The following is a 144,179-nucleotide window of genomic DNA, read 5'->3' on the forward strand; positions in this document are numbered from 1 at the left end:
GCACGTTCGTACCTTCCGAAGACGCAGAAAATGGGTCCCTGTCCCACGTCATTGAAGCAGTACATAACCTGGGCGAGAAGATGAAGATGGAAGGTGGAGCTGAAGATAGCTCATGGTTCGACAATATCTTCTCCTGGGTTCCCTCATGGCTTGGAATGACAATGAAGTTCTTGATACCAATTGTGGTGATCCTCCTCGTGGTGTTCTGCCTGTGCCAGGTGGGCCTCCGATGTTGTGCTAACGCAGTCCCTAATGGTGCAATGATGATGGTGACAATGGGCAACTCTGGTGGTACAATTAAGGCGACACAAGAAGTACATGTACAGACAGGAACAGATAACACTCCCAAGTACCAGTTAGTGCCTATGTACCATGATAAGTTCATAGTAGATAAACTATGGCACACCACTATCAAGGAACCACGAGACGTGGAACTGGAATGGTATGAGGAGGTCTGGGTAGATTTGGAAGAAACTGGCGACTGTATATATTTAACCTGTACACCAGACGAGTATGCTAGAAGAGGTGAGAGCTTAAGGGGGGTGTGCAGAGCATGGATGCCTAGAAAAGGAACCCCTGCATGGGATGACGCAGTGATAGAGGAACAAGAATGTAGAAGATTGGAAGAGCTAAAGAATTCGTTACTTTAGTAACGAAAGGGGGGAAATGTAGGGGAGGACTGGCCGCGAGGCCCTCCTCACCTGCAGCCTTCTCCCCAGGTGAGGACCATGACTCGGTGGGCGTCCCCTCATGCCACCCGGGCCCAGGTGGAGGAGGATTCACCCGCCGACGACATTGCCCACACGTATCCTTTCCTTGCATTTACCAAAATTTAGTTAGGCCTAGACGCCATCTTGTCTAGCAAACATGGCGTGAGTTCAGCACACTGTAACGAGGCCCCCACCTTTGGAGGGCCTTTCATGCATCTCTGCCGCCTCAGCAGCCCTGGCAGATCCGCTGCAAGCGCGTTCCCATGAGAAAGTCGGAGATGAGCTAAACCCGAGATGCCAACACGGCAACATTCTATCATTCACAATGTAATATTGCACCCCGTATGACCCAGACCGCGAGGCCGGGGTAACGGGAAAAAAAAGCTGAAGCATCACTATCTGAAGAAGGTAGAAAACAATTCAAGTATTGGTATTAATGAACTACCTCTGTTTAAAATGTGAATAAACTATAAAAATGTAACGTTATATGATATCCCTCCAGGTCTGGACTAGTGCTGCTATAACCACGGAGAAAGATGTTGACCAAACGTGTAACCTCTATCTGTAAAAGTGTTTTTTCAATATTATGTAGAAACTTGAACTCATATATGTTTTCTGAATCACCCAAAGCGGCGAGCATCAATCTCTGTAGGCCATAACCTAGATATCCCTCGTATAACGTCTAATGTACATACAATACGCACACAATGTAGTGAATATAATGTTAGGTAATGAAAAGGTACTGGAACCGACTGTATTAAAGAAATGTGTAACGAAATTGAAATATATATGTGTGTCTAAATAACATCAAAATAAGGCAGAACAGTATAAAACTTCTGCATTCACTGATCAGCAACGCACGAGGAAAATACTTTTGTGGATATATGCAAGGCCATTCCCTCTCCCACCCTACCAAGCCTGCCTGATAAAAAAGCTAAGACTTGTGCCGCGCTCCCTCACCTCCCCCAACCAAGCTGGCGTTACTTCAGAGAGTCAGAGGCCCCGGCGCCGCAACCAAGGCCATAGCCCGCCACCTGTGTTATTTACAGCGCGGTAATAAACCCACGTTTGAACCCACTGATCTACCAGCACCCTCTCATAAATCCCACAAACCCCCCTAGACCCCCCAAGAATCCTGACCCCGTGCAAGGACGATCCCCATCATTGGGACAAGACACAGAGACCCATCTATATAATAACTTCTAACGCGGCAGACAGACATGTATCATTCGGCCCAGGCCCCAGAGCCCAGTCCCGCGACCTAAAATACCGGTCAATAGGACACAGGTAAATCTCACCCCAACCGACAACCACCAGACCTCTCACGAGGTGCATTCCTCATGTGTTGCGTTTATTTTATAAGATAAGCTGCTGAGCGATTTATTGATGAACTTAAATGTCGTTTTCTGAATAACTGCAGTGTGCATGGCCTAGGGCAAATGAGACAGGAAAGGTATTCGTCATTGTCACAGGCTGCCCCAGCATACCAACACCGCGCGGATGACCTCAAGCTGGCCTGCCAGGCCCAACCCAACCCACGAGGCTGACCAGTGACGTCTTCACGCCAAGACCAACCACGCTGCAGCAACACCTATAGTTAGTCGACGCCACCCAATCCCAATTAACTTGTGCCCCCTATAGTGTGTAGGTGCTGATGACGTTTTTTGTATTAGAAATACGCCTGTCTTTGCTATTGTCAGACAGAGCGCTCTCGGAGGTTGCAGAGTTCTTTGCATGCCCTATTCTTGGATAAACTCCCATTTACGCTCACCCGCACTCTGTCTTGGCCTTATTCCCACTACGGGAGAGTCCTTTATTGTCTCTCATTGCGGGGAGGATCGTGCTGAAATTGGGGGCGCTTCCTTTCAGGACTCCTACAGCAAGAAACTCAACCCCAAGGACCTTGGCAACACATTTCTACTGATGTTATAGTATATCTACCGGAGTCAAGTGGACACACTGCCATAATGGTCACTGTTGATTCCTTTAGCAAATTAGCTCATTTTTCCCCTCTTAAAGGAATCCCTACAGCCAGCATTACTGCAGAAATCTTTCTTAAAGACATAGTCAGACTACATGGAATACCCATCAATATAGTATCCGACAGAGGCCCTCAATTCACGTCCAAATTCTGCACTACACTGTGCAGAACACTAGGAATCCGAAGATCTCTTTCCTCAGGGTTCCACCCGGAGAGTAATGGGCAAACCGAGCGTTTGAACTCCACACTAGAACAGTACATACAGTGTTTTTGTAACCAAGAGCAGGATGATTGGTTTCATCTTCTACCCATGGCGGAATTCTCATACAATAACACTACACATACCTCTCTAGGTATGAGTCCTTTCAAATGCACGTACGGTTATGACCCGAAACATATACTTCTCTCTGGTATTCCTCCTACAAATACACCTTCAGTAGACAATCTATTAGATACCATACAGAGGATGCATCCAGAATCCAAATCCAACCTCACAAAGGCTCGACAGGATTGTAAGAAATGGGCTGACAAGAAAAGAAGTCCAAACCCCCAGTGGGAAGTAGGAGATCGGGTGTGGCTAGCTACGAAGTATCTACCCAGATGGGTTCATTCAGGAAAATGTGCGCCCAGGTATTTAGGACCCTTTCGTATTACAGCCAAGATCAATCCAGTAGCTTATAGATTGGATCTTCCTTCAACTCTTAAAAGAATCCATCCTGTCTTTCATACCTCACTCCTCAAACCATACGTTAAGGACCCTCATTTTCGAAAGACAAAAGGACCTCCTCCCAAGATCACAGAAATCGCTGACGAATATGAAGTTTCCAACATCCTTGATTCCAGATACAAGAAAGGCGTTCTGCAATATCTGATATTTTGGAAAGGGTATCCAAAGACAGAATGCACTTGGGAACCTGTTAAAAACATTACTGCTGCTCGGCTAATACAAAGGTTCCATCGTCTTCATCCCGGGAAACCAGGGGGAGGAAACCTAAGAAGGGGTCATACTGTCAAGACTCGCCTACCATGGAAACTCACGGCTCGCCTGCCATGGAGCGTATGGAGGAAATAGAGGAAGGACTATTCCCTGAGAACGCTGTACGCGGTCTAGACGTTTGATGCTTGCCGGCCATGTCACTATGAGCAATAGAGGAAGGACTAATTCGGCCTTTATCTTCCAGGAAACGACTAACGCATTCGCGTTGCAACTTCCAGTGCTACGGAAAGTTATCCAGCGCTCCTGTGTGTGTGTACTCTTGTGCGGCTCCCAAACGGCTTACCCTTCGTTTCTGCCGTTCTCAGATGACTTGTACTCCTTGTGCCTTCTACCTTGCCTTCCTCTTGTATTCCCCTTCTTCCCCGTGCACGCTTGTACTATCCTACGTGAGGTACACGCCACGCTTCCTTTCCTTTTCACCTCCAGTCCCCGTGTTCCATCTGTATCGAGTTATTCAAGCATTCAGATCTTCTCCCGGAGATATCACGGAACACTTCATCAACTACACGGTGCATACTGGGATTCGTTGTCCATCCAGCCATAACCATCTGCCAGGGTTTTTCGGCAAAGCTTTTCCCTGGCTTGGGGTGGGCTCCCCGGGGTCCCCACTGCCAGGCAAGCTGCATCTCTGGCAAAGTGGCCTCCGGTGGAGCTCACTCTCATCACTCCAAACAAGGGAGAAGGACGTGTATGAAGCCCAGCGATAATTGGAGACAGAGAAGGAAAGAGCTAACTTCGGACGACTCCTGTGACAAAGATTCAGACGACACCTCTACCTTAAACGCATCAGGTGAGGAGGGGGTTGGTGAAGGTATTAAAGATCAGACAGAACCTGAGAGGCTGTGTGGGTGCTTCCATGTTGGATTTAAAGGCCCATGTACATAAATGGGACCTAGTTTGAACAGCCCTTTATTCCTACATATGAGCCCGGTGCCAAAGGTGCCAGGACTGGCTCCAGGAGCCCTTTTGCAGTGGTTTTAAGGCCCTCAGGGTTCTGGTGGGAGCCTGCTTGTGGCACAACGTGTGCCCCCTCACGGTGGTCATGACAGCACTCCCCCCTCCAAGGGCCCTCTCAAGGTATCCTTCCTGTCCGGTCAGGGTTTGGTGGGGTTATCCAGGTGAAACCTCTTAATCAGACGTGGTGCGTGAATATGTTCACTTGGTTCCCAAGTTCTGCCTTGAGGCCCGTACCCTTTCCAGTCCACTAAATAGTATAGGTTAGATCTAGTACGTTTCGATTCCAGGATGTTTTTAACTTCAAATTGAGGCTCTCCATCAACTAGCACAGGTTGGTGTTAAGACTCGGGTTCCTGGTTGTACAGGTTTTACAAGTGACACATGGAACACCGGATGAATTTGCATGCTTGGTGGTAAGGCTAACTTGACGGCCACCGGATTTATCAACAATTCGATGGTATAGGGTCCTAGATATCTTGGACTAAAGGTCGGGTACCTTTTATGGGCACATGTTTTGATGCCAACCAGACTTCGTCTCCAACTTGGTAATCGGGAGCTTTCTTTCGATGCCGGTCCGAGAATCTTTTTTTGTCTGTCTTTGGCTTGCAGTAAATGTTCATTTGCCCTTTTGAAGGCTTGGGTTATGCTTGTGTGTAGAGTCTTTACCGCTGGCACTTCCAAGGTTGTGGGGGAGTCTAGTTCAGAGATACGTGTATGTCTTCCGTATATTGTGTAGAACGGGCTTTGTCCCGTGCTGGTTTGTATGGAGTCATTGTATGTGTATTCCGCTATCCATAACAAGTCTTTTCATTTCTCTTCCACTTGATGCAGCATGCAACGTAGATACTGTTATAATGTCTGGTTTGTTCTTTCTGTTTGTCCATCCATTTGGGGGTGACGGCTAGTGGATAATCAAACATCGATTTGTGCCATGGTACAACATTTCCTCCAGAAGTTGGATACAAATTGGCTTCCACGATCTGAGATTATGACTGAGGGGAAACCATGCAGTTTTATAATCTGTTCAAGAAATGCTTTTGCCAGACTGGTAGCTTTAGGAAGACCTTTGAATGGAATGAAATGTGCCATTTTAGAGAACAGGTCTACAACCGCCAGAATGGTATTAAAACCTTGACAGGGAGGTAAGTCCGTAATAAAATCAAGAGAAAGAGTATGCCAGGGAGCCATTGGAATATCCAGTGGTTGTAGGAGGCCAGCTGGTTTCCGTTTTTGTGATTTATTCTGTGCATATATCCCACAGGATAGAACGAATCGAGCAATGTCCTTACGGCAGGTTGTCCACCAATAATTCTGCTTAACCTTGGCTAGAGTCTTAGCAATTCCGGGATGGCCTTTGATCAGGGAATCGTGATAACCAGACATGACCAATTCTTGCAGATCTTTACTTGGTAGATATAGTCGTTCCCTGAAGTAGGGTAATCCGTCCAGAACCGTGTGATGTTCATTTTGGGAATTCAATTTCTGCAAGATCTCGGGGTTCATTAAGGTTCGAATCTTATCTTGAAGTTCACTCAGAGTCAATGTGGTGGTGAGTCCCAGTAGTTTATCACTTGGGATGATGGCAACAGGGTCCAGGGTACTGTTCGTTTTCTCTTCAACACCCATACGAGACAAGGCATCGGCCTTCCCATTCCGAACTCCCGGTCGGTATGTTATTACGTAAACGTATTCTGTGAAGAATAGAGCCCTCCGCAACTGTCGTGAGGATTGGGCTTTTGCTGACTTTAGGTATTGGAGGTTTCAGTGATCTGTGATTACTGTGATGGTATGTCTGGCACCTAATAGATACTGCCGCCAGTCTTTGAAGGCTGATTTTATTGTCAACAATTCTTTGTCTGTAATTGCATAATTAAGTTCTGGCGGTGAGAATGTACGTGACCAAAAGGCCACGGGTGTAATTGGCCTGTCTCTGGATCTCTTTGAGAGAGAACTGCTCCTGCAGCTACGCTGAAAGCATCAGTTTCCACTACCTAGGGGAGATCAGGGCGAGGCTGACGTAAAATTGGCGTGGAGGTGAATCTTTTCTTGAGTTCTTGAAAGGCCTGTTCCGCCTCTTCAGTCCATTGGATTTTTTTTTTGTTTTTTCTCAGTAACAATGTGATTGGGTGGACTATCCGTGAGAAATCTGGAATAAATCGGCGATAAAAATTTGCAAAGCCGAGCATGCTTTGGGTTCCTTTAAGTGAAGAAGGTGCCGGCCAATTAAGGATGGCATCTACTTTGTGTAAATCCATCTTGACTCCCTTTGGCGAGAGAACAAAACCGAGGAACTCAACTTCTGTGACATGGAAGGAGCATTTCTCGAGTTTAGCGTACATTTTGTGCTGGCAAAGTTTTGCAAGGACTGAGCGAACATGTTCCACATGATCTCTTTCAGAGGGGGAATACACCAGGATGTCGTCAATATAGATTAAGTCCCATAATAGATCATTCATGAAGTATTGGAATGCTGCGGGAGCGTTGCACAGCCCGAAATTACCTGATATTCGTACAGGCCATACTTGGTGCGAAACGCGGTTTTCCATTCATCCCCTTTCTCAACACATACAAGGTGGCATGCTCCTCTGAGGTCTAGTTTGGTGGTGCGAAACGCGGTTTTCCACTCATCCCCTTTCTCAACACGTACAAGGTGGCATGCTCCTCTGAGGTCTAGTTTGGTGTAGATTCAGGCATCCTTGACTTGGTTCAACAGTTCCGAGATAAGGGGTAAAGGGTAGTGTTTTTTTTACTGTGATTTGATTAAGTGCGCGGTAATCGATGCAAGTCCTCAAATCTCCTTCCTTCTTGGGTACGAAGAATAAGGGAGAGGCTGCCGGTGACTTTGACGGACAGATAAACCCATTAGCCAGGTATTGATCCAGATAGGACTTCAAGTGGAGATTTTCGGTTTCCGTAAGTGCATAAATTCGACCACAAGGAACCTGTGCGCCAGGTATCAGGTCGATCTGACAGTCATAGGGCCTATGTGGCGGTAATGTGTTAGCCTGTTCCTTCTGAAAAACATCTTGATAATCCTGATATTCTTTTGGTAAGGTGTCCATTGGTTCCGCGATCCCTGATGCTATTCCTTGAACAGATTTCAGGTTTGGCTGTGGTATAGATTTCGGGTAGCAAGCGTGGGCGCCTCCGTCGGAAAAGGTCAGTCTCTTTGCACGCCAGTCCATGTGGGGATTGTGAGTTACTAACCATGGCATCCCTAAAATCAACCGGAACAGAGGAGCTTTGATGAGGTCAAACGTGATTGCTTCTTGATGTCCATCCTGACACAGAAGGGTTAATTCTGTTGTGCATTGGGTTACTGGTCCCAAAGCAATTTCTGTACCGTCAACAGTAGTTACCTTTTCAGTTGTTGGTTTTGTGCATAAGGGAAATCCCATTTCTGTTGCCAGATCTCGAGCTATGTAATTACCAACTGCTCCGCTGTCTATATACGCCTCTATGGCATGCATCCGCGATGGTCGTTGGTGATTGATCAAGGTTACTGGTAGGGCAAAATGTGAGGTCTGTGACTCATCCTTCTCGCTCGACAAGTAGACCTCTACGCTTGCCGGGCCTGGTAGTTTCCTGATTCCTTTCCATCATCTTCTTTCACTGTAGCACCTATTACCTTCCTTGGAGGTTTCACTGGGCATTCTTTGAGGTAGTGACCCGATTTGCCGCAGTATAGGCATAACTGTAGCTGTCTCCTCTTGTCTCTTTCAACCTTGGTTAAAGGGGGTCGTACTCCTCCAATATGCATGGGTTCTGTGGTATTTTTTGATGGACGTTGAACATTATCTTTTGAACGTAAGTACATGGCACGATTTTCGAGTCTACTTCGGTCTGTTCTTCAATCCTGTAATCTGTGGTCCAACTGAACTACCAGGTTGATAAACTCTGCACAGTCTTTAGGTGGGTCTACCACTTGAGCAAGGACATCCTTCAGGTCTCCTCGTAGGCCCTGATGAAACAATGTGGTTCTTTTATCTTCTGGCCACCCCACTTCTACAACCAGTCTATTAAAGGTGGCAATATAAGTCAGCAAATCTTGATTTCCTTGGCAGAGGGACAGGAGTTTGTTATCAAGAGCTTGTCAATGCAAGTGTCGAGCAAATAACTTTTCCACCTCCTGTTGAAAACCCCTGAGGTTCTGCAGTAATGGGTCATCCCGGCTCACTTAAGGTACCGACCAGTCTGCGGCACTTCCACTCAAATATGATAACACGAAGGCCACCCTCGCCTAGTCGTTTAGGAAAGCCCCAGGCCTACAAAGAAAATTGAGGTGGCAGTGGTTCATGAATGTTGCATACCTTCTGGGGTCTACATTAAGGAGCCTGCTTGTGGCACAACTTGTGCCCCCTCACAGTGGTCATGACAACTAGGGATATCCTGAACTGCTTCAAAAAATTTTAGGAACATGTATATAATCCTGACACCTCTATCCCAATCAAAGACATTCAGTCTTTCCTTCACAAAATCAATAGATCGTCCTATCCACAAGTTGACCTCTTTCATATAGACTGTGACATCATAATTATGGATATCAACCACGCTATCAAAGGTTTAGGAAAGAACAAGGCTCCAGGTCCCGATGGTCTTCGGTTGAATTTTTTAACTCCATGGCACATTCTATCACGCCAAAACTCAAATCATTATTTTCATACTTCGTCTCACAAAAATCCTCCTCCGGTTCATTTTCTGAAGCTTTGCTTATATTGTTCCCCAAACCAGATAAAGACCCAACATGCCTAAATAGTTATCGTCCCATATCCCTCATCAAAGTAGAAAGTTAAATATTCGCCAAAATTCTTGCTAATAAAATGTAATCTTCCCTTCCATCCTTAATGAAATCTGATCAAGTTGGTTATGTCAAAGGACGCAACATCTCCTCTAATGCCAGACTTTTCTTAGATGCGCTCTATATTGTTTCCAAAGATAAAAGAGATAGACAGGGATACGCAGTCATTGCTCTCGGCGCTCAAAAAGCTTTTGATCGTGTTAGCTGGGACTTCATGTTTCACTCCCTTCAATGGCACGGCTGCAGTGAAAAATGTATATCCTTAGTTAAGCTTCTCTACTCATCTCCTACATCATCCATCCATATCAATGGTTTACCCTTCCCTACTTTCCTCTCTTAAGAGGTATACAACAAGGTTGTCCTTTTACCCCTATTCTTTACATTCTATCATTAGAACTTTTACAAGCTCAATAGAGAAAAATCTGAAATCTTACCCCTCAATCCCTTCTGTCTTAAACATGAATTAGAGCCCTTTGGTTTAAAATGGTGCAATGACTCCATTAAATATCTAGGCATTGGTTTTGCTTCCACGATACATAACACTATCAAACTTAACAAGCGCATACTACTAGACAAACTTAAAGATCTCACAACAAGATTGTCCCCCCTTTATCTTTCATTGTGGGGTAGGATTTACACTATTAAAATGATGCTCTCCCCTATTATTCTTTATTATCTCCAGCTCCTCCCTGTTCCTCTAACTCTCTCTTTTTTCAAACCTATCTACTCTATCCTCCTCGACTTCCTTTGGGGACCTGGCAAGTGTAAAAGAATTTCAATGGCCAAATTAAAAGCTTCTTATGAGATGGGGGGGGGTCAAGTTCCCAGATTTCAAATTGTATAACTCGGCCTTTCTCCTCAAACAATCCCGATGTTGGTTTGGTTATCTCTTTTACCAGATATTCCCTCTTGGTTTAAATTAGAGAAGAACTTGGCACATCCTTATGACCCAGCTGATCTAATTTATCTCTTTAACTACTCCTCTATGGCATTGTCCGACCCTATCAAAGCCTCTGTAGCTGTCCTAAACGTTTTTCTTTTTCCACATAATAAAACTCATAACAAAAAACTATCCCCCCTGCTCTGGCATTACAAAAATATTGGCATCAATAATAGAATATTGAACCAGAAGTCTTGTTTAAAAAGAGTTATTAGATTTATTCAACAAATCATCAATGGCGCTGACATTCTTCCTTTCCAGCAGCAGTCACTTATATTCTATTTCTAACACTGAATTTAATTTTTATAATAAACTAGTCAACTCCTGTCTCAATGCTCTTCAACTCTTTTCTAATAACATTCTCTCTCCAGATGTTCTTAGACTTTGGCAGCTAACCATTTCCTCTGACATTAATGCGTCAAAATTCTACAAAGCCCTTATTACGAGATCGGTTGTTCAACCAGTGCGTTGGTTATGGGAAACAGACTTTGGGACAATACTAGATGATCGTACACGGTCCTTGATATTTTCCAAAATCAGAAATATCTCAGTTGCAGCGAACATCACACAGCACTTTCTTTTTTTCATTCATAGGGCATTTATTACCCCAGTCAAACTATCCAAATCTAAAAACGGATTAAATAATTGTTGTTGGACCTGCGATTATGCCCCGGCTTCCTATGAACATATGTTTTTCAGCTGTCCTTTTGTTTTTAAGTTTTGGCAAAATGTTTGGAAATACCTTAAACGTATATTTATTATTAATGTTCCTCTATCATTTTTAAATATTGTTTTAGGTAGCCTTGCCTTTGAAGGCGGTAATCAGTATGTATCTGGCAAACTATGTAACCTATTCATAATTATTGCCTTAAAACTTATAACGGCAAACTGGAAAAACTCACGTGCACTGTGTGTTAGAGGTCGGTGTAACAATGTGTGCAATATTCACAGAATGGAACAATGCATGGTTAATTCATAAAATTCCATTTAAAAGCACAATGCTAAATGGTCATTTTTTATCCAATATTTGAACCATTTTAATGTTACATCACATGGCTCATAATAATGTCTCTATTATTATTCATGTGCATGCCACTTTCAGCCATTCCAACAGTTTTATTTCCTAACACATTATAAATCTATGTTAGTGCTAATTTCCCCCCTCCCCTCCTTTCCTCTGATTCCTTGTTTGTCCCCTTCGTCTGTCTCCCCCTGTCCGCTTGTTCTATTGTTAAAAATTATTTGTTCTAAAAATGCAGACTTCATTGACTATGATAGTTGCTTTCATTTTGTCTAAGTAATATATTTTGCAAATCATGTATTGCTAGTTCTTATTACTATCCTATTTGCATATTCTGATTAGTATCACTTCACGTCTAATTCGATTTCTGTATTGTTATATTGTTATCTTGTTATATTAATGCTAATAAATATTATTAAACAAAAAAAAACAGTCTTGGTGACCTCATCCGGAACTATGAGTGAGAAGGAGGGAGAAGAGTAGGAGGGTTGGAGAGAGAGGGGCCAAGGAAGGTCTAGGTGAAGGCGGAGGACAGACAGCAGTGGAGGAGAGTGAGGGTAGGATGTCATGAATTTTGGTTGTGAAGTGGACATATTGTGCACAAACTGCATAACTTGATGAAACTTTGCCCAGATCATTACATAAACAAGAACCATAAACTAAAAGAATCATCACAGGGTTCTGCAGTGGTAAATCCTTTCAATCTACTCTTGGTCACCAACAAACAGTCATGGGGCCCCCATCTGAGGAGAAGGAAGTAAAAAGGCAGGATTCAAAATAGAACAATGAGTAACATTAGCAGTTGATATCAACAGTTTCTCATACTTAGTTAAACATGATATGCAGAGTCTTGCCTTTTAAAGGTTATGCTAAAACAGAATAAAAGGTATTGCTACAGTAACCAGATGTCCCTGAACCAAACAGTCAGCTTTTGAGATGGGAGTACGGCAGGGCTGCATGCTGGCCCCCACGCTGCTAACAGTGCGGTTGCTGCCACTACACGTGAACAAGATGGTAAAACTGGAGCCACAGGATAGAGTGTGCCATTATAATAGGCAATAGGGTTGTGCCTATCACCATGCATTTGGGTCACCCCCTCCAGAGAAAACTTTGATGTTCATCAAAATATACTCTGACATTATAAATCTTGAATAAGGATTTCAGAAAGATTCTCCTTATATCCAGAAATTTGGGACAAATTAGGACAAAATGAGCAAATCTTTCTCTTACATCTGGACAAAAGGACAATTTGGTGAAACATTGTTGTTACATTTACTTTTTACACTTGCAACTCGGAGTATCCCTAGACGCAACTTCAGGAAAAATTATCTCATTTGTTTAGGATGCATATGCATGTGATCCACGTACACATCATAACCATATGCCTCCATCAAGAGCCAATACCTCATGCAGATACTAGATTGGGCAATCTTGGTCATTACTTCTGCTGTCAGTTTTAATGAGTAAGATTTTTGAATTGGGGTTTTGGAACTACTAACCAATGTTTCAGGGTTGCACCAATATTCTCCCCATCCAATTGCTTCCAGTTCTTTTTTCACTTGTACAAAACATGAAAGATGTCGGACCCCCTTCCTGGGCCATAAGGTCTTTTAAGGCTTCCCTGTATTTGCCTACGGTTGGATTAGACCAAACAAAGGCCCAATAACACACAGGTTTGGTTGAGCAAATCGAACAAATACTTTGCAAATTTATTTCCAAAAATATTGGGAGATTGGGTGCACAATATGGTAACCCTACTACATTTATCAGGAACTTATGTTCCAAAATTAGAAGTCTCCCAGTATTGTTCCCACCCCACAATTCGGCTCCATAGGGAGCTGCTTGTCTGGTTTCACTTCTATAGACTTCTAGTGTGACTCCCACTGCAACATTTCCATGTTCAGTCATGAACCTTGAGATTGCACCACTATATCTTCCCAACGTCAGCTCTGCCCATGCAATCTGTCCCCCGTACCCCCAAGAACAATCCTCCCTCACTCTCAAACCCAGCTAATCATACTTCTCTACTTGGGCCTTCTCTGAGTTCAAGTTTTAGGTTCTGTTTTTTCATTGGCATTGGCTTCCTAAAAACCATAAATTTTGTTTTTTGGGTACTGATGGAGATCCCATTTAGGTTGCAGAACATTTCAATAATTTTCAGTTGAAGTCTGAAACCTATTTCAGTGAGGGAGAGTAAAACTGAATCATCTGCAAATGAAACAATTGGCACGCAGAGACACGCTAGAATGGGGCATCTGCCGGGGAGCTCAACAACCTCGCTATGACCCCATTGATAAAAACACAGAACAGCGTGGGGGCCAGCATGCAGCCCTGCCGATCTCCCATCTCAATGCCCACCTTAGAAGTCGTATGTCCATCAACACTCTGCCTTATTGCCTCTCTGTTCCCTGTATACAATCTCTGGGTAGCCCTCAACAATGCTGGAGGGATACTGCATTCCTCCAGAACGCACCATAACGTACTTCTTGGCACCCTGTCAAATGCCGTTTTCAAATCTATAAAAATGGCGTAGAAACACATGTTCTTAAGGGTGACATATTTATCACAGATGAGCCGCAATCTCAGGCTCAGGTCTACAGTGCTGGCATCTTTCTGAAAGCCTGCTTGCATATGGCTAATCAACCCATTTTCTTGGATCCACACTTCAAAGTGAGCAGTAACTGCCCTGGCAAAAACATTTCCCCCTGCATCCAGTAGGGAGATTGTCCTATAATTCCAGGGTAGCTCTCTATCCCCCTTCTTGAATAAGGGCACCATTATAGCTTGTGTCCAGGAGACTGGGACACTATCTTCTCTCAAGGCTGCATCAAACAGCCTTGTTAGGTAGGGAACCCATACCCTGGGTTCTGATGAATAGAGGTCCACTGGAACCATGTTGGTTCCCGGGTCCTTGCCAGTTTTTTGAGACTGGAGAGCAAGTTTAACCTCCTCCAGGCTCAACACCAGCGGGTAATCATGAAATAAAGAGGCTTCCCTGGGCTTACTACTTTCTGCATCGAGCTTGCAAAAGTTCATGTTTCATGATAGAGATTTTCAAAGTGAGCTACCCATCTAAATTCTGGGATATTACACCCTGGATATTAATTTGGTCAGCTCAGCGCCCTGCCCCCATAATTTTCCAAAAAGCTCTGGAATCACGCATTTCAGATGCAAATAACAATGAGCCCCACAGTCCCTCCACATAAGCTGCTTTCTTGGTCTTATAATGCATGATAATTACTCCTTGCCCTACGCAAGGCTACGGCTCTTACTGATTTAGCTAGTTTAATCAGAGCACTTTTTGCACAACGGTGATCCCAGTAATACCATGGAGTTCTGCGTAAATTGTACAATTTCACTACTCCCTGTGTTTTTGTGAAGAAGCTGCCTATTCTGCTGGTATATTCCCCATGAATAGATATCTCATGGTCACACCCTTGATCAATGACAAAGAAGTTGTCCATAAGGGGTTAGATGGTGCCATATATTATTGATAGGATCACTTCCAGATCTGTGGACTTCCACTTCATTGCCCGCCTTGTATGTCCTTTTATAACTTTGGGAGCTGAGGGGTTTGGAAGAGTGTCATCGACCACACCCAATAAGGCACAAGTTGTAATCGGAGTTATAGGGTAGTCATCACTCTCTGGTCTTGGTGATGCAGCAAAGTTCTTCATATAGGCCCACACTTGCACATTAACCAATATACAGTCGATCAAACTGGATTTTCTTCGGGCATTAAATGTTTTATTTGCAGGAGAATAATTTTTAAACCTGCCATTACATGCCCTCAAACAAGAGGAAGTGATCAAACTCTCCATGCAGCCCTACAGATAAGGAGTGTATCAGTCACTTTTACTCCCTAAAAATAGGCAAATACTCCCAAAAAATAAAAAATAGGGAGTACAAATACTCCCAACAAAAAAATAGGAAACAGACACGTAGCCCCTCGTGCAACTGCTCTCACCCGCACAGCTCAATTGATATGTTTGGACATGTAGTGGACGTTGTACCACAGGAAGAAACTACTGTTAAAACAAAAATCTTTAATGTGTATAAGTGATTAGATGCAAATAAATGATTATTACAAAAACATTTCCTCTTTCCAGTTAAAACCATATTTGTAATCGCTTATGAAATATTCCCATTGGGAACTAGACTTACACTTGTACTCACTAAAAATCCTTGGTCCCAACTTTAGAAATTAGGGAGTAAAGTACTCCCACTTCCAAATCTTATCTGAAGCACTGTCTCCACGTATTCAGAATTTTTATATTTATTCTTCGGGCGCTCAGCTACAGGCACATCAATTCCCCATATTTTATCCTCCGCCTCTAACAGGCCAGCCATTACATCCTGAGTCTCAAACTGACCATTAAAATCTCCCATAACTATTATTTTCCACAGTCCACGGGAAACTACATTAGTTCACTCAAAGTCACCCATTAGTGGCTGACAAGCTGTTGCAAGTGCTTGAGAATTACTTTTTCTAAAAACAACAGAGAGGAAGATCATCTTGCAATATTAACCTGGCAACGAGAGGGTCTTGCTGCAATTGAGGCTCCCTTAAGAGGGCACTATACACCTGCAGGCTACTTTCCAGCACACTAGCATCAACTTTACAAATATGCAGCCTACACAATTGCTGAACTGCTTTTTTGTTCCAATTTCAGGAAGTCCTACTAGATTATAATTTGGAGTGAGGTTTTTAGGCCTTCTGAGAATCCTCCTGTGTTGGCCTTTTACATTTCAGATATTTCCATTTTACTCCCTTTTAAGGAAGTTGTCAGAATTGGTCTGTGGCAATAGTGGAGTACTGTGGGAATCGCCAGTGGCTGGATTGGAATGTTAGTGGACCTCAGAGGTTGTGAGGGTGTTGACATTCCATAGCTCTCAACCGACAGGCAGTTTCAAAGAAGCAAAAGGATACACTCTGGATCCTGACATAAGGGTACTCGGTATGGTTAATAACCACAACAGTTTAAGGTTACTGGGCTTCAGCACAAAGAGATCAATGGGTCTTAACCTGTCTCTAGGGGCTTCCGGGAAGGACCAGGGGGACAGAACCAAAATGTACCTTGTGTTGTAGGTGTTCTTGGTGCTCGACAGGGTCGAGTCGGCTTCAGAGTACTTCGCAGGCTTCTGTGACAGAGTTTGAGACGGGAGTCAGCTGCGGGTAGCAGGCGGCAAGACGGTTGGGCGAGCGAAGCTGGCTTAATGGTGCAGGCTGGCCTACACAGCGGCTCAGGGTCAGGAAACATTTTCTCAGTGCTCTTCAGCGGGTCTGTAGCGCTGGTCGAGACGTCTGAGATGTCTTTAAGCGACTGTAGTTTGACGGCGGTCAGCGTTACAGTTGGTTGCAGCGCGAGGAACTCGACTGGCTCGAAAATGTGCTTTAAGGCGGGACATCGGTAGATGCTCATTGAGGCACTTTTTCCAGCTTCTTCAATGGGCTTGTGTTTTCCTTTGAGGGGGACGGTCCACAGCTATGGAGTGTGTTGCAGGCAGCTGCTTTGTCGTTGGTTGCAAGTTCAGAGACCTTCTTGCACTTCCTATCCAGGAAGCTTGATGCAGAGCCCAGCAGGACATGCTGTGTTCTGGCTGGGTACCGGTTCGGAGTGGCTAGAGGGTCCTCTGAGTTCTGTTTCTCCCTGTGTTCCCTGAGAAAAGTTTATGGGAGTGGTCTTACGTCCCTCTTTGGATATCCTGGCCTTCCTTCGCGGACAGAAGGTGTAAGGCAGACTGTACCTTCAGCCAATGTCCAAGGTTGAGTTATTCTTGTTACTTCAAGTGAAGTCTTCAGATCTCTCAAAAGAGGGGCTCAGCCCTCTTTTTAAGTAAAGTGGGCCACAGTGATTGGTGTAGGCTAGGCCTACCTTAATTAACCAACCCTGGGGTGCCTACCAACAATCTCCTATATGCGTGAGGTCATAACCAGAGTGCTTTGCAACAGGAACGATAAGGGGAAAACAGGAAGAAGGCTTGCCTCAGAACTAAAATGGCATAAACCTTCTCTCAGCAGAAAGATCACTGGCCACACTCCCTTGTGATACTAAGTCCCACCCATCTTCCTATCTGTTGTTGATCAAAGAGTCTGTCTGGTTAATGGTCCTCTCTATGTGGTCCCCGTTTAAGCAGCAGGTCTCCTTTGAAGCTGCGGCAAGACCAGACTCTCTGGCTCCTGCAAACCACATTCTCGTACCTTAGGGGTAAACATCACTGTAAACAGCAGTTCCAGACCTGACAGCTCACTGTCACTGATACTGAGGGCAGGAGCTGGCTTCAGGTTGACAGTTATATATGAAAGGTTGTTGGGTTTCCTGTCTCCTTTGTTTACCTCTGCAGCCAGGTCTCATGTGGGCCTGTTTGAAGTGCCCTCTAATGGTATGATAATCGCTGCCACCAGCTGCAAGAGAAAAGTGCAGGGCAGATCCATGGAGCCTTTGTTTATTAATCAGGCTGGCCATGGCAGGGGGAAGCTTGGTCCTCCCCCTTCCTGGAGATGACATAGTGCACCCCAGGCTGTCATTCCAACTAAATATGACCAGGCGGACTGTGCCTGTAGGCTGTGTCCACCCAGAGTACACAAATCTATGCGTTTGTCGTGGTGTGAGGATAGGAGAATGTGTGTGGATTAGCCCCACACATTTTCTTGAGGTTGGTCAATCACCATTCCATTTAATGAAAAATTTCAAAAAGCCCAGGGGAGAGCATGCCCACCATGCAGTGGTCGAATCTCTCACACAATGTTTAATATTGGTGTATTGCATGAACAAACTTCTGGTGATCACAACTAATTCAAGCAGCGATCCCTAGTGTGCAGAATGCAGGGATACGGTTATGCCTGGCCCTGCAATGGGCGGTGCCATATTACCCACCTATGGGGATGTAGCTGGCGCCTGCTTTGAAAGAGGTGTGGGGGTCTGAATGTTCATGACCATGCTGAGAATGTGTATGGGCACCATTTGTTTGGCACCATATTGATGCAGACCTGTATGTTCACCACGGTGTGCAGAATGAGAGTACCATCCAGCATTGAGTCTGCAGTGTTCCATGGTATCCACACTCTGCTCCTGCATGAGGATGTCCTCATTTGTGCAAACTAGACTGAATACTTTCTTGGAGAATGAGCACTTATACGGGACGTCCCATTATCCTTCTGACTGTGCTGTGAATTCTGTTCTAGCAGGTTCTTTGCTTCACAAGCACCCCACACTGTGTACGTTTATCAGTGCCTGGTGTCTGCTGTTGCAAACACTTTGTTCAGCTAATAAAAACCTAATTTCAACCTGTGGATAAGAAGCTGGCCGAATAAGAAGCTAACTTTAGCCTGCAAATAAGTAGCTGGCCGAATAAGAATCTAACTTCAATGCCATCTTTGTGCACACTGCACTGGGCAGCGCTCTTATGCTTTTAACTGACAAGGTCTTTGCCTGATAACCAGTTTTCTTAACAGCTTATACTATGTATGTTCTTATGTATGCATCCTATTTCTTAGTATTAGCTTGTTCACAATAGACCTTTTCACTTGCAAATATTTCAGAGTTAATTCTTCGTTTTTCAAAGAAAAATGTATTTTTAAAACCATATATGTATAGAGCATGTGTTTTTAACTATAGCATTGCAGTAACAAGAATGCAGGGGACGGGGGAGGTGAAGGTTATGGGGGAACAAGACAAACAGTAACTTTCCTAGTAGGTCAAGAGACAATTTTGAGGGTGCAAGTGCAAGTGCAGTATCAGATATGAGGGGAGAGAGGGAGGAGGGGAAGTGACGGAAGGGATAAACAGTGAAGAATACATCAGTAAAGTGCCTACTAGGTCGTGAGACAATTTGGAGTGTGCAAGTGGAGTGAAATGAGGGGAAAGGTGGTGGAGAAGTGCAGGATGTGAGGAAAGGGTAATGCCCAGGCGGGGGGGGGGGAGGGTACATAGGTGCAAGTGAACAGGTTCACTTTCCTTTTGAGGAGAGGGTGCACAAGGGAGTGCTTGAGGAGAAGCGGGAAGGAGCCATTGGCAAGTCGTGATTGCCGAATCAGCCAGCAGTAACATCAAACTGTATAGGACCTGCCAGTGTTATTTCTAAGCAGCCCTCTTAATTGCAGTGGTAAATGCGTGAATGGTGCGAAACATATGTCTTAACCAAGTTTGCTTTCAGGCACTTTATTTACAACCAATGTGTGTGTCCTCACATCTGTTCATTGCACTGAAGTACTGCTAAAAACAAGCACTGATAAAGCCAACCGTTTGTGCTTGTGAACAGATAGGAATTTGCAAGGCACTACTATCATATGCCCAGGTATTCACACCACTTTCCAATTGTTGTCAACTTATGGCCAGGTAGTACCCTTGTGGCTGTGACTGGCAATTGTCCATCCCATGCCTACACAAAAGCCCAAACTGTTGGCGTTGCTAATGATTGTTTTGTTAGGGTCCTAGATCTACATTGGCTTGCTTCAGTGTAAAGTTTTTTATGATTATTTATTTAGGTGGGCGCTGTGCGGGTGCTTCTTTTGCTGTTATCCCTCACTATCCATTTGTTTTATCATACATATGGGTGCAATGCCCAGCTTGATTGATAGATCCATTGATAGTTTCCTGGTGTTGTAATATGCATTTAATCATGCATTTTGCAATTACCTTCATTTTTTAAAACCTATACAAACCCACATTTATAAAAATGTGTTTCCCCTTAGTGTTTCCGTTTGTGTGTGGAGAGTGATGTCCTCTGGGTGTGTGTCAATTCAAGCATATTTAAAAGGAATTCATTCATTCATTCATTCTTTTTGTCATTTGTTTAGCGATTTTCACCATAATTTTGGCCCCAGTGCACTTGTTGGTTGAACGCCCTTGCAGGGACCAGAATCCAAATTGGAATGTGCTATTATGCGTGTGTGCATTTCAGCCATTAAAGTTATGCAAGGGTGGCCAAGACCCTGTTATTCACCCAAATTTGAATGGCGTATGAATGGGCACAGCAGAGGTAATCTATGAACTAAGCACGGTAGATTATGTTTAAGGAGATAGAGAATTATGTGGGAAGCAACAGTTCGAATGTGAATGCAGGGTGTGTGCAATGAGCCTGTGCCTTACTCTAAATTCCGAAGATGCAGTGTACGAGGGGAGAAATGGGTTACCTGTACACACAACAATATTTACATCTTTGGTTCCGTCTATGTACAAAGAGCAGTGCTATGTAACACCTAGATTCAAAAGGAGAGCAGGGCCTAAAATGCATAGACACACATTGAGTGATTAATTTAGAAAACACCTTATGCAATATATGGCTACCTTAAACAATTAGGCCAAATATAGAATAAGGCTACACCACATAACTAGGCCAAATGCAGAATATGGCCACCCCACACAACCAGGCTTGGTATATCTTTGCTGTGTTTCTTTAGTGTGGAGTGGAGAGTAGAGCACAGTAAGCCATCTCAGGTTCATCTGCTGACTCGAGCTAGTCCTGGCTTAAACATTGGCTGAGGCTTGCCTGCATGGCCCAAAATTATTTTGGGGTATACAAAAAAAAAATATATATATATATCCTCTGCCGGTCTCCCTGACTAACTACCTTCCTTTCACATCCCATCCCTAACCTCGAGTAGCTGGGGGCAGGGCTGGAAGTGTACTGAACTGGGCACGTGTGTGAATAGCCCCAGCCTCCACTTCGCACAACGCCACTCTTCAGGCCTGTGGCAGTCTGGTGCCTTAATCGCTGCCTGCCTTTGATGGTCACCTGCCCCTGACACAGAAAGAAGAAAATTCCTCTTACACTGCCGTCGCGGCAGCGCCACTGGTTGTCCCTCCCCAACCCCATTGCTGCTGCCACCATCAGCAGCGCCTGTTAGGAGTTTTGTGTTTGTGGCATATGGAGGCTGCAGGATGCCAGGTAATGGTCTTGTGCTGTAGTGCTGTGATGGCATATTTACAAAGCCATTCTGTTGTTGACTAGACCTGTGTTTGAATTTGTAGAAGCAAGCTCCATTGACTTGGCTCCACCCAGACTTGTATGGATCCCACTCATCTAGCAGACGGCGTGGTCTGTCAGTTGCGTGTGCTACTTCTTGTGATGCTTATTCAATCACGCAGGGTGACATATTTCAAGGACTTTCCCCATACCTATGTGGGTGATTAGTTGGTGTTCCTATTAAGTTTTTGACCTTTTCTTCTTTCTTTGTCTGTCATACAGGGCTTCATGATTCAAGGGACCTTCCTCTAACAGTTGCTTGTGATTGGTTGGTGTTTTATTTCCTGTTTATCTGTCTAGTCTCTGTGACAAAAGTCCCTGCCTAACCTTGGGGACCGACCGTGAGATGGTCAAAGAGGCTGGGAGCAGCTGGATGCTGGACCAAGAACAGGTATACAGTCCCAGACCACCCCAACTGGGTTCCCACACTAAGGCAGTGGATAGTCACAGGAGCACCCACAAACACCCATGACCACAAAGGGCACAATCACAGGAGTCCTCACATCCACATGCACCTCCTTGACATCTATTGTAAGGTAGCAGCTAAGTGACCCGAATGGCCAGTCGCCTGGGGCCCTCCCAGTCCCCACCAACACCACGGACCACCCGAGAGAGAGGTAACAAATTGGTCTCTTAGGGACTGCTGTAATATTATTTCTGTAGTTCTGGTGAGCCTATTTCACCTACTGGTTAGACCCACATACTCTGAGTAGAAATTCACAGAAAGTGTTGAGAATCATTTTTCACCTCGGTACTGCTGGCAAGGGAACCTTTGACTCAAATTCTCGAGCCTCACAGACATTTTGGATCTCTTGCAGTGGGATCGAGAAGCAAAACACAGGCAGGGGATCTTGCATGTGTTTGGCGCACAAGTGAACCAATAAACAGACAATGCTCAACTGTTTTATGCGTATAATGGGTTATAAACTTCCATGCGATAAATGAACACTGATAATCCCGGCCTTAACAAAGATGGAACACCATCATACGTGGGGAGGCAGAGGAACAGAATACACCATAGGGCATGTCAGCAAATGTCTGGAGGGGAGAGAAAGCTTAGAGGTTAATGGCCAATATGTAATCGGAAATGGCGGCAGGCCTAGTAAATGTGGGCCCTGGACCTTTCAATCTAGATGATATTAGGCACATGGCTCAGTCACAGGCAATCTTTGCCCACTCTACACAGCTACTACAGCAACACCAAGGTCAAGGTCACCCTTTAAAAAGCTGACAGTTCAGTCTGGCAGTGTGGGATGTTGGAAAAGGAGATAGATTAAGGTTTTGGTGGAGATTGGTGAGCGAGTTGTGTTTTGGGGGCAGACTTGAAAGAAAGAGGGAGAGAGAGCTCGAGGCGGTTGGGGCAACAATTTGTAACCCTTGGAGGAGAGAGTTGGAGTTTGGAGGGGAAGACTACTTGAGTAGGTTTAAGGAAGAATGGGTAAGACTTGGTAGAAAGAGCTGGATGTTTGAAAAGAAGCATCATCTAAAGTAAAGCAGAAGCGGAGGCTAGGGAAAAAGAGCCTCAATAATATCTGTGGAGAAGAATGTAGGAAGGCTAGAGTGGGAGATAAAGTGGTAATAACTGAGGTGGAGGGGGAGAGCAGTTACCCCTACTAATAAGAAAGTGCAGAGAGGTTTCCGGCAGACCATGTCGGCCATGAGCAGACATCAGAGGTGACAAGAGGCATAAGATGTAAAATCTCACCAGGGACCAGAGAGCGTAAATCAGGACTAGTGAGGAGTGGAGAGTCCAGGGGACCACGACCCTAGAGAAGGGATGTGTCAAGGGACCCCAGACCTTCTGGACACTGCCTAACCCTGACCAAGGGTACTTAGGCTGGATGGGACCTCGGTCAGCAGTCCCAAGGAAAAGGGCCTGATGATTTGGCTGACCATGTACCATCTGGACGATGGAAGAATCTTCCTGCTGAGCAGAGAGAGGAGGGTTTTGGAAACCTGCAAAACTGCAGCCCGAAAATAAAGACCAGGGCAATCTAACAGACTGTGGATTAGGGTCAGATGGAACCCAACTCAAGAGATGTTGCAAGACTTCTTTTTTCTTTCATTGAGCACCACAGTGACCTTTTGTTTGTTAGTACTTCTTCAGAGAATGAGGGAGAGAGCGATAGGCTGTACCCCATTCCACTTCAGTTCACTTGATGCCTGCTTGGAGGAGAAGCGGGTAAAAGCCAGGAATATTTTCCCCTTTGCTGAACAGAAGCATCTATTTTTGGTACTCCCTTCACAAGAGCACTTAGAGCTTCCCCATTACACAATTCAATACAAACCACCATGTTTGTTTTGCACTCACCAATGAAATACCTGTTATACCTTATATCCACCTCTTGTATCATGCACTTGCCTTGTGCACTCTGTGACATCTCCTTCTCCCTAATTCACACAAGGGGTAAGGTTTTAAGAAATGTGTCCTCCTTACCTCTGTTGTGGTTGGTTTGTGCCCATGACTGATTTTCTGTCTATTCACTTTCTTTTTGAGTGACGCAGTCGGTCATATTTCATGGTATGTTCTCTTTCCCCCTGTGGGTAATCAGTTGATTGCTTGATGTTGTCGTACCGTCTTCTTGTGAGGCTTTCTTTTACCGTTTTTGAAGCTGTCTTTTGATGAGAGTGCTTGGTATGTATAGTCTACTAGTATTAGAAGAGTGAGCAAATGCTTTGGTGTTTGATAGGAGAGAGGTGTGTGGTATAGTCCCTTCATCTATGTGTGTGGAATGGTAGAAGAGTGATGTGTGTGTGGTGTGGAATTTAAGTGGTATGAATATTCCACACACATAGATGAAGGGACTACACCACACAGGTGGGTGCTTAATCAACTCCTGCTTACCAGATGTAATTATAGCAACTAGGAAAGAATTCAGAACCTTTTGTACCCGATGACTATGTGGCTTCCGTCATTTACCTTTGCACCACAATACTGCAGTACCATCTGGCATGTGGGGAAGGCAGTATTGCAAGGCAAATCTATCAGACAAATTTCAGCTAATGCGAGGGAAGAGTATGTGCAAATCTGTAGAGGCCAAGGTAAATGTTGATGAGGATGCCCACAAAAGAATAATCAGGTTGTCTCTGAGATCTGAGGTGCCTGAGAACAGTCAGAGAGCAGTTAGAAACGTTATTAACAGATCGGGAAGTGCAGCCAATTTTTAGAACAAGACAACTATACACCTCAAAAGCTAATAAGGGAAATATAATCTTATCTTGTCAATTCCAGAATGCTCAAAGTAGAAACCACATAAAAGCCACGAGGGATTCCAAGAATACGGTTTAAACTGCAGATAATAATATTCTAGATCTCATGAGCTAATCTTAAATGCACATATTTGCCCCCAAAACTTAGATAACTCCTAACAGGATGATTACTTACAGTCAATCCCTATTCCCAAACTCTCAGATGAAGATTAAGCTTCACTTGAAGAACCAATCAAAATTGAGGCGGTCAACCATGCTATCTGTCCCAATTAAAGCTAGATTTGTTTTAGTAGCCCACTAACTGCATTGCTAAATCCATGGACCTTCACCAGCGATTCCCCTCCCTTGCTTCCTAGTGGAATGAGAGATGTAGAAAATTTGTCCCTTATATTCCCCAAAGGACCCCCGACCATTAAGAAGTTCTTCTCACGTGTTTCTCTCGGTTTTCTGGACCACTGTTGACCAGCTTTGGAAAAGCAAGTTAGATTTTTGTTTGTTTTTCTATCGCTAGGATTGGATACTTCAGTTTATAGTCTCTTGCTTCAATGTTATGTACATTTTGGTTGGATTACCGGGAGAAAATATCCAACAAATAAGAAGAACTTAATGTTCTGGGTGGTCTAATGCATAGATAAATATGTTCCCAATAGTTATGCTAAGATGGAAAATAGCAGCGTGACATGGCTTAACATCCAGTAAGTAGTCCATTGCAGGCGTAGAGAGGGTGTCAAATATGGGGATTTCAGAGGGGGCTGTGTGAAGGACAGGTTGAGTTCACCACTGAGACAGGAAAGGGAACAGGCCCCAACACCATCCGCACATGCAGCGCAGCTGTGTTCATATGCTGCAAATATAGTGGCAAACTGTAGATAGGCATCACAAAATACATGAAGACAGACCCTTCAGATCAGACTAGTCCAAAAAACCTCAATCGCCAGCCTCAGTGGTTTACAAGCATTATTGATTCACAGGCGAGAAACACTCAGCAGCAGGATGCACCGCAGAGTAGCCCACAAAAGTTAAAGTACCCTTGTTAACAACCACCTGATCCTCACTGGCTCATCAATTACCTCCCTGTGGGGAAAGTGTGCTCCCAGGGCACCGAACACACTTAAAGCTATTGTTGCCTGAAAAGCCATGATTTTAATGCTGTAAATAAAAGTTAAAAACACAAATGAATGTTCTTTCAAGTTAACTCCCACACAAGGCTGCTTCCTCACCAGATAGAAAAATGGCAATTCCTGCAAAAAACACCCTTGAAATCCATTCCGAAAAACAGTGAGAATGTAGGCAGAATTGATTTATAAGAAGGGCACAAACTCACAAGCAGCAGGATGAAAAGCATAGTCACCCCTCAAAGGGAATTTAAAATACCCTTCCTAAGAGACCACCAGGGGGCACAAATGTGATGGTCGCATAAACCACTGTGCCCCTCTCCGAGCCTGGTAAATGTTGGCTTTTGAAGCAGTGCAGGGAGGGCTATCCGAGCAATGAAGAGGTGAATAACACAGGAAGACGCTTGGGCACCTGCAGAAGCAACAGTGTAAGGAATGGTGCAGAGGCAACGAAGAAATCCATGTGGTTGCCGAGCCCCCCAGAGCCGTGTGAGCGAGGAAAGAAGGCCAAGATCGGAAAATGGCGCCTACGGCATGAACTACGCACCTTAAAGAATAAGGGACGGCATACGTCGGAAGAAGCTGCACTACAACTGTGAAGACCGTGGAGGAGGACGAGGGGCAAACAAGAGACTGGTCCGATCCCCAGCGAAACAGAGGAACAGAAACGTGAAGCGCTCCTCTCGCCTGCTGGGGCAAGTGCCGGTCGGGGAGGCTAGTGCTGGTGAGAGCGGCCCAGCGGAGGTAAGCGGTTGGCAGTGGCAGGAATGCAGCCTCCCTCCCGCCCCCCACCGTGGCCTGCCTTAAGGCCCCCTATGTGTAGGCCGCATTGGACTCCCCTCTGGAGGTGGGTTTTGCGCGAGGGAGAGCCCCCTTGCCCCCTCTGCTCCACCACCTGGGCCCGGTGTTGCGCTAGCTGAGACGCGCCGTGGCATACACTTGGGCCCCAATCGCCACGGAGGCCCGGCTCCCCAGGCAGCCAGTGATCCAGCGCGACAGTGGGGGACACAGCAAGCCCCCTGCTGGGCTTACACTTTTGGCAAAGACAACGCAAAACAAAGATGTACTGTTCACTCCCAGGAAGCACAGTATCCTCCTGATCAAGGCCAAGAGTGCCTCCTCCTCACGCACTTGTCTCTTCAGACCAGGACCCCACAGCTCAGGTCCCGCCAGCTCCTTATCAGATCTGAGGGGGTCAAAACACTTTGAAATAGGAGTGCAATACTTCATGTGGCCCAGGCAAATAAAGACACTATTATAGGAACTCAGTGTCAGGGACCTACATCACACGCTTGGATATCACCTTGGGTCGTGCTCTCGACCCGGGGGACCAGTGAGAATCCCTTACTACCAGTTCTATTAGACATGTGACACCGCAGGATCTGACGATCATCACCCAAGCACTAGTAGTGGCTCCAGAGCCATCCACAGAGCCCCACAAGGGTCGCATTCCACAGAAAACAAAGAAGACCTTGCAGTAATGCACTGCGTCTGTTCAAGTGGAGTCTCGCGGAGGAACCAAGAAGGAGTGCACAAGCAACAGTGCTGCAGGGGGCAAAGGCAGAAAGAGTAGTGTTACTGGTGCAATCACACAGGGATGAAAACCCCTGAAGCATAGGCAGGGCAGAGTGTCAACCCCTCTGACTGGAAAAATGGGCATAGCAACATGAGGAAGGAGAAGCGCCGCCCATGGGCCCACTGGTTTCTGTCACAGCACCGGGGGCCTACAGGCTCTGCCAGACACAAAGCTGGACCTGCGAACCCTGACAGCCTTGCAGAAGTTTAGACGCACAAACCCAATCATGGAAACGGAAGAACCCCAAAGCTCCTCAGACATCCCGGCTAATGACTGCGATAGTGCAACCAAAGCAGACATCCGCCTTCTCATAGGGGAAATCAGGTCAATGAAAAATAGCCTCACAGAAACGGTCTCTGACTTACAAACAAAGATGGCAAAAGTGGAAGACCGTTTAGAAGCAGTTGAGAGCAATCAACAATCGGGAGACATTGCCACCATGCAGTATGAAGCCAGACTCCTAGAACAGAAAGAACGCGACATGGAATCTAAAGTCGACGACCTGGAAAATCGAGAGCAGCGATCCAATATTCGCATAATAGGCTTGGAAGAAGAACAGGGTGAAACCCCCTCTATCTTGGAGAATAAAGTCAAATCCTTAATCCTGACCCTGTATAATGACGCTGATCCCCCTGAGCTAGAGTTCGACAGAGTGCATAGGACGGGTGGCCCTCCGAAAGGTCCCCGCTCAGTCCTCATCAAATGTCATTATTATGCACAAAGGCAAGACATTCTGCAGAAGGCAAGATTAAAAGACATAATAGAATTCCGAGGGCCAAAAGTAAAGCTATACCAGGACCTTTCAGCAATGACAACGGCGGGTTGGCAACAGGAAAAGGGTGTGAGGTACCGATGGGGCCATCCTTTTTTCCTTACATTCGAGTACAACGGTGAAGATTTCAGGATAACCACAGTGGAAGAGGCGGAGCATGCCCGCCGTCACCTTCAAGGCCCCACTGCAGGTTCAGACATGGACAGTCGGAAAGAAGCGAAGGGCCCGCACCGAGAGTTGGACAACATGCCACAGAGGAGAGGCCGAGCACAATTAAAATGGAAATACAAACGCCTAAATACTCCTTAGGCGGTCTGCACAGTCCTTTTTTAATGAAGTGATGTTGGGGTGTTCCATCCCCTGCTAAAACTGCCACTGCAAAGTGCTAGTGATGTTTGACAGCTGTTGTTGACCGAAGTGTGACGCAAGTTGTGTTAACTTCCAGGTGCTCAAGCTCAATATATACCGTACCACGTTTATGTACATGTTGCTCCCTCCTTGCACAAATGTTATAGTTTCAGTTAAGGCCCGGAGAGGGGTCCACCAGAGTGGCCCTTTTTGAGATAGATAGATAGGGCGTCTCTTTTTTCTTTTTCAAGGGAGAATGCTCCCGGAAGCTTCTCACACAGGGGGAGGGGGGAGGGATCCACTCATCCAGTCAAGACAGTTGGCTTACACCATATTAAGATTCTACACATACACCCTGCAAAACAGCGACTAACTTACCGCCTTACCGCAAAGGGAAGGGGTTCTCGTTCTGAAGGCATAGGGCCTCATTACACGGTATGCGGTAACCATGGCGCTATTAGCGCCATGGTTGCCGCCGGTATTTTACTGTGTCTGCCTTGGTGGATGGCGGAATTACCGCCCTACTCCAAGGTGAGCGAGGGTGGTAATTCCTCATTCACCAAGGCACTTCCCCATTCCCATTGTTGCCCCTATAGGGCTCAATGGGAATGGGGAAGGAGCTAATTACGGTACCGCAAGTTGCGGTACCGTAATTAGCAACAAGGTCCCTTTGCGGGCCCGTTCCTTAACGGCTGGTAAAACCAGCCGTTGAGGTCGGGTCCCGCAAAGGGACCTCGTAGTAAGATGGTAAGGGTTTACCAGTACCGGTGCCCTTACCGGTACCGGTAAACCCTTACTGCATTCCGTGTAATGAGGTCCATAGTCTTTGGTTCCCTAAATGTGAAGGGCCTAAACTCCCCGCAGAAAAGGTCAATGCTAGCGCGACAGTTTGAACAATCCAAACTAGATGTCCTTTTTATACAAGAGTCAAAATATAACAGTGGGGGAGAGAGGAAAATATCAGCAAAAGGGATCGGGAACACAATCTGGGCATCTGGACCACAGAAGAAGGGCGGGGTAGGCATCCTGTTAAGAAGATCCCTGGGGGTCCAAATAGAACATGTATATAAAGATACTCAAGGGAGATATGTGGTACTCAAGGGGAAATTGAGGACACGTCCCGACACACTGTGCTCGGCCTACGCCCCCAATCAAGGTCAATCTAGCTTCTTTGAAACCCTGTTTCATTTTCTAGAAAAATGGAGGGAGGGCAGACCGAGAGTGTGATTGGCACCCTGAACAACAAAGCACCCTTCCCCCAAGTAGTCTCCAAGGAAATAGATTCATGAGTCAGCTGAGAGAACACCACCTAATAGACACCTGGAGCAGAACACACCAGGAGGGAAGGTCCTCCACCTTTTTTTCACCACCACACCATACTTTTTTGAGAATTGATTATCTTTTGTTAGAGGCTGAAAACGAAAGCAATATCCCAGGAACATCCATCCAAGTAGTCGCTTGGACTGACCATGACCTATGCACTCTGGATTTAGACCTAGGCCCCCTTCCAACTCCTGATCATAGGTGGCGTTGTAACAACTTTATGTGCAGAGACCCAATATTCAAAGACACTCTCTCCGATGCCATCAGAGAATACTTCGAAATTAACGACACGGACGGAATGTCGCTGGACACGGTCTGGGAAGCTGGGAAGGCCACGATAAGAGGTATCTTAATTTCAGACGGGGCAGCCAAGAAGAGACTCCGACTGCTTAGGGAGGGAGAGCTAAGAGAGGGTATCACCCGGTTGGAGCGCACTCTTAGAGAGCACCCCGCTAACAACGAAGACACTGTTAGGAGAATTAAAAAGATGAGGGAAGAACTAAGGGATATATGGAACGGCAAAGTTCTTACACAACTTAAATATCTCAAGCAAAAATTCTTTGAGAAGGGGGACAAAGCCCACACTATCTTGGCCAACAGGGTCCGAAAGCAGAGAGCGGACAGGGCAGTATTTAAAATTAATTAAAGACAAGTCAGGTGCCTCTCTTGTGCACCCACAAGACATAGCTGACCGCTTCTCCAGATACTATTCGAAGCTGTACACTGCCGAGAACAGAGGCTCCCACTCGACAATTGAGGAATACTTAGCTGCCATTCCCCGTCCACCCATAGCTGAAGACCACCTTGTCATGCTCAATACCCCAATCACCGCCATAGAGGTGCAGGGAGCCATCTCAGCTCTTAAGGTGGGCTCAGCGCCAGGGAAAGATGGATACAGACCAGCCTTGTATAAAGACAATTCTAGTACACTCTCCTCATTCCTCGCCAAACTGTTCAATTCAATCTTGGAGTCTGGACAGGCCCCCAAGTCCTTCACTGAATCCATAATCATCGTCATCCCCAAAGAAGGCAAAGACTCCACAGAGTGTATATCGTACCGGCCAATCTCCCTAATAAATGTTGACGCAAAAATGTATTCCAGCATCCTGGCTGCCCGTTTAGCACAAGTCCTCCCCCAACAAGTTCACACCGACCAAGTATGTGAGAGGTCGGCAAGGGGCAGATAACATCAGAAAAACCCTAGACCTAATGGCAACACTCTGAGAAGCGGGAGAAGACCCTCTCTTACTGTCAGTAGACACTGAAAAGGTGTTTGACCCTGTAGAATGACCATTCTTAAGAGCTGTGCTAAAATGGGTAGGTTTGAGGGCTATGTGGATGTAAGGTGCGGGAGCGTTATACCAATCGGCCTGAGCCAAAGTTTCTATCAATGGAGTCTCCTCACATTTTTTTTAACTCACCCGCGGCACAAGGCAGGGTTGCCCGCTCTCGCCCCTAATCTACGCCCTAGTAGTGGAGCCTTTTGCTCAAGCCATACGGTCAAACTCCATGATCAGAGGTATCCACCGGCGGGGGGTAGTAAAGAATATAAGTTAGCCATGTTTGCCGACGATATCCTCCTGCACCTCACCAGACCATCGACCTCTATCCCCGCCTTCTTTAGAGAATTGTCATCATACAGTGTTCTCTAGGGTTTTCGGGCTAATCTTCAAAAAACCATAGCAGTCCCTTTAAAAAAGATCGTTGAGCTATCAGAGCTTTTAAGTACAAACTAACTCTGTCCGATATTTGGGGGCAAATATAACAGTCTCTCTCTCAGACCTCTTTGAAGCTAACTACACTCCTCTGTGGAAGGCTATTCAAAATGATATCACTAGATGGCTCAAACTGCCCATGTCTTGGGCAGCGCGTTTCACCACCATAAAAATAAATATTCTTCCACGGTTTTTATTCCTATTCCAATCCCTCCCTGTCATTGTCCCATAGTCCTTCCTGGCAGAGGTAAAGCGCACACTACTGAGATTTCTATGGGCCGACAAAAAGGCAAGGATCCAGTACTCTAAATTAATCCAGCCCAAAGAGAAGGGTGGCATGGGTTTCCCAGACCTGGGAGAGTATTATAGAGCAACACAACTTTGGGTACTCCCAGACCACCTGTGGGAAAACCCTGAAAAACAGTGGGTAGCAATAGAAAATGACATTTTTGCACCGGTCACGATGGGAGAATGGTTGTGGGTTCCATTATCAGTCATGACGCAAAGAGTTAAAGAGCATCCCATCCTTAGGGTATTGTGGTCCCTCTGGCGCCCAGCTCGAGCCATGCAAGGGGTCACGTCTTGGCCTTCCCCCCTTAGCTGCATTTGGTCCCCACCCATTTGTGATCTGTTGAGTGAAGTTCAGCTATTTCAGCCCTGGTACGAAGCTGGTCTCATCCGTGCTGGGCAGCTGTGGAAAAAGGGTGTATTTACTACCATGGAAGAATTTAACGTCGACCTGCAGGGTGTAGAAGTGCCTCCCATGCTTTTCCTTCAGTTGAGAAGCGCCCTGAACGATGCCCGTTGGGGCGACTCCCTAAAGCGCTCCCTGAAGCATTTTGAACAAATATTAAGATTCCCCCCAAATGGCGAGAGGTCTTATATCAAAAATGTATAAATCATTGCTCTCAAGAGGCCACCTCCAGCGCCCGTCATCAGAAGTTAAATGGGAGACTGAGCTGGCTATAGCAGCTCAACCATAGATATGGAAGGGGATATTCAGGGCGGTATGGGCATCGTCTATTTCCATACAATATAAAATGCATAATGCACGTCTACGGATGAGATGGCACTTCACACCGTTGAGGCTGTCCAAAATGTTCCCAGGCACGTCCCCCTACTGCTGGAGAGGATGTGGAGAATGTTGTGATTATTGGCATCAATGGTGGAAATGTGTTATGGTGCAGGTGTTTTGGAGGGAGGTGCTGGGTTGGATCTGTGCCACAGATGGAGTTTCCAGGGAACTAACACCTTTGCTTGTGTTGTTTGGGGTAGAGCCAGATGAAGAAGATTCGTATGAGTCATTGACACTCTTGCCACGCAATCTGTTACTAGCGGCTAGAGTGTCCTTGACCATCAAATGGAAGTCGGTTGCACTCCCTTCAAAAAGAGAATGGTTAATCAAGGCACATTCCATTTTTGAAATGGGGAGCCTCACAGCCGCTAAACATGAATCGCGTAGAAATATAGACTTGATATGGTTGCCTTTCTTGGAGTATTACACAGCGTATTGGGAATCCACAGACTAATCAATCTCACTCACTACTAGAATCAATGAGCCATGCCAAAGACAAAGCCCCATACTCTCGGTCAGCTGTTGACCTTGAGCCTTATATCTATGTTATGTGTTGTAGTGTGAGAGGTAATTATGGTAACCAGAGCAGATTCAGGACTGGACTGTTAATTGTTAATTCTTAATTTGTTTATTGCTTCTGTTCTTCAACTTGCGAGATGTGATGAGTAGGAAAAGTGGCTGGGGGGGAAGGGAGGGAAGAGTTTAAAGTACAAGGCATGAGTCGATTATTGCTTCGCATTTATCCTGTTATTGTAACGATAAAATACCACAGAATGGTACTGTGAATCCAACATGCATCAAATTTGTCTCGTGGAAAATTAATAAAAATATATTAAAAAATATATATATATTCCTAAGAGCCACTCTGAAGGGCCCTCAAAGGACAACAGAAAACTTGAATGAGCATGGCAGAAAACGGGGACCCGCACCTGAAAATGGCCTGCCTCAAACACGAGATGTGCTAAAGCCACAACGTTCAGCAAACTTCAACCAAAGAGTTCTGCGTTTTCCCATTAAATCTGCTGAAATCTTTCTTTTTTTAAAATTAATTAAGAAAATACAGACAGGAATCTATCTCACCCTAACCTTTGCAGCAACTGGTGCACAATCCTGCCAAATGCTTTACTCCTGAAGTAAATGGCAACAAAGCGAACATGAGAGACTGCACAACATCTCCATCATCGTCTCACGGATCAACCTATTGCTTTTCTTGTAGTTTGCCCCAATCTCCCAAAAGGATACCATTATCGCACCCCTGGGCATGAAAACCTCAAGAAAAATGAGCCCCTGCCCTGTGCTTGGTTCTCTTGCTAAAATCCTTGAAGCTCAAGTTGGCACACAGCCCAACTAAATTGTACAATGCCTCTGTCAGTGTAAATTGTGCAATGCCCTTTCTCCACTGCTCTTAAACTGCCATGATCACCTCTTTCCTAAAAAAACTTGAATTCAGCTAAGCTAGCTGACCACCTTCTTTATGATAAGCAAACTGGTTGCAGACGTGGCAAAACACTGAGTCCACTCTGCTAAACACTATGGAAGACATTCTGCAGTCAGTGGAGGTAAAGCGACCCATGGTGGTGAAGATTCTTTTTGATCTATACTACAAGATCATCTACAGAATCCTCATATCCCTCTTCCAACACCACATGGCAATCCAAAGAATGGCTCTCAAATGGATCACCTGCTTCCTCAACGATCATTCAGCAGAAGTGACTTTAGGAAACTTCTCATGGAACATAATAGCCCCAACCAAGGGCTGCAGAGGGGTTCATTATTCTTAGCTTGCCATTTCAATGCCCACCCTTGTGTCTCTAATTGAGAGGTTTGATTACCATTCAACCTCTACGCTGAGGATTTTCAGCCGATGATCTGCTTGCTCAACCATGGCCCCTTCCTTCCCAAGTTTTCTCCATGCCTGGAAGTGACTAAGAGATTGATGACTGACAGTTTCCTCAGTCTAGCACATCTAAAACTGAGATTCAAAGTTGTGGTACATCCTTGGGGACACAACTAACCCTCTTCTGTCTCCCATCTTTGGAACTTTCCCCAATGTCAGTAACTGAAGTTCAGTATAATACCTGAAATAAAAACGGAAACAATCCAAACACACTTCCTGTCAAAGCAGGACTACTGCAACAGTATGTACATCGGTTTTCCCAAAGAAGAGTTTAAAAACTCAGTTATTCCAGAACTGGGCAGCTCGCATGATACTTAGCCTGAACAAACATGACCACATCTTAAAGGCTCTACCACACCTCCACAGAATGCTGATCTGACAGCAGACTGAATTTAATACTTTTGGTATCCTCTGCAGCATCCTGGCACATGAACCCAAACTACCTGGCTAAACGATTCAAAAGGCATACTCTATTAAGTACTTAGGGAACAGTTTGACCCACCCCACATACAGTCTAAAAAAGATTGGCCGAAGAAGAAACTCAGTCATAGGCCCGGCTCTGGACCAAACTGCTATAGACCTGAGGCTGGAATCAAACCACTTAAGGTCAGGTAAACCTTAAAATCACTTCTATTATCCAAGACCTCCAATAGGTTGTGTGACAAATCCAGAGAATTCGTCCCCTCTCCCCAGGGGCGAGCCACCCCCTTTGGGACAAGGGAGGCGAGCCCGCTCAGCTTAACACGTCCTAGGGGAAAGGACAAGCAGCATCCCACTGGGGGTAACCCCCCTTTAGAGGACAAGTAATCCTTAGATAGTGATCTATGTTATGCTCCCCAGTCCTAAGAAACTAACCTCTTTATTGATTATATGGGAGCAAACGTTCATTATAACTGGCAAATGTATACACGAAGGACATGTGTGGTCTCTGACTTTTTTAAGGGACCATTCACCTCTTCAGGAAGAGACTGAAGAACTGACACACACTGACATGCCTCTTGTTGTGGGGAAAATAAAACACCAATCAGACTTGAGGTAGAGGATTAGAGCCGTCCACGGAGCAGCAGAGGTAGGGTAACCTCACCCTGGGCCCTGGGAAGTGTGGCGAGAGACCAGAAGCACATACTCAGCATGTCTAATAAAGGCATGGACAAACTCCCGGAATGCCCAGCAGCCCTACCGGGAGGATAACCGGAGAGGTCTGGTCCCAGAGAGCCTTGAGAGGAGCAGAGCGCCGGTGTTGGAACAAACAGCTACAACAAGGAAAAGATGCAAGGCCCCCGTGGAATGGCAGCGGGAAGGAGCCAAGTCTTCAAACCATGCGGAACCTGAGGAAGAAGGTCGGGAAGTGAGGCTGTGCTGCACTCCTGGAAGGCTTGCCTAGAGGAGTACCGGTTCAGAAGTAGAAGGTATGCAGTCACTCCAGGTACCCAAATAGTGGGGAGAAAGGCCCCAGGAGAACCCAGGATGGGGCGAAAGACAGACCCCAAGCCGGGATGAAAGACCGACCCCAGGGTGGGTCAGAAACTAGACCCCTAGGTGAGAGACTGACCCCAAAGCGGGGTGAAAGCCAGTCCCCAAGGTGGGGTGAGACCTACCACAAAGTGGGGTGAAGGCCTGACCCCCATGGCAGGGTGAGATACCGTACTCAAGGCAGGGTGAAAGAAAGCCAACCTCAAGGTGGGGTGAAATTGACCAGATGCCAAGTCGGGGTGGGAGACAGACCCCAAGGCAAGGTGAGGAACAAAAACAAAGGTGAGGAGTAAAAACCAAGAGGTAAATAATTGGGGGAAGTACAGCAAGATTCCTGGGTGGGGAATCCCAGGAAAAGACCTGGTTGGGAGTGTACACGCCAGGACTGAACGCAGATGGGAGACTGAGACAGCCTCATCACGACTTTGGCGGTAACCCTTAAATCCGGCGGTCGCGCTATTACCGCTGGATTTAAGGGTCTGCCAAATCAGGACTTCGGCGGATTTCGCCCCAGCTCTTAGCTGGAGGGAAATCCGCCTAAAATTCACGCTATTACCGCCGGCGGGAAATCCGCCGGCGGTAAGAGCGCACATTTTCCCCATTGAGCCCAATGGGGAATGAGGCATTCCCGAATGGGCTCAATGGGGAATTACATTACTGCCGAACTCGTGATCCGGCGCTATTAGCGCTGCGGAGTTCGGCAGTAGGGCTAATACCGCCGGTGGTCATACCCCCGGCCTTACCGCCAAAGTCGTGATCAGGCCCAGAGTGTCTGTAAATCACAAGCAAAAGAGTCTAACCAGAGACTAAGGGCCTCATTACAAGTGTGCTAGTCCAGAAACAAGGGTGGCGGTAAGCACACCAGCAACCTTGTTTCCAGACTGCCACACTACGAGTCTGCCTGCCGGGGCCGCTTTGCCCGACAGATCTGACCCTTCTGTTTTCAATGCAACTCAAGCCCTGTTGTGTTCACCACAGTTTATACCCACTGCCATCTTGTGCTTCTCCCAGCACTTGGAAGCATTTCAAAGACATGTCAAGGTTTATGTGTATATGTAATGCGTGTCCTTCTATGTCTGCCTCAGTCTCTCAAGTGGGTACATTGTAAACATTGTGCAAAATGGATCAGGGACTGGCAGGTGATGTAAGTATCTGCCTCCATGGCTTAATTTAGGGCTATGGTAATCTTAAAGTCAGGGAAGATGGGACAGAATGGTGCTCCTATCAGACCACCTCCTTTTTGGATTTAGATGTCAATTTTTGGATTTAGACGCCAGGACTGAACGCAGATGGGAGACTGAGACAGCCTAATCACGACTTTGGCGGTAACCCTTAAATCCGGCGGTCGCGCTATTACCGCCGGATTTAAGGGTCTGCCAAATCAGGACTTCGGCGGATTTCGCCCCAGCTCTTAGCTGGAGGGAAATCCGCCTAAAATTCACGCTATTACCGCCGGCGGGTAATTTCTTTTAGCTTCCTCATTGCTGCAGGTGCGGACTAAGCTAGTCTTCCAAACTTGTTTTTATCATAGGCAAAAGCACATGGGACAACATCTGAAATGCCATTAACTTAAACTACGTAAGAAGGATAAAGCTCCTTACTTAATCCTAGCCATAGACAGAAATAAAACGTCCAAGCGTATAGACTGGCCTTCTATTAAAAACGATTGGGGCTCTTTGGGTTCGGGAAGCAGTTTACTAAATTCGTCTTGCCAAAATTTCCCACCTCATTAGCCCAGCTCAAGACAAATAATTAATTCCCAAATACATTCCCTGCAAGCAGGGGCACTCGCCAATTCTGAACACTCTCACCTCCAATTCCTGCCCTGACCATGAAGCCTCTTGCTCTTAGAATAAGGCTAAGCGCACAAATCATGGGATATGAAGCAAATGCTAACTTAAATATTTCTCTATCTGGGCGAGGTCTTCTTATGCTTAAAGCTCACCAATGACTCAGAGACTTCAAGTCACCAAAATGGCAGGCGTATTGAAAGTGACATCTCACATGGTGACATTTCAATAAGTAGTATCACATAACCGTTGACCCCAATGACATCACAGGAAGTGATGTCACATGACCTTTAGTGTTTTATAGATCACATGAAGTGACATTGTAAATGAGAACACACCCTACAATAAGTGTACAATTGGGCATTGCCACGCAGGCGAGGGCAGGTGGAGATTGACAGTAAGAGGAGGGAACTGGGGTCAACCGCATGAAATCGTGATTTTTTTTATATTGAAGGCCACGCCAAATTGCCCACAAAAAAACGTTTTTTTTTGCATGCGGCCTTCAATATTTGAAAATATCAATTAGGACCCCTCCTTTCTGGGATGGGCCAGGGGTGAACTTGAACATGCCCCCTTGTTGGCACCAGGCCTGTGAGTATCCCTGGCATTTTAAGCTTAACATGGCACCCTATGGCACTACTTGGTCATAAGAGGATGCAACTAGCAAGCTGTGGGTTTGTAAATCAGATTTGGCTCTATGTGATATTTTCGAAAGGAAGCCCTGCCAAAGTCTTATCACCACGGTGATCGGGAGATTTCACTCCTGTACATCAGGCAGCAACTTCAGAGCCATTAGCACGCTGGTCAGGGTTTGTTTGCTTGGCCTGGGCAGGGATGTATGCCCCACAGCAATGAAAGCATAAATGTCCATGGAGGTGGAGGGCCATTTACACCTCTAAGCGAGGTAGCAGATTGTTGCTCAAGCTGGCTGCCTCCAACTATCTAGATCCTGTGTTGACTTTTTAACTGCACTGCTCATCCTACTTACGTTTACAACTTCTCAGTTACAAGGTGAAGCTATTTCCTCAAACCTACATTTTTGTGGGATTTTAACTGTGAAACACATCAAGCTTATTGGATGGTTAACTGCATCAAAAAATACATTACAGCATGTGATGCTTCTTGCTCACAGATTTCTGCAGCAGAAGACCCGTACAAATTACATTCAAAGTATGTAGCCTGCTGCTTTAACTGTTTAAGTATAAGTGTAGTAATATCAAATAGTTATAGATGCAAAGCATTGAATGAAACATTACCACTACGTCTGTGCCATTGCATAAGGTGACAAGCCATTAGCAAAGGAGTGTTGGTTCTGACACCAAAAGGTGTAGTTCAATTTCAATGGCTTGGCCATGAAATTCGCCCCGCCCTACCCCTCCGATTGCAAACCTGGCCCACCCAGATCAGAATTCCTGGAGCCAATCCTGTGTACTCAGTACATGCAAGGGTCAGTCTCACATGCCCAAGTGCTGCCATCATATCCCCTGTGCCGGATAAAGTCATTATAGGAAAGGTACGGCCTCACATGCCCAGGTTCTTCAGTCATATGTGAATTGTAGCCTTACATGCCTAGGCACAGCCTTGTGCCACTGCCCCTCTGCCTCAACAGCAGTAGGAAATTAAAACACAAGACTAGATATATGCAGATGATTAGGTTGGTAGATATTTGGTGGCCTTGGGTGCTACAGTGGTCCAAATTCAGGCACATGATTCCACTTTTTTAGTATTCTGTTATATTGCACGCCAAACTGAATTACTTCTAGGAGATCTAATTTGATCTAAAGTTATTTGACCAGGGTCGTACAAGTTGGGCAAGTGGAGAAGCTGGGATTTTAACTCACTTACCCCGGTTTCTATAATGGAATATGCCAAATGCAGAATCAGTTCTCTGTATTTATTGAAGGAGATTTGCAATGCATCTAAACAAATGATAAAACAAACTGATGAAGCAAAAACCATCCTTGAAGAAACGGTCGGATAAAACGAGTATGATACATTGTATTGTCTTCTATATAGTGCTTACTAACATCATGCTCTTTTTCATAACGCTGTAAATACCAGCTCTTACTATTATCAAACCTAGCTAGTCTCAGTTTATACACATCAAAGGGATAAAAGCATGATTCTAACCTGCTGGAAAACCTATCACAGGCTATCGGATAAACAGTTAAACACAAGGAGCCATCCCCCTCCTTATTGAGACAATGCAAAAAAAGATGTTGATTTCTGAAATTTACAAAATTACTGAGAATTATATGATTTGCACAGTTTGAAATTTTCACAAATCACAAATATGGTATGAAAAGTCACACTTGTACAAACTGCAAAGATGGAAATCTCACACAATCACACATGCACTGAATGTATGCACATTTACACAACTTCTTTACAAATAAATTATTTTAAAGAAATCCTATGTACTTTTGTGGAAAAAGTTCAGCTTTCTTATGCCACTTGATGGGGGTCCCACCCCTGCCCTGTTTGAGAGTCTTGAGGTGGTAGTGCAAGCTGTGACAGGGTCAGGGTCATGAAGAAGGGAGAAGTAGGCGGCCTATCAGGGCATTGCCAGAGCCTCTCCTAACCCACAGGTGGTGTGAGGGAGTTGAGAGGGGCAGCCCCTGATTCCCATCTGTGTTACAGTGCATGCAAGACTTTGGTACCACTGTCCCAAGTGGCCTTTCAGACTCGGTGCTGGCAGGTTGATTATATTTTCCTTGCAGGACTACCGTTCGCCGAAACAACTCAGCAACAGAGAGGAAGACCTGGAGCGAATCCGCTAAAACCAACAAACTGACACGGAACGCCTGCTACCAAATAGCCCAGCCATGAGATGCCTGAGTTCCAATCCAACGGTGCACGGCGCCCGTGAAGGCCGGTGAAGGCAAAGGGACATATTCATGGAAAGTCAGAAGGAGAAAACCGAGCAGTTTCCTGATGCTGTGACGGAACAAACGCCAGAGACCATGAAGGGGGCTTCCCAGACTATTTGAAAACCATGACATGAAATTCCAATCCCCCTGGGGAGAGCATAGTGGAAGAATGATCAAAAAGCTAAGTTGACCTTGGGGGAGCGGTGGGGGGGGACCAATGAAGGCCACGAGAGCAAACAAAGCAGGTTAGAGACCAGAATCGGATGATGTTGAGAGAACCGTTGGTGGATCAAGAGACCAGGTGGCGGAGAGAGGACGGGGAGGCGGGGGACAGGTGAGGAGGAAACTGTGGTGGTCTTGGGAGATAATGTAGGAAAAGTATTTTGTGTGTGTGTGAGTAGTACCAATTGGATAGTGTGGTTTGTAGTAGGTGTAAAGGAGTATGTGATAGGTAGAGTGAGAGTTAGACAGCATCAAGGTGTGTGTGTAAATATTGAGTGGGCATCAGAGAAAGTGCGAGAGAGTGGAAGGAGGGTGGTGCGATAGTGTAAGTGGTAGTAGTTTGGAGGTTGGAGAGTAGGGGAATGAAGGTGGTCAGTGGAGAGGAGCATTAAGAGAGCGAGAGGGGAGGTTGTGTCAAGATCGAGAAATGGAGGGAGGGAGGCACAGAGCAGGAGAGTAGAAGGGTTAGAGGAAGAAAGGAAGAGAGGAAGCGAGACAAGGGGAGAAGTGTAGAGTTAGACCGAGGGTGAGATAGAGACTACTATGATTGAGGAAGAGGAGTGGGGAGATAGAGAGTGCAGAGTAATAAGGAGCTAGAGGAGAAAGGTAGGAGAAAGTGAGAGTGAGAGAGAACGAGAGAAGAGAAAGTGGTAAGAACATCTGCAATAACGCTCAGAAAAGTGAGAAGCTTGAGCATCTTCAAAGTTAAAGGTTGAACCAGACAGTAGGGATCAGCCAGGGTCAGCTGGTTTACATCCGGAACACTGGGGGATTAGGGAAGCCTGGGCTAGGATGGAGGGAGCCATGTGGAGGTTGAGGAAGCAATAAGGATGATCTTGGTCAGACCAACCTCACTATACCAAATCACTTTTTGCTTGAGTTTTAATAACATCTTGAAACACATTACTAGGGTCTGTGGATTCTTGGAGCCATCTGTGACAAAGCATTTAACATTTTGAAATGCAGGGACACACACACTTCAAGTATCAAAAACATAGTGCCGGATTTTAGGCAATGAAGTGTTTACAAACAAAATATGTACGGCTGAAATATAAGCTTTTTGACCTGCTATGTCTGGTTTGTGACTGCATACTGAAAGAACAAGTTGTGGGCCATACATACACGGGATAAGAAATTGAACCAAAGCATCATGAAACATGTCTGAAGTATGCAGTATATGCATTACAATACCCATGCAGCAGGATTTATGTGGCGAGAGCAGAAGAACCATGCAGGAGGGATGGTGGAACCTAACATTTTCATACTTAAGACATCATATTGAGCGTAAGAATTGTTTGACCAATCACACAGTGCTACGCAACCGCGCAACCAACATTTCAAGAACTACAAATACCGCTGAATCATCTCAGAGCAGGTGACAGAGAGATTTCTTTAATAAACAAACATTTATTTTTGGATATATAAATTGTCCTCATTAAGTCCCAGTGGTTTGAATGAACAGTTGAAGAATAGTATTAATAGCGGTTTTGAACGTTTTGATTTGTAACTGGGAGTAATTACTTGAACGACATGAGGTATTATGATGACTTATAGAACTCAGAAAAAGCAACATGCACAGTAAGTGCAACAGAGGGTATCAAGAGGCAGGGGTATAAATGGTTGATAACCATGCGTCTTTACCGTGTTTGTGAATAAGGTGTTTTGAATTGTTGTGTTTTCTGTGATGTACAAACTTTTTTAAGGGTGCAAATAATGAAATGATAGTTGATTCTGTGTTACAGATCACCCGAAGAAGGGCTTGATGGCTAAAACCTTGTTTTGTTACCAGCTCAATGTAATGTGGATGGTTACATATTTTGGATACTGAACATTGGAGAACCAGCATAGCAAGATATTTTCACCTTATGAAAATATTCCGAAGATAAAATGTGATTAAAACAAAGCTTTACATGGTTTAGAAAATTCATTTTATAAGCATGTTACAGTACACACTCAAAGCAACAAGAGTCTGGGACGTCTGAACGAATCATTTAATCATATGGTTGCAAGTAATTCAGGGTGCAGTGGATTCTGGGATGGGGTTGTTCTAGGGGCCGGAAGAGTTCCAAAAAGAGCAAAGAGACGTGACATTGGGTAATGCTGGGACAAATCTGATGTGGACGAATTGGAGTGGCATATGGTAATTTGTGGGGCAATGTGAGGGCCACTGAATTTTACCCCATGGCACTCACATTACCCCAAGAACTTGTCTATTGCATGTACCTTTGCACACAGGGTGTCCGTTTCCAGGTCTCTAGAACCACCACATGCCACCATGTCCCTCAATTGCCCCATGACATACACATTGCCCCCAGATTGCCCAAGTCATGTCCCTTTGACTCATGCCACTTTCAATGCGTCTAAAACTGCTCCATTTCTGATTCTTTCCCTCTCCGGATCTGCCCCTTGAATTGCCACTTTGGAACCAGACCCTGTCTAATTTATAATAAACTATATGTTCGCATGCACAAACACAATCTTTTTTATAAAAAAATGTTCCTCGTCAACAGTCCAGTGCCACTTCTCAAACTGCAGCTTGTTGTCTTGGCTCTACGTGGAACGCAGGAATGGGAAGCTAGGAGAGAGGGGGGTCAATCGCCACAATCCCCAAATCCTACCTCCTCGTGAGCCACATGAGGCTTCAAAAGAGCCTTGGGCTAGGACTGTCTGATGGCCTCTTATGGTCCAGTACGGACCGTGTCACCATGTGCCTACAAGGACTGCAGCCTCCTGTTTATGAGTCCTGTGGACATGTGCTGTTCCTCCAAGCAGAGGCTGGCACCTGCCCCATTTATGCCAACCCAGCTCGACGAAGAGCCGATCACTTAGCAGCTGTCTGGTTGGCTGAGCCTAGTGCTCGGTTTGTCTCTCTCAATGGCTCCATGATTGGTGGTGGGGCATGGCGGCTCGCCACTGCTTAGCCTCACTGTCTCAGATGGGGGATGTTGGTGGAAGGCAAGAGCAGAGCTCCCAAGTTGTCACATGGCATGCAGGACTAACTGACCCACTTCTGCTGTTATGCTTTGAATTATTGCTCGTGTATTTTTCTAACACGGAATCAAAGATGTGCATTATACCTCCTCACTCAATATGTCTACCGGCATCTAAAGTATTGTAATACTCATGTGGTCCAGTTTAGAACTGACTGTAAATAAGGTGACTTTTTTTATCCATTTTCAATTGAAGACGTCTTTAAAATGTACCATATTGACCCATTATTTTAAAATATTCCTGGAGGGGGGATAAACCTCCTAGAGTATTAGCATTCGCTCATATTCAGGAAGGATATTTACACCATACCAATTTGTAATTTCAAAGACACTACTGATGATGATAGGTTCTTTTTAAACCCAATAAACCTCCAGAAATAGCCTCAAACTCCTGGTGGTTAGATGCCCGGGCCAGAGGGTATTAATCAGCACTGTTTTCCCAAACAAATGCCGGTGACATCATACGAGTCCCCAGGATTAAGTAGTGGGAGTACCACTTTTGGAAGGAAATACAGAAGAGAGGAGAGTTTTTTGTCTTGATATGTTGGGGATGAAAACCTAGGATTAGCAGCAGGTTCCGGTCTGTCTGGGCCGCTGAAGGGAGTTCCTCTTTCCCAAGACAGTTTCCTGTTCCAGAGCCCTAACTCTGGAAATTAAGAAGAGCCTGCTAATATGGCTGTGGAACTAGTGCATTCGCTCCCTATGTGCAGTGGCCTGTAGGATAGCCAGGAGATGTCCTTAACAGACTAGTGAAAGGCTGGTAGGGTGGGGCCAGAGCCACTGTCAGAGTGTGGATCACAGGCCAGGCCACGCAGAACACTTCAGGATTGAAACTCACAAACAATTCTCCTACATGTCACACGGTCAGCCAAACTATCCCAAGAAACCACAGCCCTGTGGAGATGTCAGATGTTTTATGGGGTGTTCAGGCTGCGAATTTGAGAAGATAACTGCTGAACCACCCTGACCAAGACTGGGCCCTCCTTCCTCTCTCTATCTAACCTGTATCACCTGTCTCTATCCTCTCTCACCATAGCCTTCCAACTGTACCCATAATATTGTATCCTTCCAATTGTATCCATAGTATTGTATTATATTACTGTGTCCCCTTTTGTGCAGCAGTCCATTGCTTCATGGCTACATTAGGTGTGCGTTTTATAAAACTGTTATTCTTGAGCTAAAACATGGCGCTGGTGCGCAGTGTATTCTGGGGGCACTCAGAGCCATAATGGATATTTACTCCATGCCTCAGTAAAAAGCTGTACTTACTTTGCTGAGAGCTGAATTTACTTTGCTGAAGAAAACATGCTTTCCAAACCTGGTATGCAGTCAAGGACATTCTGCTGGGAAAGCTGATTTTGATATGTAATGTTATGAGTTATGGGACTGTTTTCCGTGGCGTTTGTTCTTAGGAGAGGGAAGCGCTTTGCTCCTTGAGGTTACTGTCGGTTGACCCAGATGGCAACCAACGGTTACCCATCAATGCGCAAGTGCATTGCCAGAAGGTTCAAGAAATTACCACCCCTTTTTGAGGAGTGCATATATGCGGAACCCCTCAACGGTCAGACGGGACAAGTACAAAGACCTCAGTCGGAAGGGGGAAGCCTTTGTCCGGCATACCTGTGGGCTGTTGTGCTCTCAGCCTGGCTTTTCGGGGTCTTCCAGACGCTTCTGGCGAGATGAGGGATTCAGTTACGCCCACGGTGATGTATTTTCTTTTGAATTCTCTGTCTTTTCTGTGATTTATTTCTGTGTTATCACTTGTTGCTTCCAAGCTTTGAATAAATAGCCGTATAAGTGCTCATTATTTTCTAAGCGCGCGTGTGGTTGTAAGTCATTGCGTCATCTACCTGCGTTTAAAGTATTGGCTCTGCAATTGCGCTGGTGATTAATGACTGTCCGTGCACTCTGGGCGAGCAATACAAAAACCCAGCCCATATACTGTGACTGCTGATATGGTACCTGTAATGCGGGTGTATGCCAGACGTCCTCTTCCAGCGATGCTCCCTGTGCGCCAGGTGGATGCATGGGAAACAAAAGGAAACAAAATAAGTTGATTGGTGCACCAGGCCTGTGCTATCTTTTGAAGGCGTGATAGGGAAGGAGGGTGCACATTTCTTTCTCTTCCCCCTCCTGCGCTTCACTCTGCTCTGTGGATCTCCTTTCCCTTTCAGACACTTTCTGCTCCTGCCTTCTTTGTCTCCTTATCTGTTTGAAATGTCTATCAGCAGCCGCCGCCACACGAAACATCATCCTGGAAATGTCCTATCACTGCTTAAGTGCTTAATAATGCATTTTAGGCCCTTGCCTCTGTGGTTTCACCTGCAGCAACCAAACAACGGCTCCTGATCTAGACACAGAGCACCAGCATTGAAGCACATGGCAACCCATTTATTAAGATATTGTTCTTTTTTTAAAACAAATCTTGACATAATGTTGCAAATAGAAAAAGGACAATCAGCCATTAATACAAAAATTCAGAGAAAATCTATTTCCACAGTGAACACTTTCCCACACCCATCAAAACATGATAGAGTAACATTCATCACAGATTATTGATCATCTTATGATCTGCGCGTCCCTGAAAAGGCATTAAAACAGAGTAATTGATTCATCCACATCTGGAGTGTTCATGGCCGGGAGATATAAAAGGAAACCAGACCATATACATCCTTTGGCCTATTCCTAACCGGTCTGTTGCCCCGTGATCTGTTAAGCTTTTTGAGCTCATTTCATGATACTACCAACGTACTTCATTTTACAACTTGGTGTAACATGACATCTAAACGCGGGTCTTTAACTGTTTGACGAGAGTCTTTCAGAGAGGTTTACAGATGACTATGAATGAATAAAAGAGAAAAAGCAGTGTAACAGCCTTGAAAATGGATATATGATCCGAAACGCGCCAGCTATCTTGAAGTGTCAGCTATTAACATTTCTAGGACTGCACACTTGTGTTAAACTTCTTGGTTCTATGAGAATGTTTATTTTCTCCTTTATAAATTGAAGTGACCTCAGCATGTTTTGTAAGTTTCATTCCCCCTGTATGTATATTGGGAAGTGCAAAGAAGACTTTGGATTCTGATTTTGTGTTTGAACAATGCAATCCAAGTCTGAGGATTAAAACACTTAGTAAATAACTATATGCAAATCAAGTACATTGTGTATTTCTTTGGATTTAACAAAAACATGTTCTTGAACTGATGGTATTGTTGTTACAATTATTTGTGACACTTATGAGTTGATCTGGGGGTAACCGTTGGAAACAACTAGCTTATTTTTGGTTTGTTTTTATGAGGTTCCATGTGGTTGGGGGATCTTGCCCAATTGCCCCTGAAATAATAGAATATTTTCAAAGTAACGCTACAATGAACAATGAATAATATTCATCATTAAGACCATGATATGAGTAGTGCACCTCACAACTTTAGTGTTTACGCTATTCTTAACCACCAACAGCAATAACAAAATCAGTGTCAACTTCATTCACAAAAATCACACCTTTAAGTCTTTGGTACTCCCACTCCGATCCGATGCAAGGCCTCCCTCCGTTTTGCAATAACCAGTGATACGTTTATTTTATTTTTTTATGTCATCTTTTTATTGAATATTAAGGAACTTACAGTGGGAAGCATGAAATCAAGCATATTACATTCGGGATTGGCGTAACAAATGAAATCATGAGCATATTAACTGCCAATCAAACAAATCAAGCACACAAGCATAGAGTCGATCCCACCATCTTCGGAAACCCATCAACAATTTAGAATAGTCCCCGCCCCACCCCCAACATATCCGTCCCTCCCCCCAACTCCACACGTGACTCGCATCTAGTATTATATGGGTATGTTAATATCTATAGACATAGGTACATAACAGGGGCCGCTAATTACCGATGTCTTCATCCATTCCCTCTTGGGGCACTGCTGTCTGGGTGTGTGCGCAGCTGGTGGGCTGTACTACACGTATCGCGGGTGCCTTGCTGTGTGGGATTACAACATGTATTTCTCCCTGCATCGCGCTTGTCACAAGCATAGGTCGTTGGCGGTTAAGCATAGCTGCCTATACCTAGAGCATGGTGTCCATTAATTCGCTAAACCTGTCAGCTCGGGGTTGAGACTTTGCTTTCCTGGTATTAGCCCATTCCAAATCACACATCCTTGCTAACAGATTCAGCCACTTCTGCTTGCCTGGCGCCACACCAGCCTTCCAATCAATCAATATAGCCTTTCTAGCTGAAAATAGGGTGATTTCCACAAACTGGCGCATCAAGGAATCGTCTTGCCAGTCTTCGCCCTGAAAGCCAGAAATCATCATCACTGGTGTCGCAGGGACATTGCAGTTTCAATTTTGGTCAGGCGCTGTAGCACATTACCCCAGAAAGGCTGTATAGCAGGGCAGGCCCACAGAATCTGCCCGATAATACCCACCCCCCACAGTTTCTCCAACAACGGGGAGATCGGTATAAGCCCATAGCATGTAGTTTGGCGGGTGTATAATATACTCTGTGTATCAGTTTATATTGCATTTCTCTTTGTCACAGATTTCAGGACATTGTGCGGATCGCGTCAAATGCCTCATATATATCCTCCGCGCAAAGTGGTGTTGCTATATCGTCAGACCATCTCTCTGCAGAGTAACATTTCTGCTAAGTTTTTGTGTTATGCAAAAGTCGTAAAAAGTCTGAAGCCTGCGGAACTCGGATGTGTCACACCCAAAATCTGACTCACAAGTCATTGGCTCCCTACCCCTAGACTCTGCTGTGGTAAGTTTAGACATAATCAAGTGCAGAGATAGGTATACTAGCCAAAGTCCGCAAAGCCCAATATAACTTTAGCAGACTGCAATGGTAATATAGCGTGTTCGCTGCACAGGTCCATTACCCGGACATCACCCCAATGTGTGTTTTACCGGATATGTGCTTGTGTAGTAGTCTTGAAGGTTATCAATGCTCTGAGGCTAATCCATGTTTGCATTTCCCAGATTTGTGATCCAGTAAGGGCGTGTAATCTCTGCGATTGTTCCAGCGTGGGGCCTGTAGTAGGGTGGGTCTTAAGCGTGCGTGGGAGCCGCCAGAGTGGGAAGACTAACATTTCTCGTGGTGTGTATGGGCTCATTATTCGCAGCTCCATCTCCCGCCACCTAGTTGTGTCAGTGTCATTGAGTCCTCGTTTGGCCCAGGCAACCTGTGCAGCTAAGTAGTAAGTACCCCATTACAGGAGAGCTAAGCCCCCGTTAGCTTTAGATGCCTGGAGAATTACCTTATTTAATCGAGCCTTCTTTCCTCGCCAAATAAACCTTGCTACTACTTTATCCAGGGCGGTATATAGGCAACGTGGAGGGGGCGCAGGAATCATAGTGGCCAAGTAAAAAAGTGTGTGCATCGAGCTCATCTTTACGGTATTGATCCTGCCCATAAGGGAGAGTGGAAGCACATGCCAACCTTCCAAGTCAGCCTGTATTCTCTGCACTACGTCAGGGTAGTTTAGGGCACCCAGAGCACAGATGTCCGCGCTTACATTGACCCCTAGATATTTAATATGTTGGGTCTGCAGCCAAATGGTGCAGTGCCGCCAGGGTCCCAATGGGCAACCCTGCCATGTGCCAGTGTGCAGTGGGAAGGGCTCAGATGTATAGCCGTTGGTAATCACTGTAGCATGTGGTGAGTCATATAGCAACTGTATCATACGCAGAAACTGCCCCGAGAACCCAAACCGCTAGAGAACCGCAAACATATAATACCACCGCACCCAGTCAACTGCCTTTTCAGCATCCAGTGACAGCATGGCATCGTCAGGTTCTGAGGGTCCCTCGATTATATGCTGTAGGTGATGTAGGCTATCAGCAGAGTGTCAATGTAGTATAAAGCCTGTCTGATCCTGATGGACAAGGGCGGGCATCAATCTTTCTACGTGCTGCGCAAGACATTTAGCAAGCACTTTTGCATCAGCGTTTATTAAAGAGATCAGTCTGTATACACTACATTGGAGTGGGTCTCGTCCCTTCTTATGAAAGACGATTATGCTGGCCGTGAGTCATGATAATGGGAGGTGACCCACCTCAGTCGCCTCTCGAAACATCTGTCCCAGTTTATGGGCTATGACGTCCCCCAGGGGTTTGTATATATCAATTGGCGGACAGGCCTCTGATTGCGGTAGCCACTTCTTCATCTGTCACTGGAGAATTGAGCATGTCCAATCCCTAGGAGATAAATTCGGGACGGGTAAAGGCCGCAAAAAGTTGCAAACCCGTTCCAGGTTCCGGACCGGGGGTTCGGCATATAACTCGCTGTAGTATTCCGCAAATTGAATTATTAATAGTTCTATCCCCAACAGTATATTTCCTGCATTGTCCCTTATGGCCTCAATAATCTGAGCACGCTGTTTTCCCCTCAGGACCAGTGCTGGAAGCCGGAGTGGTCTGTCCCCTTCCATGTATAATCCATGCGCCGACCTACTGAACGCTTATTGTGCTCTCAATGTGGAACGTTGCGCGAGTTCTGCTCTAGTGCGGGTAATGCGTGCACAGCTAGAAGGGGCCTGCGTTATCTTGTCTTGTCGCTCATCTACCCCTAGGGTTTCATGAGTGTCTTTTCTTGTGCATGCCATGTATGCAGGTTATGTGCCTAACGTGGAATGCATTGGCCCAGTAGATATGCCTTAAATGCATCCCATCAAATTACTACAGGGAATTCATTCGAGAAGTTATCCCTCCAAAAGCCCTCTGCATCTTCTGTAAGGTGTTGGACAACATCAGTATGTGTTAGCGTCATTAGGTTGAGGCGCCAAGAGGGAGTACGCTGCGGTTCATCCAGCAGTGTGATGTGCAGGAGGACAGGGGCATGGTCGGACAAGGTCGTTGGAAGGTTAGAGCATGTCTCTACAATATGCGTGACATTGCAGGGCAAGAGCCAGTAATCTAGTCATGAGTAGCTGTGGTGATGGTGTGAGAAGTGTGTAAAGTTCTTTTTTCCCACTATGGGTTTGTCGCCATACGTCCGTCAGTCGGAGTTGGGCTATCAACGTCAGCAGTGTGCGTACGTTTTTCAGAGGTTGGAGCACCATGTTTGCTGTAGTTTGTCTATTGTTGGGTCGAGGGCAATATTGAGATCTCCCCTGATTAATGTTAGGTGGCCCAAAAAGGGCACACAGACAGCTAAGGCGGGGTTGAAGAACCATGGCGTGTCCGTGGTTGTGGCATAGATGTTCATAAAGGTAATGCGTTGGCGGTATAGGGTGTATGTATCAGCACAAATCTACCTTCCTTGTCTGTCTTGGTATCTATGATGGTAAGGGAGAGCCTTTTATGGACAACTATGGACACCCCACGCTTCCTGTGGTATGGGAAGTGGAACGCCACCCCACCCACCCCCTACAGAGCTTAGCAGATTCAACAGCATTTAGGTGCGTTTCCTGAAGGAATGACTAAGGCCCACGACGAGGCCCTCATTTCACTTCTGCCTTTCATCACAAGACTCAGAGCCCTGTTTTCCTGCTCCAGCAGCCCTCGACTTTCCTAGAAGCTTCACCTGAGGACAGCGCAGTTTGTTGGGGTAAGCTGTGAAATCTGATGCTTACCGTGCTATTGCGCACATTTCGGAAACTTTTAAAAGAATTTTTAATTAATCTGCTGTTTCATCAACAATTGCACCAAGACCAATCACCTGCCACCCATTTCTTGGGTTTTTGCACTCATTTCTACATCTGCCTATAGTTAACCCATGCGGTTTAGCCTTTTTCAAGATGGCCGGATCCCAATAATCAGGATTTGCTTCTTCCTTTGTCTGGCCTGACTCCCCCTCCCATTGGTTGCCTTGGCCTTGATAGGCCAATCACAGTAACTGGGAAGTGGGAGCCGGACCTGATGACTAAGGCCCACGACGAGGCCCCTGTCTGCTCCCTGTCCGCTACCAGAATGCTACTTGGGGTCCTTTCTGTACATTAACTTCAATGATGGTGCCACCTCACTCCTCTAAGAAATCCGGACTGCCTTGACATTCACACCTCCTAAACTATGGGTTAGTTCCTTCCTTCTGGACTCACTCCAACCCCCTTTTGTCTTTCACTGTCCCTCTCTGCTTTTTTCTGCCATGTTTACATTCTGAATTGCATTGCGCTTTTAGACCCTTTTTGCTAGCATCTTGGTGTTTTTGATTTTTGGTTTAAAAGTCAAATCTTGCAGTTTTTGCTTTTTGGTTTAAAAGTCAAATCTTGCTGTACTTTTACTAACTTGCTCTGCCCTTCGCTTGTAAGTGTTGCTTCTCTGTAACTTGCCAGCCCAGCAACTTCACCGCTCTCTCTGTTCTACTCTTACCTCCCTTCCCCCCCTGCTTCTCCCTCCTTTTCTTGCTACCACTCCCTTGGTGCTTTCTGTTTCTCCCATCTATTCCAACTGTTTCTCCATCGACTATCCTTCCCTTCTCACTAAGTCTGGTTGAAAGAAGTTCGAAAAGGATTTCTTGGCTAGAAACCTTGGTCTCCCTATCGCGGACACCTATTCCAGTGCTTCCTCCAGACAGACCCTCACTGACATTCTCTTTGTAGTTCCTTCGCCAAATATATGGACTCTTCATATGATCTCTGTGCTCTGTCCTGTCTCCTCCTATCCCATTAATGATGGCTCCCGCTGGGAAGCTTTCATGGCTCCCTTCGACTCCTCTAAGGTCATCATTAATGTCTACCTTAATGGCACCGTCATGGTCCAAGGCCCTCAGGCCAATCTCCTCCTTTTTGATAGGCGCTTCCCTCGCCTCATCAATTTCCTTTCATTTCCTGCTGTCTCCTCCACTCCCCCCTTGGATACCTTGCCCTCTCTTCCCTCCTCCTCTGACCCACCTTGGGTTCTTTCTTCTCCGCAGGGAGTACCTCTGATTTGTACCCCTCCCCGGAAGGTCTTTAAGGCTGGCAACCTTCTTCATCTTGCCACTCTCAACTCTAGATCTGCTGTCAAACACTCCTCTGACATCTGCCACCTCCTGGAAGAACTCGGTCATACCGAGACATGGTTGACAGCCAGCTCTGTCACGAGCTTTGACACTCTCCTCCCTATTGGCTACAAGATCCTCTCCGCACCAAGGTCCACCCAGTCCGGAGGGGGTGTAGCCCTGATCTTTCCAGAGAGGATACTTGCCTCTATCATTCCCACATAGACATAATCCTCTTTTGAATGCCTTGTATGCAGGCTTTCTCTCTCTCCTAGCCACTCTCTTAGCATGGCTACTATCTACCGGCCTCCTGTTCAAATCACCTAATTTCTCTGTGAGTGGGCGGATCTCTCCACCTCCCTCCTGGCCTCAACCACTCAACTCCTCCTTCTTCTTAGTGACCTCAATATCCATCTAGACACTCCTTGTTCCTCCTCTGTACTCTTCTGTTACCTTTGTGACTCCCTCTCCCTTTCTACCCTCCCTTCTGGCCCGACTCACTCGATGTCTTGATCTCCGCTGACCTCCCTCTCTCCATCCCTCTGACCACTCCTATCTCCTGGAGCGACCACTCCCTCCTCTTCTCTCATACTCCAGGTGAAGCCTACCCCAACACTGCCACCTACCCTCTCGGACGTTCGGCCCATGAAGCGTGTGTCATTGGAGGCTTTCGCTGCCACCTTCTCCCCCCCCCTTCCACCTCTGGCTGACTCACATCCTGACACAGCCCTGCCTATGCTCTACTCTTCTATTTCCAATACTCTTGATGCTCTTGCCCTTGTCATGAGGATCTGTTTGACGCCCAATGCCAAGTGCAATTCCTGGTATGACTCTGACCTAGCTACACTTAAAGCTAAGTGTAGGGCCGCTGAGAGGAAATGGACGGATTCTTATTCATCCTCTGACAAACTGGCCTTTCAGCCTGCTCCAAAGGCAATACCGACTCTCTGTCCACACCAAGAAGAGAGCCCACATCCAAGCCTGTGTCTCTGCGGCATCTAACAACTCGGCCAAACTCTTTAAAATCTGCAAGGTGCTGGCCAACCCTGTTGCAGTCTCTACCCCTCCTGTGGCCTCCTAGGCCCTTTGCTCGGCCCTTGCCTCTCACTTCATCTCAAAAACCCAGGACATCCTGTCCACCCTCGCCCCCCCTGCCCCTCCTCTACCCTCTCCTTCTGTGAACTCTGACCCTCCTTCAGTCACCGCCCACCCTCTTTCTCATCCTTTTCTCTTCTCTCCACTGACGAGGTTGCTAGACAAGTCCGATCTATGAAAGTCTTGTGAACACAGCTTCATCCCTGTTCTTCTAAAACCATCAAGGACCACATTGACACCCTCGCTCCTGCCCTGGCCGATTTCTGCAACCTATCCTTTGCCTCAGGAGCCTTCCCCTCCCCTATGATGCATTATCTTGTGCATCCTCTTCTCAAGAAACCCACAGCTGATCCCTTTTGGCTGGTTAACTATTGCCCAATTTCCATTACCCCTTTTCTAGGCAAACTCCTTGAAATACTGGCCATCTCGCAGCTTAACCTTAACTCTGATTCTGTTGGCTGTCTCCACGACCATCAGTCTGGCTTCAGAGCTGCCAGAAGCATGGAAACTGCTCTCCTGAACATCTGTGAAGATCTGCTCTCCAACCTTGACTATAACATTCCCTCTGCCTCATCCTACTTGATTGCTCTTCTGCCTTCGACACGGTCAACCATACCATCCTGCTCAACTGTCTCCGTGACAACCTGGGTATCACCGATCAGGCCCTGGCCTGGCTGGCCTCTTTCCTCTCTGATTGACCCTCCGAGGTCCAACTTGGGTCCTTCGTTTCATCTATCTCCCTTTCTACCTGCGGTGTCCCCTAGGGTTCTAACCACTCACCCTGGCTCTTCAACCAATACCTGGCAACTCTCGCCAGCCGCATTGCCATTTTCTGCTCTCATTTCCAGTGCTATGCTGACGATACTCAACCCATTTTCAGGCTCCCCTCGCCCACCTCCTCTCCTTCTCTCATCTCTGATATCTATCTGCCATTCACAATTGGTGTGCCGCCAACGATCTCTGCCTGAATGCCAGCAAGACAGACATCCTCCTCATCGCCACACCTTCAACCTCCTTTCCCCTCACTTTCTGGCCGGCCTCCCTTGGCCCTCTTCCTACTCCCACCTGCAAGGCTAAGAACCTCAGGGTCATCTTTGATTCCAGGCTTTGCTTCTCTGCCCACATCTCTGATGTCTCAAAAAAGTCTAACTTCCTCCTCAAAGGCACTCTGCCTTTCCTCTCCTTCCCCCAGAAGCTTGCTGTCTTCCGAGCCCTAGTTCTCTCTAGGTTGGACTATTGTAACAGCCTCTTTTTAAATCTACCTGCCTCTACTCTCCGCTCATTGCAACTCATCCAGAACAGGACTGCAAGACTTGTCCTGGCCTCAAGCCCTGGGATCATATCTCTCCAGCTCAGAAATCAATCCAGTGGCTCCCAGTGGATGCAAGGATTAAATTCAAAACCCTTTGCATTATCCACAAGGCTTTCTGGGGCTCCATAAATACCTCTCCTCTTGAGCGTTTCCCTCCTCTACCTCTAACTCCCTCAGGGTCAGTTGTTTTTCAAAGAAACAAGCTGGGGCTAGATCTCTGTCTTTGGCTGGGGCCTCCCTCTGGAACAGCCTCCCTGCCACTCTGAAACTTGAGGAGAACCATCTCCAGTTCCGGAAGCACCTCAAGACCCTCCTCTTTGCTTCTGCCTTCACCTCTCCTCTCCCTTGCTCAATGTCATGGGTCTAGTAAGATTGTTGTTTTTGTTCTCCTTTGTTCCCCTCACTTGCTTTGTCGTGCTCTGAAACACTTGTGTACGAGCGTGATACAAATAAAATATCAATATCAATAGGACGTCCCCCTGAAGATCTCTGATGTAATTGAAAAGCCTTCTCTGTTTTATCGGATGCCCGAGCCCTTGAATATTGAGTGTAATACATTTAAGAGACGTCATCCTCAATTTGGGGTAAGTGGCTCAGTGCAATGAGCTGACATCAGAACATTCTAAGCACCCTACACCAGTTCTGCACAAGCTCACACAGCAGGGGCAGTCTACAGAAAGCACATACACAGCCCATTTCCCTTCCCACGGGCAGTTACATGTCTCAGGTATCATTTGGCACATTAGAGGGACCCCCGCTACCACTCTGGAGTAGTGTATCAAGAGTGGTAAGTCAGCGAATTTGATTGTGGACAAGTTCCTAGCCTCTGTGTGATGCACATGTGAACCAAACAACCCCCAAAAAACCAAATCACAATGCATGTGAACGTAAACATAAAACCTCCAAGAAACAGCCCTAAGGTGGGCAACACTGGGGCCAGTAAACAAGGACCCAATATAACATAGTGAGAGCCATAGCCATGGGTGACGGGTGCAATGAGTAGGATCTGGCACTGGCCCACGACAAGCGGTCCACCCCGTGCAAGTGGTAGTGTGCAGGGGGAAAACCAAAATATAGGGGCATGGCCCAGGCTACACCCATTTTTGCAGCGTTTGCGATCGTCTTTAGGTGCATTTCGCATGTGTGCGTTACAGGTAGAGTGTGCTTTTTCAGAGAGTTGTAGTGTCTGCAGCTCTCCCCTCCATCAATCAAAGCATAGCAACAGTGTTCCAATGCCCATCGAGAGTCTCTTCATATCAGCAGAGTGCCTGTGCCCCGCACATCAGCCAGTCTCTGCGTGTATTATGTTTCCCAGCCCAGAGGGGCCATCAAGCCTCGACATTTTCGACTATGTATGTCTCTGCCCATTCCTCACCGCGGAAGGGGTCCATAAGACCATCAATTCAATGCCCTTTTTCATATTCACTCTGCTGCGTCCCAGTCCCCTTGGGTGCCTACCGCTCCTTTTCCATCGATCATTTGCTGCATAGGTCTCGCGGCCGGGGACCGCCCGGTGAGGGCTGCATTTCGTTCTGGTTCCTCAGGGAGAGTATTAGCGACAACCAGGTCATGTTCTTCCACACTTTCTTGGAGTTGTCGATGGAGTGGCATTGCCTGTTCAATTGGATAGTCCATATCGCTGGGAATTTAAGGTAATGTCGATGATCGGTACCACAGAGAGCAGTAAATATTGGGTTAAAGCCTCTGCAGCGCCTCAATACTTCCACTGAATAGTCGTTGAAGAAGTGCACCATGGCACCACCGACTTGTACTGTGCCTGTTGCTCGATATGCTCGGAATATGGCCACCTTGTGCTGGAAATTGAGCAGTCGAATTGTGATGACCGAGGTCTCTCCCCAGACTGCGGCTTAGGGATAGAAGCCCGATGGGCGCATTCTATGGTGAATATGCGTGGGTCCGTGAGCCTCAACTTATCACCCAAAAAAGCAATAGAGAAAGCCATCCATGTCCCTGTCTTCCAGGTTTTCAGCAACGCCTACCAGGCGCAGGTTATTCCGGCGTGACCGGTTTTCTTAGTATTCCACCTTGGTGCGGAGGCGCTGAACCTCTCTTATTAATGTGTCTACATCTCCGGATGTTGATTCCTGGTTATCCTCAAGCGCACTGATTCGCCTCTCACTATCTGCCGCGTGTTTGGCCTGCAGATCAAGGCGACCCCTAATGTCCTTCCGTTCTTTCATCACTTGCTGTACAGTGCAATGAGTCTACTGGGTGCGTTGTCCAATGGTCTTCATCTCAGCGAGAATGGCCTGAAGCTGGGCTGGGACATCCATGTTCTCCTTGCGCCTCGTGGACCGACGTGCACAGGCAGACGTGGGGGCACATGCAGTGTTTAATGTCGTTATCCTGGCCTCCAAATCCGATGACCGTCGGGGCAAAGCCCACCAGGGCCTTTTCAGATCTGATTGTAGTTGTCTTCAGATCCGCAGGGCATCACAGCTGATCTCCCCCTCAGGACAGTCCATACACCCGTCCCTTCTGCCAAATGTCTACCAGGAAGGCTGAGAGTGCGACCCCACACCACTAGCAGTCCCAACCTCCAGCCCTTCTCACTCCTACCCAGGGGGGGCACACTATCTAACACCCAGCGTGTCCTGCTTCAGTCTAGTATATATGACAGTTTAAGAGCACACGTACGTGCAAAGTGTCTCTGGGCCACCTTGCAGCTATGGATCACCCCCAGCAGTTATTACCTTGTCGTTGGTATCCTCATCCAGAACCATGCGCATCGAAGCATCTGACATCTGCCGGCTCCTGGAGGAACTTGACCTCGATGTCCTCGGTCTCATGAGACTTGGTTCAGGGCCAGCTCTGTCACAAGCTTTGACACTCTCCTCCCTGACAGCTACAAGATTCTCTCCGCACCCAGGTCCAACCGCCCCAGAGGGGGTGTAGCCCTGATCTTCCCCGAGTGGATTCCTGATTCTGTCATTCCTACGCCGACCTATTCCTCTTTCGAATGCCTCGTCTGCAGGCTCTCTCTCTCTCACTCCTAGCCATTCCCTTACTGTGGCTACTATCTGTCGGCCACCTGGTCAGATCTCCCTTCCTCTATGAATGGGCGGACCTTTCCTCTTCTCTCCTGGTCTTGACCACTCACCTCCTCCTTCTGGGAGACTTTAACATCCACCTGGATGCTTCCTGTCCTTCCTCTGGACTCTTTCGTGACCTCTGCAACTCTTATTTTTATTTTTTTATTTATTTTTATTCATTGATATAGCTGATTTTTTTTAAATCAACTTTTCAATATTTTATCACAAGCTTAAAATATTTACAATTCAATACATATACATTACATTACATAATACCATACATTAAAACCTATATAATACAATAAAACAAAGAGGTAAAATTATACACATAAAATCTAGTGCATTATAGCTGCAATTCAATAGAATACGCCAATTTCCTCACTTTGTTCCACCATGTTCAATTTCAAATGATTTAAAAAATGTACAATTGAGTAACCTACAGATTGCTTTTCAGTGTGAAACAATCTCCAGCATAGATCATCTGCTGTAAGTATTTTGTGAGGTGACAAGTGATCTCTGAAGTATCTTTTTCTCTCTTCACATAATTTACCACATTCTGTGAGTAGATGTTTCAATGGTTCACTTTTTAGTTCACAGAAACGACATTTATCATTAGGATAATTACCCATTCATGATCTCTTTTCAATACCACAGATTGAACCTAAAACGCATAAATCCAGCTCGGTAGGCTACACTAGGTGACTTTAACAAATACATGGGCAGAATTCCCTGCTTTTTTATGCTTAAAGGATTCAATTGAAAATCTTTATATGTAAAACATTGCTCTCGGGTGTGGATCCTGTCCATCTGCCAAAGCTTGACTTTTGACTTATCAGGGTTCGCGAGCAGAAGGTCAAGTGATATATCTGCTTCCATCATAAAACCCAGTATCTTTGTTTTCCAGTCAACAATAAAATTATGAGTAGCTTCCTTTACATATGCAGTCATCATGAATAGTAGATCATTAGATCTTCTTTCCAACATAAGTTCATATCTTGAAACGGGCATAGGCTGAGAATTAGGTAACCTCAGAATGGATTTCCAGTATTTCCTCTCATATCTTTGCCAACATTTTTGGGCTTTTATCGATTTAGATTCTGCACTATATAGCAGAACAAGTGAAACTTTCTGTTTCTAGTATATTAATACAGGAGTAAGGGAAAATTCCCATATTTCCCATAAATTATTTTTGCTTGAGAGATAGCTGTTATTACTTTATCATTCAATCTCTCTTGATAAAGGTAGATCGTTGTAGTGATTATTTATACTAAAACCCAAGTCAATGTATTCTGTAACAACTGGAAGGATTTTGTTCTGAAGTCGGCATCTTCTAGTTTTCCCATCTTTGCTGGCAGTCCCAAACTGCATTACCTCAGTTTTCGTTGTATATATCGTTAAGCCATTAGCTGTTGCATAGGTGTCCAATGCATTTAACATCATTTGTAACCCACGAGGGGTTTTTGACATAAGGACTAAGTCGTACTCATAAAGGAGCCCTTGTACTGTGCAATTACCCAGTTTTTGGAGAATCTGATATTATATTTCTAAAGCTGTGACCTATGTCGACTATAAAGAAATTAAAAAGCGCTGATGTAAAGGCACAGCCTTGTTTTAGCCCACGTTCTGTTTTTATTGGGGCAGACAACAGTCCTCATGTAGTTAAACTAATCTGAATGGTTGTATGTGTGTGTATAGCTGATAAATACATTTCAGAATATGCATTGGACACTGTGCATCAAGCAGATTTTTAAACAGTAGATCACGGGGCACAGAATTAAAGGCCATACTAAAATCCACAAATGTCATGTCCAAGGCCTGTTTTCTAAGTTATTCGTCTGCATTTACCGAATGTATTGCTAATAAATTGACACCAGTTCCTAATCCAGGAATAAAACCTGTTTGATACGGGTCTCTAAGTCCTTTCTCCTCTAGCCACCTATTAGAATCTCTTAAAAACAATCCCACAAAATGTTTTCCTGGGGTGTCCAATAGTGCAATAGGTCTATAAGCTGCCGGATTGGTGCGATCAACCTTTTTAAATAACGGGATGATAATGGACTTTATCCATGATAATGGAATTCGTCCTGTATATAGAATTTTTTGATAAATTATCAACAAAACTTGCGCCCATACTAGTGGATGTGCTTTCAGGACCATGTTAGATAGCCCGTTGGGTCCTGGTGCTTTGGACAAGCTTAGTTAGTTTATAGATCCTAACAGTTCTTCTCAGTCAAGAAAGAATTGATAGGGAAGGGCTACATTAGTAAATTCAATATCATTTAAAGGCAAGGATGAATGATAAATAGCTGTATAACATTCTTGCCATTGTTGCTCTGTTACAGCATTAGTCTGAACAGATATTTGAGTTTTGTGAGTTGCCCTGTTCAATAGGGCCCAGATTCCTGCTATGGATTTTGATATAATTTGCTTTAGCATTGCTTCCCCATCCTTCTGTATCTGCAAGCACTTCCACCCCTGTATCCAATTTGTATATGCATTTTGCAAAATTCTAGCATTTTTAATTCCGGGGACACATTTTTCAGATTCCTAATGCATTGTCTTAGTTCAATCTTTCTTTTTTTAACTTCTGGATCAAATGCATGTGTATGTTTGCAATATACTTTGTTATCCTTGCTCAGGTTCTTAGTGTACTTTTGCATACTGGTTGTACATATCTCCATCCGGGGCCTCATCATTTAGGCCATTTACCAGAGACATGTAAAAGTTTGAGAGAATACCGTTGCACCATATAATTCTAGATTTTCCATTATTTACCCTGATTTCTCCCTCATTTCTTATCCTCTGGTTGTTTTGGCTATCGCATTGCCAATACCAAGTTAATATGAGCTTTTTGTGATCGCTGTACTCATTATGAATCACCTCCAAAGAATCAGCTATGTTCATAAAAGTGGGATCACTAAAAATGAAGTCAATCGTGGCTTTTTGGGATCCTGTACATTTGGCAGGGATGTCTCCTGGGAGCGTTCTATTTAGCATCACTAGACCTCTTTCTTCCATAAGCTTGGACCATCTTTCTTTGATGCGTTTTTCCTGCCCACATTCCTCTTTTAGACAATGGATATTATCTGCAACTCTCTCTCACTCACTCTCTCTCACTCTCTATTCTCCCCTCTGGCCCGACTCACTCTGCAGGGCACACTCTGGATGTTCTGATCTCCTCAGACCTTCCCCTTTCTATCCCTCACACCACTCCTCTCTCCTGGAGTGATCACTTTCTCATCTCTTCCCAGCTCACCCTCTCTTCCCGCCAGGCTAAGCCAATTACAGCACTGCCACCCACCTTCTCGGTTATCCGACCCATGAAGCGTGTGTCAGTTGAGGCTTTCGCTGCCACTCCCCCACCCCTGTTCCCCCTTTGGCTGACTCACACCCTGACACAGCCCTTTCCATGCTCCACTCTTCTATATCGGATACTCTCGATGTTCTTGTCCCTGTCATGAGGATCCACTTGAAGCCCAAAGCCAAGTGCAATTCCTGGTACGACTCAGATCTCGTCACCCTCAAACGCAAGTCCAGGGTGGCTGAGTGAAAATGGCGTGCTTCTGGTTCATCCTCTGACAAACTGGCCTGCCGCCTGCTCCAAAGGCAATACCGGCCCTCTGTCAGCAAGAAGAGAGCCCACATCCAAGCCCGCGTCTCTGCGGCATCTAACAACTCGGCCGAACTCTTTGAAATCTGCAAAGAACTGGCCAATCCTTCTGCAGTCTCTACCTCTCCTGTCCCTTCCCAGGCCCTCTGCACGGCTCTAGCTTCTCATTTCATCTCTAAAACCCTGGACATCCTGTCCTCTCTCTCTTCCTCTACCCCTTCCCCCTCTACCCCCTGCTCTTCCTATGGCCCTTCTTCGGCCACCTCTCATCCCTCCTTCTCTGCCTTTCCCCTGTTCTGCCCAGATGATGGTTCTAGACAAGTCTGATCTATGAAAGTCTCATCAAAACAAGTTCATCCCTGTTCCTCCAAAACCATCAAGGAGCACATTGAATCCCTGACTCCTTCTCTGGCCGACTTCTGCAACCATTCCTTCGCCACTGGAGTCTTCCCATCCCCCTGAAGCACTCCCGTGTGCACCCTCTTCTTAAGAAACCCTCTGTCGACTCGTCCTGCCCGGCTAGCTATTGCCCAATCTCCATCACTCCCTTCCTGGGCAAACACAAGGAAAAGCTGCCCATATCCCAGCTTAGTCTTCACACTGAATCTGTTGGTTGTCTCCGTGACCATCAGTCGGGCTTCAGAGCTGCCAGAAGCACGGAAACTGCTCTCCTGAACATCCGTGAAGACCTGCTCTCCAACCTTGATTCCAACACCCCCTGTGTCCTCATCTTACTTGATCTCCCTTCATGCCATCCTGCTCAATCGTCTCTGTGATAACCTGGGTATCACCAGTCAGGCCCTGGCTTGGCTGACTTCCCAGGTGCACCTTGGGCCCTTCCTCTCCTCTCCTCCATCTCTATCGCTACCTGTGGTGTCCCCTAGGGGTCAATCCTCTCTCCCTGGCTGTTCAACCAATACCTGCCACTTCTTGCCTACCGCATTGCCGCTCTCTGCCCCAACTTTCAGTGCTATGCGGATGACACTCAGCCCATTTTCAGGCTACTTTCGGCTACCTCTTCTCTGTCTCTCATCACTGGCTGTCTGTCTGCCATCTAGGATTGGTGTGCTGCCAATGATCTCTGCCTTAATGCCAGTAAAACTGAGATTCTCCTCATCGGCACACCCGCTGCCTCCTTTCCTGTCGCTGTCTGGCCGGCCTCCCTTGGCCCTCTTCCTGCTCCCACCTGCAGGCTAAAAACCTCAGGGTCATCTTCGACTCCACACTCTCCTTCTCTCCTCACATTTCTGGTGTCTCTAAGAAGTCGAACTACCAGCTGCACCTCCTCAGAGGTATTCTTCCTTTCCTCTCCTTCCCCTAGAAGCTCACTGTCTCCAGAGCTCTGGTTCTATCTAGGCTGGACTATTGCAATAGCCTCTTTCTAAATCTGCCTACTTCTACTTTCCGCCCTCTGCAACTCATCCAGAACAGGACTGTGAGACGTGTCCTTGGCCTCAAGCCAAGGGATTGTATCTCTCCAAGACTGAAATCTCTGCACTGGCTGCGAGGATTAAGTTCAAAACCCTCTGCATTGTCCACACGGCATTTTGGGGCCTCAATACCTGCAACTCCCTCTTCCTAAATATCTTCTTTCTCTTTACTCATCCGCCTCCAACTCCCTAAGGGCCAGTCGCTTCTCTAAGCAACGAGTTGGTGGTAGATCTCTTTCTTCGGCTGGGGCCTCCCTCTGGAACAGCCTTCCTGCCTTCCTGAAACTTGAGGAGAGCCATCTCCAGTTCCGGAAGCACTTCAAAACCTTCCTCTTTGCTTCTGCTTTCTCTCCTCCTCTCCCCTGCTGAATTCCTGGCTGAAACTGTACTGGTTACCTGCCCACCCTCGGAACTCGTGCCCAGGTTCCCTCCCCTGCCAGTTACACACCTGCACTGCCTCCCTGGCAAACCCAGCACTTGGGGACTGTTCTCTGTATCCCTATAGTCCCCCACCAGCACTTGACACCTGATGTCGGCACTTACCCTTGCACTTGCCACAAGCTGGCCCTACTTCTCTTATTGTTATTTATTCTTTTACCCCATGTACTGCACTGTCCCCACCCCACTCCAACTCGGCACTTTTCCTCTTCTTCCTTCCTCTGCACTTGCGTGATCTGAATGACATCTGGCCAAGTAGGATCGTTGTCTCTGTCTTCTCTCTGGTTCCCCCTCCCTTGGCGCATTGCGCCTAATGAACACATGTGTATAGGCGCGTTACAAATGCCATATCATATCATATTAGTTAGGTTCCTGGCTAAACCTGCCCTTCAAAGGAAAGGTTCTCAGTTCATGGCCAAAAAAGGTACAACCTAAACGAATCTATCATTGTCTGGCCCTAATCTACAAACTAAATACAAAACAATGCTTCCCTGAGAAGTCCCCTCCAGGGAGTACTCATGGCAAATACTTCTCCGTGGCCTCATGACTCTACTAGCTTTAACAAAGACCTTTTCCACCATCTCTTGGTTTCTTCTCAGCAATCTACTTTCTCATAAACCAAGGTACTCACTCCTTCCTCTGCCTTGGATTTTCAATGAATGGCCCCCTTTCCCCGGCCACTCCAACTTTGTCTTCATAAGATTCAAAGGGTATTTATCCCCCTTCAATCTAGGTACATGCCAGGCAGACAATGGGCCTCATTACGAGTCCGGCGGTAACCTACCGGTTTTTCCAGCTTGGTTCCCGCCGGACTCGTATTATCATTCCGCCTCCGTGATTCCCGGAATTACCGGGGCATTACAACCCCGGTGACCCGGGAATTCTGGAGGCGGAATTCGGTAAATCCGCATTCCCATTGAGTCCGATAGGACTCAATGGGAATGGGGAAGTGGAAACACTGGCACCATCTCGTGATGGTGCCGGTGTTTCCACGTCCGCCTGCAGGCCTGGCAGGAACGCCACCTCCCGCCTGCAGGACTCCAGATCGGGCGGTCCGGAATTAACAGTGGCGGCGGGTTTACCGCCACTGTTATTTCCGGACCGCCCGACCCGTAATGAGGCCCAATATGTTCACCCTTCTGCCAGAGGTCTCTACTTTGTAGTCTTCTCTTGGGTCAGGATTTTCTCGGAAGGGCCTTGGCCTTGTCCTCGGCCCTTCCTCTTTCTTCCATCTTTCTGTGGCAGAATGCCGCTGTGGGCTGCACCTCCTTCACACTGCAGGTCCTTGTAGTATGCTCTCTGGCTTGTATCTGTCAGAGATTCTCCTTGATAGCTGCCAGCTACCTCATTCCAGGAACTGGGAACTGATCTCCCCTTTCCCACAGGGGTCTGCCGGTAGCACACCTGCTTCCTCCCAGGTTGTGCCCTCAAATGGCTTACTCCACCTTCTTTTATTTACTTGGGTTGGTGGGTGTCTTTGTAAACCAGCTAGGGTTGGATTTTCCCTTGGGCCACCTCTATCGGATCCCCAGAAAGTCTCCTTCTTGATTGGTGGTTCTTTAACTGTTTCTTAATACCATTATTCCTAGTCCTTTCGGATTGGACAATAGCTGAATTACCTTCATTAATGTGGCTTAGAATATATGCTGTTCAATCGCCACCATAATGGAATTCCCTAGGGGTATGTTTGCGGCTCTTCAGCTGCCTGTTTTTGCAGGTCGCACGGGTGCAGAGTTTTCGCATGACAGTGGGGTCTGCGGTACTGGATGTTAGTTTTATTAAGCATTTGCAGTTATTAAATTCAACCTGTGAATACTCTTTTCCAGGGTCTGGGAATGATAGGACTTGTAGTCCCATTGCGATATTTGTGGTTGTGGCATCATCTAAAGGGAAGATACAGTGTCTCAGAGAGGTTGGGAAGCCCACGTAATCTCACTCAACTACCCTCTAGAAGACACAACCAGTAGAGTACGGACCAACCCCAGTCCCCTGGTGTTCTGCCTCCTCATAGCAGAGGAGGAGGAGTGCCTATACCTCACTGTAGAACTCATATGTGGGAAAGCCACATGCAAATGAACATTGATACCATCTCTGAAAAAATGTTTGGTAATTTCTCCATTCCCCAACAAAGCCTAATTGAACTTCAGTTTGGGGAATAACCTTAATCTGTTACCAAAAGAGGTCATGTTAATTCCAAATGGCAATATCAGGCATTAGGGTCGAGATCCCCAGCAACCCTCAAAAACACTCAAAAAGCAGTACAGCGGTACCATCCGAATGGACACTTCCGATACCTTCTCCAGCTTCACAATCACAAATTAATAGAACTGAAGGACACACAGGCCTAGCTGGAGAGCGGAATCACCATGCACAAATGTGCAATGTAAGAGATATAACTTTGGGCTGAGCAGGATGCCATTGGTTATTAAACAAGCTTTTTCCTGATGCAATCAGTATGGGCCAAAGAAGATCCCCCTCGCCTTTTACACTAGCAGGCAAAGCCACGTGGTTCGTGGTGGATTGCAGCTCAGAGTGCCTAACGGATATCATCTTAGAGCAAGAAGTAGCAGTAGCCACAATTTGTACCAGGCTGAAGGACTCCATGAGACATGAGAAATGCACCCAAAGTACCCTATTTATATAGTATTGGAACATTAAGGGCAGAAACCAGCCTTCTTAAAAGAAAGGTCTTTAGCCAAGATCTCACCGGCCCCTCCATAGCAAGGTGTCCCCGATTCATAACTTGGGTTTTATGACACTGTCTCTATTATGCTCTATCATGTGTAAAACCCAGCTGTGCAGTCCTAACAATCTGAAGTTCATTTTCACTGTGTCCTTGCCATCGGGTCCTATCTATGCTGTTCTGCCTTTGATACATAAGCCACTCCAGTATTCAAGGTGTTTGGGGCTCAAGCCTTTTCCATTTCGACATGAAATACCCTCACCTAATAAAATCAAACCATTAAACAGCAAACTGGGCCCAGCAAGCATACAAATGAAGAACCAGTAGTCTCCCCTGGAAGTGGGGCTTATAAAAATCCCCCAGTTATTGCAGGACCATCTACATCCCCAGATGAGATGAATCAGAAATGTTCTCACTTTGGTGGAGATGTTAGATGGAATAGCCAGCGGACTGTTCTGACATAAATATGGAACTGAGGAAGCACAATAATGTCAACTATGGCAAACCTTCCTTCCTTATACAAGGGAATTGTCAACCACCTCTTCACCCCATCCCCAACCATATTGGACTGATACAAAGCCTTGAATCTCTTACTGTTAGAAGACAAGTATTTTTTCTTTTTGGGAAATCAGCCATGGGGGTAATGATTTTATATTTACTCAAATAAATCCAGAGGCCGGCTAACTCCCCAATTCTGGTTTTATGCTGGACAATTGGTGCCAAATTAAAAGCAGGATTCTTAAACAAGTAGTATCATGCTGTCGCCATAAGATGATATGAGGAATTTATGTTAGCTCAGCTGCATGCCGCTGTCTGAAAGACTCTGTCTAAGAGGTACAGCAAGGGTGAACAAAACAGAGTGGAAGCGGCAACTCCTGCCTGCCACATAAAAAGATCACGCATATCCTGATATGTTGCTAGCCATTTCTTGGGGAATGTAAACAACAGTTTAATCTAACTGATCAGCTTAGAACTAAGGCCATTCATTCACAGTGCAGCCCACAGAAAGCTCCATCTCACAGATTCTAATGCTTTCTCTGCCTCCAAAATGTCTAATAATACCTTCAACTCTGGGTCAATCAACAAACGAGCCTTAAATATTCATACAAAGTGTAACTGTGTTGATCAGCCTGGGACAAATACTGACTGACCCAGGCAAACCAAGGAGGAGACATGTAGAAGAAGCATGTCACAATGACCTTAGCTATTATTTTAGGATCCACATTTTTACAAGGATATGGTTTAAGTCAAGTCAGCCTTTATAGACTGCTTACTAAGAAGGACAATAGTTGCTCCCTCAGTAGCAGAACCCCCTACTCCCAATGCTTCAGTCACAGTTGGAACTGTGATTCCAGGAAACTCCTAATAACATCCAGCAGTAAAGCAGTCAGGAACAGGAGACTTTCCTCTCAGAATGCCTGAGATCGTTGTCTTCTTCTCTCCCACTGTAATGGGCTAATACAGTGTGGCGCACGCCCTATCCCAGAGTCTCAGCAGCAAAATGGCCAGAAGCTAGTGGGCAATCTCCCAGTCAGAAAGCAGCAACTTATTTTAGTATAAGCATTCATAGAACTATGAGAAAAACACATTAATCTGCCCATGGTCAATGACCCGAGCATTTCTTTCATCACTAATCTCTACTTTGGGGGAGGCTGATAATTCCTATACTCTCTATTCACCAACCAGTTGTAAGGAAGGCATGGTATAAAAGACAGACACAAGTGATCACAGTTCAAGGGTGTTTATTAAACTGTAAAATGGGTGAGATTAACGCCTAATCTAAACCTAAATCTAAGATGGGAGCAAGCTACGACCATCAAATATTAAGTGGAGTCTAGGCAAATAAAAAGGTCCTATTCTAAGAAAACCTATTGCCTATCCTATCCTATACCACTATGCTACAAAATAGTGTTGGATAGTGTTCACCATAAAAGAAAGAAGTGTTCACAAAATGATAAGTCAGGATGTTATGGCCGGGGTCTCCCTTCCCCATGTTTGTAGCACAGGACAAGGCGGGACTCTCGAGTACAGCAAACTCCTGGGCTTTTCCAGCACAAGGTTACTATTCCTTTTCTCTATATCAGGACCTTCTGTGTCCAAGTCTCTTTCATTCAAAGTCTCTTGCGTCAGAGGGCCTGATATGCCATAAACAACAAAACAAAAGATCCTTCTACTAATCTTCACGTCGGGCGATTACTCCTCACCCTTGGATCCCCCTCAGCCGGGCTCCGATCCTTCTCTCAATATTAGCCTCCCTCAGTTGGGCTCAGACAACTCACTGTGGACATCCCTCAGTCGGATTCACATTTGTCGTCACCATGTTCACAGGTGTATTACTCTTCACCCTAATTCGCAGACATCCCTCAGCCGGGTTCTCATTTGCCAAAATAACATTGTTCACGTAGTTCTCACAATGCAGGATTCACTTCCCTTAGCCCTTCGCTTGACGACCCTCAGTCGGGTTCACTACCGCCTTTCAATCACACTCTCTTCATTTGTAATATTCATAAGTCTCAATGTCTTTTTAAACAACCATCTAGTTTACTGAGGGCCCCCTCATCCAGGCTCAGACCTTCCTTCACCAGCTTCCTAAAGTACTTGCTAGTTGAAACAAAGACTTCCAAAGGGCATTCACGTCTCTCTTGGTCACTCTGTTATTTTCTGGCAAGTACGTACTTCCAAAATATCACAGTTCACACAGCCTTCCCCTCATCTAGGCTCAAACACCAGTTTCACATTTCCCTAAGTCGGGTTTCATATTCTCCAAAGAGTACTGCAATGTGCCAAGGACCTTCGATTGTACAAGGGTTTTGGCTTTTGGCTTGACCCGTGTATGACCGCCTCGGCACCTCATGCCGGCCTCCCCTAGGGCCTCTCGCTATTTGTAGTTGCAACAGCAACCAAAGACTTTCGACTGTACAAGGGGTTTGGCTTGACCCTTGTATGACCACTTCGATTTCTCAGTTCAACATACTCTCCTTGTTCAGGAGCGGGGCATTAGTCAGAGTCCTTCTATTGAGCGCCCACGTGGCGCCGGACCACTCCAACTGATACCTATATTGGTTATGAAAAGACCTTAGTCTTCTTTCTTCATACAATGTTGCTCTTCACAACATTCAGCCCAACACAGTCCGATTTAATATCAGCTCTTTCTGACTCACCCGCTGTGCTGAACTTTGTGGGCATCTCCTGCCTCTGCAGTCAAGGACAGTACCATGATGGCACCCGCTTCTCCCTGCCCTGGCTATCAGTGCAGGAGGGTTCCAGGTACTGCTGACATACTTCACACCATTCGCCAGCTGCAATTCCCGGTCTTACGTTTCCCTTCTCGGAGGCTCCGCAGGTCTGCCTTGAAAAGGGCAAGGGTAATTCCCTTCTTGTCGTCCTTTCAAGTCTCACCATCTTTGTCCTCCGTTTGAACTGCTGTCCTGCAATAGCTGCTTCTTCATGCGTTTGGCCTTGCTCAAGAGTGTGTTCTTGTGCTTTGCCTTTTATCGCTACCGGGAAAGGGAAGGGAAGTCTGGTGTATGTAATTCTTGACAACTGCCTGACTCTGCCTGACCCTTGTGTTGGGACATGTCAGGTATACCGCTCTAATGTTAGTCCCTCATCTTTCGTGGTAATCGGTCTGTGAGAAAGTGTTTGTGTCAAGAAAGGGCTGGGGAGTTTTTAGATATCCTATGGGGTAGGATGGGGAAAAGGTGTCATAAGGAAGCGGGTACCACGTCTCACCCTATGATGTCCCACTTCCAATCCTCAAAGACCCCTCACCAGGTGATCCTCCCGCACTGGTCCACCCCCAGGAACTGGATCCAATAGCGATGGCCGTGTCCTGGCCACTTGGATGACAGATCCCGGGGACTAGTAAGTGAGACACCTTCCGGTTTCTCACAGAGGCCATAGATCTTTCTGGCCTCTCCAACCCATCATACTTCCTGACTGCTACCAAGTACTTCAATTCTGTCATGCGCAGACCTGTAAGAGCTTTCCCCCAATTTCTTACATCCTCAGGATTGCAGATGAGTCCTTTTGTAGCTCTATCCAAGATGACACTGTAATGATAGACTAAGGTATCTCACCGTGCTTTGCCCCCTCCAAGAGGATGGCCATGATGAACGTACAACATTATCCTTCGTTAACTCATAACCAAGGTAACGGCTAAAAATACACACCAAACAGACATGAGTAGCAGCAGCATTTTAAGACCTGTACGACCAGGAGGAAGATGTGTTCTAAGGTTTTTGTAGAGGACGTGAGTTGTTACTGTTCTTGTTTTTGCTTCCAAGCTAATTTCCATCTGCCTCATTCCCTGTTGCATCCTCTCTCCCCCATTTGCCCATTTAGCCTAACTTCCACACAGTGACCCTACTGAGCCTTCACAGTTTTCTTCTTTTTCACAGTGCTGTTCAAGCTCTATTTGCTTCCAGTCGTCATCCCGCTGTGCTCTTGAGACCCTATCTTGGACTCTGCCAGGTCTCTCAGGACCATCATCAGAACGTTTTTCTTCCCCTCTGGGATTTCCCATTGGATGGTCACCTTGAGACTCACTTGCCTTTCCCTGTCCCAGTGGGGGGAAATCATTGGGCATCAAAGGCGGATGATCCAGTCTCTTCAAGCCAGCCTGGTCACTGTGGTTGACAATAGTGACTACTTAACTATCATGTGGATCCTGGAATTGTCAGGCTAAATCACAGACTTGCAAACATGCATTTTTTACAGTGCTGTTCAAGCTCTTTTTTCTTCCAGTCGCCATCCTGCTGTGCTCTTCAGACCCTATCTTGGACTCTGCCAGGTCTCTCAGGACACTCATCAGAACGTTGTTCTTACCCTCTGGGATTCCCCGTTGGATGGTCACCTTGAGATTCACTTGCCTTACCCTGTCCCAGTGAGGGAAAATCATTTGGCATCAAAGGCGGATGATCCAGTCTCGTCAAGCCAGCCTGGTTACTGTGGTTGACAATCGTGACTACTTAACTAACATGTGGATCCTGGAATTGCCAGGCCAAATCACAGACTTGCAAACATGCATCTGGCTCCTTGTAATATCATGATCGCTCTGGAATTCTCCCATATTCCTCTCTAACTGATGCACCCACTCCGGATAGCCATAATTATCACAGCCTCTTTAGCAATACAGATGGCTGTGGTAAATACATTCTCATACAGTGGCAACAGGGCACACATTCTCAAAAAATAACAAAGATATTTCTTGGGGAACAGTTGCTTAATTACTAAGTCCAAAAGGGCATTGGCTTTCAGCCACCAGGCAGGCCTCACTCCCTGCACTGCCTGCACTCCTAATACTTCTGTCACTTGCCCATGAGCCGCTCGTTTTCTAGCCACTATATCATACTCATCTAACCAACCTGTTACCTAATGGAAGCCTAAATACACTTAATGGAGGAAGCGAAGTCATGCACATGGAATAGTAGGTAAAAGCCTTAGTCTGCAGGTGACAATTATACTGGATAGTTACCAGATCAGATAAATCCAGGAGGTCATGTGCAGCTTTTACAACATTAACTATTTTCCTATCATCAGCTGCACCAATGTTGCGTGTAACAAAGATTCAATGTACATGAAAGCAGCACATGCACATGTGAAAATTCTTGTCACCCGCCACGACACGGGACGTGGCGTAAAGTAACAACAAGTGAGCAACCTTCTTGACTCTTAGTTGCTGCTTTACTGTTTCAAATTGTTTTCTGTCATTCTGTACTGCAGGATCTAAGTTCAGAAAGAATTTAAGTTCAGTGTTCTCAAATCAGACTGTACCAACGTCTCTTGTGACTCTGCAATGTTTTCCTTTCTCTGTAGTTTAGGAGGGGGCTTATCACTGGCCAGAAAACTAGCCTGGCAAGGTACCAAAACATTGTGGGCTGGTTCGATTATAAAGTGATCTGACAATTTGACATTACCTAGAGGTTATGATAGAAAATATTCCAGATACTCTTCCATCATGTCAGTTTCCTCCCTTTCACTCATTCCCAGGATACAGATATTATTGCATCTCCAGGTCCTCTGTCTTCTCAGCTGATGCCGTACGATCATCCAATGCAAGTTCAATTCTCTTAGAGAGTTTGCTTATCGTGACCAGATCATACTCCACTGGTCCGACCATTCTATCGGCCTCTTTCGTGCAGCCAAAAAGGTTATCTAGCCTCACCCTCATACTATCAAATTGTGTGATGTTAACACCCATCTATCCAGACAGTTGCGAGTGGCTGAACATATGTTCTTGCATGATCAGGCCTTGCAAATTCATAAAACTCTCACTAGACCTGCAGGTTCCTTAGTTTATATACTCAACCTAAGAGAAATGTACTTGCATTTGTATCTGTACCAATTCAGTCCCCCACTTTTCTTCCTGTACTTATCAGACATACCCTGCCTGCTGCCTTAAACCAAGAACCTGACACTTGCTGGCTGCACTACCACTGTTTGTTGCCTTTTTTAGTTATTTATGTATTTGTTCTTTATAATTTATCTGTTTCTCCTCTGCTCCGCACTTTCCACTTCTCCCTCCCCTTCCATGCACTTTTCCCCCTTTGCCTCTCCCATGCACTTGCGCGTTCTCAATGTCACTTGGCCTAGTAAGATCGTTGTTTTTGTTCTCCCTGTTCCACTCCCTTTGCCTTGTCGTGCTCTGAAACACTTGTGTACGAGCGCGATACAAATAAAATATCAATATCAATATCAACAAGGTTACTGGTGACAAAATATTTATCAGTGCTTTTTGTAAAATGATGCATGTCGCCATAAGCACACCTTACATTTGGTACAATGCTGTCAAGCATGTACAGTGAAACTTGTATTTGCCATTTACTGCAAACAAAGTGTATTTGCAGTAAATTAAAAATAAGTTTCAAACTTCCCCATACTTGCCAGCAAGGTCGAGTATCATGCAAATGATACTCGACCTTCATAAAAACTACTAGCCGATTTCTATTGGGCTAGTAGATTTTGCACGCCCTGATGATGGCATGTAGCATGACCTCTTCAGGCTTCACTGCCTCGGGTTTACCGACCCATCAATTTCTTCCATCTGCACAGGCCTCTAAGCAAATGTATTCAGGCTTGCCCGATCCTGGAATGTACTCTCATCTCCTTGGACTTATACATTCAGCTTGGAGAAAAAGACCATTAAACTAATTCTCCATGCAGTGGCAAAGATATGCAGACCTTCACCAGACCCAAAATTCATTCTGGGGTCCAGCCGGGCAGGACCAGCATGGCAAAGATATGAAAGTCTGCCAGAAACCAGCAAGTCATCCATTGCACCAGGGAACAGTCCCAACCTTATCACAGGAATTCAGTACAAGTTATCACAAGAGTCCTAGTCGGATGACAAACATTCAGCCTAGTATCAACAATGAAACAGCCAACCAAGCAGACACTAAGGCTAGTTAACTTGCTAACCCTACTGAACTGTAATCCATGTTGAGGGATGAGTGGACGCCTCAGCAGTTAAGAAGATGTTAGCTCGGCACGCTGCGGATGCGGACAGACTCAAGCTGAAATCCACACAGAGCCACAATGGCATCCACGACAGGTGAGCACAGCAACTACCCCTCTACACAGTCCAGCAGAACACCCCAGCGCATGCACGGTCCGCAGGAATGACACCTCCAAGGTGGGACACAGCAGTCAGAGCTCACCAAATGCCAGGACAGCACCAACCAGCCACCATATGCAACCGGCAGAGCCCACTCACACACAAGCCCTAACAGGCTTATCATTATTATTATTGTTTGATTTTTATAGAGCACCACTTGCCCATGGGCTTCAGGGTGCACAAAAAGAAACACAAACCATGACTTACAAGCGTCAATGCTGGGGGAGGAAGCTACTAGGATAGAATACCAATTCAGCCAGGTTTCAGATTTAAAAGATGGTCCTTGACCAGTATTTTAAAGACACTAAGAATGCCTGCTGATCTTATGGAACCTGGTAGACCATTCCACACCAGGGGGGCTTGGACATCAAAAGTAGTGCCGCCAAACCTGACAAGCCATTATCTGGGTTGAAACAGTTTAGAATGTCCTGAGAGTGCAAGTGGCACACCGATTTGTTCACCTTGATCCCATCCTTATGGTATTTAGGGCTGGTGTTGGTCCAACATTTATAAGACAGAGTCAGGATCTTAGGGGTGATGCAGTGTTCTATGGAAAGCAAGTGAAGTTCTCTTCTGGCATCGGAAACATGATTCCGTCTAGACAGGCTGTGAATCAAGCGAACAGCACAGTTTTCAGATACCAGGAGCAAGTGTAGATTAGCTTGCGTGGTGCTTGCCAGCAGACTACTACAATAGTCTAGCTTTGAGTTAAGCAGCGCAGTGGCTAGAAGAGAGCAATTACTCCCCCGGATGAAGGGGTGAATATGACTGAGAAGCTTTGTTGTGTAACCGCATGAGGCACGCTTGTGTGAGACATGAGTTTTCATGGTGAGTTCAGCGTCTAAAAAGACGCTGAGCGTCTTCACACGCTTAGAGACACTGATGGAATTCCAAGCAATGCTGAAAAGGCCGTGGGCTGGATAAGGTTTTTTCAGGCCGGGATCTGAGGCTAAAATCACCAGCTCAGTTTTGTCTCTGTTTAAAGCTAGTGAGTTACCGGCCATCCACATCTCTACTGCATCATACACTTTGTTGATAACATCAGAGTCCTGAGCATAATCGCTGGTGAGCTCGAGGACGACCTGTGTGTCGACTGCATAGTTGGTATATTGCACACCCAGGTGGTCCAAGAGACCGAGGAGGGGTCCAATATAGATATTAAAGAGTGTAGGAGCAATACATGACCCCTGTGGGACGTTGCATGTTTGTGTGGTGGGTAATGAGCTTGCCTCGCCAATTGCCACTCTAACAGTGCATGGGCCGTGATAAGAAGAAATCCATTGAGCTGCTAGAGCTGAACACTGGGACTTATCCCTTAGTCTGGTGACCAACAAGGACTGATCAACCAGATCAAAGGCCACAGAAAGATCCAACAGAATCAGAAGGGCAGGGTGACCCTGATCCAATATGCTGGCCAAGGTGGATTTAAGGTCCAGCATGGCAGTTTCTTTCTGTGCTGTGCTCTAAAGCCCGACTGGCGAGCCCCAGGGATACCATGTTCTTCAATATGATCCTGAAGCTGTTAATAGGCTACTTCATCCATGATTTTCAGGAAAAATAGCACATTAGTGATGGGTCAATAGTTTTTTGCCACTGCTGGATAGAGACTACTCTTCTTAAGCACAGGCGTAATCCAGGCCTCTTAAAGAGACGAAGGAGAGATTGAGTAGACTAGTTATCCAGGGGACAAGAAGCTCTAAGGAGCCTTGTAGGACGTTTACTGGGCAGCCGTCTCCCAGACAGGACGTGGGTCTCAGGGCGAGGACAATCTTGAGGATTTCAGCCTCAAAACAGTGGGTAAAGTAAAAGGTGGCATTTTTAGGCTGGGGGTGCATAAAGTCCTGAGATGGAGTCACTGAAGGGGGAAGCACTCTTTGCCCACTAGAGCAGTCTTGGAAGAGCCCGAATGGTCTGCCTATGGCCCAGTATTTTAGCAGAAAATTCATTACGAATGGACTGGCACCAGGTTGAGTCTTTGGAAAAAACCAAGTTAACATTAGGTGTGTCCGTAAATTCAGAGAGGATCTTGAACAACTCGCTAGAGTGTTAAGATAGGCTGATTTGGCCTCTGTAATAGCAGATTTAAATTCTTTCACCACCATTTTGTACAGGGAAAGAGAGCTGGGACCGGGGCTCTTCTGCCACTCCCTTTCAAAAGATCTTTTGGTACGTCTAAGACGGATGATGCTATCATTGTACCAGGCATTCTTGTGAGTCCCACTTTTAATTTGTTTGACTTTCAACGGAGCAAGGGTTCCAATGGCAGAGTTGATGGTGGCGTAAGATGTCCAATCTAGGAGGAGATGCTGGTAGGGAGACATGTATGTTCACTAAACACTGGTCAGACCAAGGGCAGGGGTCGACTTCAGCATAAGAGAGGGAAAGATGATGTGTAATAGCCCAGTCAAGTGTATGTCCTCCTATACTGGTAGGAGTTCTGACCCATTGTGTGTAACAGATGTTGTGAAAGGCCTTAATAAGGGAGGAAGCTTGACTAAGCAAAACATGATCTCAGCCTCAATATCCTTGCTTCATGCCCGCCTCAACAACCAGTGAGTGGTCAGCAAAGTGAGGAAGAAACAATGCTGCTATATAGTGTGGATCACAGACTCAAGTGTACCAGGGCTACCAGCAGTCATACGACTCCACGCACCCAGGGCTCCCTTCATCCAACCCAACATCTGAATTCTACGCATGGTGCCATTCCTTTTCTTGCTATCCTTGAATCTTTTTCACTTTTTCAAGTTCCCACCCCCTCGTCCCATGTATCTGCCTCTTCTCTTGATCTTATCTTTTTTACTATATCTATTCCTACGTCATTTAGTGCTCATCCTATATATTTCTCTGTTCCTATTCAGTCTCTTCTCCTCTTGGTCTCATTCGTCTTTGCCTTTTCGTCATTCTTATCTTCAACTTTTTAATTCTTGTTCTTTCTCCTCAGCTGTTGTTTAGACTCTTTCATCGATTTTAAATTTCTCTTCTATTTCTTGTGATTCTGCTGTCTCTATTCTTTCTGATACTTTGACAGATTCTCGTGTGCTTCTCTATCCTTCAGTTGCATTCACACCATCTCATAGGCCCTCTAAGCCTTGGATGCCACCTTCTCTTCGGTCTATCCGCAGCTCTGTCAGTCAGGCTGAACAACATTGGCATGAGTCTGGAACAGCTAATGATTTATCTTCTATATTTTCTCTATACTCTTTTTATGACTATCTTCTTATTACTGCTAAGCAAAAATACTTTAATTCTCTCTTTGCCTCACTTGCTTCTCATCTACCGCGTGGTTTTCAAAATCTGAATCGTATACTTTCTACACGCTCTGCAGATCCGTCATTCTCTACGTCTCTCTATCTCTGCATCTGACTTTGTGAATTATTTTATTTCTAAAATTTCTCATCTTCGTTCTTCTATTTCTTCTTCTTCCATTTCTTCTTCATCCTGTAATTATTCTAGATCTTCTTCTTTGTTGTCCACATTCCATCTTCTTCATGACAGTTATATTTCTGCTGCTCTTGCTAGGCACATACTTCATCATCTCTGACTGATCGTCTTCCTTCTTCTCTAGTTCTTATAGTCTATTCCTCAGTTCTGCCTTATCTCACTGTTTTGTTTAATATTTCACTCTCTTCGTTTACAGTTCCTTCTTACTTTAAGCATGCCTCTATTTTGCCTGTTTTGAAAAAAACCTACTCTTGAGTCTTCTCCCTCTTCTAATTTCCGTCCAATATCACTTTTTCCCTCCTTTCTAAGCTCCTTGAGCGTACTGTTTATGTCATTCTATGGAAACAGCTCTTGTTTCTGTTTCCAACTTCTTCTTTCTTCTCGCCACTCTACACTTTCTTCTTTATCGATCGGCTGCTTTTGATACTGTTGATCACGCTGTTCTTCTTTCTACTCTTGATGATTTGGGTTTTCCTGATTCAGTTCTTAAGTTGTTCTAATCTTACCTCTCAGGGTGCACTTTGTAGGTGTCCCGGATGGGTGATTCTTCTTCTACCTTTCCTCTTTCTCACGCTGTTCCTCAAGGCTCGGTTCTGGGCACTCTCCCGTTTTCTCTCTAGACCTCTCCTCTTGGTTCTATTAGTACTTCTTTTGGCTTTCCCTATCATCTTTACGCTGACGATTCTCAAATGTTTTTTTATTTCTCTTTCTTTCCTGATACTGTTCACTCATCTTTGTCATCTTCTTGTCTCTTAGCCATGCAAATTTGGATGTCTGCTCATTATCAGCATTTTAATCCTTTAAAAAAAATGGATGTTCTGTTTTTTCCAGCTTGTACTATTCGAAACATTGTGATAAAAAAATGATATACAAGCAGACAAAAAACATACCTTGACACAAGGCACACTGTGGGGCTTACCCCAGGTAATAGGACATCATCCGTGTGGTACATGTGTGAAGTGCCCCCAGACTAAGAAGATGGTATCTGTAAACCTGGGCTTACTGCAAGATTGGCTATTGCAAGAACACACTAATTGTAACACCGAAAATGTGGTCTACGTGATTATTTGTCCATGCCCCTGTATTTATATTGGAAAGACCAACACGAGGTGCAAGACTAGAATGATAGAGCACAGGAGTTGCCTCAAAAGTAATATTGAGACAGCCCCCTTAGTGAAACATTTTATGGAAAAGGGACACTCCTTTACAGAGTTTGAATGGGTCATTCTGAAGAAAGTATGAGGCAAGTCTCAGGATGACGTGAACAAAAAACATATTAATTTCGAACAGAAACTTATATTCCTTACTAAAAGCCATATTACAGGTCTGAATGAGTGTGTTGAGTGGCATAATGCCAAGTAAGGCCAGAGTAGCTATCATTTTTGAGATGCACATACGAGTGGTGTTAACCATTGACCTACACAAGATTAACTCTATGGTGCCTTGAGTTTGGATACATGTGCACATGGACCTAAATTCAAGCTTAAAGGGTAAAGAGTGACGCGTGCCTGTGTGAGAATAGTGTCTACTATTCCTTCTCCTTTTGCTCATTTTCTTTCTTTTCCTACCTCTTCCCTCTCTATTTCTTCATCAGCTTAAAATACAATAAAACAACAAAAAAAAATACCATACCTGCCGCCTGCGCCCCACCGCGCCTCACATACACACAGACACATTGATTGTGTGCATGTGAGGAGTGGGGATCCATGGGGCAGGCATGGTATTCTTTTACTGTGCATCTATCAAAGATATCTAGTAAAAAATACCATGTCTGACCCCTGTGCCCCCTAGCGCCTTGCAGACACAATCACATTCATTGTGTGCATGTGAGGCGCTGCCACCCAGGGGGCAGGCATGGCATTTTTTACTGAGTATGCCCAGTAAAGAATGCCAACCGAATCCCCTAGGATTCCTATCGCCTCACGTGCACTCATGCCTAACCCTTAAACCCCCCCTTCGCCTTGCTTGTACACATAATTGATTATCTATGCATTTGAGGCATGGCGGGCCCATGGGGAAGGAATGCCATTTATTAATGGGCTTCTATGCCCAGTAAAAAATGCCATGGCTGTGCCCTGGTTCCCCCAGCCCCTCGCACTCACACATAATCACATTCATAATGAATGTGCTTATGTCTTAGTATGAGACGCTGGCGCACCAGGGAGGCAGGCACAGCATTTATTCATTTTTTACTGGGCATGGTCGATAAAGCAAGCATGATAAGTGTTATTATGTAGCTTGACTGGCATTTTAAGGCAGCCAATCCAGCCATTTATTATTGTCGTATGACATTTTGCATTGGCCATCTTTGGTAGAACTAGCATGATAAGTGCTATTATGTAGTGTTAAAGGGGAAGGGGGCTCAGAAAAGGTCCCAATGAAAAAAGAGGGATTCATGGTGCACGTACCATATTAGTGACTGGGGGAGCGGTGAAGTTGGGGCGATGTTGCAATTTTATAGGTATGTAGCATAGTTAATGAGAATGGGATATGCGCTGATTTAAGTGTTCATTTGTGTTTAAGAGGATACATTTAAGATTTGCATGTGCGCAGTAATATAAATGTCAAAATCACCAATGAAATATAAATAAAATCTGGGTATGGTGTGCCACAAAGCGACTAGAAGCTGGGCAACGAGAAGCTTCAATAATGCGCATGCGAGAAAGGAGATTTGTCATGAAGGAACCTCTGTGAAGAGCAGGCAGTAGTTTTGAAATATGCATGCACCGACATACATGCATAGGGATCAAGGGATATATGTTGAGGACAGTTTGGGGTACATAGGGAATGTACAAATCTGTAAGCTGTGTGTTTTTCATAGTTTGGCCAGACCCTGTAGCAAGGGCTCTGCACTATAAATTCTGCGTAACTGGGAAAACTGTTTTTTAGGGCTTGGAAGCCAAAGGAAAGGTAATGAGTAGCTGCAACATTAAGCAGATGGATGCTTTACAGCCAGCATCGAGCCTCCCAAACCTAACAAGAATAAAATAGTACCCCCTATGCCAAGGAGAAGCAAAAAAGAAATCACGGCTGAAAAACTACTCCCACTACTCCTACCAGCTCTTGCTGCCAGCTCCAATGAATCCAACCCTAGCGAGTTAGTAGAGTAATTTAACAACTCCATGGCCAAAGCTCTAGACTTGATCGCCCCTATCAAATTCCATAAAAGCAAACGTGAAGCTCACCTTAATTCTTGGTTCACCCCCCAACTCAAAGAAATGCGCATCCAAAAACGCAAACTCCAAGCTATCTGGAGGCATACTCCTTCTGCTGACAATAAAACCACACTTGCCAACTTTGCCAAAAGATACAAGAAGGAAATAATTCAAACTAAAAAAGACTAATTCAATGATAGAATCAGTAAAGCCAACTCGAATTCCAAAGAGCTCTTCACTATTCTCCGAGAATTGGAAAATCCAATTGCCCCTACAGACAATGTCCCCAAGGACAAATCTTGGTGCACCAGCATCCAAAATGCCCTAGCAAATAAAATCACAACCCTTCAATCTAAAATTGCTAAGAAAAAAGCATCCTTGAGTCCTAGTGGAACTCATACCCCCCCACTGAAAGAGATACCGAGCACATCCACCCAAAGCAACTGTAAACCCTTCAGGTTTACTAACATCTCCATATTGGAAACTGAAAAGGTCATTCTATCCCTTAAACCATCGAACTGCCAAGGCGACAGCTGCCCTGCGCAAATCATCAAGGATGCAGCCAGAGATTTAGCACCCTTCATCTCGAAACTTATCAATGCCTCCTTCAATATGAGTACTGTACCTACAAACCTTAAAGAATCTTGGGTACTGCCCCTACTCAAAAAACAGACACTTGACCCAGCAATCCCCACTAACTACAGGCCCATTACTACAGTCCCATTTCTCCTTAAAATCATTGATAGAGTAGCCTACCTCCAAATTCAAAACTATTTGGAGACACACCAACTATTAGGTTCACGGCAATCTGGCTTCAGACCACTTCATGGTACTGAAACGGCCCTTATCGACCTCAAGACACAAATCGACGAGTTAAAGGATAAAAGTAGTACAGCTATGCTCCTCCTCCTTGACCTATCAGCGGCCTTTGACCTGGTGGATCATGCAGCATTATGCAACCACTTAGCGTCTGCCGCCCATTTCTCAAGTGAAGCTATAGCATGGGTACAATCCTTCCTAGCTAACCGTACGATGAGAGTGTTCTCCCCTGTAGCGGCAGTGGACCCAATCCATATCACTTGTGGTGTCCCACAAGGCTCATGTGTCTCCCCGACAATGTATAATATCTTTAGTAAGCCACTCTTCGACAAACTTGACAGATTAGGGGTAACCTACACTAATTATGCGGACGATACGCTAATTCTCATACCACTATCAGGCAACTTTGTCGAAGACACAGCTCTAGTAAACAAAATGTACCTCCTCATTCAGGCATGGATGGCCTCCCACGGCCTCTGTCTAAATGAGTCCCAACTATCGCAATTTCAACATAGATGGTAACATAATCAAGGTGGCAACTGAGGTAAAAACTCTAGGCTTTTACCTCGATTCCACTCTATCTCTCAAAAACAAGTTAACACCTTGGCATCCTCCACAGCGTACACCTGTAAATTAATCAGGACCTGTAGACCTTACCTCTCCAAAACTAACTGCATCACGCTAGCTAACGCATTAGTAATGTCCAAGCTGGACTATTGCAATGCCCTCTATGCAGGAGCCAATAGAACCATCATAAATAAAATGCAAATCCTTCAAAACAACGCTCTTAGAGCAGCCCTCGACATACCCCGTAGAGAACATATTTCCAACATCAGGAAAGACCACCATTGGCTTAAAATCAGCGACAGAGTCCTTCTCAAGACACTATCGCTCACCCACAATGGGCTTAACAACACAGCACCCTCCTACATCTCGGCCAGACTGACTAGAAAATCGTCCAGCCACCACACTAGGGCTACCAACCACTTCCTGCTTGAAACCCCTAGATTTAGACGATCCAAAGCGGGCGGAGCAAGCTTACCTGTCAGAGCTGCCCAAGCTTGGAACGCATTGCCTACTGCATTGAGAGCTAACCTACCCTATTCCAACTTCAGATGTAAGGTAAAAAACTGGCTCTGGTCCAACCACAACTAATTTTCGCGGTACCTAACGGCCATGATACTCCTGAAACCCAGTCTAAGACTATTCTGCTTTTACCCTTTTACCTTTTTTGTATACACCATCAATACTGTAACATGTTAGTTTTTCATTTTCAACCGCTTGTCATGTATGCACTGTATTGATATGCTTCTTATCCTCTGTATGCAAACTAAACTTAAGTAACCTTGTACCTGCTGCGCCCGGCTACCCCTGGGTTTTGTGTGCATTATAAAATTATAAACATAAACATGGTCAGCCAACAGGCCAGCACAGGTTTTTATGACTTGGCAGTATCGCGGAAAGGAGATGTAATCTTTTAAGTGCATGGGAGCTTGTTATTTATTGTTCTGGGGAATATGGCCATTCCCACCCCCTCGTCCCATGTATCTGCCTCTTCTCTTGATCTTATCTTTTTTACTATATCTATTCCTACGTCATTTAGTGCTCATCCTATATATTTCTCTGTTCCTATTCAGTCTCTTCTCCTCTTGGTCTCATTCGTCTTTGCCTTTTCGTCATTCTTATCTTCAACTTTTTAATTCTTGTTCTTTCTCCTCAGCTGTTGTTTAGACTCTTTCATCGATTTTAAATTTCTCTTCTATTTCTTGTGATTCTGCTGTCTCTATTCTTTCTGATACTTTGACAGATTCTCGTGTGCTTCTCTATCCTTCAGTTGCATTCACACCATCTCATAGGCCCTCTAAGCCTTGGATGCCACCTTCTCTTCGGTCTATCCGCAGCTCTGTCAGTCAGGCTGAACAACATTGCCATGAGTCTGGAACAGCTAATGATTTATCTTCTATATTTTCTCTATACTCTTTTTATGACTATCTTCTTATTACTGCTAAGCAAAAATACTTTAATTCTCTCTTTGCCTCACTTGCTTCTCATCTACCGCGTGGTTTTCAAAATCTGAATCGTATACTTTCTACACGCTCTGCAGATCCGTCATTCTCTACGTCTCTCTATCTCTGCATCTGACTTTGTGAATTATTTTATTTCTAAAATTTCTCATCTTCGTTCTTCTATTTCTTCTTCTTCCATTTCTTCTTCATCCTGTAATTATTCTAGATCTTCTTCTTTGTTGTCCACATTCCATCTTCTTCATGACAGTTATATTTCTGCTGCTCTTGCTAGGCACATACTACATCATCTCTGACTGATCGTCTTCCTTCTTCTCTAGTTCTTATAGTCTATTCCTCAGTTCTGCCTTATCTCACTGTTTTGTTTAATATTTCACTCTCTTCGTTTACAGTTCCTTCTTACTTTAAGCATGCCTCTATTTTGCCTGTTTTGAAAAAAACCTACTCTTGAGTCTTCTCCCTCTTCTAATTTCCGTCCAATATCACTTTTTCCCTCCTTTCTAAGCTCCTTGAGCGTACTGTTTATGTCATTCTATGGAAACAGCTCTTGTTTCTGTTTCCAACTTCTTCTTTCTTCTCGCCACTCTACACTTTCTTCTTTATCGATCGGCTGCTTTTGATACTGTTGATCACGCTGTTCTTCTTTCTACTCTTGATGATTTGGGTTTTCCTGATTCAGTTCTTAAGTTGTTCTAATCTTACCTCTCAGGGTGCACTTTGTAGGTGTCCCGGATGGGTGATTCTTCTTCTACCTTTCCTCTTTCTCACGCTGTTCCTCAAGGCTCGGTTCTGGGCACTCTCCGGTTTTCTCTCTAGACCTCTCCTCTTGGTTCTATTAGTACTTCTTTTGGCTTTCCCTATCATCTTTACGCTGACGATTCTCAAATGTTTTTTTATTTCTCTTTCTTTCCTGATACTGTTCACTCATCTTTGTCTTCTTCTTGTCTCTTAGCCATGCAAATTTGGATGTCTGCTCATTTTCAGCATCTTAATCCTTTAAAAAAAATGGATGTTCTGTTTTTTCCAGCTTGTACTATTCGAAACATTGTGATAAAAAAATGATATACAAGCAGACAAAAAACATACCTTGACACAAGGCACACTGTGGGGCTTACCCCAGGTAATAGGACATCATCCGTGTGGTACATGTGTGAAGTGCCCCCAGACTAAGAAGATGGTATCTGTAAACCTGGGCTTACTGCAAGATTGGCTATTGCAAGAACACACTAATTGTAACACCGAAAATGTGGTCTACGTGATTATTTGTCCATGCCCCTGTATTTATATTGGAAAGACCAACACGAGGTGCAAGACTAGAATGATAGAGCACAGGAGTTGCCTCAAAAGTAATATTGAGACAGCCCCCTTAGTGAAACATTTTATGGAAAAGGGACACTCCTTTACAGAGTTTGAATGGGTCATTCTGAAGAAAGTATGAGGCAAGTCTCAGGATGACGTGAACAAAAAACATATTAATTTCGAACAGAAACTTATATTCCTTACTAAAAGCCATATTACAGGTCTGAATGAGTGTGTTGAGTGGCATAATGCCAAGTAAGGCCAGAGTAGCTATCATTTTTGAGATGCACATACGAGTGGTGTTAACCATTGACCTACACAAGATTAACTCTATGGTGCCTTGAGTTTGGATACATGTGCACATGGACCTAAATTCAAGCTTAAAGGGTAAAGAGTGACGCGTGCCTGTGTGAGAATAGTGTCTACTATTCCTTCTCCTTTTGCTCATTTTCTTTCTTTTCCTACCTCTTCCCTCTCTATTTCTTCATCAGCTTAAAATACAATAAAACAACAACAAAAAAATACCATACCTGCCGCCTGCGCCCCACCGCGCCTCACATACACACAGACACATTGATTGTGTGCATGTGAGGAGTGGGGATCCATGGGGCAGGCATGGTATTCTTTTACTGTGCATCTATCAAAGATATCTAGTAAAAAATACCATGTCTGACCCCTGTGCCCCCTAGCGCCTTGCAGACACAATCACATTCATTGTGTGCATGTGAGGCGCTGCCACCCAGGGGGCAGGCATGGCATTTTTTACTGAGTATGCCCAGTAAAGAATGCCAACCGAATCCCCTAGGATTCCTATCGCCTCACGTGCACTCATGCCTAACCCTTAAACCCCCCCTTCGCCTTGCTTGTACACATAATTGATTATCTATGCATTTGAGGCATGGCGGGCCCATGGGGAAGGAATGCCATTTATTAATGGGCTTCTATGCCCAGTAAAAAATGCCATGGCTGTGCCCTGGTTCCCCCAGCCCCTCGCACTCACACATAATCACATTCATAATGAATGTGCTTATGTCTTAGTATGAGACGCTGGCGCACCAGGGAGGCAGGCACAGCATTTATTCATTTTTTACTGGGCATGGTCGATAAAGCAAGCATGATAAGTGTTATTATGTAGCTTGACTGGCATTTTAAGGCAGCCAATCCAGCCATTTATTATTGTCGTATGACATTTTGCATTGGCCATCTTTGGTAGAACTAGCATGATAAGTGCTATTATGTAGTGTTAAAGGGGAAGGGGGTTCAGAAAAGGTCCCAATGAAAAAAGAGGGATTCATGGTGCATGTACCATATTAGTGACTGGGGGAGCGGTGAAGTTGGGGCGATGTTGCAATTTTATAGGTATGTAGCATAGTTAATGAGAATGGGATATGCGCTGATTTAAGTGTTCATTTGTGTTTAAGAGGATACATTTAAGATTTGCATGTGCGCAGTAATATAAATGTCAAAATCACCAATGAAATATAAATAAAATCTGGGTATGGTGTGCCACAAAGCGACTAGAAGCTGGGCAACGAGAAGCTTCAATAATGCGCATGCGAGAAAGGAGATTTGTCATGAAGGAACCACTGTGAAGAGCAGGCAGTAGTTTTGAAATATGCATGCACCGACATACATGCATAGGGATCAAGGGATATATGTTGAGGACAGTTTGGGGTACATAGGGAATGTACAAATCTGTAAGCTGTGTGTTTTTCATAGTTTGGCCAGACCCTGTAGCAAGGGCTCTGCACTATAAATTCTGCGTAACTGGGAAAACTGTTTTTTAGGGCTTGGAAGCCAAAGGAAAGGTAATGAGTAGCTGCAACATTAAGCAGATGGATGCTTTACAGCCAGCATCGAGCCTCCCAAACCTAACAAGAATAAAATAGTACCCCCTATGCCAAGGAGAAGCAAAAAAGAAATCACGGCTGAAAAACTACTCCCACTACTCCTACCAGCTCTTGCTGCCAGCTCCAATGAATCCAACCCTAGCGAGTTAGTAGAGTAATTTAACAACTCCATGGCCAAAGCTCTAGACTTGATCGCCCCTATCAAATTCCATAAAAGCAAACGTGAAGCTCACCTTAATTCTTGGTTCACCCCCCAACTCAAAGAAATGCGCATCCAAAAACGCAAACTCCAAGCTATCTGGAGGCATACTCCTTCTGCTGACAATAAAACCACACTTGCCAACTTTGCCAAAAGATACAAGAAGGAAATAATTCAAACTAAAAAAGACTAATTCAATGATAGAATCAGTAAAGCCAACTCGAATTCCAAAGAGCTCTTCACTATTCTCCGAGAATTGGAAAATCCAATTGCCCCTACAGACAATGTCCCCAAGGACAAATCTTGGTGCACCAGCATCCAAAATGCCCTAGCAAATAAAATCACAACCCTTCAATCTAAAATTGCTAAGAAAAAAGCATCCTTGAGTCCTAGTGGAACTCATACCCCCCCACTGAAAGAGATACCGAGCACATCCACCCAAAGCAACTGTAAACCCTTCAGGTTTACTAACATCTCCATATTGGAAACGGAAAAGGTCATTCTATCCCTTAAACCATCGAACTGCCAAGGCGACAGCTGCCCTGCGCAAATCATCAAGGATGCAGCCAGAGATTTAGCACCCTTCATCTCGAAACTTATCAATGCCTCCTTCAATATGAGTACTGTACCTACAAACCTTAAAGAATCTTGGGTACTGCCCCTACTCAAAAAACAGACACTTGACCCAGCAATCCCCACTAACTACAGGCCCATTACTACAGTCCCATTTCTCCTTAAAATCATTGATAGAGTAGCCTACCTCCAAATTCAAAACTATTTGGAGACACACCAACTATTAGGTTCACGGCAATCTGGCTTCAGACCACTTCATGGTACTGAAACGGCCCTTATCGACCTCAAGACACAAATCGACGAGTTAAAGGATAAAAGTAGTACAGCTATGCTCCTCCTCCTTGACCTATCAGCGGCCTTTGACCTGGTGGATCATGCAGCATTATGCAACCACTTAGCGTCTGCCGCCCATTTCTCAAGTGAAGCTATAGCATGGGTACAATCCTTCCTAGCTAACCGTACGATGAGAGTGTTCTCCCCTGTAGCGGCAGTGGACCCAATCCATATCACTTGTGGTGTCCCACAAGGCTCATGTGTCTCCCCGACAATGTATAATATCTTTAGTAAGCCACTCTTCGACAAACTTGACAGATTAGGGGTAACCTACACTAATTATGCGGACGATACGCTAATTCTCATACCACTATCAGGCAACTTTGTCGAAGACACAGCTCTAGTAAACAAAATGTACCTCCTCATTCAGGCATGGATGGCCTCCCACGGCCTCTGTCTAAATGAGTCCCAACTATCGCAATTTCAACATAGATGGTAACATAATCAAGGTGGCAACTGAGGTAAAAACTCTAGGCTTTTACCTCGATTCCACTCTATCTCTCAAAAACAAGTTAACACCTTGGCATCCTCCACAGCGTACACCTGTAAATTAATCAGGACCTGTAGACCTTACCTCTCCAAAACTAACTGCATCACGCTAGCTAACGCATTAGTAATGTCCAAGCTGGACTATTGCAATGCCCTCTATGCAGGAGCCAATAGAACCATCATAAATAAAATGCAAATCCTTCAAAACAACGCTCTTAGAGCAGCCCTCGACATACCCTGTAGAGAACATATTTCCAACATCAGGAAAGACCACCATTGGCTTAAAATCAGCGACAGAGTCCTTCTCAAGACACTATCGCTCACCCACAATGGGCTTAACAACACAGCACCCTCCTACATCTCGGCCAGACTGACTAGAAAATCGTCCAGCCACCACACTAGGGCTACCAACCACTTCCTGCTTGAAACCCCTAGATTTAGACGATCCAAAGCGGGCGGAGCAAGCTTACCTGTCAGAGCTGCCCAAGCTTGGAACGCATTGCCTACTGCATTGAGAGCTAACCTACCCTATTCCAACTTCAGATGTAAGGTAAAAAACTGGCTCTGGTCCAACCACAACTAATTTTCGCGGTACCTAACGGCCATGATACTCCTGAAACCCAGTCTAAGACTATTCTGCTTTTACCCTTTTACCTTTTTTGTATACACCATCAATACTGTAACATGTTAGTTTTTCATTTTCAACCGCTTGTCATGTATGCACTGTATTGATATGCTTCTTATCCTCTGTATGCAAACTAAACTTAAGTAACCTTGTACCTGCTGCGCCCGGCTACCCCTGGGTTTTGTGTGCATTATCAAATTATAAACATAAACATGGTCAGCCAACAGGCCAGCACAGGTTTTTATGACTTGGCAGTATCGCGGAAAGGAGATGTAATCTTTTAAGTGCATGGGAGCTTGTTATTTATTGTTCTGGGGAATATGGCCATTTGCTTTTGACCAGCAATGAACCTTGGGTGAAGGGACGCCTGAGGCCAGAATTGACCGATACATATGGGTTTAAATTATTTTCTCAGATTGTGTCTGGATGTCATGCGTGTTGAATTGGCAGTTGTTTAAATTAGAGTGTTCCAGGGATGCCAGCAAGTCTGGGTGGGTGAGATAGTTATCACCAGTTCAAAGGAAACGTATATACTCTTCCCCTCCAAATGTTGTTTGAAGTGCCCTTGCAAACCATGTGCAAATCATGTCTGGGGTTAGAAGGTTCCAGGCCGGCTGGAACTTGTAATGATTTATGTTCATATTTAAATGTTTAAGTATGTGATGATGTCACGACCTACCGCAGACAAATACTAAAAGCAGGTGTGCTGTACACATGAGCTGAAGACAGCAGTTAAGATAATTGTGACCATTGAGAATGGGGGAATTGGAGAAGATTGGATTTCCTTTATATAGGTTTTTACCAATCCTGAGTGGGGGGTGGTTTGTAATAATAAAAATGTGGGAGTGTTTTAACTGTTGCAAAAATGAATATAATGTGTCAACTTCTATGGTTCAGGGAGACTCGGGTTAGTTTGACTCTATAGAATCATCTAGCCCCTCCCGGCTGATTGTACAATAAATCTGCTTTACTTACAAACGTGCACTCACATCTTAAGTGGTAGGCCTCCTTTGGGTTAAGCCCATCTGCACATTTGGCAAGCCAGCAAGGAGCCCAGGCTGTACCTAAATGTTGAGGTTTTCTTGTCTGAACAACTCAGCTACGGCACTTCTCTGTGGGGGGCCAGTCTTTCATGCACGATAAAAGGAGAGGCCCACAGATGCCAGATTGCTTAAGAGGCCTGTCTGTTCCCTGGAGGCGTGGTACCCTGTTCCAGCTGTTCTGGGCGAATTGAAGGAGCACCACTTTGGAGCTCTTTGGGTTCATGTGAGTGCACTTTTGAGGGTTAAGCAAGGGGGTAATGAGGGTAAAAGAGCAAGGGGTTTGGTAAGGGTAGAATCGGAGTGCATGTGTGGAGTTAAACGGGGTTACAGGAATTGAAAGGATGAATGCTTTGTAGGAGTGAGTGAACTATTTTATGTTGTAAGTCCTATGTATATATTTGTACCTAGTTTGTTATTTTCGAGGTGTGAGGTGGCATCCCCACCAGCACGTCCACTGTGAGGATTGCCCGGATACCCTTCAGTTTGCTTGTCTGGTTGGCTGGTGCCCTCAACTAGGGGTGAGGTGGCATCTTATGGTAAATCCACCAGAAGATACCTTTCTGAAGTATACCCTTGGCACCCTTACTTTTGTATTGACTTTGCAGATGGAGCCCTTGCCTCGCTTTTCTTGGTTAGTCTCAGTAGTGAAGGGAATCTTCCTGTAGTCAGGGAAAGACTGTATTGTAGTCGAGAATACCGTACTAGTAATGAAGAGAGGGAGAGCAGTGGTGTTCTAGTGGAAAAAATTTCACTCCTTCTATGCTCAAGTGAAGGAGATATCTCGGCCGGCGTGTGTTTTTGGATAAAGATGCTGTCTTTTGTGTAAGAGTGAGAAGTGCAATTAAAGTAAATAGCTAAGTGAGGTGAAAGCGAGCAAGGTGAGTGATTGTGGGGGAAGACTAAGAAACCAGGAAGGGGAAAAAAGGGGGTTCCTTGGATGGACATTTTGTGCGCTGCCTGTTCGGCTTCTGTGGTATTTTCTGCAAAATTGTTTGGTTAGATTGGGTTGGAGTATGGAGACTCCACTGAATCATTTGTGTCAGGTACTTCCTGGCTATAAATTGAAGATTTTAAAGTACTATCCAGAATTGGTGTGTGAAAATAAAGGTAAAATGCTCAATTATTGGCCTACGGAGGTAGGTGACCTATGATAAGGGAATATTGAAAAACCTGCATACTTTTTTATTTGCAAGGAAAAAGGTTCAAAGTTAGGGAAGCAGTTAAACATCTTAGAGCTATGGAGGATGTATGAGAAAGACGGGAAGGTCCATAATGTTAAAGTCTCAGAGGGCGCAGGAATTCCTTCCGCGCTGCTCCATATGGGTGCTATCCTTTATCGCCTGCAGTAGGTTATACAGACTCTGAGTTTGAGCATCCATTTTATGCAGTGGCCACTCCAGTGGTTGTGAGACACAGACTGGTAACGCCCCCATCAGCTATGATTCTTAGAAAATGGGATATTGTGGAAAGTGGAAGGGTAGCTCCTTCAATGGTTAGGGCTGTAGAAAGGCTGAGAACGGGGAGCGTAAAAGGAATAACTCCCCCGACTGCTAGATTAGCAGATAGATTAAGGGTGGATGAACGAGAGAGAGTGAGGCCGGGAGCTAGAAGAATAGATGAAAGGTTGAGAATGAGTGAGAAAGGGGAGATTATGGGCCTCATTACACGGACGGCGGTGGACCAAAGTGCTATTAGCACCTTGGTCCATGCCGGTAAAATACCAGCACCGCCTTGGTGGAAAGGGGAATTACCGCCCTATTCCAAGGTTGGTGGGGCGGTAATTCCCCCTTCCCCCATTGCCCTTCCCCATTCCCATTTTTGCCCCATAGGGCATAATGGGAATGGGGAAGGTGCTAATTATGGCACCGCAAATTGCGGTACCGTAATTAGCTCCCTGGTCCCTTTGCGGGTTGGTTTTTAACACCTGCAAAAAGCAGGCGTTAAATTCTCCAACCCGCAAAGGGACCTCGTAGTAAGGCGGTAAGTGTTTTAACCGGTACCGGTAAAATACCGGTACCGGTAAACCCTTACCGCCTACCGTGTTATGAGGCCCTATGTCTTTCACTGCTAGGAAAGAGGATAGGCTGCAGCAGAGATAAAGGAGCAGAAAAAATTGGAAGAAGCGCTGACTCTAGCAGAAGAAGAGGTAGTGCTGTTATGACATCAGAGAAGTGAAGAGCAGGAAGAAGTGAATAGACAGGCAAAAGACGTGGAGGAAGAAAGGCAGAGGCATGTACAACTTCTTGTTAGGTTGGATAAATCAGTTATCAAAGAGGTCAATGTGAACCTGGAAACTGACTTATTGCTATGGGTACAGCATTTGATTAGGGAGAATGGAAACCGGCACCCTACGGTAGTGCTGAATATGCTTCTGTGGCTGTAGAAGTATTAGGGGAGGTGATAACAGGAGTAGGAGATGAATGTGAATGAACGTGAATGGGAATCGGTTGTGAGCAGGAAGAACAGGGTGCTGCAGCTCCACCTCCTGCTCCAGTAGTAGTGACAGAGAGTACACCATGGGGTCTTAGGATGTGCAGTAGTACTCGCATGGCCATAGTAAGAAGTAGGAGAGAGATTGGGGAAGCCCTGGTAAAAGCGGGTGTAACTCAATTTCCGTCGCTCTAGAAGTGTCATGCAGGGAAAGGCGTATTATGTCCCGTGGTCACACATCGACCGGAAAAATGTGATGAAGACATGAAAATCTTATTCACGGCTCCAATGGGGGAATGGTCAGACAAGCTTTGGAGGTGAACGGGGTGTCCACTGGATACACATACCCATGATGGAGGAGCATTTAATAATTACAGGGTGCAGGTATTGGGGCCCTGCTGGTTATGTATCCCAATACACCCGATATAAATTCTATTTTGGCCAAGACAATGAAGTTAGACGATGATCCTGCCACACACATCCAATTAATTCAGGAAATGTGGAGGTCAGAGACGGAGAAGCGTGGGATAAAAATGTGGTGATTCTTTTACCCCATGTTAAAGAAGGGACATCCAAAGGAGGTCCAGCAAGATTTAGACAAAGTAGTAGGGATGGAGGTCAAGAGTTGGCCAGAAATTCAGGCACATATTGTGCATTTTTGTAAAAGGAGGCAAGAGAAGGAAAAGGAGAGTATAGAACAGGCACAAAAGGCAGAGGCCAAGCTTGTTCAGAAGAAGCTAGAGAAAATCTATTTGGATTGTAGCAGTGATTACCAGGTTCACAGAGGGACAGCAGGGACAAGTGGGACAACAGGAATATAGTGAATAGGTTATGACACAAGGTTAGATGGACGGGTAGGCTCCCGGTCCAAGGCAAATCAGAGGGTTTCCGAGGGGTAGCGGAGGATAGTCACAAGAAAATGGGTCATTTGGAGGGTTCGAAGGAATGTGACCTCAGTTTAACAGGCCAATGGGAAATAACGATGGAGGGTAGCATGGGGTGCAGTTTTGGTTGTGCGGATGGATGGGACACGCGGCACGAGATTGCCAGAGCAGGCCACAGTATTTTACATAGGTGCTCAGCAAATGCAATGCCCAACCATGCCATATGCCCCAGGCTCTCTGCAATCACAGCAGGCATGGGTTGAACAGAACCCAGCCACCGGGGCTGCACAGACTTATGTGATTCAACCGACTGTGTGAGCACAGGCAACGGTACAGACATGGGAGAAAAATCCTTTACTCAAAGGAACAGTCACTCATTACGCCAGAGCAGTGGTCTTCAAACTTTTTTGGCCTGGGCCCCCCCCTGAGCAAAGTTTGGCCAAAAGTGCCAGATGGACAGTATGTAGAAATCGCTATTAACTTTTGCGTGCCGTCACAGCACCCTACTCTCAATACAGACGCTGGGCTCTCCCCACCCTACTCCCACCACCATCCCAGTGCTGGCACCCATCCTGTTCCCACCACAGTCCCATAACACAAGCATACACACATCCATACACATTTAAATAAAAAATAATTCGCCAGAGATGTACCTTCTGAAGGGGCCTGGGCGTGGTTGCTAAAATGCCCTGCTCCAGGTTGCTCTGCCCGTATGTGCGAGGAGGCGCAGGAGCACCCCCTCACACATACATACATGCAGTGCCCCAGCCAGCATTTCCAGTGAGCTATGCAAGGCTGGCGAAGCAAAACACCCCCAGCCTTGCATGGCTCAGTGATCATGTGCGGCTGGGGAAATGAACTGTCAAAGGCAAACAGTGTTTCCCTTTGACAGTTCAGCCAGCCCAGGAGCACGCCGTCAGCTGGAAAAAGCAGCTGAGGGAGTGCTCAGTGTTTCACTGTGCTGGCTCCTTGGCTCCTCCATAATGGGTGAGGTGGCCAGTGGGTGGACACCCCCTCACCCATTATGGATGAGCCGGCAGGCTTGGACTGGCCTATAGGGCAGTAGGGCGATGACCATACCAAAAATAAAAAATGCTAGTGTAGGCCAGTCAAAATGGGCCACTTTTTTGGCCAATGTGGGCCAGTTTGAGGAGTTACTTCACTATGCAGCTAGTAGTTTTAACCATGGTTGCTGAATAAATATTCTTTAAATATCACAATTTGTTTACATTTGAACAAAAAACAACCCCTTGGGTACTATTCAAACAGTCTGTGACTAAAGGGCTGGATATCCATTTGCAACTGCTGGCCATTTTTTCATTGGTGCCTAAGACCGTTTTATGGTCCAGTCTGACAATGTGAGCTGCCCCTTCCCATTTCCTCCATCTAAAAAAATAAATTAAAAAAAACAAAGATTTTTTCTTTTTTTACATTTAATGCTGGGCTCTGGCTCTCCCCCCACTCCCCTGGGATGCGGCCGTGCCCCCCTGGGGGGCGCGCCCCACAGTTTGAAGACCTCTGCACTAGAGCAAGTGTTTTTGGAGGGAATCCTTTCCCGCTCCCCGAACGTTTTCATTCATGGTCGATACAGGGCCTACAAAATCTTGCATGAAGGAAGGCGAGTTCCCCTTGTTAGGCAAAGCAATGGACACACAGGGATTCTATGGGGCTATCCTGTTGGTTTCTTACACTAAATATCTACATATTAAGGTAGGTACACAAAATGTATCTACTCCTTTGTTGTATTGCACAGATACCCCAGCAAATCTCTTAGGCAGAGATCTCCAAAGTCGACTCCACATGTCGTTTGGTTTTACGGAGAAAGGTATAGTATGTTAGACTCCCTGTTTGTATCCGGTAAGATAAGCAGCGTGTTTGCATGCATACTGTAGTGACAGTGAGATAAGGGGCTACCTGAACATTCAACTTTGTTTCTTTATGGGGTAATGGTTTTGTTGAGTTGGGTCCCGGGTATCAGAGATCAGACATGGCGGGTACCGATTGGGTTTTTATTTCAGCCTGCTGTGCCGCAGGAGGTACCACCAGGCCCCATTGTTACCATTCTCCTAGAAGCAGTAGTCATCCAGAAAACCAGAGTGGTTCTTTCAGGCACTGATGATGAAGGCGGAGAGTGGCACACAGTTTTGTGCATTGATCCAACCTTATCGCTAAGGGAAGTGTCTAACGAGCAATTGCTTGAAGACACCGAAGACAAAGGAGAGATAGTTTTTGAGATTGGGGTGCCTTGCCAGATAGCGATAGAGCAAAGGCAAGTACCACAGACCATGCTCATCGGTAGAAATTCATTGTCATATTGGAAGGAGGATTTAGAAAAAGTGCCGGACCAATTATGGACCAGCAATCCTCATGATGTGGGGTTGTTAAAGAGTGTTGGGGCAGTGCGGATAGAATTTAAACATAGTGCGATATTGCCATGGGTTAAGAAGTACCCCATGTCTAGAGAGGAGGTTGAAGGGATTTATGAGACCATTATGGCGTTGTTGAAGCAAGGCATAATGCAACCTTCTGTGTACCCATGTAACACGGTCATCTACCCTGTGAAGAAAGCAAAAAGGTCCAGTTGAAGGACGGTTCAGAATTTGCAACCTCTCATTATTATTGTTGAGGCGGAGTTCTCGGTGGTACCAAACCCTGCTACCATTCTCTGTAATATCCCCACTGGGTCAACCCACTTCACAGTGATTGATTTAAAGAATGCATTTTTTTTGGTTCCATTACACTCCGATTCTCAGTACCTCACAGCGTTTACATATCGTGGTCAGAGATTCAAGCACACGAGCTTGCCCCAGGGGTACTGTGAATCTCTGAGTGTTTTCAACAGTGTGGTTAAAATGGATTTGGGGAATTTACTTGTGTTCAGTACAGTAATCCATTACATGGACAATATGCTAGTCGGTAGCACTTCAGAAGAGCAGTGTCGAGGAGATTCAATAACGCTCCTCACCCTGCTTGAGGAGAAGGGGTACAAAGAGGAAAAAGACAAATTGTAGTACTGCCAGAAAAAGGTATTATATTTGGGGCAATTGATATCGCCTGCAGGAAGGAAGGTAATGGCAGAGAGCAGCACTGCAGTTCAAAATTACACCTCAACCGGTCACAGTGAGACAAACGCAGCAGTTTTTGGGACTACTATTGTAGATCTTGGATCTTTGACTATTCTTGTTAAGTGAGACCCTTACTGCAAAGACTTAAGGAAGCGCAGAAAGTGAAGGGTTTGATAAAATGGTCTGAAGAAATGGTGACATGTTTTCGGGAACTCAAGGCTGTGAGCAGCAATGCTCTGGTCTTGGCGACGCCGAAATACAGGAAACCATGTTATCTGTTTTCACACTCAAATGGGCAGGTGATGACAGCGGTTCTCGCCGAGCAAACATCGCTACACCATAAACCTTTAGCATACTATAGCAGACTCCTAGACTGAAGCTGGGACAGTTCTCTTGTGAGTTCTCTTGTGGGCAAGCTTTAGCGGCAGCAGCTTTTGCAATTTAAAAGTCTTTATCCATTTTTATGGGTTGCCCGGTGACATTGTACGTGGAGCATGCGGTCTTTGCAATCTTAGAAAAATCCAAGTCGACCCAAAGAGTCTTGGGATGTGAGGTTATTCTATCGAATGCATCCATACATCCTGTACAGTGTCACCTAGTCAATCCCGCAACATTTGTAGCCGAGCCAGTGAAAAATGTGAAAACAGAGGATATTGACTACGATTGTGCAACGTATGCGGGAAGTGAGGAAGAGAGGACAAGTGTAAAGGAGGATGCTTTGGAGGGAGGTGATGTACTTTTGTTGATGGGTCTCTGGCAATCAATCAGGACACTGGTCAGAGGAATATGAGTGCAGCCGTTGTGGGCCTCTGGATGGGGAATATTACCAGGTCAGACTGAAGAAAGAGTTGCAAGCAGCAAAACTAGTGGCACTTATAGAAATAACAAGGTTACTCACCGTAGTGACCACCTTACTCCTAGTCCATAGTCCCCTTTCCTCCATACTTATGGGACATCTCTCCGTCCTGTGGGACGGGACCGGAGCACTTTGTAAAAAGCATCCCAAAAAATGTTTTAAAAAATGTGTCCTTCCTCTCTTTCTTGCGCGGGGCCCGGCACGCGGCCGTAACCCCGCCCACCTTGGCTCCGCCCCACGCATCGGCCATCAGTCCTTTTCTATCGCCAGGTCAGAGACCTATTAGCAATAACAGAGGAACCTTATTAGAGGGGATGGCGGGCGGGCGTATGGAGGAAAGGGGACTGTGGACTAAGAGTAAGGTGGTCACTACGGTGAGTAACCTGGTTATACTCCTAATTCCTGTCTCCTTTCCTCCATACTTATGGGAGATTCCCAAGCACTCCTAACCGGAACTACGGGTGGATGGAAATACCCCTTACTGAAAAAGGTTCTTCAGCACAGCCTGACCAAACTGAGCATCAGCTTTTGAGCTCATGTCAAGACAATAATGCTTACAAAAAGCAGATGGGGAGGCCCAAGTAGCTGCCCTAGCGATGGACTCCCAGGGGACATATTTCTGAAAAGCAACCGCGGCTGCCTTCCCCCGCACCAGGTGTGCATGAATACCCTTAGGAGGTTTCAGCCCTTGGACGGTGAAAGACTCCGTGATGCAGGCGGCGAATCACCGAGAAATAGTCGTCTTAGACGCCTGCTTACCCTGAGGGTTACCGAAGGTCACAAAAAGTTGAGAAGAACTCCTAAGCTCGGAAGTCCTGTCAAGATAGAACTTAAGAGCCCTTCTGACATCAAGACAGTGCAAACCCTTTCAGACTCTGAGGCAGGGTTCGGAAAAAAGACCGGTAGGGAGATCGACTGATTCAGATGGAATTCAGTTACTACCTTCGGTAGAAAGGCCGGGTTTGTCCGTAGGACTACCTTGTCCTTATGAAGGACCAAGAAAGGATGCTCCACTGACAAGGCCTGGAGCTCACTCACTCTCCTCGCTGACGTAACGGCGACCAGAAAGGACACTTTCCAGGATAGGTACTTGAGGTCCACCGTGGCCATTGGTTCAAAATGTTTATGGTGCAGCACCGTCAGGACTACATTTAGGTCCCACGGCGGATGCGGACTACGAACCGGAGGGTAGAGGTGCGTCAAGCCTGCAAAATGCCTCTGTCATGATGCCTACCCCCAGGCATCCGGACCAAGCCCATCAGCCCCGGGAGCAGGCATCTAGACATTTCATAAAACCTCAGCAGCCCCGGGCTATCTGGGTTCAGTCCTGGTGCCTTAGGCGCCAGGCTCATAGTAGAAATCAGTCCTGGCGCCTAAGGCGCCAGGCTCATAGTCATTACTTACCTCCGGCAGACCATGCTGCAAATGACTCCAATCCAACATGAAGCTTGAAAGGGACTATTTTTCTACAGGGACTATTTTTTACTGGGGTGTGGTTCTAGGGACTTCTTACCTGGGACTACTTTTGAGGCTATTTAAACCACACCCAACCAGCAACACACGCTTTGCGTTATTCTGCATCCATCAGCATAACACTCACCGTGCCTGCAGCCTGCATCCAGTCTTCTGCCACGCCCGCCTCGAATCCGGAGCTCCTAAAACAAAGAGGAAAGAAAGGGACAAGGTTAGAAAACGAACTTATTTCTATTCCACACCTGATTCTGGATCCATTTTGTCTCCGGACCTGTAAAGAACATAATTTCTGCACTCGCCGCACCTCCAGCTGCAGCGCCGCGCCATACTCACCAGTCTTCACAGCATCCTTCGGGTCGGCGCTGTCTCCATCATTTCTTCGCCGAACTTCGGCACCTAGGAGACAAAAGAAAACCACAAGGTGAGCCGAGGGAACCAACAAATATAATTCTTACCACCATAGACTTATCTGATTTACCACCGGAGGCATCCTTTTGTGACTCTCCATATTTTCACGTGCCGCATCTGTAAAGAGAGACAAAACAACACGTTTTCCTCGTGCAACATTTACCGGACAGCGCCGGGTAATACAGACTCTTACCTGAGCGCCATCAGCTGCCACAAGAGCATCTTTTCACGAGCCAGCTGCAAGACAAGAAAGGAAGGGGGGAACAAGAGTGAACATCGGACATATTGAACTCTATGAACTTAATACTTACTGGTCCTCACCAGGAACCTCAGAGTCAATACTCTCCGGAACTCTCCCGAGCCTTCAAACCAGTGAAGTAACTGGAATCGACGCGCCCCTGCAAATCCACGCAGGATGGAGAGCTCATCTTTCAAGAATATAAGGTGAGATTGCTGTAAGGGCATTTCGGAGGTGATTAGTTGGGGAGGACTGTGAGGGTGCCATCACTTGAATCCACAAGTGGCTAAATCCATCTCTCCACTTGCAGGAGAATATTTCTACGGGTTAAGCAGACAAGATTAGGAGGGCAGATCCAGTCAGTCATCGCTGCACTATGCATCACGTGGGTGGAGACCGCAGCTGTCCGGGTCTGACCGACGCCCCTGTGGGAGCCAGGTGACCGTATCAGAACGCAAAGCCTATCTACAAATCCTCACCTGGGCGTTATGGAAACCTCAGAAACCGACCAATTAGCCCTATTGCTAGGGGAACTTAGGGCAGAAGTGCACTCCGCGCGCCAAGAGACTAATGCCCTCAGGAGAGAACTGATTGTGTCAAAGGAGCGCACTGATGATCTTGCTAGACAATTACTGCAAGCTGGGCAAACACCATTACCTGTACTCGGGGGGGAATCCAACTCCTGTTTCATCGGGCAATCCTGTGCAAGTGGTTCTACCAGGGAGCATTCCTTTAGCTCCACCCGAACGTTTTGCTGGGGACCCCAAAAAGTTTGCCGTGTTTATGAACCAATGCCGCTTGCACTTTTTATGCAGACCTGGAGCTTTTCCGAACGACCAAACCAAAGTAGCCTTTCTACTATCATAACTTAGTGGCAGCGCAGCAAATGGTCAATTCCATTAGTTAACCAGGATGACCCTCTTCTTTGGGATTTTCAAGGTTTTCAATTGAGCATGGAAAGACTATTTGCCAGACATTCACAGGGCCAATCCCTGGATAATGAACTTTTATCATTACGACAAGTAACCAGGATCTACTAACCTATTTCGCCACTTTCAATAGGTTAGTGGTGGAAACCAGATGGCCAGAGGTAAAACGAATTACATTATTTCACCGTGGACTTTGGGGTGAACTCAAAGACGTTTTGGCCCAAGTTGTGAACCCACCTCAGGATTGTGCAGAATATATAGACTTAGTGGTCCAGTTAGACCACCGACTTCAGAATAGAAAGGCTGATCGAGCTAAGTTCGAGAATCGGGTATTGGTTAAACCCAATGTTACCCTCAAAGGAACAGATGTATCAGAACCGATGCAGATCGGGGGGTCAAGGGACCCTTAACTTTCTATGGGATTGCCCTATAAAAACATCTAAAAAAGTAGCCGGAGTTGCTGATAAAAATCAAACAGAGCCTGATTCGGGAAATGACCACGCCCGACAAGCGTAGAGGTCCGCTTGCCGACCTTGAAGAAGGATACTCAGACCTCGTACTTCATCATACCAATGGTCCTTATAGATCCAAGGCAGCCATCACGTATGCACGCAGTGAGGGCATACATTGATAGCGGGGCCATAGTAAACTATGTGGACCACGAGTTGGCTTCTAGGATGAATCTATCTCTCTGCAAAAAGACCACTTCGGATGTCATCACCACAGTCGATGGAACTGAAATTGCCTCTGGGCCTGTAACTCATTCCACCGCAGAGATGACACTATTGGGTCAGGATGGGCATCAATAGACTATTGTGTTTGATTTAATCAAAGCCCCGCAGTTCCAAATAATACTGGGGATACCTTGGTTGGAAACCCATAATCCTTGTATTGATTGGCGAGAGAAGAGAATAACCTTCCCGGATTGTGCACATACTTGTTACCCAAAAAACACCTTGAACCAAGGCCTGGCCACAGTCGCTACTCCAGTCGTGCAGTTACCTCAGGAATATCAAGAATTCCAGGATATTTTCCAAAAGGAACAGGCAAACGCCCTACCACCTCACAGATCATACGATTGTCAAATCGATCTCATACCCGGTGCACAACCTCCATGTAGTAGGATCTACGCCCTTACGGAACCCGAAAACCTTCACCTACGACAATACTTGGACCAATACCTTGCTAATGGCTTCATTCGTCCATCCAAGTGCCCTGCATCTTCAGCTTTGTTCTTCGTACCTAAAAAGGAAGGTGACCTCAGAATGTGCATAGACTACCGTGCATTAAATCAGATCACGGTTAAGAACCGATACCCATTTCCTCTGATCCCCGAATTACTAGACCAAGTAAAGGACGCTTGCATCTACACTAAATTAGATCTCCAAGGGGCATATCATCTGGTACGTGGAAAGAAAGGCGACGAATGGAAGACTGCTTTTCGCACTAAGTACGGGTTATTTGAATACCAGGTGATGCCCTTCGGGTTGTGCAATGCACCAGCAGCCTTCCAGTATTTTATGAACGATGTCCTTCGTGAACTCATTGACGTCTGTGTTGTTGTATACATAGACGATATTCTAGTGTACTCCTCTTCAGAATCAGACCATGTGAAGCACGTTCGAGCAGTCCTTGAGAAACTACGCCAGCACAAGTTATATGCAAAATTGGAAAAATGCGTTTTTCATGCTACGGAAGTTGAATTCCTTGGATTTATCCTGACTCCAAAAGCAGTCCGAATGGACTCTCGAAAGGTGGACCCAATCCTCAAGTGGCCATCACCCAGTTCAGTTAAAGGGGTACAAAGCATGCTCGGATTTGCTCATTTCTACCGCAGATTCATTCCGGATTTCTCACATGTTGTACACCCTACCACAGCATTTTTGCGAAAAAACAAACGCTTCTTGTGGACCGAAGAAGCTGAAAAGGCTTTCCAAGAGCTGAAAGCGAAATTCACGTCTGCACCTGTCTTAAAGCATCCACGCCCCAAACCTCCATACCTAGTTGAAACTGATGCATCCAGTTTAGCCATGGGAGCTGTCCTGTCCCAGAAGGATCCTGAAACCGGTCAACTTCACCCAGTAGCATTTTGGTCCAGAAAATTCTCGGCACCCGAGTTAAACTATGCGGTTACCAATAAAGAATTATTAGCCATCAAATCCGCCTTCAAGGCTTGGCGGCATTATCTTCTCGGTGCCAGGCATACCATTACGGTAATCACCGATCACCGGAACTTGCAGTATTTAAAAACAGCCAAGGCCCAATCGTCGCGTCAACTTCGATGGGCATTGTTCTTTGCCTAGTTCGATTTCGTGATCACTTATCGACCAGGTTGTAAAAATGGCAAGGCAGATGCCTTACCCCGAAAAGGGATGGGAGAAGCATATGCAAACCCAGAACCGGTGCCTATAATTTCAGAACAAAGAATTCTTGGCATGACCACTCTACAGACACCAGAGGATATTCAAGTAAAAATCCAACAACTCTTCGATCCAACAGCCCTGCAGGACTGGGTGAAGAAAGGCCCGGACTACTTAGTCATCAATGACCTACCTTATTATCAAGGGCGACTATTTCTACCACACAAGGAACTACAAGAACTAGTCATCTCCAATTATCATGACACCCTGATGGAAGGACACCCAGGTATCGCAAAAACTGAAGCTAAAATTAAGAGACAATTCTGGTGGCCCACCTGGCGAAAAGACGTGAAGTCATTTGTAATGTCTTGTGGCATTTGCGCCCAAAACAAAAGTCAGAAGAAAAAACCAGCTGGCCTCTTACAATCTTTGGATATTCGACCTACACCATGGCACACCTTATCGTTAGACTTTATTACAGATCTACATCCATGTAATGGATTTAACACCATTCTAGTTATTGTGGATCTTTTTTCCAAGATGGCCCACTTCATTCCTCTAAAGGGATTACCTTCTGCTTCAATTCGGGCCAAGAAGTTCCTCAAAACATTGTTCGAATACACGGATTTCCTTCCGTATTGGTCTCTGACCGAGGTAGTCAATTTATTTCACATTTTTGGAAGAAATGTTGTCAACTGGCGCGAATCGACATGAGGTTATCAACCAGTCACCATCCCCAGACCGATGGTCAGACAGAGAGGACCAACCAGACCCTTGAACAGTACCTACGTTGCATGCTACACCAGACCGAAAGTAATTGGAAAGATATTTTATGGATTTCCGAGTATGCATACAATAACTCTGTACATTCAGGAACCGGACAAAGCCCCTTGTATGCCATATATGGACATCACCCTCGAACCTCAGAACTAGATTCGCCTAAGCATTTAGAAATACCTCCAGTTAGTTATTTGCATTCTACTATTACACAAGCCTTTAAAGAGGCAACAGAACATTTGAAACAAGCAAAAGAGAAATATAAGAAAAATGAAACTCCACAATACCAGATTGGGGATCAAGTTTGGCTGGCTACAAAACACATACCTCTGAAGGGAACTCAGACTTTTAACCCTAGATATTTGGGACCTTACACTATTAAGGCCATTATCCACCCGGTAGCCGTCAAATTTGAATTGCCCTCTAATATGCGCATTCATCCTGTCTTTTATGTTTCACTTTTAAAACCAGTTCAACCAGGAACAAGATTAACCAAACCACCCGACCCCATCTTGATAGATGGAGAACCTGAATTAGAGGTAAAAAATATCCTGGACTCCAAGATGGTTAAATCAAAACCTTTTTATTTAATCGATTGGAAGGGCTACGGACCACAAGAAAGGTCATGGGAACCTAGTGACCACGTCCATGCACCTCGGTTGGTGAAAAGATTCCATCGGAACTTCCCAGACAAACCAGGGCCCAGGGGAAGAACAACTTTAGGAGGGGCCTTGGGGGGGAGTGCTGTCATGATGCCTACCCCCAGGCATCCGGACCAAGCCCATCAGCCCCGGGAGCAGGCATCTAGACATTTAATAAAACCTCAGCAGCCCCGGCTAGGGGCTATCTGGGTTCAGTCCTGGTGCCTTAGGCGCCAGGCTCATAGTAGGAATCAGTCCTGGCGCCTAAGGCGCCAGGCTCATAGTCATTACTTACCTCAGGCAGACCATGCTGCAAATGACTCCAATCCAACATGAATCCTGAAAGGGACTATTTTTCTACAGGGACTATTTTTTACTCGGGTGTGGTTCTAGGGACTTCTTACCTGGGACTACTTTTGAGGCTATTTAAACCACACCCGACCGGCAACACACGCTTCGCGTTATTCTGCATCCAGCAGCGTAACACTCACCGTGTCTGCAGCCTGCATCCAGTCTTCTGCCACGTCCGTCTCGAATCCAGAGCTCCTAAAACAAAGAGGAAAGAAAGGGACAAGGTTAGAAAACAAACTTTTTTCTATTCCACACCTGATTCCGGATCCATCTTGTCTCCGGACCTGTAAAGAACACATTTCTGCACGCGCCGCACCTCCAGCTGCAGCGCCACGCCATACTCACCAGTCTTCACAGCATCCTTCGGGTCGGCGCTGCCTCCATCTTTTCTTTGCCGAACTTCAGCACCTAGGAGACAAGAGAAAACCACAAGGTGAGCCGAGGGAACCAACAAATATAATTCTTACCACCATAGACTTATCTGATTTACCACCAGAGGCATCTTTTTGTGACTCCCCATATTTTCACGTGCCGCATCTGTAAAGAGAGACAAAACAACATGTTTTCCTCGTGCAACATTTACCGGACAGCGCCGGGTAAAACAGACTCTTACCTGAGTGCCACCAGCTGCCACAAGAGCATCTTCTCACAAGCCAGCTGCAAGACAAGAAAGGAGCATCGGAAAGAGTGAACATCGGACATATTGAACTCTATGAACTTAATACTTACTGGTCCTCACCAGGAACCTTAGAGTCAATACTCTCTGGAACTCTCCCGAGCCTTCAAACCAGTGAAGTAACTGGAATCGACGCGCCCCTGCAAATCCACGCAGGATGGAGAGCTCATCTTTCAAGAATATAAGGTGAGATTGCTGTAAGGGCATTTCGGAGGTGATTAGTTGGGGAGGACTGTGGGGGTGCCATCACTTGAATCCACAAGTGGCTAAATCCATCTCTCCACTTGCAGGAGAATATTTCTATGGGTTAAGCAGACAAGATTAGGAGGGCAGATCCAGTCAGTCATCGCTGCACTACGCATCACGTGGGTGGAGACCGCAGCTGTCCGGGTCCGACCGACGCCCCTGTGGGAGCCAGGTGAGCATAACAGCCTCTTAACCACTGGGTTACTCAGAGAATAAGAGCATTGATCTGTAGAAAGATAAGCGGAAACCGCTGAAAGGTAAGTTCTGCATGACAGAACGTGAACACCCGACTCTGCTAGGGAGGACACGGAGGACAGCACCGTGTCAATCGTAGCCACCCTTGGATCCAACTGCTTTTCCAAACACCAATGACAGAACCTGAGCCATTTACTCCTGTATTGGGATCTGTTTGAGGGTTTCCTGGCTGCCTGGATAATACGCATGTTATCCGTGGACAAGTTAAAATGCTCTAAAGACTTGAACTCCGGCACCATGCCGCTAAGATGAGCGATTGTGAGGAGGGGCGCCACATCTGCTGTTCCCCTTGATGAAGAAGATCGGGGGTCACTGGTAACCTGATCGGCGGATACACTGACAGGTGTTGAAGTTCTGAGAACCAAAACCTGGCCGGCCACCATGGGGCTATGAGCAGAAGGGAACAGTTCACTGAGTGCTTCAGCTTCCAAATTGCACGATGGACTAGAGGCAGAGGCGGGAAGGCGTAAGCTCTTATGTTGTGCCATGGAATCTCGAGAGCATCCCCAAGAGAGGATGCTCCCAGCCCCCTCTGGCGGCATACTGAGGAAGCTTCTTGTTTACAGCCGTAGCGAATAAGGTCCACCTCAGGTGTGCCCCAATGCAAGAAAATCCATGAGAGGACCTCCGCCTTCAACTCCCACTCGTAGCTGACCACTGTCCGCCGGCTGAGGGCATCCGCTGTGACATTCAGCTGGCCCGAGATGTGCACTGCAAGCAGCCAGACACCATGAAGCACGGCCCACTCCCATATCTGGATGGACAGGTCCACGAGGGGGGGAGACTTCGTTCCCCCTTGCTTGTTGATGTAATACATTGACACCACATTGTCCGTGCGTATGTGGACCACCTTGTTGGCAATGAGCGGTCTGAACGCCTTGAGCGCTAGGAAGATCGCCAGAAGCTCCAAATGATTTATGTGCAAGAGCTTGTCCTGAGGCGACCAGAGGTCCGAGACCTGAAGAAGATCTAACGTCGCACCCCACCCCAGGAGGGAGGAGTCCGTTGTGATCGTCACCGTGGGGCTTGGGTCCTGAAACCCCGCACCCACCGACAGGTTGCTGAGAGATGACCACCAATCCAGGTCCACTCTCATGGAATCTGGAATCATTATCAGCTTGGAATCCGGGTTCACAGCTTGACGCCAGGAACTCCAAAGAGCCATCTGGGTCCGTCTCATCTTGAGACGAGCAAGAGGAAGGGCCAGCACGCACGAGGCCATGAGGCCCAGAAGCCTCTGGAACCACCAGGCCTACATGCTCTCTGACTGCGCAAACATCTGACATGTGGCTAACAGATCCGCCATTCTGTCCTCGGTCAGGTACACTCTGCAGTTGATCGTGTTCCAGCGAAAACCCAGGAAAATCAGGTCCTGCGAGACCGTCATGGAAGATTTCCGCCAGTTCACCGACAGCCCAAGATGGAACAGGCGCTGAAGGAGAGACTGGAGATTGCCCGCTGCTGCCAGCGGACAAGGGCTGCGTAAGAGCCAGTCGTCCAAATATGGATACTCATGGATACCCTGGGGACGAAGATAGGCCGCAATCACTCGAAACTAGAAGTGCTCCTCTCCCAAAAAGAAGCGGAGATATTTCCTGTGTGGGTTCCAAATCAGGATATGCATGTACGCATCCTGAAGATCCACAACGCTGAGCCAATCGCCCATCTGCAAGGAGGACCGTATCTGGCTGGGCGTGATCATCTTGAATTTCTCTTGGGGTAGGAAAAGATTGAACTGGGAAAGGTCTAGGATGGTGCGCAGGCCAGCCTGGCTGGGTTTGGGCACTGTAAACAGTCGGGAGTAGAAGCCCTCCCCTCGCTCCCCAAGGGGAATGGGTTCCACAGCTCTAATGTCCAGAAGTTCCTGAACCTCGGCTTTGAGGGAGGGCGAGCCCGACAGCTGAAAAGGAGGGTTGAGGGGTGGGGTAGGGGGTAGAGGTAAGCGGAAGCCCGCCCAAGCGACTGACAAGACCCACCTTTCTTCTGTGATGGTCTGCTACGCCTCCCAATGAGACGCAATGCGTCCTCCCACTGGGGTCTCGTGCGAGTGCGGAAAACCCTCATTTAGTAGGTTTATCGGTGGCGGTGCCACCTGAACCTGAGGAGGAGGCTGAGGAGCAGGAGAAAAACCGTGTCCGTTGTTGCCTATGCGGTTATTCCCCACAGGGGTATCCACTCTGTGAGACTTGTGGTCGAGGAAGCCCCTAAAGCCAGAGGAAGGTCGACTTTGCGACAACGGTCTCTGGGTTTTGAAAGGAGCCTTAACCAGGACAGACAAGGACTTAGCTGTCTGAGTGCTATCCTTCGTGTTGGTGAGCTCTGCATCTGTTGTAGCATGAAAGAGCTCCTTCCCATCAAACGGGAGGTCCAACACCTTGTCCTATACTTCTTTTGAGAATTTAGTTGCATGCAGCCACGCCTGCCGTGAGGTATCAACCCCCAGCATAAGACCCCGAGCCGAGGTGTCTACGTGGTGAGCCGCAGCTTCCAGGAGATCCTGGGCCAAGACCCTGGCGTCTGAAAGCCCTCCTTTAAAGTCTTCCAGCTTCTCGACCGGGATAAACTCCTCAAACTCCGACAGACCTTTCCACATCCGCATGTTAGCTCCCGCTAATATCAATTCAGCGTTGGCCTGCCTGAGCTGCAAGGCTGAGTTGGCGAAGATTTTCCTCCCGAGGGAGTCAAGGAGCTTGTCCTCCTTTCCCAGAGCCTGAGTAGCCGTTGTGGAAGAGGATGCTGCAGGTCTGGACTACAAAGTGGCCGCAGCCACCACTGTGGAGGAGGGGGGCGGACAAGACGACAGGGCCATCTCTTCCGAAGAATGCAGCCTGTATCTCGCGTCAATTTTCTTATTGACAGAAGTCCAGAGTGTGGCTTTTCCCAGACTCTACAGACCTCGGCCAGAACGTCCTCCTGCAAGAAAAGGCCGGTAAGCTCCAAGGGAGACAGGGTGAACGCCCCAGAAAGCACGCCCTCCTGCAGAGCGGGGGCCTCGGGCACTGGAACATCTAAGAAGTTCATCATGTCCAGTACCCGGTCATGAAAAGCTCTGATAGAGCGGGGAAGGTCCTCGCTGTCCTGATCGCCTAGTGCGTCATTCGACAGATCCGAATCCTGCTGAACCGTGTCAGGAGCTGCCTTGTCCACAGGGGACAATGGGGGCAAAGGCGGCACCGTAGGCAAGGGTGGCGCTGGCGGAACCACCGGAGGAACAGGTGGAGCCGGAGGCGCGGGAGGACATATCTCCCTAAAAAGCCCTTTGAAATACTCCCTCATGGGGTCGGGTACGCATAAGCGTTTGAAATGTACCGAAAAAAGCTTCCTCCGGAGACTGCTTCGGAACCTGAGGAGGCCTCTCATGAGGTGGATAAATCCAGGGACGTAACGGGGACTGGTGCCACACTGGCCCCTGCACCGACATATCCACATAAATCAACGGTGCTGACCCCGCAGGCAACGAAACATTGTGCGGAAGAGGATCTGAGCGTTCCAGTCATAAACTGGCCGATAAGGATGCACACAAGGGATTCTATGTTCACCCAAGGGGCCGAGCCCTACACCTGAGGCTGATGGTGTAGTTGTAGGGGTAGCACCCAAAATGGCCGCTGCAGTCATGGCGGGAACGGACGCCATTTTGTCCTCACCTGAGGGGAACTGTGGCACATGAGGAAGTAAGGCAGGGGTCCCCGTCGATGGATCAGGGGTCTTAACTTTAGCCTTAACATAAGGCACCTCGGCAGAGCCGGTACTGTGAGGCCTGGAATGTTTTTGTGACATACAAACTGCCAAATTAGCCTTCGAAGGAAGGACCTCGGCACTGCCGGTAAAAGAAGAACTTTGCTTTTTTGCCCCCTCAACAGGTCTGGTGTCACCGCAAAAGCAGGAACGGTGAGAAACAGCTTTCACCGACAAGGCGTTGTCAGGCCTCTCAGAACTGTTGGTAGCTTTAGCCTCTGGACGAGGGACCTCGGATCCAGACCTGGTATTAGCCTTATCTGCGCGGGCCTCGAACATCCGTTCGGTAACAGCAAGCCCCAAGGCCTCGGGGCACACCCCGGTCTTATTTTTGAGGGAAGCCGACAGAGAGGCCTCAGAGCGAGCTCCGGTACCCCACGACTCAGAAGAACTGGGTCCACAAACAGCCCCCACAGGAGGGGCCTCAGAGCGTACTCCGGTATCCACAGGCCCTTACGGAGACCCTCAGAGAAAACTCTGGTACAATTATTAAGCCCAACAGGCACCTCAGGGCGAACCCTGGTGGCAGAGCGATCAACGCCCCTCCCGGCCCGAGAGGAACCCGGAAAGGTATCCCCCGGCCGGGGTGCTCTGAAAAGTAAAGAACTTACCAAGCTTTTCTTCTTCTCGTCGATGAACGCCTGAAAATGTGAAGGAGGAGTTTGTCGGAACACCTCCTCCCACCGCTCCAACCGACGTTGAAGTGCCCGGACTGAAAGGGAGTCGCAGTAAAAACAGGAGTCCCAACGGTGGTCCGGACCCAAGCACTCTAAACAAAGAGGATGAGGATCCGCAATCGCGAAACGACTGTGACACGATGAACAATCGCTAGCGAGAGCCAGAGAGGAAAAAAGGGAAGAAAATCTTCCGAGGATACAAGTGCGTCCAGTCCCGAACGAGCAGAGAAAATGACTGATGGGCGATGCGCGGGGCAGAGCCAAGGTGGGCAGGGTTACGGCCGCGTGCCGGGCCCCGCGCAAGAAAGAGAGGAAGGACACATGTTTTAAAAATAATTTTTGGATGCTTTTTACAAAGTGCTCCGGTCCGTCCCACAGGACGGAGAGATGTTCCATAAGTATGGAGGAAAAGGGACGAGACGTAGGAGTATGAGTAAGGGGAAGGCGGTCAATGTTTATTCTGACTCTGCGTATGTAACCTCTACTGCACATTCAGACTTATCAAGGAGGCAGAGAAGAGGGTTTAGGAAATATGACGGGACCGCTGTCCATCATGCTGCACTGCTATTCAGATTAATGAAAACATTAACCCTGTCCACAGAGGTAGGGATCGTTAAGTGTGCTGCGCATACTAATCGTACTCAATAGCACTTGGAAATGATGCCACAGGCAGGGCGGTGAAAGAAGGTGAATTTTTGCCATTTCCAAATCCCCAGAAAATGGAAACCGTCTCCCGGCAGGTACAGTTGCCAGCTCTGTACACTGCAGTCCCTTTGCTTCACATTATAGAAATACAGGGAAAAGCACCTGAGAAGGAACAGGAGCTTTGGGCAAAGAGAGGAGGGCCCACTCGCCCATGGATTTGCTGTGGAGACAGGAGCATACAGGGAAGTTAGTAATGCCTGTAGAGCTGCTTTTGTGGCTCCAGAGCAACTAAATTACCCGGTGGACACATCTTAGTGACAAACTGCAGCAGAACTCCAGGAGGAATGATTCATACCAAACCTCCAGGAACAGGTAAGTAGATCTCTAGGAAACTGCATAGGTTTTAGGGAATGTAATACTGAAAACTCAATGAGGTCAGTAAGAGGAGTTTTGCTGAGAATTACTGTTACCTTATAGTTGTAGTTTGCCCATTTTCCCGACGGCTTGAGGTTGGTCCTACATCACTTAGTGCTCATCCTGTATATTCCTCTGTTCCTATTCAGTCTCTTCTTCCTCTTGGTCTCATTCGTCTTTGCAGTTTCGTCATCCTGATCTTAAACTTTTGAATTATTGTTCTTTCTCCTCAGCTGTTGTTTCGACTCTTTCATTGATTTTAAATTTCTCTTCTATTTCTTGTGATCCTGCTGTCTCTATTCTTTCTGATACTTAGACAGATTCGCTTGACCTTCTCTATCCTTCAGTTGCATTCACACCATCTCATAGGCCCTCTCAGCCTTGGATGCCAACTTCTCTTCGATCTTTCCGCGGCTCTCTCCGTCAGTCTGAACAACATTGGCGTAAGTCTGGAACAGCTAATGATTTATCTTCTAGATTTTCTCTACACTCTTCTTATGACTATCTTCTTATTACTGCTAAGCCACAATACTTTAATTCTCTCTTTGCCTCACTTGCTTCTCATCCTCAGCGTCATTTTCAAAATTTGAATCATATACTTTCTCCACGCTCTGCAGATCCGTCATTCTCTATGTCTCTCTATCTCTGCATCTGACTTTGTGAATTATTTTATTTAAAAAAATTTCTCATCTTCGTTCTTCTATTTCTTCTTCTTCCGTTTCTTCTTCATCCTGTAATTATTCTAGATCTTCTTCTTCTTTGTCCACATTCGGTCTTCTTCATGACAGTTATATTTCTGCTGCTGTTGCTAGGCACATACTACATCATCTCTGAACTACATCATCTCTGACTGATCCTCTTCCTTCTTCTCTAGTTCTTATGGTATATTCCTCCCTTCTGCCTTATCTCACTGTTTTGTTTATTCATTGACAGTTCCTTCTTACTTTAAGCATGACTCTATTTTGCCTGTTTTGAAAAAACCTACTCTTGATTCTTCTCCCTCTTCTAATTTCCGTCCGATATCCCTTTTTCCTTTCCTTTCTAAGCTCCTTGAGTGTATTGTTTATTCACAAGTCTCCTCATTTATGAATCTGCATTCTCGCCGCCCTCCTTTTCAATCTGGGTTTCAGCCATGTCATTCTACAGAGAACAGCTCTTCTTTCTGTTTCCAACTTCTTCTTTCTTCTCGCCACTCTACACTTTCTTCTTGATCTTTCGGCTGCTTTTGATACTGTTGATCACGCTGTTCTTCTTTCTACTCTTGCTCATTTGAGTTTTCGTGATTCAGTTCTTAAGTTGTTCTAATCTTACCTATCAGGGTGCACTTTCTAGGTGTCCAGGATGGGTGATTCTTCTTCTACCTTTCCTCTTTCTCACGCTGTTCTTCAAGGCTCAGTTCTGGGCACACTCCTGTTTTCTCTCTAGACCTCTCCTCTTGCTTCTATTATTTCTTCTTTTGGCTTTCCCCATCATCTTTACGTTGACGGTTCTCAAATTTTTCTTTCTTTCTCTCTCCTTAATGATATTCTTCACTCATTTTTGTCTTCTTGTCTCTTAGCCATCCAATTTTAGATGTCTGCTCATTATCTGCATCTTAATCCTTAAAAAAACTGATGTTCTGTTTTTTCCAGATTGTACCATTTGAAATATTGTGATCAAAAATGATATACAGGCAGACAAAAGACATACCTTGACACAAGGCACCCTGTGGGGCTTACCCCAGGTAATAGGACATCATCCGTGTGGTACATGTGTGAAGTGTCCCCAGACTGAGAAGATGGTATCTGTAAACTTGTGTTTACCGCGATATTGGCCATTGCAAGACACACTAATTGTAACACCGAAAATGTGGTCTACATGATTATGTGTCCATGTCCCTGTATTTATATTGGAAAGACCAACATACTGTCGGAAGCGGCTGATTCGTTCTCTCATTCAGTTCGGCTTGACGATTTGTTGCGTGCTGGCGTGCTGACGTGCCCATTCCATTCCACTCGCCCTCAGGTCCTTTCCTCTCCGGCAGCTCCTATATTGTTGGAGTCGGAGTCGGTCGTGTTGTCGGCAGTGTTCTGCTGCCGTACCGTGCCGATAGCCGAGCCGATAGCCGAGCCGATAGCCGGGTGCCTTTTTGACAAGTCCTGTCATAATTCCACCAAAACCTCCTAAGCGGCACCCACGGAGCCCACAGTGCGTTGCGGAGTGGAGTGTGGATCGTGTAGCGTGCAGCAGGGATTCTGGGAGCAGCGGACTGCTAACAGCAAAAGAGTACGGTGTGCAGAGTGCAGAGTGGTTTGCCCTTCTCTAGCCTCCGTGGCCCTAACGAGTGACGAGATGAGGAGTGGGAACGGGCGGGCAGCAGGCAGGGACTGAGTCTGCTGGCCGTCTCCTGCTCTGCTGCTCTTCTGCATTTTCTGGTCTCTTGGGGCTTTGCTACTCTGAGCTAGCTCTATTTATTTATTTATTTTTTGGAACTTAGGCTTGTGATAGTAAATTGCATATTGCTGGCGGCACTTTGTTTTGTGTGCCTTCTATTTTGTCTCTCTGACGTGGGGACTGTGGGCATTCTCTTGCCTTTGACCCAATTTTAAAGAAGTGTGACTTCTGGCTAAAATCTAGCCTAAAATTAAACAATCTAGCATAAAAGGGGGATATGTATGATCTCCGTAGTACGGCTTTACCTTCGGAAGACCAGAGACCACTACAATCTACTCCGGTGGATATGGGAAAGAAGCCATCCCGAAAAGAGAAGGAAACAACGAGGGCATCCTTCATTAAACCATATAAATCAGGTGGTGGTATTTTTCTTCCTCCACCTAGTGTCTATCCCGCAGATGATCAGTCACCAGCAGGCTCTGGTTTTCAGGATTCCCTATCGCAGATGAGGCCGATAGAGGGCCAGTCAACGCCTTTAAATCAACCCACCCGTGCGCTTTTCCAAGGTGATCTTGATTTTAACGAGGACTTCCACTATGAAGAATGTGATCTCAAACCATCTAGTCTCTACAAGTGAGCCTTCTCTGACTAATATTATGCCTCCTTTTTTAGCCCCAGGGATGGGCTCAGCACAAGTGGAGACTCTTTTGACTCATCGTTGTGAGGATCTTAACGAGCCTAGAGATGATGATATGCTGGAGCTGGAAGCTGTAGTTTTGGCTTCCGAAGTGGGAATGACTCTGAGACCGGTTGAAGAAAGGTCGCAGGAGATCCCTCAGGACCAACCAATTATATTGTCTGAATAAGAGAGGCCTGTTGATCATGCTCAGAACTCTTCTGAAGTACTTGTGCCACCGATTATAACGGCCCTAAATTTTGTTCTATCCTCTTTGGTTAAGGTCTTTGAAAATCTGAAAACTGAGGTGTACCAGCATACGGGTATACTACTAGAGATTACTAAGGACTTGGAATTAAATGAAATTGCTATGGTGGCCTTAAAATCAGCCATTGATGACTCACTGGGAGGGTTTCTGACTAAGCTTCATAAAGAAGTAAAGGACCAATCATGTAAAATGGCTTATTTGACCGAATTATGTGGGGATCTAAAAAAGGTGTCTGTGATCCTACTAGAAAAAGCTGAACGTTGTGATAACCAGACACAGGGAGGCCCTCAGGGTCCTTTTGTCCCCACTCAACATGAGGCCATTTCTGATGATACCCCCCTCTCGATATCTGTGATGGAGGAGTTCATGAGATTGGCTGCGATGGCTGACACTAACCCTCAATTTATGGGCCTGGATGAGGTTTTTCCAATTGATATCTCTTCCTCAGACTCGGATCTGGCAGCTCCTCGGAGCAAGAAACTAAATGGGAAGTCTAAAAAGAAAAGAAAAAATAGGGCGCTAATAGCCGATGAAGTCATCACCCCTTCAACCAAACAGGGTAAAGGGAAGAAAAAGCAGATTACCTCTGAAGCTAATCAATATCTGCGAAAATTAAAAGACGGTTCAAAGAACCTTGAAAAATCTCAAAAGGAGTTGGCCATGAGTCCTAGATCCAAAAAGGGGAAGAAAACCTCTAAATCGAAAGCCCAAAAAGTGTATCAGATGACTGAAATGATAATCCCTGGAGGTTAATCTACTGTGGGAAGTCAAACTGACTCTGTGGAGCAACCAAAGAAAATTGCACCGATCTTTTGAATGGCTAAACAGAAAAAGTTGTTGTCTAATCCTCTTGTTAAAATTGCTCCTATTTTTCTGGAAAAATCAGCGAGGGTGGCTTTAGGTCCTGGAACCAAGGGTGCGCCTTCTAGTACAGAAAATCTGCAAGCAAATACTGCCGATGTAATGAAGTGCCCATCTGATAGATCGGTACTCTTCAGGTCTGATGCTGCGCTTCTAGCTGCTGGAACTGGAGCTCCCTCTGGCGTAGGAACTTTGATGGGGAACGGAAATTTCCCCATAGGAGCCCAGAGGCCCGATGAACTGTATAAACAGAATTTAGATTTGAGAGTTTTTCTATCAAGACATGTTGCATCTACACGAAATGACTCTCTGTTAAATCGTTCTGTAATTCTCATGGAAATGAAGTCAATTCCAGCCTTGAAGTACTTCTCTTCAGGTGATATTGAGGCAGTGAGTTTTCCGCTTGATACTGACACTAACACAGCGGCAATAGAACTGAAGTCAAGACTAGGACTGGATTTAATCATGGGTGAGGCGGCGGCCTGGGAGCAGAGGGGCCTGAAGATTTCTCAGACTTGTCCGGTACTTGTCGCCACTTACTCTCATCATATAGTCAACCAAGAGCATATTCGGGGAGCAGTCATTAAGGATGTTCCCCAAACTACTTTAAAAAGTATGTGGGATATGTTACCTGAAGTGATCTCGCAAGTTTTTCTTAAGATGGGTATGACCCATCCGAAGCTTTAGGGTCGACTCAGGTTAATGTGCTATCGTGGAATACTAGAGGCTATGTATCTTTCTCTGTGGAGCCTAGGAGATCGGAAATTTTTAAAACTTTCGACTTTATTCTTTTTCAAGAAACTTGGCTAACTTGTTTAGTGGGTATAGATGGATACTCTACGTTTCAACAGTTGGCTTTGGCTCCATGGGTGGACAGACCAATGGGGGGTCTGCTGGTGGCCTCTAGTAATGAGGTGTTTAAATCCTCTGTTATCATTCCAAATAGTACTCAGGGGATCCTCATGGTGAGAGTGTCTACGAGAAGCTCTAATCAATGTTTAAGTTGGATTGTGATAAACCTGTATTGGAACCCAGGTGTTCTTCCACTATCTGAGTTTTTGCTTGCCCTTTCGGAGGGTCTACTTGATTGCTCTATGCGATACCCAGCGGATGACATTCTTATTGCCGGGGATCTCAATTCCCAATGTATTTCCACACTGGATCCTAGATCAGGCAACTGTAAACAGAAGTCTAGTAATGGCAAAATATGGTTAGAGTTTATGCGGGAATGGAATGTATTTATGCTGAATGGAAACATCAGGGGGGATATTCCAAACTCTCCTTCTTGGCATAGAGGTTCCTCCTTTTCCACAATAGATTATTTCTTTGTCTCTAAAAACATTTTTGAAAATTGCTATAGCTTCATAGTTGGGGATGGGAACTACGATGACCATGCTATGTTGAAGGTGGTTCTGTCTTATGATTGTGTTCCAGTGGCCCCTCGTTATGACCATGAGCTCTTTATTAATAACTCTGGAAATGTTATTAGAAAATTTCCCAAGGGAGGACAACTACTAAACAACCAGCTGCGACATAGGACGAGTCATTTATCTGTTCAGAAAATGTCTGACTTTTGCACTCCTAGTGTTTTTTTGAATTTTTTGTTTGATCAGGCTTCGGTGGAGCCTTTCTCACAGAAATCCCATAAATTGCACAAACATTCCTTTAATGTTCAAATAATAGCTTGTAAAAATGAATTGAGGCGTCAGATATCTATTTTAAGGAGATCAGGCCTATGTGCGAAGGTATATGGGGAGGGAGTAGCAAAGTTAAAAAATGATTATAGGAATTGGCTTCATGCCCATAACCATCTGGTATTTCAACAGGATACGGAGAGAATGCTCTCTGCCCTATCTCTTAGGAATTCTCAAAGTTTTTGGACACTGGTAGGTTTGAATGAGGTTACTCAGCACCAGAAACAAGACTCTATTATTCAAGAGGGGGTGTGGCTTGACCATTTTGCCAAGGTGTATGACTCTGAGGCCTTTATGTGCTCGGATGTTGATGTAATGTCCAGTTGGTGTTTTGAGTTTAACGTTCTGGACATAGAATTGATAATCAAGAAATGTTCAGCCTCCAGAGCGCCTGGTCCGAATGGTTTAAGTAATTTGATCTTGAAATTGGACCCAGCTACGTGGGCGAAGGTTCTTAAGGCCCTCTTTGATAATATCATTACTCAAAAGAGAATTCCTGACTCCTGGAAACAGTCAATAGTTATTCCTATTTATAAGAAGGGTGACAGGTTACTGGCTTCCATTTATCGCCCTATTTCTCTCCTAGACGCCGATAGAAAATCTTTTCAGGCATTATTCTAGGGGAATTGGAATCGTGGGCAAAAACAAAGGGAATTATTCCGAAGCAACAATCTGGTTTTAGAAAGGGTCTTTCTACCTCACTGAATGGGTTGGTCCTGAGCTGCCATGCTGCAAAGTCTTTTACCAAGGGTGGCCCTTCTCTCTTTGGAGCCTGGATTGATCTATCCCAGGCTTTTGATATGGTTGATAGGAACCTATTATGGGAAAAATTAGATGCCTGGGGAATTCCTCCTGGCTTACTTTCTATTCTAAGAGAGCTGCATTCTAATAACTATATGCGGGTTGGACTTGGCAGGTCTGGTTTGCTTTCCAATCCAATCAGGATAACTAGAGGGGTACGTCAAGGATGTTTACTAGCTCCCCTGCTTTTTATCCTCTTTATGGCGGATCTAGCTGCTTGGTTACAGGATATTGGGTTAATATCTCCTTCTATTAGAAATGCAAAAGGTAATTGGCTAGCGTACGCTGATGACGTAGTAGTCCTGGATTATTCACAAGTGGGGCTGCAGCGTCTGTTATCCGCCTTAGAATCTTATGCCAGGATCAATAAATTAAGAATAAACCCTCTAAAATCCAAGATTCTCCTATTCAAGTGGCCTAATAAAATAGTGAAGTATTTTGCTTCGAAGTGTGATCACCCTCAGGTAGAGGTTGTTTCAGAACTAATTTATCTAGGAGCCAAATTGATATCCTTTCCATCTAAGAATAGTTTGCTGTCTTCTATTGAACTAAAATTGGTCAAATTGGGTGCTCAGATGAAAAAAATTCACTCAAAGTTTTGCAGATTCACTATCCTTCCCCTTATAAGATTTTAGATAGGGAAGGCAGTTTCCATAATTCTATATGGCTTGGATTACAACTTTGTAGCTTTGGAATTAGAATGGGATGTAATTGAATCCAGGATTTGGAAACGTACGTTGGGTCTGCCAGACTCTGTTCCTATTGTCTGCTTGCGCTACGAGCTTGGTTTGTCGTCACTTAGATCATGGTTAGCATGGAAGTGGCTGACTCTTTATAGGTCAATTTTAGATCCCCTCAAGAACTCCCTCTTTGAAGCTTCTGTAGAGCTCAAACAAGGAAATCATGTTTTTCTGCATAGGCTAGAACTAACATGTTTGGAATTATTGTCTGGCTGTGACTCTGATGTAGAGTTGCTTTTACAGAACCCTCGAAAAGTGAAAGAAAAAATGAAATTGGCTGATTGGATTCATACGATTGATGATATGTGAAGAACTAAAAGATCAGCCTCTTTGACATTGCTAAATAAACGCTTATCGTTTATAACGGCTTATCTAAAGAAGTCCCCTAGTCCTTGGTTTAGATCTGCCTTTTTGAGATTTCGTTTAAATTTACTCCCTACCTTGGAATTATTAGCTATCAGAGATAAAGAAGGGGGAACTGTTCTAATATGTGACAGGTGTTCAAGTACTGAAGTCCAGACTATTAAGCATTTACTTTCTAACTATCCTGGGACCTGGAGCATCAGGGCACATTTTTTGGTAGATTTGTTCTCAATGAATCTTATTTGAATACTGATGATTTTTGGGCAAGATTATCTTCTGATAATGAGATGGTTTTATCGATTGAGGTGGGAAGAATTTTAAAGGAACTGAAGTTAGTAACAATTTGATTTTCTGTTAATTTGTGTTGGTTAGAATTTCTTTTATTCTTTCTCTTCCTTTTTTCTATGATGTATGTTTTTATTCAAATTTTGTAACCTGTTCGATTAATATTATTTTTTGTTTAAATTGTTTCATGTTATTACATTGTGTGTTGAAATGTGTTAAAAGTCAAATTTTGGCTATTGCTCTATAAATAAATTTAAAAAAAAACTAGAATGATAGAGCCAGGAGTTGCCTCAAAAATAAGATTGAGACAGCACGCTTAGTGAAACATTTTGTGAAAAAGGCACACTCCTTTACAGAGTTTGAATGGGTCATCCTGAAGAAAGTAAGAGGCAAGTCTCAGGATGACGTGAGCAAAAAACGTATTCATTTGGAACAGAAACTTATATTCCTTATTGAGAGCCATATGACAGGTCTGAATGAGTGTGTTGAGTGGTATAATGTCAAGTAAAGCCAGAGTATCTATCATTTTTGTGATGCACGCTCGAATGGTGTCTTAACCATTGACCTACATAAGATTAACTCTATGGTGCCTTGAGTTTGGATACATGTGCACCTGTTTGGGATTTTTGTTTCCCCGTTTTGGTAAGATAATGCCCGTAAAACATTGGTTTATGTAATTACACACAGCAACTGTTGTTCAGGCGGGGCACATATGTGTATGCTGTTCTCCAAAATATTAAGATTTATATATTATTTTCAATTCGATCTTAATACAAAAACTGCACACAATGCGACAGCCCAAACAGTCACCATCTATAACGAACTCCGTTCCCAATCTAAGATGGTGTTTGCTGTCTAGAGCTTTGTACCGTGAGCGAGCAGTGCTACGTCATGGTTGTTCTAGCAAAAGGTTCTACAAAAATGACTGCGTGACGTTAGTCAGCAGCTTTGTAGTAGACGCGAGGCTGCTGACCTTTACGCCGCACAACAAGATCAAGGAGGTAAGCCATTCCCGACGCGGGACATAGAAAATACTGTACCAGTGTCCTTCTCTTGGAATCTTACCCATTTTCTGACATGATGCTTTCTGCTTGTTACTAGGGTGAACCCCTTTATAATCAGAAACACGGGACATCATGGAAAGACGCCCGGAGGAGCAGACTAACACTTGTACTCCACCTTTCTAGATAAGCGAGCTACCCAAGTCTACAGTCAAATGTAGCGTGGCCAGATGATTTGTCCAAACTGAGCTACCACTTTGAATACAGAAAACAAAGATCGTTTAGAATGTTGCTCATTCAGGTTATTTCTCTAGAATATCGATATCTTTATTAGCAATGCCCTTTCGGACATGCTGATTATAATGAGAGCATTGATTACCTCTAAACAAATGTGATTCATGCAGATACCTATTTGTCCACCCGAGAGATTCCCCACATGCATTCTGAACCTCTCAGGTCAGTCGGAACGCACCATGAAAAGCACCTGTATTTAAAGAAAAGTGCCCAAGTGAAGCTGCCCCACCCATTTGTTTGTGACCGACAGAATGTGGAAAGGGTGGAAAGGAAAACTGAGGGTAAGTCGGCAGTCAGTCCCTCCTTTATGTGACTTCTAAATGTGTTGCAATAAGACAAAAGACACCTTCCTTAGCCTTATGATGCTTTTGTGTCTTTCCGCTTCACCCCACACCCCAGCCCCTCTCCATCTACAGGTGGAGTCCCTCTAATACGCCACAAGCAGCACATTTTACTCACACTACAGCAGTATTTTAAGATTTTACTGCTTCGATTTTTGGCTCTGAAGAAAGTGGTTTACGCTGTTCACACCACTGAAACCGGTAGGCCCGCTTTGGCCCAAGAGAAAGGCATTAACCAAGAAAACTGGATAAGAGTCTGAAGAGTTACCCCCTGACGAGAACCAGAAGGGGATACTACCTTTTTACTGACACTCCAAGTACCCCTACACAGAGAACAAAAGAAACTCTGGACTCTGTGGTAGTGTAAGGGGTTTCTAAATCCGAGAAAGCTCGGTCGTCTGTTGGTGGCACCCTTCACTAGGTGCAGGAAGTCCATCAACACTTTTTTAGATACTTGGAACTGCTTGAAATAGGAACAAATAAAGTTGATACTATTCCATTTGTCAAACAGCACACACATGCTGTATGAAGCACGACATGTGTTTTTAAATCCATGATGCACTTAGCACAACAGCTCAGTGTTTGGGCAAGCTTAGCCCGCCTGCCTTGGGAAGACGATACACAAACGCACCCAAAGGGGCAGGTAGACATGAAGGCTAGTTAAAACTACAAAAAGGGCAGGATAGGCAGTATTCTAACACTTGTTGTTGGTAAATCCTTTTTTGATTGCATTACCTGAGACCTGAATTGTGTGAAAGCCTTGAGTTTGGATACATGTGCACCTGGACCTAAATTCAAGCTTAAAGGGTGCATACTGTCTTTGATTGCTATTGGCTTTGATTCTATGGGATACACACAGAGAGGCTGTCAACAGTGCCTAGCAAAATTGTCTTTTAAAATAATGCTACTGACACATGATTAGTTGTACATATGTACAGTCAAGAAAGTAGGATACAATTTTACTTATTGCAATATACATGCTGACAACCTGGTTATCCATGGGCCTTGGGGTGCATATTGTTTAGTGGAAATGGCTATTGCTATGAATAACATGTTGAATTTTGCAGCATTCTGAGACTTTGGGAGTTAGGAAACCATAATGTGATTTGATCCAGTTCAATGGAATGTGTCTGTTGGAATAATGCTCATGTTTGTTGATTTTTGTGCCTAGACATTGCGCGGGAGGGATCACACTCACCGGTATGGATTTCGTCCTCTACAATCTTAGGTAGAAGTGTGTTATTCCATTTACAGGTTGAAGGCATTCAAGAATGATTTTGATTGGTTATGGGGACATTAAGATTCCAAACTCTGCCCTCCATAGGTATTGGCCTATGCTACTCAAGGCCACGGCACTACCTAGGTGGCCCCTGGGGCATGTTGCTTTACGCCCTCATTATTTTGCAGACGCATTACACCGGCAATGTCATTGCATTACGCAATGATGTCATCACAGCAGCGTCTTTGTCAAAAACAAACAGGAATCACGGTCGCAAAAATGGACTGCGACGACTGGGGGTCATTGTCAGTTTCCAAGGAGTTGAAGTAAGGGGCAGTTTCCACTGTTGTTTAGTGGCCCATTCTATCTGATTAACCCAGATTCAACCCCATTCTTCGGGAGAAGGTTACAAATTTAATGATTGTAACCTCTCTATTGTATTGCAAGGCATAAAAGGCCTCACCATTCTACGGGTATCCCGTGTGGAAGATTCTCCCCTGGGTGCCAGTTCCTATGGATCAGGCTTGAGATCCACTACTTTTAGTAAGTGGAGAGGGGGTAAAGTGATACAGTGAGTGTATAATTCTGTGCCTAGATCCTCAATGGGGAATATTGTGATACTCCTTTTTAGGTTCTAGCAGTGGGACCAAAAGAAATGTAACCCAAGACATGGTAGGACACGCACGCTCTATCCACCACTATTGAAGAAGGTGAGCTGTGAGTCCTTACTATGTGCTGACCATGATCATAAACAGCTGTGCTTTAGAAGTGTGCAAATTGACCAAGTGAGAATGGGAGTAAGGGAGTTGTATTTTCCCTGCAGGTGATATGTTTGAGGTTAAGCTGAAAAGTGTGGAAACAGCTTCAGCAACATTTAGGGTTGCAGTGTCGTTTGAATATGTAAAGAAACAGCGACAAAATTCAGGTAGATTTTAATAGTTTATCTTGATATCCTTGTGGTGTTAAGGATGGTCTAGTGGTAGACTGATGAAGCACATATATTTTGAAAATATGTACCCACCCCCACAGGGACCCTCTGAAAACTACATTGGAGAGAACAGTGAAATTGACCCCTGCCACCTTTAAGATACACATTTTTCTGACCATGAGGAATGTCTGGCATGGTTTAGGCACAAAGGACAGAAACATATATAAGTTGGGCGAAGATAATCATAGTGTGAGAACTGAGTGCATGAAACCAACACTATGTACAATCAAGTCATAGGGACTTGATTTTCGATGTGACAATTGTGTTCACAGTGTATCATGTTTGTATTAATTGGAGTATTAATTATCAAGCCATCAGATGATGTATACTGATGAGTGTAGATATTTTTAACAAATGATTTCTATGTGAAATAGCAGGTGGCTACACCCATGGTTTGTTGTATTATTAAATAAAATTGATTAATGCTTTTGTATGCAACATCAGTTTGATCCTTTGGTATCTCCCTATATTTGTTTTGATGGTTGCGTTTCAGATATAGGGTGCATATTTTATTTTCGTTTTATAACCTTCATTTGGTTTATTGTATATATACACTCGCACTAAGTAGGAAGGTCTAACAGCCTAGAGTGAGGTGTGCCTGTGTGGGAATAGTGTCTACTATTCCTTCTCCTGTTGTTCCTTTTCTTTCTTTTCCTGCCTCTACTCTCACTGTTTCTTCATCAGCTTAAAATACCATTAAAAAAATAAAAAAATACCATACATGCCGCCCGGGCTTCCAGCGCCTCACATACACACAGACACATTGATTGTGTGCATGTGAGGAGCGGGGACCAAGGGGGCAGACATGGTATTCTTTTACAGGGCATCTATGATAGATATCCAGTAAAAAATAGCATGTCTGACCTCTGTGCCCCCTAGCGCCTCACACACACAATCACATTCACTGTGTGCGTGTGAGGCACTGGCACCCAGGGGGCAGGCATGGCATTTTTTTACTGAGTATGCCCAGTAAAGAATGCCAGCCGAATCACCTGGGATTCCTAGCGCCACACATGCAATCTCATGCCTGACCCCTAAGCCCCCCTTCGCCATGCATGTACACATAATTGATTATCTGTGCATTTGAGGCATGGAGGGCCCATGAGAAAGGCATTCCATTTATTAATGGGCTTCTATGCCCAGCACAAAATGCCATAGCTGTACCCTGGGACCCCAGCGCCTTACATACATCTGTGCCCTAGTTCCCCCAGCCCCTTGCACTCACACATAATCACATTAATAATTAATGTGCTTATGTCAGAGTATGAGATGCTGGTGCACCAGGGAGGCAGGAGCAGCATTTATAATTGTTTTTACTGGGCATGGATGATAAAACAAGCATGATAAGTGTTATTATGTAGCTTGACTGGCATTTTAAGGCAGCTAGTATAGCCATTTCTTATTGTAGTATGACATTTTGCATTGGGCATCTTTGGGAAAGCTAGCATGATAAGTGCTATTATGTGGGGTTGGGGGGGTCAGAAAAGGTCCCAATGAAAAAGAGGGATTCATGTTGGACGTACCATATTAGTGACAGGGAGAGCGGTGAAATTGGGGTGATATTGCAATTTAATATGTATGTAGCATAGTTAATGTGAATAGGATATGCGCTGATTTAAGTGTTCATTTGTGTTTAAGATGATGCATTTAAGATTTGCATGCGCGCAGTAAGATAAATGTCAAAATCACCAATGAAATATAAATAAAATCTGGGTATGGTGCCACAAAGCGACTAGAAGCTGGGCAACGAGGAGCTTCATATATGCGCATATGAGAAAGGAGATTTGTCATGAAGGAACCACTGTGAAGAGGTTGCAGTTGTTTTGAAATATGCGTGCACCGACATACATGCATGGGGGTCAAGGAATATATGCTGAGGACAGTTTGGGGTACATAGGGAATGTACAAATCTGTAAGATGTGTGTTTTTCATAGTTTGACTGGACCCTGTAGGCAGGGCTCTGCACTATAAATTCTTTTGACTGGAAAAACTATTTTTTAGGGTTTGGAGGCCAAATGAAAGGTAATGAGTAGCTTCTGCATTAAGCAGATGGTCAGCCAACAGGCCGGCCCAGGGTTTTTATGACTTGACAGTATCGCGGAAAGGAGATGTAATCTTTTAAGTGCATGGGAGCTTGTTATTTATTGTTCTGGGGAATCTGGCCATCTGCTTTTGACCAGCAATAAACCTTGGGTGAAGGGACCCCTGAGGCCAAAGTTGACCGATACATATGGGTTTCAATTATTTTCTCAGATTGTGTCCCGATGTCATGTGTGTTGAATTGTCAGTCGTTTAAATTAGAGTGTTCCAGAAATGCCAGCAAGTCTGGGTGGGTGAGAAAGTTATCACCAGTTCAAAGAAAACATATTTACTCTTCCCTTCCCAATGTTGTTTGAAGTGCCCTTGCAAACCATGTGCAAATCATGTCTGGGGTTAGAAGGTTCCAGGCCAGCTGGAACTTGTAATGATTTATGTTCATATTTAAATGTGTAAGTATGTGATGATGTCACGACCTACCACAGACAAATACAAAAAGCAGGTGTGCTATACACATGAGCTGAAGATGGAAGTTAAGATAATTGTGACCAGTGAGAACGGGGGAATTGGAGAAGATGGGATTTCCTTTGTAAAGGTTTTGACCAATCATGAGTGGGGGTTGGTTTGTAATAATAGAAATGTGGGAGTGTTTTAACTGTTGCAAAAATGTATATAATGTGTCAACGTCTGTGGTTCAGGGAGACTCGGGTTAGTTTGACTATAGAATCATCCAGCCCCTCCCAGCTGATAGTACAATAAATCTACTTTACTTACAAACGTGCACTCACATCTTAAGTGGTGGCTTGCTTTGGGTTAAGGTGATTAGAGGCCCATCCGCACATCTGGCGAGCCAGAAAGGAGCCCAGGCTGTACCTAAATGTTGGGGGTTTCCTGTCTGCACAACTCAGCTGCTGCATGATAAAAGGAGAGGTCAACAAGCGCCATATTGCTTAAGAGGCCTGCCTGTTCCCCGGATGCGTGGTACCCTGTTCCAGCTGTTCAGGGCGAATTGAAGTTGCACCACTTCGGAGCTCTTCGGGTTCATGTGAGTGAACTTTTGGTGGGTAAAGCAAGGGGGTAATGAGGGTAAAAGGGCAAGGGGTTTGGTAAGGGTAGAATCGGAGTGCAATGTGAGGAGTTAAACGAGGTTACAGGAAATGAAAGGGTGAATGCTTTGTATGAGTGAGTGAAGTGTTTTATGCTGTAAGTCCTTTGTACATATTTGTACCTAGTTTGTTATTTTAGAGGTGTGAGGTGGCATCCCCACCAGCACGTCCACTCTGAGGTTTGTCCGGATACCCTTCAGTTTGCTTGTCTGGTTGGCTGGTGCCCTCACCTAGGGGTGAGGTGGCATTTTATGGTAAATCCACCCGAAGATACCTTTCTGAAGTATACCCTTGGCACCCTTCCTTTTGTATTGACTTTGCGGACTGAGCCCTTGCCTCGCTTTTCTTGGTTAGTCGAAGTAGTGAAGGGAATCTTCCTGTAGTCAGAGAAATACGGTATTGTAGTCGAGAATACCGTACTAGTATTAAAGAGAGGGAGAGCAGCAGTGTTCTAGTGGAAAACATTGCACTCCTTCTATGCTCAAGTGAAGGAGATATCTCAGAGATATTGGACAGCCTGTGTTTTTGGATAAAGATGCTGTCTTTTGTGTAAGAGTGAGAAGTGCAATTAAAATAAATAGCTAAGTGAGGTGATTGCGGTGAAAGCGAGCAAGGTGAGTGATTGTGGGGGAAGACTAAGAAACCAGGAAGGGGAAAAAAGGGGGTTCCTTGGATGGACATTTTGTGCGCTGAATGTTTGGCTTCTGTGTTATTTTCTGCAAAATTGTTTGGCTAGATTGGGTTGGAGTATGGAGACTCCACTTAATCATTTGTGTCAGGTACTTCCTAGCTATAAGTTGAAGATTTTAAAGTACTATCAGGAATTGGTGTGGGGGAAATAAAGGTAAAATGCTCAATTATTGGCCTAGTGAGGGGACCTATGATAAGGAAATATTGAAAACCCTGCATACTTTTTTATTTGCAAGGAAAAAGGTTCAAAGTTAGAGAAGCAGTTAAACATTTTAGAGCTATGGAGGATGTATGAGAAAGGCGGGAAGGTCCATAATGTTAAAGTCTCAGAGGGGGCAGGAATTCCTATCCTTTATCACCCGTAGATGGGTATACAAACCCTGAGTTTGAGCCTCCATTTTCTGCAGTGGCCACTCCAGTGGTTGCGAGACGGAGACTGGTAATGCCTCCATACGCTACGATTCTTAGAAAATGGGATATTGTGGAAAGTGGAAGGGTAACTCCTTCAATGGTTAGGGCTGTAGAAAGGCTGCGAACGAAGAGCGTAAAAGGAATAATTCACCCACCTGCTAGGTTAGCAGAGAGATTAAGGGTGGAGGAACGAGAGAGAGTGAATAGATGAAGGGTTGTGAATGAGTGAGGAAGGGGAGATTATGTCTTTCACTGTTAGTATAGAGGATAGGCTGCAGCAGAGAAAGAGGAGCAGAAAAATTTGGAAGAAGCGCTGATGCTAGTGGAAGAAGAGGTACTGCTGTTATGACATCAGAGAAGTGAAGAGCAGGAAGAAGTGAATAGACAAGCAAAGGACGTGGAGGAAGGAAGGCAGAGGCATGCACAAGTTCTTGTTAGGTTGGATGAATCAGTTATCAAAGAGGTCAATGTGAACCTTCAAACTGACCTATTCGTATGGGTACAGCATTTGATCAGGGAGAAAGGAAACCGCACCCTATAGTAGTGCTGAATATGCTTCCGTGCCTGTAGAAGTATCAGGGGAGGTGATAACAGGAGTAGGAGATGAATGTGAATGAGAATCGAATGTGAGCAGGGAGAACAGGGTGCTGCAGCTCCACCTCCTGCTCCAGTAGTAGTGGCAGAGAGTACACCATGGGGTATTAGGATGTGCTGTGGTACTCGCATGGCCATAGTAAGAAGTAGGAGATTGGGGAAGCCCCAGTAAAAGCGGGTGTAACTCAATTTAGTCGCTCCAGAAGGGTCATGCAGGGAAAGGTGTATTATGTCCCATGGTCACACATCAACCAGAATAATTTGATGAAGACACTCCCTTCGCTCACTGCAGGGTCGGGGAAGTGGATTTATGCATTAGAGAAACACACTGCCGGTGTCATTTTAGCCATAGGGGACATGTAAATCTTATTCAAGGCTCTAATGAGGGAACAGTCAGACAAGCTTTGGAGGCGAACAGGGTGTCTAGGAGCTCAGCTGGATACAAATACCCATGATGGAGTAGCATTTAATAATTACAGGGTGCAGGAATTGGGGGCCCTGCAGGTTATGTATCCCAATACGCCCGATATAAATTCTATTTTGGCCAAGACAATGAAGTTAGACGATGATCCTGCCGCACACATCCAATTAATTCAGGAGATGTGGAGAGCAGAGATGGAGAAGCCTGGGATAAGAATGTGGTGATTCTTTACCACATGTTAATGAAGGGACTTCCAAATGAAGTCCAGCAAGATCTAGACAAAGTAGTAGGGATGGAGGTCAAGAGTTGGATGGAAATTCAGGCACATATTGTGCATTTTTGTAAAAGGAGGCAAGAGAAGGAAAAGGAGAGTATAGAACAGGCACAAAAGGCAGAGGCCAAGCTTGTTCAGAAGAAGCTAGCGAAAATCTATTTGGATTGGAGCAGTGGTTACCAGCTGCACGGAGGGACAGCAGGGACAATCGGGACAACAGGAATATAGTGCATCGGGTATGACACAAGGTTGGATGGACGGGTATGCTCCCGGTCCAAGGCAAATCAGAGGGTTTCCAAGGGGTAGGGGAGGATTTTCACAAGGAAATGGGTCATTTGTCGGGTTCAAAGGAATGCAACCCCAGTTTAACAGGCCAATGGGAAATAACGATGGAGGGTTGTATGGGTTTTAGTGTTGGTTGTGCGGAAGGATGGGACACGTGGCACGAGATTGCCAGAGCAGGCCACAGTGTTTTACATAGGTGTTCAGCAAATGCAATCCCCAACCATGCCATATGCCCCAGGCACTCTGCAATCGCAGCAGGCATGGGTTGAACAGAACCCAGCCACCGGGGCTGCATAGACTTATGTGAGTCAACCGACTGTGCGAGCACAGGCACCGGTATATACATGGGAGAAAAATCCTTTACTCAAAGGAACGGTCACTCATTACACTAGAGCAGAGGTCTTCAAACTGTGGAGCGCGCTCCCCTGGGGGGGCACGGCCGCTTCCCAGGGGGGCGTGAGAGCCCAGCATGAAATGTAAAAAAAAACAAAATATTATTATTTTATTTTTTTAGATTGGAGGAAATGGGCAGGGGCAGCTCACATGGTCAGACTGGACCATAAAACAGCCTTAGGCACCAAAGTGGCCAGCAGTTGCAAATCGATATTCAGTTCTTCAGTCAATGACTGTTTGAATAGTACCCAAGGGGGTGTTTTTTTGTTCAAATGTAAACAAATTGTGATATTTAAAGAATATTTATTCAGCAACAATGGTCAAAACTACTAGCTGCATAGTGAAGTAACTCCTCAAACTGGCTGACATTGGCCAAAAAAGTGGCCCATTTTGACTGGCCTACACTAGCATTTTGCATTTTTGATACGGTCATCACCCTATTGCCCTATAGGCCAGTCCAAGGATGGCGGCTCATCCATAATGTGTCAGGGGGCGTCCACCCACTGGCCCCCTCACCCATTATGGAGCAGCCAAGGAGCCAGCCCAGTGAAACACTGAGCACTCCCTCAGCTGCTTTTTCCAGCTGATGGAGTGCTCCTGGGCTGGCAGAACTGTCAAAGGGAAACACTGTTTGCCTTTGACAGTTCAGTTCCCCAGCTGCACATGATCACTGAGCCATGCAACGCTGGGGGCGTTTTGGTTCGCCAGCCTTGCATAGGTCATTGGAAATGCTGGCTGGTGCACTGCATGTATGTATGTGCGAGGGGGTGCTCCTGCGCCTCCTCGCACATACGGGCAGAACAACCTGGAGCGGGGCATTTTAGCAACCACACGCTGGCCCCTGCAGAAGGTAAGTTTAAGGTGATTTATTTTTTATTTAAATATGTGTATGGCTGCGTGTATGATTGTGTTCCGGGACTGTGGTGGGAGCAGAATGGGTGGGAGCACTGGGATAGTGGTGGGAGCAGGGGGGGGAGAACCCAGGATCTGCACTGGAGTAGGGTGCAGTGACGGCGTGCAAAAGTTCATCTGGCACATTTGGGGGGAACCGGCCTGCCCAAATTTGCTCAGGGGGGGCCCAGGCCAAAAATGTTTGTAGACCACTGCACTAGAGCAAGTGTTTTTGGAGGGAAACATTTCCCGCTCCCCGCAGAGATCTCCTCAGTCGACTCCACATGTCGTTTGCTTTCACGGAGAAAGGTATAGTATGCTAGACTCCCTGTTTGTATCCAGTAAGATAAGCAGCGTGTATGCATGCATATTGTAGTCACAGTGAGATAAGGGGCTACCTGTAAATTCGACTTTGTTTCTTTATGGGGTAATGGTTTTGTTGAGTTGGGTCCCGGGAATCAGAGATGCGAAATGGTGGGTACCGATTGAGGTTTTTTTTCAGCCTGCTGTGCCGCAGGAGGTACCACCAGGCCCCATTGTTACGATTCACCTAGAAGCAGTAGTCATCAAGAAAACCTGAGTGGTTCTTTCAGGCACTGATGATGAAGGCGGAGAGTGGCGCACAGTTTTGTGCATCGATCCAGCCATATCGCTAAGGGACGTATCCGACAAGCAATTGTTCAGAGACACCGAAGACACAGCAGAGATGGTTTTTGAGATTGGGGTGCCCTGCCAGATAGCGATAGAGCAAAGGGAAGTACTACAGACCATGCTCATCGGTAGAAATGTATTGTCATATTGGAAGGAGAATTTGGAAAAAGTGCCGGACCATTTATGCACCAGCAATCGTCATGATGTGGGATTGTTAAAGAGTGTTGGGGCAGTGCGGATAGAATTTAAACATGGTGCAATATTACCATAGGTTAAGCAGTACCCCATGTCTGCTTAACCTATGGTAAGACGAATGAAGGGATTTATGAGACCATTATGGCATTGTTGAAGCAAGGCATAATACAACCTTCTTTGTCCCCATGTAACACAGTCATCTACCTTGTGAAGAAAGTGAAATGGTCCAGTTGAAGGATGGCCCAGAATTTGCACCCCCTCATTAATATTGTTGAGGCGGTGTTCTCGGTGGTACCAAACCCTGCTACCATTCTCTGTAATATCTCCACTGGGTCAACCCATTTCACAGTGATTGATTTAAAGAATGAATTTTTTTCGGTTCCATTACACTCCGATTCTCAGTACCTCACAGCGTTTACGTATCGTGGTCAGAGATTCAAGCACACAAGCTTGCCCCAGGGGTACTGTGAATCTCTGAGTGTTTTCAACAGGGTGGTAAAATGGATTTGGGAAATTTACATATGGCCAGTACAGTAATCCAGTACATGGACAATATGCTAGTCGGTAGCACTTCAGAAGAGCAGTGCCGAGGAGATTCAGTAACGCTCCTCACCCTGCTTGAGGAGAAGGGGTATAAAGAGGACAAAGAAAAATTGAAGTACTGCCAGATAAAGGTATTATATTTGGGGCAAATGATATTGCCCGCAGGAAGGAAGGTAATGGCAGAGAGCACCACTGCAGTTCAAAATGACACCTCAACTGGTCACGGTGAGACAGATGCAGCAGTTTTTGGGACTACTATTGTAGATCTTGGATCTTTAACTACTCTTGTTAAGTGAGACCCTCACTGCAGGGACTTAAGGAAGCGCAGAAGGTGAAGAGTCTGATAGAATGGTCTGAAGAAATGGTGACTTGCTTTCGGTAACTGAAGGCTGCGATCAGCAATGCTCTGGTCTTGGCGACCCCGAATTACAGGAAACCATGTTAACTGTTTTCGCACTCAAATGGGCAGGTGATGACAGCGGTTCTCGCCGAGCAAACATTGCTACACCATAAATCTTTAGCATACTATAGCAGACTCCTAGACTGATGCTGGAACAGTTCCCTTATGAGCAAGCTTTAGCAGCAGCAGCTTTTGCAATTTAAAATTTTTATGGGTTGCCTGGTGACATTGTAAGTGGAACATGCAGTCTTTGCGATCTTAGAAAAATTCAAGTCGTCCCAAAGAGTCTTGGGATATGAAGTTATTCTATCGAATGCATCCATACATCCTGTACAGTGTCACCTAGTCAATCCTGCAACATTTGTAGCTGAGTCAGGGAAACTGTGAAAACTGAGGATATTGTCTATCATGGTGCAACGTATGAGGGAAGTGAGGAAGAGAGGACACGTGTTAAGGAGGATGCTTCGAAGGGATGTGAGGTACTTTTGTTGATGGGTTTCTGGCAATCAATCAGGAAACTGGTGAGCGGCATACGAGGGCAGCCGTTGTGGGCCTATGGACAGGGAATAGTACCAGATCAGACTGAAGAAAGAGTTGCCTTTGCATTACACTGTGCAAGCAGCGGAACTAATGGCACTTATAGAGGTGCTAGAAATGAGTAAGGGGAAGGCAGTCACTGTTTATTCTGACTCTGCGTATGTAACCTCTACTGCACATTCAGACTTGTCAAGGTGGCAGAGAAGAGTGTTAAGGAAATCTGACGGGACCGCTGTCCACCATGCTGTGCTGCTATCCAGATTAATCGAAGCGCTAACCCTGTCCAAAGAAGTAGGGATCGTTAAGTGTGCTGCGCATACTAATCGTACTAACTCAATAGCACTTGGAAATGATGCTGCAGGCAGGGCGGTGAAAGAAGGTGAATATTTGCCATTTCCAGATCCCCAGAAAATGGAAACCGGGTCCCACCAGGTACAGTTGCCAGCTCTGTACACTGCAGTCCCTTTGCTTCACATTATAGAAATACAGGGAAAAGCACCTGTGGAGTAACAGGAGCTTTGGGCAAAGAGGGGAGTGGCCCACTCGCCCATGGATTTTCTGTGAAGACAGGAGCATACAGGGAAGGTAGTAATGCCTGTAGAGCTGCTTTTGTGGCTCTAGAGAAACTACATCACCCGGTGCACACTTCTCGGTGACAAATTGCAGCAGAACTCCAGGAGGAATGGTTCATACAGGAACACGTAAGTAGATTTCTAGGAAACTGCATAGGTTTTAGGGAATGTAATCCTGAAAACTCCATGAGGTCAGTAAGAGGAGGCTTGCTGAGAATTACTGTTACCTTATAGTTGTAGTTTGCCCATGTTCCCGATGGCTTGAGGTTGGTTTCTGCGTACACCCTGATGCTAAGTCTGCAGCAAAACATTTGGTGATAGAGGTATTTGCATGGTGAGGAATTTGGGAGGTCCTGAAGTCCAACAATGGCAGGGAATCCAAAGGAAATAGCAGAGGACCTCTGCTAGGTGCCACAAGAGGGGAGTCCAAGCCTTGTGAACCCAGTATGGTGCCACCAAGAGACCCTCTGCCCTGGAATTCTTGATCTTCTCTTCAAGACCCTGGGCAATAGCGAGATCTGAGGAAAGATATAGTAGCTCCACAGGCCTGGAAGTTGACAGTTCATCCAAACCCCTCCTTCAGCCTAATTGGCTAATCTTGTGAGTCTGAGATGGAAGGCAAACATGTCAGTCACAGGAAGGCCAAACTAGGCAAACCATCCGGTTGAAGGCCTTTGAACTGACCAGCTTCTGCGATGAGGGAAGGTTCCTGCTGAGAGAGTCTGTCCACGTTTTGTGAATCCTGCTGATGTGGGCTGCTTCCAAGGATAACAAGTTATTCTAGTCCCCCGCCCCCAGGCTGAGAGTTGTCCCCATCCCCTCTTGACAAGGTCAGGTTACTGTCCTTGTCACACACTTCCACCTTTTCTCCTAAGCCCTCCTCGTTTCCTGGGCAACTGGCTACCTTAGGATAGCACTAAATGTGAAGCGGAAAGAGTAAGGCTGAGGGGCCAGGAATCATCCCGGAATGCGGGAGGGGGAATGTGTCCTTATTTCCTGCCATCCAGATGGGATTGAATTCTGTGATGGGCCACTTTATTGCCAGATATTCTAGTTCCACCATTGGGTTAGTTTCTTTCTCTTGGCAAGAGTTTTTGACTGATTAACATTGTGGGCTGCACCTCTCTTTCTTGTTTTTGTGAGAACATGCCCCCTACCTAAAATGATGGTTGATGCATCTGTTTGTAGTATAAACGTATTGGTGAAGTTGGGCATGATCAATACTAGACTCTTATAGAGGGCTTTCTCTCTTTAGCCAGTCAAAAGCTTATTGAAACTGTTGGTCCCACTGGATGATGTTGGGTTGAGCTTTGACTAGTTTGTCAGTTAGAAGTCTGTCTTTCTGTGAGAAATTAGGAATTAATCTATAGTAATATCTAGCCCTACAGATAAGGAGTGTATCAGCCACAATTGCACCCTAAAAATAGGCAAATACTCCCAAAAAATAAAAATAGGGAGTAAAAATACTCCCAACAAAAAATACGAAACAAACACGTAGGACCATGTGCCTCTTCTTTGACCCACACAGCTCCATGGATATGTTTGGACCACTAGTGCACTTCGTGCCTCAGGAAGAAACTACTATTATTGCGCCCTGAAGTACAACTGTATCTTTTACTGTGTATGAATAACTAGGTGCAAATGGATAATTATTAAAAAAAACATTTGCCTTTTACAGTTAAAACATTTTTACTCGCTTATAAAATACTCCTATTGGGAATTGGACTTACATTTTCACTCCCTAAAATGCATTTTACTCCCAACTTTAACAATAGGGAGTAAAATACTCCAACTTCAAAATCTTATCTGGAGCACTGATAGTAGTCTATGAGGCCTAAGAAGGCTCCGACATCCGTCTTGGTAATTGCCCTCAGAGCTGTCTGTACTACCTCTACCTTGACTCGTTGTGGTAGCACTTGCCCATGTCCTACCTGGAAATCCAGGTACTTTATGAATGGTCTTGCTAGATAACTTTTGGCCGGTTCGGAGGTGAGGAGATTCCGCAGATGGTCACATACCACTGTCAAGCATTTGAGGTGATCTTCCAAGGTGGTACTGCATACAACAATATCATCGACGTATGTTCTGGCAAATGCCGACTTGTGGCTAACACTCACACCATTAGCCTCTGAAAGGAAGCAGGTGCCTTTTGAAGACCAAATGGAAGCACTGTGAATTGAAAGAGGCCATAGAGAGGTATTTTTCCTCCAGGGGCACCTGCCAGTAGCCCTAAGTCAGGTCTAGGGTGCAGATGAATTTTGCTGTTCACAGTGTTTCTACCAACTCATCAGTCCGGGGCATCAGATTTGCAGAGAATTTTCATATCTCCCTGAGATCTCAAAATTCAGTTGAAAATTACTTTTTTAACCACTTAAGTGCTAAGGAGGAGATTGCTCGTCCTTGCCACTACCTATGAAGTGCTGAGGACAAGTAATCTTGTCCTTTTCAGCACTTACCTTTGGGGGGACAGATTGGCCCCCCTGGAGGAGTGCTGATGCTGCAGACCCCTAGGCCTTGGGGCAGCCATGATGATACCGGCACACAATACGTGCACCAACATCATTAGGAAATGAAATGTATATGCTGAAACCGAAAGGCTTCAGCATTTAAATGAAGCACACTCGCTTTTGCATGCTGCAAGGGCATTCTTAGTCCGATTTGCACATGTGAGGGCTTGTTGGAAAGCGGAGACTCTCCCCTTTCCAACAAGCCATCACACAAACAGATTGCTGGTCGAGGATCATTCAATCCTCGACCAGCAATCACCACTGGTCCACCAAGGATTCCTTTTTGTTGGCGGGGGGAGCACTTAGCATATAAGCGGCCCTCTCCCTTCTGGACCCAAAATAAATGAGGCAGATTGGGGGAAGATTAACAGTGTAATCTACTGATCTGCCTCTTGGGAGGGCAAAATGTGCTATTGCTATGTGTTATTTTAATGAATGGGGTTTTATTTCGATAGGCTGGCCCACAATTGTAGGGTCAAGCCACAAAATGCCCGTCCCCCCCTGGCTGCAGAACATTGCTGCTCCACTGCGGGGGCGGGAATTTGGGGGTATTATCTACCATCCACGGAAGCAGCAATGGCCACTAGACCCCCAGGGATTCTTTTTAGGGCAGGGGGCCACTTAGCATATAAGCGGCCCTCTCCCTCCCTGGACCCTAAAGACATGGGGCATGCAAGTGTATCTGCGCCCTCTTTTGGGGAAATTGCTGCTGATCTGACCGTAGTGAGGGTAACATTTTATTTGTGTCTTTTTTGTTGGTGCATTGGCAGTGCTGGAAATGGACAAAATGTACTGGGGGAACTCTCACCCCCCCTCCTAGACAGACCAAGTGCGCCAAATCGATCCAGTGGAGTGCGGGGAGGCAGGCGGACAGATCACCCTTCCCTCTGCATGCAAGTCGGCTGAGGGTCTCTTGTCGGCCAGGCACCCTGCTGCACAGGAAAACATTTTGGCCTCTCTGAAGAGCGTCCCCAAGCTCTACTCGGGCATTGCGTGGGCCAAGGCCTGTGGCCAGCATGGGGAGGTGAGGTGCTTTCGCCACAGAGCCTGACTGGGGCAGCGAGAACCAAGTGGAGTGCAGACAGGACACATACAAACTGTCTACAGTAATTCAGGGGAAGGTGACTAAGCTTTTTTGTAATCTGTGTACCCTGGGTGCGACAGAGGGGGAGGTCTGGGCAAAAGCATCTAGACTCCTTATAGACCCAACAGGAGAAACATTTCAAATTGACGCCTATCCAGACTTCCAGAGCAGTCCAGCCATCTGGTCCTGCCATTAATTCCAATGGGGCAATACCAGATTGATGGGCTCAGAGAGCTTTTCCCGCGCTCCCACATGGTAATGTGAGACACCCTTTGGTTTCTCACATTACCATGAGTACATGATCAGGCCAATAGTCATGTCAGGTGCAGGCGTTCAGTGTTAGGAGCAGTGTACGGCAGGGTGTAGGAGAAGCACCACCAAGTGTGGAGTTCTGGAAAAGGGTGTGATTACCAGATACTGTTGTGGGTATGTTCCCTTGCTCCCCCTTCCTATCCATTACCTCTCCCTAAACATCTTTCCAGTCACCCCAATTCCTTGTGCCTATCCACAGCCTCTACCTAACTCTCTTTCCCATTGGTTGCCTTGAGGTGGCCTGTGTATCCTAAGTGGGCATCTCCTGCCAACCAAGGTGGGGGGGTCGTGTACATACGCCTTTCGTTAGTATGGTTGAGGGGGCGGATAGCACTGTTTGACAGTAGGACATGCGTTATTGCCCACGTGTTCCGGTCATTTCCTGGTCGCAAATAACTCAAAATTGTGTTTTTCCCCTTACATTTTGAACTTTGCTGGGCATTCTGGGTAATACATTCTAGCGTGATTCATTCAAGTGAGACCTCTTTGGATTCCCACGGATATCTTCCTTTCAGAAATGCATTGGGTTCCCTGTTTTCCTTGGTGGCTGTGACATCCCAGGTCTAAATCTGTGGGTCGTCCACAAGGCCAAGTACAGTAAGGATTTGGTTTTCCTAGGGAGTTTGATGAACAAGAGGTTTAGCCTTTTCCCTTTGCGCCCAGGTCAGTGCGCACACACATGTGAGGTACAGTTTTCAACAGGACACTTGTGGAAATGTGGACAGCTAAAGATTATTTTGTTCCCCGTCCGTTTCTGCGGTTTCCCAATCGCTCATGCATCATCCTATCTGTCATGCATTCCAGGTAAAAAAATAATCTGTGATCATCAAAAGCAAGATATATTTGGATTTTCCTGGGTTTCGCCTCTTCAAAACTGCATGAGGTTCTCACCTTTCCTTGGTGATTGTGATTCCAGAGCCCTCAATGCATGTAAGCCCAAATATGATCTTCACTGAACATTTCCATGCTAGCAGTTTAACCCTTTCCCTTCAGCCCAGGCCAGTGGACCCACACATGTGAGGTGCCATTTTTATCGGGACACCTGCAGCAACGTGAGAAGGTAGGTCCTCCACTGTTTGCTGAGCATTTCAGTGTTGTCCCAGTAGCAAATATCACAAGATGCTGTATTTATTCCACTTTTTCGCAATTGTCGTGCATTCTTGGTATGAAATTCTTGTGCCAACAATGCACGCTGGGTGTATTTGAATTCTCACATTTGTCTTCTTTTCAATAATGTATGGGGTTCCTTGTTTTCTTTTGTGGAAGTAATTCCCCAGTCCTAAATCTATGGGCAGCCCACAGGGCCCAATACAGACTTCACAGAGCGTTTGCCATAACTGTGGTTTAGACATGCAAGGTACTATTATTATCGGAACACCTGTTGGAATGTGGGATGGTAGGGCATTTGTTGTTTTCTCTCAGTTGTGATTAAACATTTTCATCCATTTCCTACTGCACTTTGTTACATAACCCTTTCATTTCCCAAATTTGCCCTACATTCAGTCGCTGCTTTATGCACTGCATGCTTTTGCGACCTGTGCAAGTCACTTATCCTTCAAAAAAGGTCTGCCTGTGTTCTTTCAAAAAACGTATGGTTGTCATTCATCAGCACATTGGTTTTAGTTATTTTCAAATGATAAGTAGGCCACTTTAGGCCGTCAGCATAAAAATAATGTATACCATGGCTTGGTTTTGACTCGTGATATTGCTTATTTTGTGAAACATTGCAAAAAATATATGATTTCCTAACTAGAGTCGGTGGAATGTAGCAGTGCATTGCTTTCTGAATATTCATGGAAGCGATTTCCTTACAAGTGCAAACATGTCCAGCACATACTTTTTTTCAGTCATTTTTGCAATTGTTTGGCAAATTACAGAATTATGTGTAAAACGTTCTTGCATGATCTGTGCAAATGACCCCTTCCTGAACTTTAGATGTTATCTACTTTTTAGAAATGTATGCCTTTCTGTGTTCCCATTCAGATATCTTATCCTCCTCTTCCATTCCATGCAAGCATATCCTATAAAAAATAAAAAGGAAAAAATGGCTACCGTGCACAAATCTGAAGGTACTATGAGGAGCCAGGAATGAGACGCAGAGACAGAGAAGTCATATTTGTGGTTACAGGCTTTTATTAAATTATAAGTGGTTGGAAAATACCTCACTGTCCCTACTTCTAAGAGATATTTCCCTACCTCAACCAAAACTAAGGGTGTGTTCAATGTCAAGATATCCAAAGCAAAACTGTCCTGTGTCCGAAATCCTATCATTGCCCCCACATTATAAAGTACCTCCAATGTGCAAAGGAGTAATGTCTCTAGTCTTTAAAGGTTTGTTTGTTTGTTTGTTTGTTTATTTGATAATGCGCTCCAAGCCCTTGGGCAGCTGGGCGCAACAATACAAGTAGACTCGAAACTTAGTTACAGTGCCTGACACAGGCTATTACAAAACAGAAGTAACTTACAACAAATGATACAAGTGATACAATACATATAGGATCAAGATGGGTAAGCGTAGACGAATACCGTCTTAACATGTGTATAGCATGATCAGCTAGATAAGGGTGAATATTGTTACATACCATTGTTGTGCAGCCATTTGAGAGCGTTACATCTAAATCTAGTGTAGGGTAATGGGCGTCTGAGGTCAGGTGGGAGGGAGTATGTTCCATGATTGTGCAGCTCTAACCGGGAAGCTAGATCCACCCGCTGTGGTAAGTTTGAATCTCGGGACTTCAAGTAAGAAGGTGTTGGCAGATCTCGTCAGTCGGTTTGAGGGTCTCCAGTTGATTCTTTCAGCTAGGTAGGGGGGTGCGTGATTGTTGAGGCATTTGGATGTGAGAGTAATAGTTTTAAGGAGGATTCTGTCCTTTATCTTTAGCCAGTGGGCCTCAGTCCGGTGTTTGGAGATATGCTCTCTACGTGGGATATTCAAAGCTGCTCTTAGGGCATTATTTTGTAATCTCGGGAGTTTGTCAATGACCGACTTATTTGCACCTGAGTATAGGGCGTTGCAATAGTCCAGTCTGGACATGACAAGGGCATTGGCCAAGGTGAGGCAGCTGGCACTGGACAGGAATGGTCTGGCAGCACGGATGAGTTTACACGTGTAAGTGGTTGTAGAGGCGAGGGAGTTCACTTGATTTTTAAGGGTGAGAGCTGAGTCGAGGTAAAAACCTAGAGTTTTAACCTCTCGCATAACCTTAATAGTATTATTGTCGATGTTAAATGAGGCATAGTCCGGGGTGAGTTTAGTTAGGTTAAGGTCTGATCCGAGGAGCAGGATTTCAGTTTTATCGTCGTTCAGGCAGAGGCCATGGGTGGCCATCCATGCCTGAATGAGGATGTATATTTTATTCACCATAGCCAGGTCCACTTCATAGTTGCCCGAAAGGGGTATGAGGATCTGGGTGTCATCTGCATAATTTGTGTAGGTGACACCCAGTCTGTCCAACTTGTCGAACAATGGCTTGGTGAAAATGTTGTACATAGTGGGTGAGACACAGGAGCCTGTGGGACTCCACATGTAATTTGGATGGGATCGGCACAGGTAGAGGTGGAAAAGACTCTCATGGTCCGGTTGGCTAGAAAGGATTGGACCCATGCTATAGCTTCCCCTGTGAAATTGGCAGCGAGCTTGAGGTGGTTGCATAAAACTGCATGATCCACCAAATCAAAAGCTGCTGACAAGTCCAGTACGAGTAGCAGCGCTGTTTTCCCACTATCCTTGAATTCCTCAATTTTAGTTTTAAAATCTATCAAGGCTGTTTCAGTGCCATGGAGAGGACGGAAGCCCCATTGGCGCAAGCCTAGTAGATGGTTAGCTTCTAAGTAATCTTGAATTTGGAGATAGGCTACTCTATCGATGATTTTTAGTAGGAAAGGTACAGTGGTGATAGGCCTATAATTAGTTGGGATGGATGGATCAAGGGTTTGTTTCTTAAGAAGGGGGAGGACCCAGGATTCTTTTAGGTTAGCTGGCACTGTGTTGGATTTGAAAGAGGAGTTAATGAGCTTCGAGATAAACGGGGCTAAATCTCTGGCTGCGTCCTTTTACAGTTGGAAGGCTTCAGTGAGAAGATAACCTTTTTAGTGTCGATGATGGAGATAGGTTTGAAGCTAAAAGGGGGGATAGTAGTATGTTCAGTCACTAGAGGTGCTTGTTGATCAGTAGGAGAGAGGGCGTCCTTTTTATTAGTTATTTTAAGCTGGAGGGTGGAAATTTTATTAGATAGGGCGTTCTGTATGTTAGTGCACCATATCTTGTCCTTGGGGACCGTGTCAGTTGGTTGGATGGGGGATTCCATTTCCCGGCGGATGGCAAAAAGTTCCTTGGTATTAGATTTGGCATTAGTAATTCTGTCATTGAATTAAAAAAAATTTGTATTGATAATTTCTGTCTTGTAATATTTGGTGAATTGGGTTAAGTTAACTTTGTTGTCGTCAGTAGGCGAATTGGGCCAGATAGTTTGGAGTTTTTGATTCTGCTTTCTAAGGTCCTTAAGTTGGGCTGTGAACCAAGCATTAAGGTGGGCTTCTTGTTTAGATTTGCGTAGTTTAGGTGGTGCAATAGTATCTAGTGCATGAGACATAGCTTTATTAAAGGTGTCTACTAGGGCGTCTGGGTCAGTATTGTTCTCCAGGCCATTGATAGTAGGCAGGAGGAGGGGGATGAGTTTTTCTGTAGTAATGTCTTTTTTACTTCTGGTGGGGAGTGGTGGTATCATTTTGATAATTTTAGGGCTGAGGAGGTCAAGTGTGGCAGTGAAATTTATTAGATAGTGGTCGGTCCATGGTTGAGGGATGATGTCAGTAATGACTGTGTTGCAGTTAAGTTCAGATACCCAGTCAAGGGTTCTACCTTTAACATGTGTGGGGGTGAGGACTTTTTGGGTAAGGCCATGGTCGTTTAGGTTAGCTGTTACAGAGAGGGCATTTTTATTATCTGGCTCATTGAAGCCAATGTTAAAGTCGCCCAGCAACAGCGTTTGCGAGTGATTTTGGGTATTGTTAGCTATGAGGGTGGTAAGGTCATCTTCGAAGGTTCCCAAGGGACCTGGGGGCCTATAGATCAAGTGAATAGTTAGCGTGCGGTTATTAGAGAGTTGCAATTTAGCTGAGAGTACATCGCAGGAAGCACAGGGAGGTGAGGTGGTGAGTCTGATAGGCAAAGTAGTTTTAGCGATGATGGCTAGGCCACCGCCTTTGGCATTGGGTCTATCTACTCTGTGGATCTGGTAATTGTCAGGTACGGCTAGCATCAGGGAGGGTCCTGCTGCCTCGTGGAGCCAAGTTTCTGTTACGGCAAGGAGGTCGATGCTGCTGTTGTTTAGTATGTCAGCAATTTCAGTTGCATGGGCTACCATGGATCTGGCATTGATAAGGGTTCCAATAAGTGATAAAGTATTCTTAGAAATAGGATAGCTTGCAGATTTATCTGTGTGCTTGTTTCGACTCGGGTGTTTCTTTTTATGAAAGTGAGTGGAATTCGGGGTCGGAGTTGAGGGTTTCGTGGCTTGAGTTTGCTTATCCAAGTGCGTCTGTATAGTTGGGGATCTAACAGTATTGTTTGCGCTATTTCTTTTAGGTTCATAAATGCAAGGTAGTCTTGCCCTAAGTCTCAGGTTTCTGTCTGTGGGGGGGCTAGTGCTGTAGGTAGCAAAGGCAATGATTGTAGTTAGGAGGGTCAGGGAGGTCAGGTTTCTACACATGGTGGTTAGAGTAGTTAAATGGTTCAAGTTACTTCCCTTACTTCGCTAGGATGTCTGGCTAGGGTGTCGCAATATAGATTGTGGGTGGCTAGTTATAGCCAGGGGTTCATCTAGTGATATGGATCATGATATTCAAGAATCACAATATGAACTAAAATGCATGACTTAGAGTAGTTAGCAACGTGCAAGGCAGGCGACCCAAGGGTCTTAAATAGGTAACAGGATGCAGTGGCAAGCTACCAAGGGGTCTCTGATAGGTCACAGGGTGCAATGGTAGGCGACCAAAAGGGTCTCAAAAAGGTCACAGGGTACAGTTGTAGCAATGCGGCAGTCTAGGCAGTACTGAGTGAATGAGTGGGCACATTCATAGCAGAGGTACAAAAGGCAAAGCAGATACCAGGCTTGCAGCAAATGTGGGCATATCGGGCAAAGAGCAATGCAACATACATGGGGCACCAATCAGTAGTGGGGCACAGCAGGTTAGGTTATGCAAGTACACTACACTTACATCAAGTAAGGATCAGTGCAGAGTACACAAGGCACCATTCAAAAGTGTGGCACGTCAAACAGGCATTGCACCTCGAGTATTATCAGGCACAAGAGCAATGTAGCATACATGTGGAGCAGATCACAATATGTGCACAGCAGGTTTGGATAATGCAGGAGGTAGGCAGACTAACTCAAGAATCGCGCACATTAGTCTGAGGCAGGCGCAATAAGGGAGCATAGCAGGTAAAGCATAGGCAGTATGGCAGGTGTTAAACAGGGGTGCTGCAGGTGAGCACGTTGGTAGCAAACTGGGGGCGAGCACTATAGACAGTAAGGAGAGCACTGTATCTCAGAGTCAATAAAGTACATTAAAGGTTGTGCAGGTAGCATGGATTACCTTCCATTGCAGGTGGTCAAGCACTGCTGGTTGAGTTAGCCGGAGGGGCACTAGAGGCAAGATGAATTGCAGTAGTTTTTGGGCATAAGGACGTCGCCTGGCTGCGTGGCTGCGCTCGGTCAAGGTGCACACATGTTGACGTTCAAAAGAAATATAAATGCACTCCAACACAAAAGTTCCCAATGGATAATGTTCACAGTTCCAGGGTATTGCTCCCTTCCCCAGGTTGCTGTTCAAGATTTCTTAAGACTCCAAAAGGCACACAACTTCCTTGGAGGTTTCTTGGTTAATAACAAAAACACTTTGTATTCCAAACCAGTTTTAGATATAAGTTACAATTATACAGGATACCTGGTGTACTCCCCTGACAGGTTCTTTTCCACTTTAACTTCACTTCATTCACTGTCTGGTTTACCTGGCATATTCCTGTGCCAGGACTTCTTTGGGTGGTCTATTTTCTACAATTGCAAACTTCAGCTTTGGCCTCTCCTGCCAGGGCTTTCAGCATACTTAATGTTACACACACTTTCAGACTTGGGTTTGCCTGGTATACTCTCCTGCCAGGACTTTCAATCAATGTGGTACGCTTTACACACTTACAGACTTGTTCTTGCCTGGCATACTCACCTGCCTGCGCTTTCAAGGGTATACAGTGATTTAAACAAATTAAATTACAGAGAATGCTGTAATAACGAAAATGTTATAACAGAAAATATCAGATTTTTTGTTCACAATGCATATGGGGTGGGCAAGGGGTTAAAACAAGTGGTGAGGGGGTTGAGTAATTGTAAAAAAATAGGGAAACAGGGTGTTTGGGGGGACCCCCAAATATTTAAAAAAAAGGAATTCGATATTTTTTGTTACAACATTTTCATTATTATAGCATTTTCTGTATTTTAATTAGCTGAAATCACATGTAAGCGAAAAACGTGGTACACTTTGCACACACGTGTGGTT

This window comes from Ambystoma mexicanum, chromosome 2p (genome assembly GCF_040938575.1).
Source record: "Ambystoma mexicanum isolate Mex_15411 chromosome 2p, UKY_AmexF1_1, whole genome shotgun sequence".
In the NCBI taxonomy this organism is placed as follows: Eukaryota; Metazoa; Chordata; class Amphibia; order Caudata; family Ambystomatidae; genus Ambystoma; species Ambystoma mexicanum.